This window comes from Xenopus laevis, chromosome 4L, assembly GCF_017654675.1.
Source record: "Xenopus laevis strain J_2021 chromosome 4L, Xenopus_laevis_v10.1, whole genome shotgun sequence".
NCBI lineage: Eukaryota > Metazoa > Chordata > Amphibia > Anura > Pipidae > Xenopus > Xenopus laevis.
This window is the reverse complement of record NC_054377.1, coordinates 7,647,873-7,763,420: the sequence shown is the minus strand read 5'-3', so window position 1 is coordinate 7,763,420 and position 115,548 is coordinate 7,647,873. Positions and strand designations below refer to the sequence as shown.

General features: G+C 42.8%; 2 protein-coding genes across 3 annotated transcripts; one reads left to right on the top strand and one right to left on the bottom strand.

Moving 5' to 3' along the window:
- The first annotated feature begins 928 nt into the window (after positions 1-928).
- On the top strand, positions 929-59,461 carry ldlrad3.L (low density lipoprotein receptor class A domain containing 3 L homeolog). 2 transcript variants are annotated; one of them, XM_041589754.1, is made up of 7 exons: positions 929-1,376; positions 15,934-16,080; positions 18,263-18,301; positions 23,049-23,174; positions 26,455-26,589; positions 57,920-58,262; positions 58,837-59,461. In XM_041589754.1, the coding sequence occupies exons 1-7, from the start codon at positions 1,343-1,345 to the stop codon at positions 59,072-59,074; spliced, it is 1,062 nt and encodes a 353-aa protein (XP_041445688.1). In that variant the 5' UTR covers positions 929-1,342; the 3' UTR covers positions 59,075-59,461. The 2 variants fall into 2 exon arrangements, with proteins under 2 accessions (XP_041445688.1, XP_018112810.1); XM_018257321.2 differs by lacking the exon at positions 18,263-18,301 and having other exon boundaries at positions 931-1,376.
- Positions 59,462-78,929: 19,468 nt separating this feature from the next.
- Positions 78,930-83,819, bottom strand: commd9.L (COMM domain containing 9 L homeolog). The gene is made up of 6 exons (XM_018257320.2): positions 83,661-83,819; positions 83,323-83,448; positions 83,090-83,229; positions 81,549-81,583; positions 80,479-80,582; positions 78,930-79,667 (listed from the first exon to the last, which is right to left on the bottom strand). Exons 1-6 carry the CDS (start codon positions 83,709-83,711, stop codon positions 79,527-79,529), a joined length of 597 nt encoding a protein of 198 aa, XP_018112809.1. The 5' UTR covers positions 83,712-83,819; the 3' UTR covers positions 78,930-79,526.
- Positions 83,820-115,548: the final 31,729 nt, after the last annotated feature.

The window sequence follows — 115,548 nt, the reverse complement described above, 5'->3', positions numbered from 1 at the left end:
AGCCTCGTGCAATAAATTCACTATATAAAATATGCCATTTTTAGCCACATTCATTTTTAGGAATTACTTCTCCTGTAAAGGGGTGGTTCGCCTTTAAGTTAACTTTTAATATGTTGCAGAATGGCTAAGCAATTCTAGACAACTTTTTAACTGGCCTTCATTATTTAGTTTTTTATAGTTTGTAAATGATTTGCCTTTTTCTTCTGACTCTTTCCATCTTTCAAATGGGGGGTCACTGACCCCATCTAAAGACAAACACTCTTTAAGGCTACAAATGTATTGTTATTGCTACTTTTTATTACTCCTCTTTCTATTCAGAAATCCCGACCCGCACATCACTTATACCCACCCTTGTTTTTTACCCACAATGCAGGGATTCATTCCCCAGAATTCCCAGGTGCCCAATACAAATTGGTGTCTGTATTGATAAGTCACACTCAAGTTACGGTGCCAGCCTTTCCCCAGGTCCAATTGCAGGGGATTATATGGGGGCAAGTACCTCTCTCTCTCTCTCTCTCTGAAAGGGACTGACTGGGGTACAAGTATTTTGTGCCCATAGCCGTGCCATAGTGGTGCCCATAGCTTTTCCCCTATGAAGGTTTCCATCCAGGACATGTGTATGTAGTAGAAGTAAATCTAGAGCAACTGGACTTTTCCTCGTGCTTCTCTGCTGATCATTTCCTCGCTCCTTCCTCTAAGCCCTTAAAGTCCTTCCTGTGATGAGGGGCCCGGCCCAGACTCCTCTCCTCCTGCTGCTGCTCCTGGAGTCCTGTTGCATCCTCCTCTTCCTGTAAAACAAAAACAAGGTTAGAACTAAAGTCACATGTGTATTTTGCCTTTTAAGCCCATCAGCCCTTGATCCCTCCCAGTGTTAACCCTCCTCCCCGAGTCCCATTGCTCTATACCCCCCCGTGCTCCTCCCCCTCCTGCACCTCCCCCTTTCTGCTGCTGCTGCTGCCTCTGTCTGTACAAAGGCCCTTATGGAGCTCCGGGAGCAGTGTCAGTTCTCGCCCTGACTATCTGCTCAGGATGTGTGTGCCCAGGATGCCAGTGCATGTGCCCAGGATGTGAGTGTTTGCCCACACTGTGCCCGTGTCTCTCCAGTGGCCCCGTCTGTCTGTCTGTCTCTCACACTCTCACACAGGGCAGTTCCTAGGGAAGTGCACAGAGGAGTCCTGCCCTGAATGGCTGATGCTTCTCCCCCCAAGTTGGACTGTGAACCCCCAACTGGAGCAGCACTGTGCTCCCCTGTACCCTGAGAATCCGCCAGCCCGTGGGATCTGGAGTGCCCGGCCTTCCTCAACAGCCCCGAGTGGGTCCCCAAGAGCTGACGCCCTGGGATATGTGGCTCCTGTACCTAATCCTGGGCTCTGTGGGTGAGTAGCGGGGGGTAAGGGGCATGTTGGGGTGTCAAGCTGATGGATCTGGAGGGAATAAGTGCATAAGAAAGTCTGGACTCCGCTGCAGAGAGTCTGGCAGGCAGGTAGGGTTGCCACCTTTTCTGGAAAAAAATACCTGCCTTCCTACATATTTATCTTTTTTTTGCTATTAATAACATTGGGATCAACCATCATTTTTACCAGCCAGGCCGGTACAATACCAGGTGGCAACCCTACAGGCAGGGGTGCAGCATCCAAATCCCCAATACCCAAGTCACTTACCAAGACTTCACCCAACACTTCTCCCACCCTGTATTGTTGGTCTATAAGTGACATTCCCCCAAACTCGGAGTTTTGGATATTTTCCCTTTCCCACAATCTCTGTTCTGGTTTGTTACCCTCTCCTTCACTCTGTTTCCTTATCAGTTGCCCCTCATACACTTCTGGTTAGTTCCCCCTTTCTACCCTCAATGTTTTGGTCAGTTCCCCCCTGCTACCCTATGTTTTGAGTAGCACTTCCCTGTGACATTCCCCCATATCAGTAACTGCTACCTGGTGATTGGTTGTGATAGCTGATTAAACCATTGGAAACTCCATGCACAGTCTCAGGCTCTCCCTACTACCCGTTGCACAGTCTCAGGCTCTCCCTACTACACCTTGCACAGTCTCAGGCTCTCCCTACTACCCCTTGCACAGTCTCAGGCTCTCCCTAATACCCCTTGCACAGTCTCAGGCTCTCCCTACTACCCCTTGCACAGTCTCAGGCTCTCCCTACTACCCCTTGCACAGTCTCAGGCTCTCCCTACTACACCTTGCACAGTCTCAGGCTCTCCCTACTACCCCTTGCACAGTCTCAGGCTCTCCCTAATACCCCTTGCACAGTCCCAGGATCTCCCTACTACCCCTTGCACATCACAGACTCTCCCTACTACCGCTTGCACAATCTCAGGCTATCCCTATTACCACATGCCCAGTCCCAGGCTCTCCCTACTACCACATGCACAGTTCCAGGCTCTCTCTAGTACCTGTTGCACAGTCCCATGATCTCCCTACTACCCCTTGCACAGTCTCAGGCTCTCCCTACTACCCCTTGCACAGTCTCAGGCTCTCCCTACTACCCCATGCCCAGTCCCAGGCTCTCCCTACTACCCCTTGCACAGTCCCAGGCTCTCTCTAGTACCTGTTGCACAGTCCCAGGATCTCCCTACTACCCCTTGCACAGTCTCAGGCTCTCCCTGCTACCCCTTGCACAGTTGCAGGCTCTCCCTACTACCCCTTGCACAGTCTCAGGCTCTCCCTACTACCCCTTGCACAGTCCCAGGCTCTCTCTAGTACCTGTTGCACCGTCCCAGGCTCTCCCTACTACCCTTTGCACAGTCCCAGGCTCTCCCTACTACCCCTTGCACAGTCCCAGGCTCTCTCTAGTACCTGTTGCACCGTCCCAGGCTCTCCCTACTACCCCTTGCACAGTCCCAGGCTCTCTCTAGTAGCCCTTGCACAGTCCCAGGATCTCTCTACTACTACTTGCACATTCTCAGGCTATCTCTACTACCCCTTGCATAGTCCCAGGTTATCCTTACTACCCCATGCACAGTTCCAGGCTCTACCTACTACGCCATGCACAGTCCCAGGCTCTCCCTACTACCCCTTGCATAGTCCCAGGATCTCCCTACTACCCCATGCACAGTCCCAGGCTATCCCTACTATTTTTACATTTTCTATTAAAATTCCAACAACCCATTATGGGATATTAACATGGTGGTCCGTTTAAAACTGGACATAGTTGCAACCTGCTTGGCTTTTAGCAGTCAAATCAGATGCATGCTGCAGGCTGTGTTGATTTCCATGCTGCCATCCAAAAAAATGAAGTAAAGGACAGAATAGAGGAAGCCCCCAGCTCTAGTGGAAGGCCAGGGTGGGAAGCCCTTGGTATTATTGTGTCAAACTTTAAGTCAAACCCATGTTGGTGAAGAAAGGTGCTTATGTTCTCACCTGGGCTTCATGAGGCACAGTATTGGGCAAACTGAAAGGTTGTGCAGGTGGAGTTCCAGACTGGGATTGGTTCATCTTGTTATAAAGAGTGTGACACAACTATTTTACTTAATGCTGCTGACTGCACTGCGTTTGTATAGTCCTGCTGTACTGTGTATATCTCATGTCTTTATGATTAGGGTCCTGAGTTCAGTCCTGGCCATTGCCCCATCCTGAGGGGGTTTATGTGCTTTCTCTATGGTTCCATCCAAAAGTCATTGCCACTGTATATCTCTTTATCAAGGTCCCAGCAAGGACTGAAACGTTCAATGTTTTGTGCAATGTTTTGGGAGCGCTGGACCAGATGTCACTGGCAGCATTAAGTAATCAGCAGTCCTGCCCTGCTTTATGGCAGCTGAGATTCTAGCTATCTGTATAACAGAACATTCTGTCCCAGTGGCTGCACAGATCCTATCTGATCCCCATTGTAAGCAGCAGTCCTGTCCTGCTTTATGGCAGCTGAGATTCTAGCTATCTGTATAACAGAGCATTCTGTCCTAGTGGCTGCACAGATCCTATCTGATCCCCATTGTAAGCAGCAGTCCTGTCCTGCTTTATGGCAGCTGAGATTCTAGCTATCTGTATAACAGAGCATTCTGTCCCAGTGGCTGCACAGATCCTATCTGATCCCTATTGTAAGCAGCAGTCCTGTCCTGCTTTATGGCAGCTGAGATTCTAGCTATCTGTATAACAGAACATTCTGTCCCAGTGGCTGCACAGATCCTATATGATCCTCATTGTAAGCAGCAGTCCTGCCCTGCTTTATGGCAGCTGAGATTCTAGCTATCTGTATAACAGAGCATTCTGTCCCAGTGGCTGCACAGATCCTATCTGATCCCCATTGTAAGCAGCAGTCCTGTCCTGCTTTATGGCTGAGATTCTAGCTATCTGTATAACAGCTTCATTCACCCAAATTGCTTAGTTTCACTGATTCGGTGTTGTGGCAGAACTGTAAAACTGTTGGAAGTGCAGCTCTTGCACTTGAGTTTCCTCATTAAAAACTCAAGTTTCCTCATTAAAAACTCAAACAATAATCCAAATTGTTTTCAGCTTTGAATTGGGAACATTCACGCACACATGGGGGGCATGTGACAAACATGAAAAGAACTGGGAGATATTAATATAAAGGGTCGGGTTTCTTCCTTGATAAAGCTTCCCTTGTGAGTCCTTACAGCTCAATCTATAATGTTCTGGTTGAACAGCCCGTGACACCAATGGGGTAATGGAATAAAGGGCACAACGCTGGCCCAGGTCTAGTAACCCATGGCAACCAATCAGATGTGCGAAATACTGCCTGCTGATTGGTTGTTGGACTAGTAATAAGCTTTTATTACATTATAAAGAAACCCTGTTTCCCTGTATGGGTTAATAGACAGGACAGAGGCTCTATTTCCCAGTTCTGTAACGGATCCCGGATGCTGCCTGAGGCCGCGGGGATTCCCACCTACCTTGCCTCCCACCTGGCAGTTACCTGGGGAAGGAGCTCGGCTCAGGCTTGTTATCCGCATTAGTAATGAAGAGTAAAGGTGTGGGATTACTGTCTCTTTTTTCAGGGTGATTGATTCGAGTGCCCCAGACAATTGCCTGTTCTTTGTATCTCTCAGTGTAACGGATATAATGTTATTTGCTCTGGAGACAGGGATACAATTCCGTGTACCTGAAGCCCCTTTGAGGATTAGGCTAGAATGGATAATTCTAAGCAACTTTTCAATTGGTCCTTATTATTTATTTTTTATAGTTTTCGGTATTTGCCTTTTTTTCTTCTGACTTTTTCCAGCTTTCAAATGAGGGTCACTAACCCCATCTAAGAAACAAATGCTCTGTAAGGCTACATATGTATTGTTATTGCTACTTTTTATTACTCATCTTTCTATGCAGGTCCTCTCCTATTCATGTTCCAGTCCCATATCAATGAGTGGTTGCTATGGTAATTAGGACCCTAGCAACCAGATGGCTGAAATTGCAAACTGGAGAGCTGCTGAATAAAAGCTAAAATACTAACAGTTAAGAGACACACCCTCAGATTCGGGGAGATTAGTCGCCCGGCGGGTGACTTATCTCCCCTGCCTCAAGAGAAAACTTCAGGTGACTTCGGAAAACAAATCGCTTCGAGTACCATCCCTGCCGGCGATTTCCATTCTAGCCGGCGGGAAGGCAGGGGAAGGCAGTTGCTGGGAGATTAGTCACCCCGAAAAAGCGACTAATCTCCCCGAATCTGAGCATGTGTCTCTGCCCTAAGGGCTCTTACTGACAAGCGTTTTTACCTGCGCTCCCCAATGGGGCTGTACTCACACAGGGGTGCGGAGGTGCCGAACGCAGGTTGAGACGCAACATGCTGCATTTTTCCTGCGTTCGGCGCCTACACGCGCCTGTGTGAGTACAGCCCCATTGGAAAAAATGTAATGCGTCTATTCCTGCGCTCCCCTGCGGCTGAACGCAGAAAAATGGAACGCAGGGGAGCGCAGGTAAAACCGCTCGTCAGTAAGAGCCCTAAAGGTGAAATGCAGATGCACACCTGGTCCCTCTTCAACGTACACGGTGCGTGGGGCACAGGAGGACGGCACCTCCAACAAGTGATACGAAACAAAGTACTCCAGCACACGTAATCTGCTCAAGGGTTATTACCCGTGTTTAATTTCAAGCCAAAAAGGTTGCAACGTTTCGTCAGGTGAAAGTGAACAACCCCTTTAAGCAGACAATACAGAGGTCAATTTATAGGCCAACTTGGTCTAATAATCTCATTGGAGCAGGAATTCCTGGCAGTATATAGCCATTTTAACCCTTTGTTACTCCCACAAAAAAGATCTGACAGTGTAGAGCCAGTTTAACCCTCTGTTACCCCCACAAACAGATCTGACAGTGTAGGGCCATCTTAACCCTTTGTTACCCCCACAAAAAAGATCTGACAGTGTAGGGCCATCTTAACCCTTTGTTACCCTCACAAAATACATCTGACAGTGTAGGGCCAGTTTAACCCTTTGTGACCCCCACAAGCAGATCTGACAGTGTAGGGCCAGTTTAACCCTTTGTGACCCCCACAAGCAGATCTGACAGTGTAGGGCCAGCTTAACCTTCGGCAGGATACTAGATGGCCTTTCAGTGATAGATGGTTGTCAGTCAGTGCCTGTCACGTGACTTTTTGTCACAAAACGAGGAAGTAAAAAATGTTTACCCTTCCCACTCCTAATTTGCATATGCAAATTCGGATTCGGTTCGGTATTTGGATTCGGGGGTTCGGCTGAATCCAAAATAGTGGATTTGGTGCATCCCTAATAAAAACCATTTGTACTGCCCAACAGACCCACCTGTAAGCTGCCAGTCCACATAGGGGCTACTAATAGCCAATCACAACCCTTATTTGGCACCACCCAGGAACATTTTTCATGCTCGTGTTGCTCCCCAACTCTTTTTATATCTGAATGTTGCTCACAAGTGATAAAGGTTGGGGACCCCTGCTCTAGCCTATAAAATATAACTTCCCATATATTCATTCCAGTGCAAGGGTCTCAGTGGACTCAGGGGCCACAGATTAGCCAACGTTGCCATGGAAATCACCCTAGGAAGGTGTCCTACCTGACACAAGCCTCAGGCGCATACATCTTTAAGAGCGAAGTCTCTGTGCGGTTTCTGTTTTTCATTTTCTGACACCTTGTGCCTTGGGAGAGACATTTTTGGAGACGAGCCCCGCAATCATTTTGATTTTAATTGCACGTCTCTCTCCCTCCCACGTGAAACCACGGATACCCCTGAGCTCATCATCAGCCCAACAACAGGAGACTCGACTCCGCGTTCTGTTTGTCTTCTCTCAGTTACTTTGGGATGAGCAAACAGACAAGCCCCATGCGGCTCCGCGTTTCGGAATGTTTGCTGGAGAGAAACTGCTCTTGTGCATTTGTTACTCGTTCCTGCCAACGACTCTTGCTCTTATATTATATATAAATACATGTACAGTTAGGGGATCCGTTATCCGGAAACCCATTATCCGAATTACGGAAAGGCCGTCTCCCATAGACTCCATTATAATCAAATCTAAATTGTTAAAAATGATTTCCTTTTTTCTGTGTAATAATAAAACAGTCGCTTGTACTTGATCCCAACTAAGATATAATTAATCCTTATTGGAAGCAAAACCAGCCTATTGGGTTTATTTAATGTTTACATGATTTTCTAGTAGACTGAAGGTATGAAGATCCAAATTACAGAAAGATCCGTTATCTGGAAAACCCAAGGTCTCGAGCTTTCTGGATAGCAGGTCCCATACCTGTATATACAGTATATATCAGTTTTATTAGGAGCCAATTAACCTGCCTGTATGTATTTGAAGTATAGGAGGAAACTGGAGCACCCAGAGGAACCCACGCAGACACGGGGAGAATTGGCAACTTTCTATACAATTTCACATTAAAAGGGCAGTTCACCTTTAAGTTAACTCTTAGTATGTTATAGAATGGCTAATTATAAGCAACTTTTCAATAGACACTGACCCCATCTAAAAAAACAATTGCTCTGTAAGGCTACAAATGTATATTTATTGCTACTGTTTATTACTCATTTTTCTATTCAGGCCTCTCCTATTCATATTCCAGTCTCTTATTCAAATCAATGCATGGTTACTAGGGTAACTTGGACCCTAGCAACCAGGTGGCTGAAATTGCAAACTGGAGAGCTGCTTAAAAAAATTGGGCAGATATCGATCGAGCAGGTTTGATTTTTTGTGGCTATCAAGGACCTCATCGGCTAGTTGATGCAGTCCTTGTCCCCTTGGAGCCCATTTCCTTTGTTTTAAGCCGATCATTTGGCCCTAGGACCGGATGTCTGGATTAACTGGATATCGACCTGCCTGTGGTTTTAAATCTGCTTATTTGGTGACATCGCCAAACGAGCAGATCTTATCTCGTATGGCCACCGTTAGTTAATTAAATGGATACAGATATCAACGGGCTGGACTCCAAGAGCGTTTTTAGTCGGATCGACGCCTACCGACAAAAACGCACGCGACTAGTCGTATGGAGTCGCATGCGTGGAGATATGCGTGGTCCGACTGTCGGATGAAGCCGCTGCTTTCTGCATCCACATCCGACAGTCGCGTTGCATTGGATGCAATATAGTTGTTACCTCCTACTTTTCATTCAGTCCAATTATATCTTTACGCGTGCGACTCCATCTGACTTGTCTCGTGCGTTTTGTCCGACCAAAAACGCTCATGGAGTCCAGCCCATCCTCCTCCTGAAATTTCTAGCTTGATTGGGGGAGAAGGGATGGTCCAGAAAAGGGAGCGGGAATGGGTATAGGCGGAGGCTCCTCCCACCTGCAAGCCCCACCTGCAAGCCCCACCTGCTTGCATGTAATAGGGGGGGAAGCATTGTGTGGACTGGGGCACCCAGGAAAAAACCCAGTAGGCCCTGACCCAACCAAATAACACGCGAGCAGGTGGGACTTGAATGGGCGAGGTCAAGGTTTGGGGAAATCATGGGTGTATTTGGGTGTCATTGGTTTAGTTGTGCTTTTTTTTTTCATTGGATCACTATTCCAGTTAGTTGACAAGGCCCACCACCCAGGGGGTTCAGGCAGGCTAATAACCCAACCCACTGGGGGTAGCGTCTACCTCTGCAGTTTAGGGCCCCATGATTTCTGTCATTAAATAGCACTGGGCCCCATCAGACAGATGCCAAATCCTTTTATCTCCCAGCCAACCAGGTACTAAAACCACAGCGAATATTCAACATTTCCCCATTTGCCCTTAAGCAAGATGGCCTTCTGCTGTTTGCCAGGCAGGAAATAGAAGTAGTAGGCAAGTGAGTACCAGGAAACAGATTCCCCCATGCAAAAACAAAAGGTGCCAATAATTTTGGAAAGCAGTAAAATCAAAGCCCTTTCCCAAGGCTGAACCTCGTATCACATTGTTCTCAGTCTGAAGTCACTGCTTTGAATTCCGACTGCTGAATCCCTTTAAGTCGTCGGGCCAAAACTGATAAAGTCACATCCTCCAAACTGTCACCGCCAGCAGCTCTTCAATGGCACTTGCTTTGTTTCCAAATTAAAAATTCATGCATGGCATCATGTACTGAGCTTAAAATGTGGCGTCTGCTCCGACAATACACTTATACGCAGGCTGCCATTGGTACCGCCACACACAGGAGACATCTGTTACCCCAACCCGGCAAATAAGCCCCCCTTCCTTCTTGTTTTGGATGGAGAGAACGGTTTTTAATGTCCCAGTGCGACGACAGACGCTTTTTTATAGTCGCAGTCGTGCGGAATGGGGAATGAACGCGGCGTAATTTACATCTGCGCTAAGTGCTTTTATTTGCCCATACAATTATTATGTTGCAAATTAAACCTTAAAAAAAAAGTAGGTCAGAAAAAAAAAAAATAGAAAAAAGCAACAAATGTTTTCATAGCGTTCCAGAACCGCTCCGGGGGGAAAAAAACGATCCGAAATGTGAACAGAGACTTGTCTCTTAAGAGCATGTGACTCAAGTGAGTGCGTCTTTGTTGATTGTCCCGTCTGCCTGTGGGGAAGGAATTACAGCTGGGACTTCCTTATTGATAGTGCTGGGATTGGATTTTGGTGTTAATGACCCACTTTGTGGTACCCCTTAGTGTGCTGTGATGTCTTCCTACCTAAAACTATACAGTATGTTATAGAATGGCTAATTCTAAGCAACTTTTCAGTTGGTCTTAGTTTTTCTTTAAATGATTTGCCTTCTTCTTCTGACTCTTTCCAGATTTTTTACGGGGGTCACTCAGGGGCGCTCCGCCAATGTGGCAAGCTGAGCCCCTCGCCTCAGACGGCAGCGCCAGAGAGGATTCCAGGGGCGGCAAAAAGCCGCTCCTGCACCTTTTAAACCGGAAATTCGGCTGTACTATTGCGAGAGAGCGCAATTGCGCTCTCCGCAATAGTGTTCCTGCCTCCCCTCCCGACAGGTAAGTCGACGAGGGGGGGCGGCATTGCAGGAGTCGCCTCAGGCAGCTCCTTCATCAGAAACAGCACTGGGGTCACTGACCCCATCTAAAAATCAAATGCTCTGTATGGCTACATATTTATTGTTATTGCTTTTTATTACTCCTCTTTCTATTCACGTCTCTCCTATCCATATTCCAGTCTCTTATTCAAATCAATGCATGGTTACTAGGGGAATTTGGACCCTAGCAACCAGACTGCTAAAATTGCAAACTGGAAGGCTGCTGAATAAAAAGCTAAATAACTCAGAAACCACAAATAAAAAATGAAGACCAATTGCAAATTGTCTCAGAATATCCCTCTCTACATTGTGTCAGTCATGTCCAACCCTTTGCTCCCAGAATTTCCTACTTACCTTCAACAAGAACCAATGGAAGCTTACAGGTATTGGATCTGCTATCTAGAAACCTGGCATTCAGAAAGCTCGGAATTACAGAAACAGACTGTCTCCCATAGGCTCCATGTTATCAAAATAATCCACATTTTTAAAAATGGTTTCCTAAACAGTAGCTTGTACTTGATCCGAACTAAGAAATAATGAATCCTTATTGGAGGCAAACCCAGCCTATTGGGTTTATTTCATGTTTACATGATTTTCTATTAGACTTAAGGTATGAAGATCCAAATTATGGGAAGATCCGTTATCTGGAAAACCCCATCTCCCGAGCATTCTGGATAACAGGTCCCCGTATATGAAAGAATTAGAAGCCCCTTTCAATAAGGCAATTAGACCATTAGGATTTGTGACTTACTGATTCATGTCTGTATATAATAAACGAGCATAACGAACACCTGAATAGTGCGAAGCTCCGGCAGCCGGGGTTTTAAGTGGAGCTTAATGATTCATGCAGGGGGGGATGAAGTTGAGGAGATGCCCCAGGTGCAGAGCGGAGTGGGCTGTCAGGTTTAATCAGCCCCCATCTCTCTTGTGCCGCCGCTCCAGCTCTATATTAAAATATTAAACGTATATTCATGTATTCTACCGACCCCGGTGGGATGTGAGCTCCGAATCAACTCCAGGATTTTATATGTGCACATTCTCTGCCATACAGAGCAACAGTCTTTCTTTTATATCCCAATGGTTTTTTAATATCTATTTATATAGAATATTTTAATGTTATCAACTAGAATAATTTCCGTGGGTTAAATAATCTAAGATGCACATTCATTTTAACAACAGCGTGAGGATTTTGCAGACCGAACATATAGTTATTGCCCTGCCTCTGGCCTCTTCAAATACAATTAGTTACTTTATAACTCAGCCTGCAGCCTTGTGCCTTTATATGGTCACAGAACAACCCCTCAGTGACTTCTAATATCCTTATCATTTACAGTAGGGGGTACATTATCCCTTATAATACATGAGTGATACTCAGAGTTCCCTGTATAACTCAGCCTGCAGCCTTGTGTCTTTATATGGTCACAGGACAACCCCTCAGTAACTTCTAATATCCTTATCATTTACAGTAGGGGGTACATTATCCCTTATAATACATGAGTGATACTCAGAGTTCCCTGTATAACCCAGCCTGCAGCCTTGTGCCTTTATATTGTCACAGACAGTTGGACACTATAGCAGAGGATAGATATGGAAATGCCAGTAATGCTTTCTACGTTGTTGAATTATACCACAATATCACAGAATCTCATTACATAATCAGGGGAGACTATATAAGTATGTACCGGTATGGAACCTGTTAACCAGACTGCTCGGGACCTGGGGTTTACTGGATAACGAAACTTTCCGTAATTTGAATCTTTATACCTAGAAAATCATATAAACATTAATTAAACCCAATAGGCTGGTTTTGCCTCCAATAAGGATACATTATATCTTAGTTGGGATCAAGTACAAGTTACTGTTTTATTATTACACAGAAAAAGGAAATCATTTTTAAATATTTGGATTATTTGGATAAAATGAAGTCTATGGGAGACAGCGTTTCAGTAATTTGGAGCTTTCTGGATAACAGGTTTCCGCATAATGGGTCCCATACCTGTATAATTATATATATATATATATATATATATAGTACAAACTCAAATTGTTTCATAGATTATACCCAGAAACCTTTGTGCTTTAGTTAAAGGACCCCCAGAACAAAAGGAAAATTGTTTAAAGGGAAAGAAGGTGATGTCTCTTTGTCCATCAAGGGTGAGGGGGGCTGAAAGAATCGGCAGATAATGGACACAGAGAAAATCCTTCAATTAAAGTCCTTTTAAAAGCTAAATTATTAACGGGGGCTAATGGGAGGGGGGCTGGCTAATGGCCAAGATGAAAGGACCCTTCGTTGGGCTGTGGAATTTCAGGGGGTGAAGTTTCCTTATTGTTTGTCAAACAGAGTCTCAGTGGCATAAGTGGCTATAACATGGGCCCTTATAATATATTATATATATTAGATGTAATTGCCGTACCCCCAGCACATGCACCGCATCAAAGCACAAGTCCTCTAGTGGTGGGGACAATTTCTCACGTTTCGCCAAAAAAATTTGAGAATTTCCAGCGAAATTAGCAAAACAGCGAAAAATTTGTGAAACTCGGAAACTGACGTCCATATAAATTTTGACGCCGGCGTTATAGTCAATGGGCGTCCGAACAGTGTTGATTTTGACACACAAACGACTTTTCAGACGCGCGTCCAAATTTTTTAACGCCGGTGAATTTTTGCCGCGGAATTTTAGCAGAAGTTTTGTGAATTTATTCGCCGGCAGCAAAACGCAGAAATTTGCGGAAATGTATTCGCCCATCTCTAACGTCCTCCATCAGGGACGTCTGGACTCTGTGTAGGGATGTAGGGAATTGCAGTTCAGCAACAGAGGAAGGGCCAAATGGAAAATGCTAAGGAACCTTTTTGTAGGGATGACACTCGACTGAATCGTTCCTTGACACAAATGAAATGAAGCACCAGTAGTTCTTGCGAGAGAGTTGGATTCGCTGACAGTTATTAGTATAAAGTGCCAGATTGTGATGTATTATCCCTGCTGAGAAATGACGGCTGATGGTACAACACAGTGTAACGTCAGTCGTGGGGCTGTCAGTGTAGCTACTGTCGGACAGGTGAGTGTCAGCTATAGGAGGCGGGTCCTATGCGGGGGTTCAACTGTGTAGAATACAAGGGGCATATTTATCAAGGGTTCGAATTTGAAAAACTTAGAAATTGGAATTCAAAAAGACCAACTGAAATTAAGTCAACGTTTTATTTTGGCCTAATAGGTCCGTTTTCGATTGAATAGGTCCGTATTCGGCCGAATTCGAATCGTACGAATTTGAATCGTATGCATCAAAGTAAGAGCATATTCGATCGAATTCGAATCGGAATTTTTCCCCAAAAAAACTTTTTTCAAAGTCCACCAGTTGACTCCAAATAGGTTCTAGAACAGGGATCCCCAACCTTTTGAACCCGTGAGCAACATTCAAACGTAAAAAGAGTTGGGGAGCAACACAAGCATGAAAAATTTTCTTGGGGTGCAAAATAAGTGCTGTGATTGGCCATTTGGTAGCACCTGTGTGAATTGTCAACCTACATTGAGACTCTGTATGGCAGTGCAGCTGGTTTCTATACAACCAAAACTTGCCTCCATGCCTGGAATTCAAAAATAAGCTCCTGCTTTGAGGCCATTGGGAGCAACATCCAAGGGGTTGGAGAGCAACATGTTGCTCACGAGCTACTGGTTGGGGATCACTGTTCTAGAAGGTCCCCCATAGGCTAAAACAGCAATTCGGCAGGTTTTAAATGGCGAATTTCTAAAGAGACAGTACATGAAAAAAGTCGACATTCGAATTTTTGAATCTTTATCAAATTTGGAATATTCCCTAGTCGAAGTACACAAAAATAGCTTGAAATTTGATTTTTTTTTTTTGGAATTTGAAAATGTACCCAGACCTTTGATTAAATCTGCCCCCAAGTGTTATAGTTCAATTGGAAAGGACTATAATATTCCTGAAAGCAGGTTAAACTAAGCAATCAGCTCCAGGACCTGTTCAGGTAACCAAAACCATGGCCTTTCTGAACAATATTTGGTGGGGGCTTGGCCAGATATCAGCATCATGCAATATAGATCACTGTCTTCAATACATATATATCACTGCACATTGTGCCAAAACCGCTATGAATATAATTGAAACAATTCAATAAAAATTATTAATTTAAAAAAAAGAACATTGCATCAGCCTCCCATATGCCAGTATGCTCACTCACTGCTGAGCATTGAGATAATGAGCATTGCATTCACTGCAGGCATGCCAGGAAGATCACTGCATACAATCCATTTAGAGCATTGCTTTAACCCCAGACATGCCAGTAAGCTCATTGCAGAGAATATATAATGAATAAAAAAAAATACAAAAAAAGGCAAGCTATAAGTCAGAGAATTTAGTTACCCTTTAACCGCCTCATTATGAACACACGCATCAATACGGTAAATCACGGCGAAACCAAAATGACATTGCACGTAACATAACATTCCCTTTGAAATCTGTTCAGTGTTTGGGTAGGAGGAAGCTGAAGTTGGTATTTTGTCACTTTAACTGGCGACAGATGGGCAGCTGACAGTTTGTTCCAGGAACCTCCATTTTAACTTACATCCCGTAAAATATTCATACGGTATAAAGCTGCGCTCTCGCTTCCGTGCTTCTATATGGTGTGCAACAGATTGCATGGTAATGATTAAATGAGCCGGGATTTTTATTACTTATCCTCAATCGGTCCTGTTTTTTGTTTTTAATTATTAAGTCCTTCTCCTTTAACAGAAATGTATCAGTGCCCTGGGAATGGGAGGTGCTATGTATGAAAATAGAGTGTGATCTTATGTACATCGCTTTATTCCTTCTGATATTAGGGTCTATTTCTGCCTGGCAACAGATTCAGGGCATTGTATTAACACCAGACATGCCAGTAAGCTCATTTGAGCTAGGTCCACTCAAAAGCCAGTTAGGGGAAGATTTGGGTTGAGTGCTTGTGAGCTGGATACACCCTGCAAAAACCAGACTACCTGACAGTTATTGTATATGGGCAGTTTGCTTCTTAAAGGGGTGGTTCACCTTTAAGCTTTTAGTATGTTATAGAATGGCTTATTCTAAGCAACTTTTCAAAAGGTCTTCATTATTCATTTTTTTATAGTTTTTTAATTATTTGCCTTCTCCTTCTGACTTTTTCCATCTTTCATACAGGGGTCACTGACCCCATCTGAAAAACAAATGCTCTGTAAGGCTACATATTTATTGTTATTGCTACTTTTTATTACTCACCTTTCTATTCAGGTCTCTCCTTTTCATATTCCAATCTCTTATTCCTATCAGTCCGTGGTCGCTAGGATTATTAGGACCCTAGCAACCAGATGGCTGAAATTATAAACTGGAGAGCTGCTGAATAAAAAGCTAAATAACTCAAAAACCACAAATAATAAAAAATGAAAACCAATTGCAATTTGTCTCAGAATATCCCTCTCTACATCATACGAACAGTTAATTTAAAGGTGAACAACCCCTGTAAGCTTGCTGGGAGTTGTAGTTTACAAGAGGACACATGCTAACATCTACCCCTGTCTATTTTCCTACAGAGAGCCAGCTTTTACCCGGCAATAACTACACTACCGAGTGTAACATCCCGGGCAACTTCATGTGCAGTGACGGGCACTGTATCCCGGGAGGCTGGCAGTGTGACGGGAACCCAGATTGCTTCGATGGGAGCGACGAGAAAGAATGCCGTAAGTCGCCCCAACAACTTATCTTCCCTTTCTATTGCTTGTTTTGTATTAACAGTTGGAATCCCTCTTCTCCTACCCACAGCATAGACCTTTCATTCCCTACCTGCCGTCAATTACGTTTCTGGGCTGCTTTCCTCCCCATTGTCATTAGGGGACTGGGCATTTATTTCAGTTAAGAAGGACAATGTCACTGAACAGGGCCGGCCTTAGGCCTATTGGACCAATTGGGCCCAATAGGGCCCTGTGCCTCTGGGGGCCCCGCACCACAGGGCAGCACAGATATTTCCCTTAGCACATGATGCTGCCTGGCCTGCCCCCAACTTTGAGAGTCCAGCCCATCCCCAAATCCATAGGTCCAGCCCACCCCCAACTCTTATAAACCAGCCTATCCCCCAACTCTCATTGGCCCAGTTTTCCTCCAACCTTGATAGGCCCTGCCTGCCCCAATTCAACCAAGCCTGCTCCCAAGCTGAATCGGCCCAGCCTGCCCCAAACTAATTGGCCCAGTCCACTCTCCTATTTCCTCCCCCTCTCTCTTACCCTGTGTGCCCCTATTATGTGCCCCTATTTCATCCCTCTCACTCTCTTACCTTGTCTGCCCCTTTCCTTTCTATTTTGTGCCTGTATGCCCTTATTTTCCTAAATACTTGGTGTGTCAGTAGCCAGCAACACTTTGTCTAGGGGCCCCGCCAACATGGTCCCAATTGGGCCCCACATTTGAAAGGATCAGCCCTGTCACTGAACATGGTATTATATTGCCTGTTCTATGCCCATATTGTGTAAGGCACATGCTACTACTGCCTCTTCTGGTCAAGCTCTGAACTGCAGCAGACCTCTGCACACTATTAGCCATAATGCATGGACCGGGTATGTATATCTGGTTATATTTCACACGTCTAGTATATGTGGTGCTGTACATGTAAGAAAAGTGCTACATTTAAGAGACATAAAAATAATAAGTTTCCTGTCTTGAAGAGCTTGCAATCCAATTGAAAGTAATCTACCAGAAGTGGCAATAATACAATATAGCTGTTATTACAGTAGAGCTATAATGTATAAAGCTTCTTTAGGCACCAGCACAGTTAAATATATATTTATATATTTTTTATGTGCGGAAAGTTACCTCTGCAGTCTTCCTCCCTACTGAGAGCTACAACTCCCAGCATCCTTGCTTACTGCATCGACAGTGTATTAAGTGGTTGTTGGTTGCCCGGCTGAAAGGGTTAATGAGTTAAAGATTCAGAACGCAGCACACGCTGGGATGTTGTTCTGAGCAGATGGAGCCTGTGCAGGAATGCGTATAAATTCCCAAGATTTCGGTGTATGGGGCAAACATACACATGCTATTTGTGATGCTATTTATATATATATTTGGATTTTTGACTATTATGTACCTTCCAATGGTAAAAGTTCACCCACATACATATTTGGAAAATAATGAAAATGTAGTGATATCAGCTGCAATAGATTTATATATTAACATGCATTCTCAAGTTGGTCACTTCCCCAACCGCTCCTTGGCCTGTTCCCCTGATCTCATATATAAACCCACCATTGTGTGTAGTCTTATAATATAATGGGGGCCAGAAAATGATCTATGAGTATAGCACAGGGTCCCAATCTTTACCCCGTAGGGTTACCATCTCCACCTTGTAAAACCGGACACTTTTTAAATCTAAATGGCAAATTGGCACTTCAGTTGGATGTAGGATTGCCACCTGGCCGGGTAAAAATGATGGTTGATCTCAATGTTATTGATAAAAATGATAAATATATAGAAAGGCCAGTATTTTTTTCCAAAAAAAGTGGCAACCTTATTTGGATGTGGGTTACATGGCTGGACACAACTAGTGCAGCCTGCAGCATTCCTCCTAATGCAATGGTGCAATTTGATCACACTGAGCCCCCATGGGATTATTTTGTGCAGAGGACAAAGGATCACACGCTGCCCTGATGCAGAAGGGCAATATTCTCCTTAATATCACTTGGCAGAAACACTGGATTATTATCCTTTACAGTGTCTGAAATACAGAATTCCCATAACACCCACACAAAAGGCTGTGCATTTCTTGCATGTAGAATTTAATATCTGTCATTGCTCTGGGCTCGATGTCTCTGGCTCAGCTATCATCATTCACTTCCAGTTCTTCTCTTTCCTCTTTGTCTTTATCTGGGTCAGCAGCAGAGGCACAGCACAAGCGAATCAGATCCATGCTGACAGGTGAATAGCCTCCCCCAGATCTTTTTTCACTTATAGGTCATATAGCAATGCATGTTCAGTACCATTCAGTTATTTCCTGCACCGAACCCTGCATGACTTGTCTGTTATATATATATATATGGAATAATGCACCCCCTGCTGTAAAATATAAGGATACTGGATATCACTGAAGACTTGCTGGTTGGTCATCTCAAAGCAAAATCGTGCTGAAAGGAGAACTGAAGTCTTAAAATTAATGTGGCTAAAAATGGCATATTTTATATAGTGAACTTTTGAAAAATGCAGCGTTCCGAGTGCCATCCCGCCGGCGATTTACATTCTAGCCAGCGGGAAGGCAGTTCAGGGAGATCAGTCGCCCGAAGAAGAAGCGACTTGTTGCTGGCCGACTAATCTCCTGAAATAGCAGCGTGTGTCTCTGCCCTTAACGCCTCAGTTCCCTCAAGAATCATATCATTGCCAAGCCACAGTACTACAGATAACCTCCAATATGGAGACTATTTACCTCAGGATTCATTTCTCACAGGCCGGTGCCCACCAACATTGCAGGAGTCACCCCTGTATGGACCCCCCACAGACACCTCTGTTTGTAAACAGTTAAAACCCTGGAGGCTGAGACATGAGACCCCTTGTAAATAGCACATGTCCTGTTTGTACAATATGAGACAGAGTGTAGTGTTTATTTTCAGGGCCATGATAATGGCCGCCATTGCAGGTCAGTATGTGAGTGGCCTGTGGGCAAGAAGGGAAAGTCTCTGGGGATGGAATTTCACATCAGGAGCCCATGTGAGGCTTAACTTGTAACAAGGGCCCATAGAGAACTGATTTATGATGCCTCCCCTTGTTCAGAAAGGCAGCTAAGCTCACATAAACACACTTCATGTTGGTGCAGTGTCATGTGACCAGGCAGACATGTTAGATCCAGGCTTTTATGTCTGCCACAGCAGGGGGAGGGATTAGCCTGCTCTGACATACTGAGACACTCAAATCCACATCAAAGGAAAGAGAGATCCCCCTGTCTATGTACAATGGGCAATCCCACGATCATTTCTCAGTCATAGAGGCTCCTGCCCTCATTTTCCCACTGGACGTCACACAGATAGGCAGGGAGTGGTGATGCCAGGGTAACTACAAGTGCCAGGCTCGGGGGGGTTTCCCCACTACATGGCATATACATGGCTTATCTAGTTTTTACCCTTGTTAATTCAGTTTAGAATGGCCGGTGGCGATTCACCGAAGCAAAGAGCCATAAAGTGCCGTAATGACTTAATATCCGGTGGTGCCAAGAGCTCGGTGAGAAATCTATTAGCTGAACAGATTATTCTTTTCTTTAGGCTAAGGCCACACTAGGCGATAGCGCCGCGATTTGACTCGCGGCGACTTTTCGCCGCGACTTTTAAGCCGCAATCGCTGGGGAAACTTTTGCGCTGGCGTCTATGGGGAATCGCGAAAAATCGCCAGCGTAAAAACACACGCGGCGATCTTTTCTCTACTGTCGCTCGAAATTGCCTCGCTAGGCGATTTCGAGCGACAATAGAAAAAAGATCGCCGCGTGTGTTTTTACGCTGGATTCCCCATAGACGCCAGCGCAAAAGTTTCCCAGCGATTGCGGCTTAAAAGTCGCGGCGAAAAGTCGCCGCGAGTCAAATCGCGGCGCTATCGCCTAGTGTGGCCTTAGCCTTAAAGACCTTTATATATACCTTCCAACTGTCCCGTTTTTAGAGGGACAGTCACTCTTTTGACAGCTCAACCCGCAGTCCCTCATTTGTACTGGAAATTCCTGTTTTTCTCTGCACTGAACAGCCAGAAAAAGAAACAACGTTTCTAACTTAATTGGCTTTTGGCAGAGAGCCCAAAACAGCCACAACAGAAGATAAGATAAATTTGTAACAATTCAAAGGTATCTAGATAAGTAATTTTAACAATATATGACAACAGGTGCCTTGGGAAAAGTTAGACTCAGCTTAAGGGTTAGTTCACACAAGGAGATTCGGGGAGATTTTGTCACCTGGCGACTAATCCCCTTGTCTTCTGAGTGACAATCTCCCCGAACTGCTTCAGCGTGTTTTCCCATATGCTATAATGAAAAGTCACTTGCGCTAAAGCACACGCGTGAGCCAACTTCGGGCGACTATGGAAAACAAAACGCCGCGTGTGCTTTAGCGCAGGCAACTTTTCATTATAGCCTATGGGAAAACACGCTGAAGCAGTTCGGGGAGATTGTCGCTCAGAAGACGAGGCGATTAGTCGCCAGGCGACAAAATCTCCCAGAATCTCCTCGTCTGAACTAACCCTAAAGGGCAATTCACCTTCATTAGCAAGACTGTAATAACTGAAAAAAACCACAGAAATGTTCAAACTTTTATAACCTGTGAAAATTTGTAAAATTAACATGGTAATTAGGGGATGTGGCCACAAAAAAGGGGCATGGTCAAAAACATTTCCCCACGCAACGCACGCCAACTTTTTTGTTTCAGAAGTGTTGGGAGATATGCTTTATAAACCTAAGGGTGGCAACACATGCTAAGATTTGGGGAGATTTAGTCACCAAGCCACTTCGGGCGACTAATCTCCCGGCAATGCCTTCCAGCCAGCTAAAATTTAAATCCCCGGGATGGCACTCGGAGTGCTTTGTTTCCGAAGTTGCCTCGTGAGGAAACTTCTGGCGACTTGGGAAAATGAATTGCTCCGAGTGCCATCCGCCGGCGATTTAGATTTAATCGCCGAAGAAGATGCGATTTGTCGGTTGGCGACTAAATCTCCACGAATCTTAGCGTGTGTCACTGCCCTTAGGCTTATAATGGTCTTTAGGTAGAAGCACACAATGCTATTTGATGGAGATTAGTTGCCCAGCGACAAATTGCCTCTTCTTCAGGTGACTAATCTCCCCGCAATGCCGTCCCGCCAGCTAGAATCTGTAAATCGCCAGCAGGATGGTACTCTGAGCGCTTCGTTTTCAGAAGTCGCCGAAGTTTCCTCGTGAGGCAACTTCGGGCGACTTTGGAAAACAAAGCGCTCCGAGTTGCCATACAAGTCCTTTCTGCTCCAATGCTGCCACTGTTGTCTTGCCAAAGGTATTTACTATAGACCCCAGTGGAATGGCATCAGCTTCCACAACTAGGGAAGTAATAACAAACTGTGGGGTTTGCCCCCTGCTTTGGGCTTGGAGCAGTGACAAGGGGGCTCAGCCTAGGGAAAGAATTGAGAAGAACGTTCATCTGCTTTCCTTGATACACACAAAAGCCCCACTGGAAGGTCAGTTAGGGTGATATTTGGGGTGACTGTATTTGCTGCCATAGATATTCTTGAACTATGGCTGAATAACTGATACACTGATATTTTCCTTTATATGAACTCATCTTATGGAGGGGGACAGGACCCTGACTAAAGAGAAGACCTTCAAGTGGGGTTGAACTGGAAAACGTTTGACATTTACTGCTGAGTGGGTGGGAGGGTGCTTTTGCTGTTTAAATTTAGGTTTTAGAATCTATTTAAGCTTATATAATAAAAAAAGCCCTTATGCCCCTCATCCAGCTCTAATTTCAGGAATATTCAGGAGCAGCAAAGACATTTTGCCCCCCAGTTGGCCTTCAGGCTGGGCTTCTGGAAATATCAAGTAAATAAACATTCACCCCAACTTTTAACATTTATTGTCCAGCATGCTTACATCTTCCAATGTCTGTATAGTGTCTAAAGGCATCTCCCACCCATATGAACAGATAAAAGACAGAATTGGAATTGCAAGATTCGGTTCGGTATTCAGACAGGATCCAGCCGTTTTCAGCAGGACTCAGAATCGGCCAAATCCTTGTGCCTGGCCGAACCGAATCTGAATTCTTAAAATCATGTCACCTTTCATTACAAAACAAGGAAGTAAAACATGTTTTCTCTCCCCCTCGCTGATTTGCATATGCAAATTAGGGTTTGAATTCAGTCAGGTATCTTTAACAAATGATTCGGGTTCAGCTGAAATATAATAAGCTTCCAGGAGTATCTAAGGAAGCAAATTCTTTCCACATCTTATCCTAAATAACCTTAAGTCTTGACCACCCCAGTCAAAGTTGTGTGTACCCCTAGAGGTCCAACCTCTCTACTTTGATACACGTCAGGACCTACAGAAGACTTTGTCTCCTGTCACTTGTAGCCTCTCAGATCTGTTCTATTTATGAGAAAAGCTGCGGGGTCAATCCTTTTATGGCCAGGGATTAGCAATTCTGGCTTGTTCTAAAAGAGCAACTTGGCTTCCTTCTCCTTCCCTTGGTCCCTCTCTCTGTCTTATTTTTGTCGTAAGAGGTCAGTGGATTGTGAGAGCTGCAGCTGAAGCTAAAACCTTCCATGAAAGTGATCTCTGTCGTCTTCTCTGTGATCCAAATAAAGCTTTGCCAGGGCCTTGTTTTCTCTCTTTGGTGCCAGAGCAAATAAGATGAGATGCTGAAATGTTTCCAAGTTCCAGAGGGAGAGAAAATGAATTTGGAGGAAGTTGGACAGAAAATGGCTTATTAGAGATTCGGCAGGGCAGGTGCCTCACTACATGCACCACTTGACTGGGCACTGCCTGGGTCGGCTGTATTTGAGAATTTTTATAGCAGCCTTATGAACAAAATTTATCTGAATCTCAATGATTAAAGAACCATTAGTGTCTCCCTTAGTACTTATAATATTAATAATAAATTTACCTCTTCCATTCTTCCATTACACCTTTCCTATTCGTTTCCTTTTCATGCTCACCTGCCTGTTCTTGTCCCCACAGCCAAAGCCAAATCCAAGTGTGGACCAAACTTTTTCCCGTGCATGAGCGGCATCCACTGCATCATAGGCCGCTTTCAGTGCAACGGCTTCGAGGACTGTCCGGATGGGAGCGACGAGGAGAACTGCAGTGAGTAGGGACATTAGGATGAACAACGCATTTCGTACACACACTCGGGGAAAGATACATAGGGGCTCATTTATCAAAGGAGACCATTGGACGTATCTCTTTATGAGACACTGTCCATGCACTCAGTTGGGAGTTGTAGTTCAGTGGCATGTTGGGTTATACAGGGAATGTATCACACCCCAGATGACCCCCAATAAAAGCTGTTTGTTAAAGATGAAGTAAAGTCTAAAATAGAATAAGGCTAGAAATGCTGTATTTTGTATACTAAGCATGAACATGAACTTACTGCACCACAAGCCTAATCAAACAAATGATTTATGCTTTCAAAGTTGGCCACAGTGGGTCACCATCTTGTAACTTTGTTATACATCTTTGCAAGACCAAGACTGTGCACATGCTCAGTGTGATCTGGGCTGCTTAGGGATCATCACAAATTATCAAAACAGAAATAAATTTAAAAAAATGAATTATGCATAAAAAATAAATTATCCACATAGAATCCCAGTTTATCTGTTTAAATCTTTGTCCCTGCAGCTGGAGTTGGAAACAGTAAAGGGGATGTAAAGGCAAAAATAAAATAGAATCCAAATCTCTACACAGTCGCCGACTGCTCTACAGGGAAACAAACAAAGCTGCTTGAGTTCTGCATGGCTGGGAAGTAAGACGGGGGCTCCTCCTGCTGTTCATAAGTATGATTGTTTCCCTGCACAGCAGTTAGGGACCGTCTGACAATTCCTATCCACAGCAGTAAATGAAGGGAGAATTTCACTGCATACAGTCAGGTTTCTTATAAAAACATTTTTTAATTTAAGTATATTGGCGATAGGTTTCTTTTTCATTACAGAAAGTAAGAATGGGATTTTATTTTTTTGCCTTTATATGCATTTTAAAGGAACATTGTAGTCCCAAAAGTTTTCTGAACCTTACACCATACATAAATATGTACCTTCATATAAACAGAATGGAAATGAAGACTGTGAACATTTTGCAGGATGGCAGGCCAAGGTCACTGCCCAGATGTCCTACAGACCATAAGGCTTATGGAGCTCATAGTGATTAAATGATTAAAGGTATTTTTGTGGTTAACCCCCCCCCCCCCCAAAGTGAAGAGCATAAGTTAAAACAAATACTCCATGATGTTGTATGAAAGCCTCCAAGCTCTTCTGGACCTTCAACTCCAGGAATGTGCAGTTTGGCTTAAAGGATAAGTAAACCTTAAAAATAAGTGAATATAAAATTGATGAGGGGACTATTCTAAGCACTTTTGCAATGTACATTCATTATTATTTTTTTCTAATTCTAAGATATTAAAGGATACATGTACTGTTAATATGAATGAATGTTGTTACAACAGCGCCACCTGCTGGTAATTTTCCCACCAGTCTGACCAGCAAGTAGTCAAGGAAGTTGTCAGGAGAAAGAAAGAGGCTGCTCTGATGTTCTTCTGCTTAGGAAACAAAATAGAAACCTTTCTCACATCTTTCCTAAGCAGAAGAACATCAGCCTCTTTCTTTCTCCTGACAACTTCCTTGACTACTTGCTGGTCAGACTGGTGGGAAACTGACCAGCAGGTGGCGCTGTTGTAACAACATTCATTCATATTAACAGTACATGTATCCCTTAATACAGGGATCCCCAACCTTTGTTTACCCATGAGCAACCTTCAGATGTAAAAAGAGTTGGGGAGCAACACAAGCACAAAAACGTTTCTGGGATGACAAATAAGGGCTGTGATTGGCTATTTGGTAGTCTCTATGTGGACTGTCAGCCTACAGGAGGCTCTGTTTGACACCTGATTTTTATACAACCAAAACGTGCTCCAAACCAGGAATTCAAAAATAAGCACCTTCTTTGAGGCAACTGGGAGCAACATCCAGGGGGGGTTGGAGAGCAACATGCCTTAATATCTTATAATTAAAAAAAAATGAATGAACATAGCAAAAGTGCTTAGAATAGCCCCCACATCAATTCTATATTCACTTATTTTTAAGGTTTACTTTTTGCGGAGGCGTACTCAATGCTTTAAGCTCAGTGTCCCTAAACAGACCATAACTAATCCCTCCAGCTACCACCCAGCAAGTTCTGAACACCCACAGGCAAGTTCAGACATGAAAGCCTGAAGTCATTTATTCTTCTGTTCTGTGAGCTGGGGATTATAGGGCAGAGGTAAAACTGCTCTTTCTTAGGGATCTGCAATGCGGAGCACGTCCGCTCTCGCTAAACTAAAACTGTCAGCATCGGCCAATGTACGGAAATGCACAGCTTGCCCTGTATTGATAGAACTTTCAGTCTTAAAGGAGAAGGAAAGGTTAAAACTAAGTAAGCCTTATCAGAAAGATCCATCTAAATATACCAGCAAACCCCCAAAGTAATGCTGCTCTGAGTCCCCTGTCAAAAGAAACACTGCATTTCTTTCCTTCTATTGTGTACACATGGGCTTCTGTATCAGACTTCCTGCCTTCAGCTTAAACCTCATTGCCCTGGGCAAGAGCATGCTCAGTTTGCTCCTCTCCCTCCCCCCCTCCCTTCTCTACTGTAATCTGAGCCCAGAGCAGGGAGAGATTCAGGCAGGAAGTGATGTCACACCACATTAATACTGCAGCTCCTATTCTAAACAAACAGAGAGTTTCTAGAGCTTTTTACTTAGGTATGGTAAAATATTGTACAGAATAAATATAGCATTCTAGCTTGCACTATTGCAGCTAATCTATTGGCAATAAAATACCTCCGTAGCTTTCCTTCTCCTTTAAGGTGGCCATAGACAAACAGATCGTATGAAACAAACTTTTGTACGATATTCGGTGTGTGTAGTGGGAAAAGAGCCAACCAATATCGGCAGAAGACGGATATTGGTCGACTCGTCGATTGGGCTGGACGGAAAATTTTGATTGGGTGCCTTTGAAGGGACCCAAACATCGGCCATTGTTAGTGCTGAATGGTCAGATACAGGTAGAATTCTATTGTTTCTATATGTATATCTGACCATTTATCTCTACACGTGCGTATTGAACTAAACGATCTTTCTATGAAAGATCTTTTCCAAGAAAGATCGTAATTGTTATGTCTATGGCCACCTTTAGGCTGGGGTGAGACATAGCGACTTGGCCCTCCCAACACCCATCGCCCCACTTCAATGGGGGAACTATTTTAATTTTGTTGCCTCTGCAGTCAAAGACTGCCCCCTGCAGGAGCACTGGGGATGGCAGCTAGTGATATAAAGCAGTTACAGCATATACCCCCTACACAAGAAGCATAACCATTTCTTTAATGTCTTTTTCAGCTGCCCACCCTTTGCTCTGCTCCACCTCTCGCTTCCACTGCAAGAACAACCTGTGCATCGATAAGAGCTTTGTGTGCGACGGACAGAACAACTGCCTGGATAACAGCGACGAGGAGAAGTGCCAGAGCCCACAAGGTACCGTCTGGATCCAGAGATCCTTAGTGCCAACCTTATTAATGTGAATTAAGCTCAGCGTGTATTGTCTACCTGTCAGCAGACTCTTACCCATAATAGGGATGCACCGAATCCAGGATTCGGTTCGGGATTCGGCTAGGATTCTGCCTTTTTCAGCAGGATTCGGCCGAATCCTTCTGCCCGGCAGAACCAAATCCTAATTTGCATATGCAAATTAGGGATGAGGGGGGAAATTGCGTGACTTTTTGGCACAAAACAAGTAAATAAAACATGTTTTCCCCTTCCCTAATTTGCATATGCAAATTAGGGTTCAGATTCGGTTCGGTATTCATCCAAATCTTTCTCAAAGGATTCGGGGGTTCGGCCAAATCCAAAATAGTGGATTCGGTGCATCCCGAACCCATAATGCTTCTGTGCATGCAACATAGGTAGTGTATATCAAGGGGTCTATTCACCTTACACCAAGCTGGGCACACACTGGAAGATCTGCTCGTTTGGTGAGATTGCCATTGCCAAAACAAGTGGATCTTTGCCCGATTTGACCACGGGGCCACATTTTTATGATATGATCATTTTTGCTCTTTATCTAGACCAGTCACCAGAGGACAGTAACAATGCTCCCCACACAGTCGTCGTCAACAGAATTTTCTAAGTATTTGGTTGGTTCTGGGGGTAGGCTCTCTTTATGGGCCAATAATCTGCACTCTTCTATGTACCCAATACAGGTGCAGTGATTTGGGCTGGTTAGTTAAAGGGGTGGTTCACCTTTAAAGTTAACTTTTAGTACGCTATAGAATGGCTAATGCTAAGCACCTTTTCAATTTGTCTTCATTATTTATCCAAATGATTTGCCTTCTTCTTCTGACCTTCTTCTACCAACTTTCAAATGGGGGTTTAAAAAACAAATGCTCTGTAAGGCTACCAATGTATTGCTATTGCTACTTTTTATTACTGATCTTTCTATTCAGGCCTCTCCTATTCAAATGCCAGGCTCATATTCAAATCAGTGTGTGGTTGCCAGGGCAATTTGGACCCTAGCAACCAGTTTGCTGAAATTGCAAACCGGAGAGCTGCTGCATAAAAAGCTAAATAACTGCAGATCTAATTTGCTGCACCATTTCATATGATTCGAATGCTTTTGCATAGCCCTTTCAGCACATAACTCTCGCATTCAGTATCCCATTTTAAAAATGTGGCCTCTGTTTTATCGCCGACAACCTCGCTAAATGACATCTCCTCGTCATCGTCAGGCTTCTGGCCACCTCTCTGATGTTTGGCGCTCGGCTGAGACAATGTGATAAAGAAGGTTATTATCTGGCGTCCCTCGCCGCCACCTCCTGAAATGTGTGAGCACTTATGACTCAAAGCAGGTTATTATTGCTAATCCCTCGAGTCATCTCAGGCTTCTCATGGAGGCAGTTTATTACCCAGAGCCCCTTGCGTCCGTAGAGGTGACATATACGGGCTCATTATACACTATAGCCATCTCTCTTATTCTTCATTTCCAAGAATCTGTGTTATGTTATCGAGTGGTGCTGAAAGGTGGCAAAGCAGATTTAAGTCTGTAATCAGTCAGAGCAGTGCCGTTATAATGATCCGTGGGGGTACGGGCGAGGCGGGTGATTAAAGGAGAAAGAAAGCTATCAAAGCAGTTTATTGCCAATAGATTAGCCACAATAGTATAAGCTATAAGACTATATTTATTCTGCAGAATGCTTTACCATACCTGTGTAAACAGCTCTAGAAACTCTCTTTTTGTTTAGGATAGCAGCTGCCATATTAGCTTGGTGTGACATCACTTTCTGCCTGAGTCTCTCCCTGCTCACTCATAGCTCTGGGCTCAGATTACAGCAGGGAGGGGAGAGAGGAGCAAACTGAGCATGCTCAAGCCCAAGCCCTGGAGGTTTAAGCTGAAAACAGGAAGTCTGATACAGAAGCCCATGAGTACACAATAGAAGGAAAGAAATGACAGAGGACTCAGAGCAGCATTACTTTGAGGGTTTACTGGTGTTTTCATATAGACCTTTCTGATAAAGCTTACTTAGTTTTAGCCTTTTCTTTAACACCTTACATTATCAACATCATAATGGTTATCTATAAGTAACGCAATAGATTTCCCATTTCAAAGAACTATTTATCCTGTCTAATGCTAGGCTAATCCATAGCCTCCCCTAGGCAATCCAAAAGCCCAAGGGCTCCCTTAAATCTGAATAATTATTGTGCCAGCTGCAAACGTAGAGCAGGATATGCACCAAGCTTTAAAGCTCAATGTGTTCCTGGCACCGGGGCATAGCAGCTGCATTCTGTACCCTCGTGCCAGTTAATGGTGCATCTGTCATATGGTGCAGAACACAATGGTGACTGGGACAAGGAAGCCCTGTGCTTAATGCCTTAAAAGCTTGAAATGTCTCCTGCAGCTATGGCGTGGATAACCCACGAGAAGGGTGCCATGCAATCTGTGCAACATGCCAACATGAGGGGCACCCCATAAGATCAAAAGTAAGGATACTTCATTTTAAACTAGGAATGGGATTTTTACAGTGGGGGCTGAAGCGGCAGATACAGTAGATAGTTTTAAGAAAGGTTTGGATGCTTTTTTTGGAGGGGTAAAAAATATTAACCCCCCCCAATACAGATATACCAACCCCCAACCTGAAAACACACACCTTAAAGGCATACTGTCATGGGAAAACATGTTTTACATCAGCTAATAGTGCTGCTCAAGCAGAATTCTGCACTGAAATCCGTTTCTCAAAAGAGCAAACAGATTTTTTTATATTTAATTTTGAAATCTGACATGGGGCTAGACATTTTGTCAGTTTCCCAGCTGCAACCAGTCATGTGACTTGTGCTCTGATAAACTTCAGTCACTTTACTTTACTGCTGTACTGCAAGTTGGAGTGATATCCCGCCCTCCCTTTCCCCCCAGCAGCCTAACAACAGAACAATGGGAAGGTAACCAGATAGCAGCTCCCTTACACAAGATAACAGCTGCCTGGTAGATCTAAGAACAACACTCAATAGTAAAATCCAGGTCCCACTGAGACACATTCAGTTACATTGAGTAGGAGAAACAACAGCCTGCCAGAAAGCAGTTCCATCCTAAAGTGCTGGCTCTTTCTGAAATCACATGAACAGGCAAAATGACCTGAGATGCACCTACACACCAATATTACAACTAAATAAATAGATTTTTTGGGTTTGGAATGAAATTTTATATTGTAGAGTGAATTATTTGCAGTGTAAACTGTGTCATTTAGAAATAAAAACAACATTATAAAAATCGTGACAGAAACTAAATTCCTGAAGTGACAGTTATTATTTGTAGAGTAATACATGAAACGACACACATAATTCCCCCCATGAGAGTAGAGCACCTGGGGCACCTGCCAAGTTTGGGCAGGGTGCAGTTACCCCCCAGAGGGTGTTTGTTCCAGTCTCTCTCTGTCGGCACAGATAATTCTTTGTGTCAGCTGAACATTAACCTATATTCTCTCTCTCCTGGATACTCGGATATCGTCCTGCGTACAGTAAGGACCCAGCTCCCCCCCAAGGGTTTCTCTCTGTCCCTTAATCCCCCCTCCCCCACTGTCTCCCGACAGAGACTCCATTAACCGTTGCCTTTTGTTGCCTGCAATTAAAAGCTTTCTTTGTGCAGAATGAGCCACGTCGGAATGTGATGCCGATTACAGAACTTGCCAGAAAGGAGCCACATAGAACAACCAGCCAATAAGAAGCGACTCTCTCTCTTTGGGGTGCTGGCACACTTCCTTCATATTATTCATTTTCCCTCCTTTATATACAGCTTCTAGTGAACTACACCCCTTTTGGAGTAGCTAACACAGGCAATGAACAGGGGTGCAGCCCATTCCTTTGTATGAAAAGTGTGCCCCCCTTCTTTCATACTGATATAATATATATATATATATATATATATATATATATATATATATATATATATATATATATATATATATATATATATATAGTGAATAAAGTACCCCCTATTGTAAAATATAAGGATATTATAAGTCACAGAGGAGTTTCATGACCATATAAAAGAACGAGGCTTAAGGCCAAGTGTTTTTATACAGGTCATGGAACTCCGAGGTTACTTCTAATATCATTATATTTTCCAACAAGGGGTAATTTATTTATTATAATACACAAGTTTTAGTGAGTCATGTGAAAAAAAATGACATCACTGTTCACTGTTAATAACTGATGACATCACTAGTCACCTTTTATAAGGATTTAATTTACAAGATATTCATGGCTTTTGTGTATTTTATATATATATATACATATATATATATATATATATATATATATATATATATATATATATATATATATATATATATATATATATATAGTGAATAAAGTACCCCCTCTTGTAAAATATAAGGATATTATAAATTACCGAGGAGTTTCATGGCCATATAAAAGCACGAGCACGAAGGCCGAGTGTTTTTATACAGTACATGGAACTCCGAGGTAACTTCTAATATCCTCATATTTTGCAACTGGGGGTACTTTATTTATTATAATACACAAGTTGCAGTGAGTCATTGAACAGAAATGACATCAGAACTCACCGTTTATAACTGATGACATCAGAACTCACCTTTTACAAGGATATAATTTACAAGATATTCATGGCTTTTGTGTATTATATATATATATATAAGTTCACTCCTTCCTTGTTAGGCAGAGGTGGGTGCTTGGTCAATCAAGGCTTATAATCTTCACACAGTGATGTTTGAATAAACTTTTCTTTGATTGAAAATCTGGTGTGCTGGTCCACTTTGAAGATTATATATATATAATCTTACCTGTTATCCCAACCAGCCACATTATCTTTAAATATGTTATAGAATCGCTAATTCTAAGCAACTCTTCAATTGGTCTTCTTTCTTCATAGTTTTTCAATTATTTCCCTTCTTCTTCTGACTCTTTCCGGCTTTCAAATGGGGGTCACTGACCCCATTTAAAAATCAAATGCTTTGTAAGGCTGTATACTTTTTTTTTATTACTCATCTTTCTATTCAGGCCTCTCCTATTCATATTCCAGTCATTCAACTCAGTACATGGTTGCCAAGGTAATTTGCACCCTAGCAACCAGATGGCTGAAATTGCAGACTGGAGAGCTGCTGAATAAAAAGCTAAATAAGTCAAAAAATGCAAATATATTCTTTCATAAGCCCTACTATTGTCGGTCCCTTTAAATAGGTACCCTGCCTACAGCCCAATGTTAATAGCGGGTACAGTTCTTCTCCGTCACTGTGCCTGGCAGTGCTTGTCATGTCAGCTGTCCCCTGAGAGACAGAAATATTGGGAGGCTGAGACTACTCCCTTCTCACAGTGTGCCAGCTGTCTCTTCTCGTTGGGGAAGAAATGATAGTGAGTGTGGCAGCTCCTCAGATCTACTGACAGCGGGAAGTGCGAGAGAGGAGAAGATATTTCAGAATGACATTAAAAGGGAAACAAAACCACCGAACTGCAGACTGAGTCATATGTATATATACAGTATTTCCATAGAACCTCAGTGGGAGTCCTTTCTTCCATACCTCATTCCTGATAAGGAATAGTTAATAAATAAATATATATATATATATATATATATATATATATATATATATATATATATGTGGAAGGCTGTGGCACACACTTACTGGAGTAGAGACCCAGGTGCTGGTCAGAAAAAAAAAAAAATATATATATATATATATATATATATATATATATATATATGCAAAAATAATAAATATGTATATATGTAAAAACTGACATTTCCCAACACTGCTGGATACGACTACTAACTCTTACGCCTTTTCAGACTCATGGAGAGGATTGAGACTGCTACCCATGGCTATATTCATCAGGAAGGCTTATCAGTGGCTATCTGCAGGAATAACTTCTGTTTCCATTACGAATTATTTAAGGCCCAGGGCATTGAATGGATGAGCACACATTTTAAAGGGAAAATGTATACTGTTTCTCTTCTAGTGTAAATACTTGTACAGAATGCTCCTTGGGGCCTGTTTATTATCTTTTACAGTGAAGAGACAGATCCCTTTTTTGTTGCTTGCAGGCCGTGGGTCATCCACTTTTGAGCAGCCATATAAATCATAAAGGGGTTATTCACCTTTCAGTTAACTTTTAGTATAATGTAATGAGCGATAGTCTGAGACAATTTGCAATTGGTTTTCATTTTTTATTATTTGTGGTTTTTGAGTTATTTCGTTTTTTATTCAGCAGCTCTCCAGTTTGCTGTCTGGTTTCTAGGGTCCAATTTACCCTAGCAACCATTCGTTGATTTGAATAAGAGACTGGAATAGGAATAGGAGAGGCCTGAATAGAAAGATGAGTAATAAAAAGTAGCAATAACAATTCATTTGTAGCCTTACAGAGCATTTGTTTTTTAGATGGGGTCAGTGACCCCCATTTAAAAGCTGGAAAGAAGAAGGCAAATGATTCAAAAACTATAAAAAAGAAAAAAATGAAGGCCAATTAAAAAGTTGCTTAGAATTAGCCATTCTAATAACATACTAAAAGTTAACCTAAAGGTAAACCACCCCTTTAATGTGTGACATTGTGTAGAAAGTTGCCAATTCTCCCCGTGTCTTTGTAGGTTTCCTCCGATACGCCCAATACATATTGTTTTTAGATGGGGTCAGTGACCCCCATTTGAAAGTTGAAAAGAGTCAGAAGAAGAAAGCAAATGATTTAAAAACTATATAAAGTTGCATAGAATTGGCCATTCCATAACATACTAAAAGTTAACTTAAAGGTGACCCGCCCTTTTAAGGGTCCAGAAATGCAAGGAGACAACATGGAACCTTATAGGACAAGAAACTAAAGAAGTAGCTAGAAATGTTGTACATGATGTTTTGTGTAGTGATGGGCGAATTTGCGCCGTTTCGCCCATCACTAGTTTTGTGCTTTTGTACCAGCCCAAGGCAACCACAGCCCTTTAGCAGTAAAGATCTGTGTCTCCAAAGATGCCCCAGTAGCTCCCCATCTTCTTTTCTGCTGATTCACTGCACATGCTCTGTGCTGCTGTCACAGACACTTTCCAAGATGGTGACCCCCTGTGACAAGTTTGAAGTCCTGGATCATTGCTGCTATTGACAAGCTCAAACTTTAGCCTCGTGCAATAAGTTCATTATATAAAATATGGCATTTTTAGCCACATTCATTTTTAGGGTTTAGTTCTCCTTTAAGAAATCTGGGAGGAGGGGGCTGATACCCAGTAGCCATGGATGGGAGGACATATTTGTTATGCCAGATTCTGAACCATTTGACCCATCCCCGTGTCACTAATCAAACCTATTGAGTATTAACTTATAATACACAAAAGCCATGAATATCCTGTAAATTATATCCTTATAAACGGTGAGTTCTGATGTCATCAGTTATAAACGGTGAGTTCTGATGTCATTTCCGTCACATGACTCACTGAAACTTGTATATTATAATAAATAAAGTACCCCCAATTGCAAAATATGAGGATATTAGAAGTTACCTTGGAGTTCCATGACCTGTATAAAAACACTCGGCCTTCGGCCTCGTGTTTTTATATGGTCATGAAACTCCTCGGTAACTTATAATATCCTTATATTTTACAAGAGGGGGTACTTTATTCACTGTATATACAGAGGGGGGTAACTAGCCAAATCCAGGATTCAGTTCGTGATTCAGACTTTTTTAGCAAGATTCAGATTCGGCCGAATCCTTCTGCTCGGCCGAACCGAATCCTAATTTGTAAATGCAAATTAGGTGCAGGGAGGGAAATCGCGTGACTTTTTGTCACAAAACAAGGAAGTAAAAAATGTTTTCCCCTTCCCACCCTTAATTTGCATATGCAAATTACGATTTGGTTTGGTATTCGGCCGAATCTTTCGTCCCTACGTTGTATACAGCAGCCCCCGACTAGGACAAATGAATGTTTCGCTTCCCCTGCTCCTTGCGTGACCTTATTAAATCCGAAAGCTTCTTTCTATTTTCATATCTGACACACGGGGCCAGGGAAAGCCTTTCTCTGCTCGGTCGGATCCCTTCCAAATTGCCCCAGTTGCTATGGAAACAGCTTTTTTTTTCCCTTTAAGTTTTTTGCAGCCAATGTGAAATTAAGGAGCGTTCGGCAGGGTCTTCCTGGGGTCTGTCGGGTCACCTTAAAGATGCAAATTATTATCCTTTATTTATATAGCGCCGCCATGTTCTGTAGCGCTGTATAGAGATTATACATCAGTCCCTGCCCTTGTGGAGCTTACAATCTAATTTCCCTATCAACTACACCCACTATTACAAAGAGAGGACCAGCCCATTTACTTGGTGGATTTCCATTAATCTTATGGCTGCCCGTGCCCCCGCCAAGGGTTAGATGCTATTGATCTTGTGCTTTGTTCCACAGTCTCAGTGGGGATTGTAATACACAGATAGCAATGTGTTCTGCTCACTCCCAAGGTGGGGGGAGGATTGAAAGTCAATTCTGTGATTTGCTGTAACAATTCTCCCAGATACAGACAGTGTGTCCCAACATTCCCCCTTTTCTTTAAAGGGGTTGTTTACCTTTAAATTAACTGTTAGTATGATGTAGAGAGTGATATTCTGAGATAATTTGCGATTGGTTTTCATTTTTTATTATTTGTGGTTTTTGAGTTATTTAGCTTTTTATTCAGCAGCTCTCTAGTTTTCATTTTCCAGCATGGTCGCTAGGATCCAAATTACCCTAGCAACCATGCATTCATTTGAATAAGAGACTGGAATATGAATAGGAGAGACCTGAATAGAAAGAGGAGTAATAAAAAGTAGCAATAACAATACATTTGTAGCCTTACAGAGCATTTGTTTTTTAGATGGGGTCAGTGACCCCCATTTGAAAACTGGGATGGGTAAAATGGTTCAAATGGACAAATATGTCCTCCCATCCATGGCATGGCCCCAGATTTCTTAAAGGGTTGTTCATCTTTAAATTAACTTTTCGTATGCTGTAGAGAGGGATATTCTGAGATAAATTGCAATTGGTTTTCATGTTTTATTATTTGTGGTTTTTGAGTTATTTAGCTTTTTATTGAACAGATCTCCAGCTTACAGTTGCAGCAATCTGGTTGCTAGGGTCTAAATGACCCTAGCAACCATGCATTGTTTTGAAGAAGAGACTGGAATATGAATAGGAGAGGCCTGAATAGAAAGATGAGTAATAAAAAGTAGCAATAATAATACATTTGTAGCCTTACAGAGCATTTGGTTTTTTTAGATGGGGTCAGTGACCCCCATTTGAAAACTGGAAATAGTCAGAAGAAGAAGGGAAATCATTTGAAGACTATAAAAAAATAAACAATGAAGACCAATTGAAAAGGTGCTTAGCTTTAGCCACTCTATAACATACTAAAAGTTAATTTTAAAGGCGAACAACCCCTTTAACTAACCAGTCCAAATCACTACACCAGCATTGGGTGCATAGAAAAGTGCAGCTTATTGGCCCATAAAGGGATCCTACCCCCTATACCAACCCAATACCAGAGCATTTCTTTTTAGATGGGGTCAGTGACCCCCATTTGAAAACTGGAAAGAGTCAGAAGAAGAAGGCAAATTGGTCGAAAGCTATAAAATATAAATAATGAAGACCAATTGAAAAGTTGCTGAGAATCGGCCATTCCGAAAGCTGAACCACCCCTTTACGATAAATAGAATCTCTGTCAAAAAGCAAAACAGAACCACCGACTGGACGAGAGAAAGGAAGGAAGATTAACCCTTTGAATACTGTATATTCCCACAGTTTAAATCCATTTCCTTAAAAAGGACTGTGTCACTAAGCAGTATTGGTAGTGTCCATGTTATTTGGGTTTTTACTAAGAATATTCTATGTCTGAGGGGCCCCAGGCTTGGGTCCCAGGGCACAGACTCTCTCTGCATTAATATCAGCCCTAGGCGCTGGTAAAGAGTTTGGAGTGCAACGGGTTATTCCCCCAATAGATTCTGTTGCAGGAATGAGAATGAGTTATGCTTCCAATTACCCAGCCACCTGCAGGGAGTGGGGATAGAGACGAGTGCAACATAATTAACGTTTGTTACATTGTATCCAGGGAATGACAGTAAGCTCTGCAGGGAAACCGGACCAGCGTTTCTGTAGCTTTTGGGCAGTGCACCCCCTCGGCCTCGTTTCCATTCTAATTCCTTTCTTGCTGTTTCCAAGGGTCTCGGGGCCACTGCGACCAACAGCGTGAGCAATTCTGTGCACTCTCAACCCCCCCCAAGAAACATTTTACTCTGTCCCCCCCTGTAGTGTTAAAAGCTTTCCATTACCACAATCGGTTAAGCCGACATGGCTGTTCTGACTCAGGAGCAGAATTAGCATGAAATCGATGCATCGCTCGGCAGTGTTTGGATGATTTTCCTTGTTTAATTACGGGGAGTCGGAAAGTGCTGTCAGACACATATTCACTTGTTTGTTTGTCTCATCTACATCGTTCCTTTTGTACCAAAAAGGGCTGAATGTTCTGGTTATCACCCATGATTTCTTCTGCACCCCTACCCTAGCATGAGTGGGACAGATATTAAAGGGGAAGTTCAACTGACATGACAGTAGTTTGCATTGCTGCTTTACATATGGCATCTTGACATCAGTTCTTACCATGTCTTTATATACTTGGACTTTCAATGTTCTGTGAATTTGGTATAATATCCATTTCAGGAAGCTTTTTAGTCTTGCATTCACCTATTTAGATGTGCTGTAATAGAGAGGAGTTAATAGGAATTGCATTAATGTATTTTCCCCCAGACTGTGAGCTTGGGGTGAAATTGGGACTGAATATTGAACCACAAGGGTTGAATATAAAATTATTTCTTTTGGAGAGGGGATGATATCCCTAGTAAGGACCAGCATGTGTTCGATGAAAAAGCAGATATAGTAGTACAAGATGGCTCTGCTGCAGGGCAAGGTAGTGACAGTAGAGCAAGATGGAGGCAGTAGGACAAGTTTGTATCAGTAGGATAAGATGGAGGCAGTAAGGAAAAAGAAGGACAATTATGTAACAGCAGAGCAAGATGAAGACAGAATGGCAAGTTGGAGACAGTAAGGGACGATGGAGATAGTAGGGCAAGTTTGTATCAGTTGGACAAGATGGAGACAGTAGGACAAGATGGAGACAGTAGAACAAGATGTAGACAGCAGAGCAATATGGAGACAGTAGGGCACGGTTATATCAGTAGGACAAGATGGAGACAGCAGGTCAATATGGAGACAGTAGAGCAAGATGGAGACAGTAGGACAAGATGGAGACAGTAGGGCACGTTTGTATCAGTAGGACACGATGGAGGCAGTAAGGAAGAAGGACAAGATGTAACAACAGAGCAAGAAGGAGACAGAATGGCAAGTTGGTGACAGTAGGGCTCGATGGAGACAGTAGGTCAAGATGGAGAAAGTAAGCCAAGATGGAGAGAGTAGGGCAAGATGAAGAGAGTAAGCCAAGATGGAGAGAGTAAGCCAAGATGAAGAAAGTAAGCCAAGATGTAGGAGAATGCCAAGATGGAGAGTGTAAGCCAAGATTGAGAAAGTAAGCCAAGACGGAGAGAGTAGGACAAGATGGAGAAAGTAAGGGAAGCAAGATGGTGATGTTTAGGACAATACGTTGAATGTAGAGACATTTCAGTGATGAGTATTTCTTCCTCCCACTATCCCATGAAGTAACTCATTATTGTGTATTTTCTTGACAAATTTCATTAAAGCACACAGTAATATCAAGGGGTTAAATTAACACCCACACACACAGCCTATTGTTTCCACCTCCTGCTCACATGTTGGAAGGGTTTGCTTCTCCCCTTGCTAATAACAAGAGACATCCCACCAGCGGCACAGAGAGGAGATATATACATATAGGGAGGAGCAGTCAGAGGTGAAGCTTCCATATATTCCATTTATTCTCTCTCTGGAAGCATTTGGATCTCCTGATCTAGAACACTGGTGCAGACAAAGGATGCTGGGAAATGTAGTTCAGTAACATTGGCCAGCCACTCCTGAACATATAAATTGAGCTCAGTAGATATAAGGTTCCAATTTTCCGCTTATTTTGTCTTTTCTGGTGAAGATTTCTAAGTCTCCTTAATATTCTACGAGTGAAACAAGACACATCTTTATGAGGAGTAATTGCACCTTGGCCCGGCAATCGAGGAGCCGCTTTCAGACTCACAGCCCATGGGCTTGATGCGATTATTCAGCCATAATTACACATGACTGCAAACAGGTCACATTTGCCTGAGCAATTTCGGAGAATTCCTACAGGTCCCAAGGGGACATCAATCCACTTGGAACAACTTCAGCGTCACCTTTGGGTCATTAATGAAACCGGCTTTAGATTATTTTAACTGGATGACTCTGTCGCTGGCACTGAAATGGCTACCTGCGATGAAGGGGCAGAGAGCTTAAAGGGACACTGACTAAGTGTGAGTTTAGCAAAGAGGACATATTTTGAGACTTTTTTCAGTGTAATAAACAATTCTCATTTTGACCACTAGAGGTCACTGTTTATTATATAAGTCTAATAATTCTAGTATTGTTTCCATGTCTGAGCAATCATGGCTGCTCCCAGTTGTATGGATACTTGCAAAAATGTAGATCGATATGGCTCCCTGGGCAAAATACCCTATGGCCTATGCCAGTATATGTTAAATACATAAAAATAGGTTAGAATAAGTGCATGCAAACCCTAATTTTTAATAACCCTTTAATTTTTGACATGGGTGTGAAGAGAATATTTGTGGCTATTGCTGGCAAAGGTGCCAGCTGTCACATTCCCAAAATATTTATAAAATCTCTAAACCTATGGTACTCTTCCAGGGCAGCATAAGGCAAACAAAGTCACTATTTTAGAAGCTCATGTATAGATATTTATACTTCCTTAAAGGATGAAAAGAAACCTAACTAAAGAAGTAACTAGAAATGTTGTACATGATGTTTTGTGCTTCTGTACCAGCCCAAGGCAACCACAGCCCTTTAGCAGTAAAGATCTGTGTCTCCAAAGATGCCCCAGTAGCTCCCCATCTTCTTTTCTGCTGATTCACTGCACATGCTCTGTGCTGCTGTCACTTACTGAGCTTAGGGACCCACTCACAATATACAGTACACATAGAATAGAAATGTCACAATATAAGGCTGATTAGTAATTAATACACATAATTACTACATGGCAGCACAGAAACCAGTGCAATTAGCATCAGAATTGAATAATCAGCAAACCTGTAGCATCAGCTTATATTACAGCCAGGGAAGCTCATTTTCTGCTGGATAATTAGTGACGAGCCCTAAGCTTAGCTTCTCAACAGCCAATCAGAGCCCACTGAGCATGTGAGTGTCACAGACACTTTCCAAGATGGTGACCCCCTGTGACAAGTTTGAAGTCCTGGATCATTGCTGCTATTGACAAGCTGAAACTTTAGCCTCGTGCAATAAGCTCACTATATAAAATATGCCATTTTTGGCCATATAAATTTTTAGGGTTTAGTTCTCCTTTGTATCAGTAAAGAAAGTAAGCAAAGAATATGCCTAATTCTATTTATACTTAAGGGTGTGAGCTACCATACTGCTTGGCGCAACCTAATCATTCTTCATAAACATTAAAAGCCAAGTGCAATTAGAAGTACACCTGGTCCTAATTGTATCAGATGCAACTCCATTGCAGAAAAAACATTCAATTTTGAGTTTTAAAAAAAATAAAATTGCAGAATTGCGCCTGAAATAGTACTGAATAATAAATGACTCCTACAAGTCTTCTCCATCCAGCTGAGCTCTGATGCAAGAGTTCCTAAATAAAGGGTCTGAGCACCCTAGATGGCTGTCTACAAATTTATATTGACTTTAAGGATTCAGATTCTGTTTGCCATAAACGCATCTTGCGGCTGTGTTCTTAAGTGTTTTTTATCAGTTTGGTTTAGTTTCCCTTGTTTTTGCGTTCAACGCTCGTTGTTCTTTCTAGGGATGCACTGAATCCACTATTTGGGATTCGGCTGAATCCTTTGTGAAAGATTCGGCCAAATAACGAACTGAAACCGAATCCAAATTTGCATATGTAAATTAGTTGTGGGAAAGGAAAAAAAATGACTTCCTTGTTTTGTGACGAAAAGTCACGTGTTTTCCCTTCCCGCGTGTAATTTACATATGCAAAATAGGATTCAGATTCGGTTCAGCCAGGCACAAAGATTCGGCCAAATCCTGCTGAAAAAGGCCGAATTCTGGCCAAATCCCGAGCCGAATCCTGGATTTGGTGCATTCCTATTTCTTCTCTTTTATATTGGGTAAGTGAGTGAGTCAGTCCAGGGGGCAAGGGGTAATTGGACGGGCATTTCTTCAAACACAGGAGGAGACGCGCTTTATCTCATAGCTTTGGTTGCTGTGTTTCTCTGAGCCTCCGCAGGCAAATACAAAACAAAGAAAATGAATGAATCTGTCGCCCAGCGGCTCCTGCCAAAATAGTTACCTGCCGTTACCAGCAAATTTGCTGCCATATAGTGATCCCCGGCAATCAGTAGCATATTCACTCGCATTCTCCTGAATCAGCGAGACGCCCAGAAGGAATAAAAAGGGTTGGTGGATGTGAGATTTCTTGTAAGAACCTGACTACAAGAGAGAGAGGTAAACATACAGTTTATAAAGGAAGGCATGGTACATGTCTGCTAATAGAGAGAGCAGGAACAGTCCCTAAGTTTGCTCATAGTCTGTACAGAGAGATCCCATAAAACTATGGCAGCATAGGTATTCCCTGTACTAAGCACAATTCAGCAGGAACAGTCCCTAAATTTGCTCATAGTCTGTACAGAGAGATCCCATAAAACTATGGCAGCATAGGTATTCCCTGTACTAAGCACAATTCAGCAGGAACAGTCCCCTAAGTTTACTCATAGTCTGTACAGAGAGATCCCATAAAACTATGGCAGGATAGGTATTCCCTGTACTAAGCACAATTCAGCAGGAACAGTCCCTAAGTTTGCTCATAGTCTGTACAGAGAGATCCCATAAAACTATGGCAGCATAGGTATTCCCTGTACTAAGCACAATTCAGCAGGAACAGCCCCTAAGTTTGCTCATAGTCTGTACAGAGAGATCCCATAAAACTATGGCAGCATAGGTATTCCCCTGTACTAAGCACAATTCAGCAGGAACAGTCTCCTAAGTTTTCTCATTGATATTATGTACTAAGCAGAATCCATAAGATACATTCTTAGGTACAGTTGCCCTTTAATAAAACACAGCAGATTTTTTGTCTCACTGTGTAGAAAGGCACACTCCTTTCTCAAGCACATTCCCTCCAAACTCCCTTGTTCCTACACCCGTGTGACAGTGGAGGGTTAAACCTTGTTCCTGAGAACAAACTGGATTCATTAAAATACCTCCCACTAGGATCTCAGGGCGGGAGGGGGTTACAGTTGCACATCAGCCGCCTCATTAAAGTTACCAGCGACACTGAAATCGAGAAGGGAGAATAACCCTGTTTATAAGCAGGACCTATAATCAGTTTATTTCTCGTTACATGAGCAGTAACGTATGAGGCACGGATTACTGTGTCCTCTAAATATTCCCTCACTGCTCATTTATGTGTCTATTTATGAGAAGGAGATTTCTTACATTCCATGGCTGAGGCAGGAGCTCCAGTGAACAGCAGCGGATCTGGAACTGTCCAACTGATCCCGGGATCTAAATGTTGGGATTCAACCCCCATCTCCCAGACTGCAATAAGCACTCACCCCAAATCTCCCCCTAACTGACCTTCAGGCTGGGCCCCCTTAGCTCATAACAAGGTTACAGATATATAGAAACATTGGGGTGTCACCCTGCTATAGTTCCAGGGGTACCCAGGGTACAAATAAGCACTCACCCCAAATCTCCCCCTAACTGACCTTCAGGCTGGGCCCCCTTAGCTCATAACAAGGTTACAGATATATAGAAACATTGGGGTGTCACCCTGCTATAGTTCCAGGGGTACCCAGGGTACAAATAAGCACTCACCCCAAATCTCCCCCTAACTGACCTTCAGGCTGGGCCCCTTAGCTCATAACAAGGTTACAGATATATAGAAACATTGGGGTGTCACCCTGCTATAGTTCCAGGGGTACCCAGGGTACAAATAATCACTCACCCCAAATCTCCCCCTAACTGACCTTCAGACTGGGCCCCCTTAGCTCATAACAAGGTTACAGATATATAGAAACATTGGGGTAACAGTCGCCATGATTCCAAAGATTATTTTATTGCTCTGCAGAGAAGCCTGGCACTGGAATGGTTAAAAGCCTGTTTTTTATACTGTAAGACTTCTGAAACCAACGGCCCCCGGGATCTGTGCCAAATGATTCTGATGAAGAAGAGGCTTGAGGGCAGAGTCAACACTTCATTATAGCAGTGGGTGCAGGGAGTAGGTGCAGGGAGTAGTATGGAGTAGGAATATTGGCAGAAGTGAGAGGAGTAACATGCAGTAATGTAGCCAGGTCCGAGTGTGACTACATTGTAGCATCTTTCATTAGAAAACCCACTAGCCACATTATTTCTGTTTCTGTCTATCAGGATTGTATCAGACACACAGGCAGCATGGCAGCTCCTTGTTAGCAAAGTCGGTTAATAGGGGTAATATACACCTGCATTTGTACTGATTGTGTCTGGCTTATTTTAGCTGCAGTGCAGAACAGGGACATTGAAAGTACTTTTATGTTCTATAAGACAAAGGAACAGGCAGTAATGGGGAAAGGTTTGGGTTTGTTTATATGGGGTGGGGGTGAGCTAGTCAGTGATACGTTTCAATGCTCTGCAGATGTTTCTCTTATTCTCCCTGATGCTCTCAAGCTTTTCTCCCACCTCTGAGAGGCTCTGCACAGCCCATGTAATTGCTCTGTCTCTGCTCTGCTTTTCCCAGTGTGTGCGGAGCAGGAGCGGTGCCAAGAGCTAACATTTGCTTTGCTGTGTGGCCCATAGAGGAAGGGTTTTATGAGGCGTGGTGGGATGGGAGCGCAGTACAGAGAGCGCCACTCAGATAATTAATAGTGTAATTAAATACAGCAGTAAAAGCAGAAAAGCTCTCGGTGTACTCGACAGACTTAATTTCCATTGTCTGACGATCCTGTTTCTAGAGACAAGACGCGGGGTAACTCTTTCTGCTGCTGTTAAGAGAGTTCTGGCCCGTGTTCAAATGGGATAATGGAACCCCATCAGCTTCAGCTGTAGCAGCACTTACCTTTGTCTCACTCGCCTGGAAACAACTGTGTCTCCTTAATTGATTGTCAGCTCCTAGGGAGCACTGTGCAGGTTAGGGACCTATATCACCAACACATAAAGTGTCTCAAGGTCCAGCTTAAACTCTGCTGTCCAGGGTATAATGAATACTGATTGGCTTCTAATGAGCCTGCAGTACTCACCTGATTCAGTTCCTGCCTCCCTTCCTGCCCCACTTCCTGGAGCCTGCAGTACTCACCTGAATTCAATTCCTGCCTCCCTTCCTGCCCCACTTCCTGGAGCCTGCAGTACTCACTTAAGTTCAGTTCCTGCCTCCCTTCCTGCCCCACTTCCTGGAGCCTGCAGTACTCACCTGAATTCAATTCCTGCCTCCCTTCCTGCCCCACTTCCTGGAGCCTGGAGTACTCACTTAAATTCAGTTCCTGTCTCCCTTCCTGCCCCACTTCTTGGAGCCTGCCATACTCACCTGAATTCAGTCACTGCCTCCTTCTCTGCCCCACTTCCTGGAGACTACAGTACTCACCTGAATTCAGTCACTGCCCACTTCTAGGAGCCTGCAGTACTCACCTGAATTCAGCCACTGCCTCCCTCCCTGCCCCACTTCCTGGAGCCTGCAGTACTCACCTGAATTCAGTCACTGCCTCCCTCCCTGCCCCACTTCCTGGTTCTGTGCCAATCTTAGCCCTAGCCCTTGTGAAGGGGCCAAGAACTGTCATGCACTGGTTTGGCCTCTAACTATGGGCCGTGATGGACGAATTAAGTTTTTACCCTTTTAATGGCGGCCAGTGGGTCATGATGTTGCGGGTTGGAACGGGTAATGGGCAGGTAAAAACATTTGGGTTGTAGGTCTGCCAGTTGGTTGCAGGTCTACACAGCAAGACCTGATCTGGACCCAAAACTTGCATTTTTACCCACTTGGACCCGCTACCAGACCTGCAATTGCTTTATCTGCTGGCCACCATTAAACAGGAAGTGCTGTTGCTGCAAACTGGAAGTTACATCATCAGAAGTGGCCGGGGGAAGAAAACCGTTTTTAAAGGGTATAATATAGAATATAAGATAAGAAATATAGACCTGCAACCCAGACCCGCTTCCATACCCTCTTCCAAAAATCCTACCAGCAACCTGCAGGGTTTCCCAGCTTTTTTAATGGGGAACCTGCGAGTACCTGACCCACTGAAGGATTCTACCGTTCAGGTCAGGCAGGGATTTGCCTAATCAGACCTTACCAGGACTCTGCTCTCTACTTTGGATTAGAGAAAGCTCCCCCTGCTGGTTTGCACCATTATGATGGCAGCTTCCTGATCCAGAATGACAGAGACACAGTTTGGTTGTTTTCCGGGACATTTTGAGCCAAAAAGGTAAATAAGGTTGAAATCGAATTCCAATCCACTTTCCAATATACATTGATTCAATATTTCTATGGTGTAAATACTATTGAAATCACCAGCAGTGATTGTACATTCTGCGTGCACATCCCCGTTAATTATCACATAGGATTTAGTTGAGATAAAACACAACAAGGGTTGATTCGTGGCATTTTTGCCCTTTCCCCACATCCATTTCCCCACGGTGGACACATCGATGATCAGACGGCGTTGCTCATTCACATCTTGTGCAGTTCTGGGCGGCAATCAATATGGCAGCGAAAGGTCACTCATTAAAAGCAGTAAAATCAGCGCCTCACCTGTCAGTGATATTGATGCTTCAGAACTCAATGATATTACTGTTGAAGTGTTCAACCGCTCTCTATGAAATAATAACATTGTGCCTGGTAATTCTGAGGGTCCAAATACTGTTCAGGAAATTTACTTCTCTTCCATGCCCCCCGCTTACCCCAACCTTCTGCTACAGATACAAAGCTATGATTATTCCTTCCAGCCAGCATAGGGTTGTTTACATGTAAGAACATAAACACCATGTACAGCAAATCCCGACTCGCCATCAAATTGAGCTGAAAAGCCAGAATTCCGTGGTGCCATTTAGATAAGAGTCTGGCTGGAAATAGATATCTGCTTCACTTTAATATCAGGGAAAAAAAACATCCGACAGGGCTGTGTTATATGGGCCGGCTGGGAATCAAACAGAGAGAACCTGAGAGTAGAACCATTAGCTCATATCTGTACAATACAGAACTGCTGCTGCTGCTGCTCATTAGATCAAACTGGATATTTGTAACACGGTGTTGCCTATTGGTGCAGAACTGAGGTAGGTATTGATCAAATGATTGTACATTTCTTATACATTGTGCTTCTATATAAAGACATGGAGAGACAATGTAGGTGGGTTCTATGGTGTCTTGGAAGGCAGACACATCAATGTTACCCAATGGCAATGAGGTTATATCCTTGGTAATACAATGTTAACCAATGGGTATGAAGTTATATCTACTGTAATGGAATGTTACCCAATTGTACTGAGGCCATGCCCTTGGTAATGAAATGTTAACCAATAGGAATCTTCATAATTCAATGTTACCCAACAGGTATGAGACCATGCCCAATGTAATACAATGTTACCCAACGAGAATGAGGCTATATCCCCTGTAATTCAATGTTACCCAATGGGAAGGAGACTATATCTACTGTAATGCAATGTTACCCAATGAGAAGGAGGCTATATCCACTTTAATTCAATGTTACCCAATGGGAAGGAGCCTATATCCACTTTAATTCAATGTTATCCAATGGAAAGGAGGCTATATCCTCTTTAATTCAATGTTACCCAATGGGAAGGAGACTATCTCCACTGTAATGCAATGTTACCCAATGGGAAGGAGGCTAAATCCACTTTAATGCAATTTTACCCAATGGGAAGGAGGCTATATCCACTTTTATGCAATTTTACCCAATGGGAAGGAGGCTATATCCATTGCAATGTAATGTTACCCAATGGAAAGGAGGCTATATCCATTTTAATTCAATGTTACCCAATGGGAAGGAGGCTATATCCACTGTAATGCAATGTTACCCAATGGGACTAACTGAACTGAGACCATGACTTGGTAATGAAATGTTAACCAATGGGAACCTTTTTAACGCAATGTTACCCAATGGGAATGAGACCATGTCCTTGATAATCTAATCTTCGAAGCGCAACTTCACCCAATTGCAATGAGACCATGTCCGCTGTAATGCAATTTGACCCAATGAAAATGATGCCATATAGACAGTAACACAATGTTACCCAATGGGAATGAAGCCATATCCTTGTTAATGAGATGTGACCCAATGGAAATATACTTTGTTGCCTAACATAATCCATTATCACTTGCTCTGGCACCAACTTGTCTTAATAGAAGCTAATACCACCCAGCAGGAACTACTAGCAGACACCACAACCTCCTATTTTAATTGGATACAGAACCATTTTTGCTTGTTATGCCTCATTAGGAGCCAATGTTACTCACTAACCTGCTTCTCCAAGCCAATTAGGGTTTTAATAGGAACCTTCCTGTTGTGTATTCAGCATTCCCCTATTAATTTGCTGATACCAATGTGTTTGTCTCTAACAACTAGTCACCATGTAAATGGCAGAATGCCCCTAAAGACTTGCCCGTCCTCTATAGGTATTGCCCCGGGAGCTGCTAATCTTGGGGTGGGGCTGCCGTACCCTGAGTGCAATTGAAAAAAAATAAAGCAAGCAGCTAGTTGTGTACCTCATGCATATTCATCATAATTACCCTGACCCCTCCCCTGATTAATTATGTTACACTAAGAACTATTTTCACAAACCCTGAATTTTCATATAATTACAGCAAAGATTAATTGAAGCTGTTTCATTTCCCACTATCTCTGGTTTGGCCCAATGGAAATGATGGAATTATTTGGTTTTTTTACCCCCCTCTCTCTTATCACCGTATCTCTGGGGGGGAAACATTTAACCCTTTCAGATAAAGATAAACAGGAGGAAAGTGAGTCATCTCAGAATAAAACTCAGTATTTATATAACAAGGCTCGGCGGGCACGCTGGGGGAAAAATTTGCTATTTTTTAAAAATAGGAACAGATTTTTTTGCTGATTCCTATGGTTCTTTTCTTCGCTAATCTCTCACCGTGCGCAGCAGACGCTCCGCTTTTCTTCACAAAGGAAAGCAAAAAACTTCAAACGTTATGGTAGAATTGAAAGAGTCCCCAATAATGCTGAGTTTGTTGTTCTCAGATATACAATTATGCCGCCCGCCCTCGTGCGTAGGGTTCAGCTGGAACGGAGAAATCGCCGCTCGGCAGAACACAACCATTCATTGTTGCAAGATTTTTTTTTATTCTGGCTTCCATCGTGACTTAGGCTCAGCATGGATATAAGTAACCGTATGGCACTGCAGGAGCACGCTGTTTCTTTGTGCCTTCGTTTCAATAACATGGTGACGTTTAAAGGGTAACTCCGCCTCAAAAAAAGTTTATTGCCTAATGAAAGAAAATCGTTTTCCAAACAAATTTCTAATATACATTCATTAAAAATTCTGAATGGCTTTAAAGTTATTGGCCAAGGTAACTGCTATTGAAAGCAGTGTCTGGATGGGGGCCATCTCTGGCTCCTGAAACAATAAAACAAAGAACAACCTATTTCTGTTACATTGTTTCAAGTGTTACAAACAGGAAGTAGCAATGGAGAGAGAGAAACTGCTTTCAAAAGCAAATTCACCTGCGGATATCTTTAAAACCAGTAGAAATAAGGAATGAATGTATATTGGAAAGCTGCTTAGAATTACATTTTCTTTCATTGGGCAAAGAACAGGTTTTAGGCGCAGTTCCCATTTAATTTTTTTTTTTTTACTCTACACATTTTCCATGCCACAGTTTCCTTTGCCAAAATGTCTTTCTTGTGTAGAAGTTACCCCGCAGTGGTCATGTGTATCCCCTTTTTCAGGGGTTCATGAGTGTATCCCCTTTTTCAGTCCTGCAAAGCATGTGATGATGATGAATGGGAAATACTCCTAGGCAGTTTCCCATGGCAACCAATTAAAGAGTGCAGTATGTGTTATTATTCCCTATATAAAGCCCCATGCATTGCACTATAGCTTTCGGTTGGCTTTTGTGTGTGTGAGCAGTTTAACAGACTTCAAACCTGTGCATTTAATGAGTGGATCTTGTATCTGCTCACTGGCCCAGAGCATGGCACTCAATATGATACCGGCTGATAATGAGATACCTGTTCTTTTCTCTCTGTTCATGGAGCTTATATTGCTATAGGGTAAACTGTCTGTTCTGCTCTTTACCTTGAGTGTCCCATTTGTCTCCCTTCTGGTATCCGGGTTAAAGGCAGAATGCACCCTGATACTGAGTAGAGTATAGGGGTACAGTCAGTTACAGTGTAATAACGACTACTTTGCATTCTGATCACACGCACTCCGGTCAAATCACACAGGATACCTGCACTTCTCTAATGAACGTTGTGTGTAACGATGTTGAACTGCACCTGCAATATGTATAAGGGGGTTATGGATTGAAAGGAGCCAGAGGGAGACACTGTTCCCTTCTAGTCTGTTTGGGGATCTGGAATGAAATGGGGAGCCACATGGAAAGATCCAAAAGGAACTCTGCCAACCCAATCAGGTGTGGGTCTTTGCTGACCACAATTACGAGCTGATATGACCCATGGGGTGAGATTCTCCAGCATGCCCAATGGATACAGGGCCGTTATCAAGGGTCCTGGTGGCTTTTAATTGTTAATGGGGGTCCGGCTGAGCTGCCCCAAACTGCTGAAGTAGGAGCCAAACCCACCAAAGTAGGAGCCAGACCCACCAAAGCCGCCACGTGAGTCAAAGGCAACAACAGAAGCCGAAGAAGATAAGAAAACTTAAAAGGTAAGTTCCGCTGAACACCAATAGCCTATTTTTTAAACCCCCATACCCACCAAATTTTTTATTTTTATCTTTATGGGGGGACCCTGGCCACCAATGTTTTTTTTATCCTTTTGGGAGGACTCTTGCCACCTATGTTTTTGGTTTTTTTTAAAGAACATTTATGGGGGACACTGGCCACCAATGGTTTTTTTTTTTTAACTTTTTTTATATATATATATATATATATATATATATATATATTCTCATTGTACATAGTTTTCCTTAACACATAAATAGGGATGCACCGAATCCAGGATCCGGCCTTTTTGAGCATAATTCTGATTCGGACGAATCCTCCTGCCTGGCCGAACCAAAGGGAGGGAAATCTTGTGACTTTTTGTCACAAAACAAGTAAGTAAAAAATGTTTTCCCCTCCCCTAATTTGCATATGCAAATTCGGATTCGGTTCGGTATTCGGCCGGATCTTTTGCGAAAGATTCGGGGGGTTCGGCCGAATCCAAAATAGTGGATTTGGTGCATCCCTACACATAAACAGACTGCAAATAAAAACAAAACAAGAAAACCAAAAATCATAACAATCTTAATCTTAATCCTTGTGTTATGAACATTAACAGGGTACAAACTAAACAAATACAAACACTACAAACCCGACCCGCAACCCGCCGACCATCATCAAGCAGGAAATGATGTTGCTGCAAACCGGAAGTAGCATCATCAAAAGTGGGCGGGCCGAAACAAGTTTTGTAAAACTTTAAAAGGAGTAAAATATAGACATTAATACATACGATAAGAAATTTAGATGAGACCCACAACCCGACCTGCAGACCCACATATATGCCTGCACCTGAAAATCTTCCCCTCATTTTGCAGGGTGCCCACTTTTTTTGCGGGTAACCCACGGGTACCCAACCTGCTGCAGGACTCTAATCTAAGGCCCAGTGGAACACAACTAACCAATGGTCCTTTATGGTCTCACCTGAAGAAGTCTATGGCAGGAGAATGCAGGTAGGAAAGACTTAGATGCTATGTTTGCAGACTGGCTACATCAAGGCAATCGCATGTACCCTCAAGCAAAACAATCCAGCTTTTTGATCAGATTGAAGGCTTATAATTATATTCTTATTGTGTATGTTAAAAGAAGGATACAATGGGGAACATTTAAAGGCGATGTAAACCCCCAAATCAAATTTCGCACAATAAAAGAAAAGGAAATTGTAAACAACTTTCCAATATATAATTATTAAAAATGTCCAACACTTAAATATATACGTTTGCCTGTAATTGCTACTGAGAGCAACGTCTGTCCGCCATTTTTATTTCCATTATATTTACAAATATATTTTTAAACCAATGAAAACAAGTAATGAGTGGCTATTAGAAAGTGCCTTAGAATGATATTTTCTTTCATTATGCAAAATTTTATGTTCGGGTTGACATCTCCTTTAAATGAAAAAAAAAAAAAAGGCCCGTTTCCCTTAAACTGATTAGTAATATCAATATGGGCCCTTTGAAAAGCAGTGCAGCGTTTGGTGGATAAGTGACGAGTGACTATATACAAAAGGAAAGGAACAAGAGCTTAGATTCAAGAGTCCCTCCTTCAAGTGCCTTTGGCAGCTGTTGGAAACCTGAATGGAAGGGCAATTATACCTTCCGTCTCCGCCACTTGCCAGTCCTATTTGCAGGCAGCCCAGATGTCCGCGCTTATGTGTCTAATATCAGGATATTTCCAGCTGCTTCCCATATCTTTCAGTGTCGGCTCCTGCTCCCACGGAACAGCCCATTTGTATTGTCTGTCGGGTTCCTTGTAGAATTGCCAAATTAAAAGGACCAAGGACGTTGCTATTGCACTGGAACTGAGCATTTCCTAATCATAATTATCTGACTCACAAGGGCACCGCCAGGCACTCATTACAGTTAATAGAGGAGCAATTCTGAACATTTTGTTGCTCACCCTGCTGTCTCTCAATTGGCCAATTTTTTTTCTAGAACCCATCACTTTCCCACAGTTCCACTGTAATGAGGTGGCTACTGAGATCTGGATGCTCTAGGCTCAGTGTCAAAATTATGTCTGCACCTAATCTTTAGATACAAGTATTAAAGGGATGGTTCACCTTTATTTTAACTTCTAGTGTGTTATAGAATGGCCAATTCTAAGCAACTTTTATTAATTTTTTAATATTTTATAGTTTTTGAATTATTTGCCTCCTTCTTCTGACTCTTTCCAGCTTTCAAAGGGGGTCACTGACCCCATCTAAAAAAAACAAATGCTCTGTAAGGCTACAAATGTATTGTTATTGTTACTTTTTATTGTCTTTATTCTAAGTAAATGGAACTTGTAAGGCTTCCTATACTCCAGAATCTCTAAAAACTCCCATGTTTTATGTGGTGTTCACAGAACCCCTCAGTGACTTTTAATATCCTTATAATTTACAGTAGGGGGTACATTATTCCTTATAATACATGAGTGATACTCAGAGTTCCCTGTATAACTCAGCCTGCAGCCTTGTGTCTTTATATGGTCACAGAACAACCCCTCAGTGACTTCTAATATCCTTATCATTTACAGTAGGGGGTACAATATCCCTTATAATACATGAGTGATACTCAGAGTTCCTTGTATAACTCAGCCTGCAGCCTTGTGCCTTTATATGGTCACAGAACAACCCCTCAGTGACTTCTAATATCCTTATCATTTACAGTAGGGGGTACATTATTCCTTATAATACATGAGTGATACTCAGAGTTCCCTGTATAACTCAGCCTGCAGCCTTGTGCCTTTATATGGTCACAGAACAACCCCTCAATGACTTCTAATATCCTTATCATTTACAGTAGGGGGTACAATATCCCTTATAATACATGAGTGATACTCAGAGTTCCCTGTATAACTCAGCCTGCAGCCTTGTGCCTTTATATGGTCACAGAACAACCCCTCAGTGACTTCTAATATCCTTATCATTTACAGTAGGGGGTACATTATTCCTTATAATACATGAGTGATACTCAGAGTTCCCTGTATAACTCAGCCTGCAGCCTTGTGCCTTTATATGGTCACAGAACAACCCCTCAGTGACTTCTAATATCCTTATCATTTACAGTGAAGGGTACATTAAATAGAGGCGATATGACATCACATGACTGAAAGTCATATGGAGGCACATTTATCAAGGGTCAAATTTCGAATTCATGTTTTTTTTGTTTTTTTTTAAACTCGGGGGAATAGGATCGACCCGAAAACTTGAATCGAATTTGACTCGAATTTTAAAAACTCGATTCCAGTCCTTTTCTCCGGAAAAAACTGGAATGTCAGGAAGGCTGCAAACAACTCCAAATTGATCCCTGGGCATCTCCCATTGACTTAAACAGCGTTTTGACAGGTTTTAGGTGGCGAATAGTCGAAATTTGAGTTCTTAAAGGGCCAGAGTATGATACATCTCGAAAATCGAATTTCGAAAAACTCAAATCGAAATTGAATAATTCCCTAGTCGAATTTGACAGTTTTGATCATAAAAAACCACAAAAGTTTGAATTACGAATTTTTAAATCGACCCTTGATAAATCTTCTCCTAAGTGTTGCAGCTTTGTCGCTGTTTTGTATGAGCTGTCGGCCACAACAAATGGAATAATAGAAAGGTCCGTGTGCGGTTTACTTTGGGGCCACGGACCTTTCTGTTGTCTCCAAAGAATAAAGAGTATACTTGGAAGAGAAAGCCATTATGTAGGAGAATTTTAAGGAATAATTAGGGCTTTCGGCTGGTTCTGCGCCAGAATGGCGGCTTATGGCCGAACTGCAATAATACGCTTCATTTTCTTATCTGCCGCTAATACAGCCCCGCATCACTATTATTGCTAAATAAAGGTCCATTTGCTAAAGTGACAGAAAATGAGAAGCCGTTTTAATCACAAATGGCTCAATTTTATGTGTCGTTCTTAAGAAGTGAGCGCAGTGTGGGCTTAATGAAACCAGACTCTGAAGCCTCTCCCCGTTACTCTCCGTGCCGCCAATATCTGCGCCTTTTCTATTATTTCTATTTTAACCCCGCGTGGGACCGGCAGCCAGGGGGGCACGGAGAAAGCACCATCAGCTCATCCAAATCTGAGAGGAGGAAAGGAATGTTGTTAGCGGCATTGTCTCGAGAAATTGGCTTTATGTTCTTCTTTTAGTCGCCCGTCAACTGAGAACCTGAATTCCACTAACTCAAAGTGAATGGAAAGTCCCCAGAGACAGTGTTTCCTATTCACACTGCTCTTTATCCTTCAAATTGTCTTTATTCTAAGTAAATGGAACGTGTTAGGCTTCCTATACTCCAGAATCTCCAACAACTACACCTCCCATGTTTTTTTTAGTGTAGAGATGTGGTCACAGCCCTCAGTGACTTCTAATATCCTTATCATTTACAGTAGGGGGTACATTATCCCTTATAATACATGAGTGATACTCAGAGATCCCTGTATAACTCAGCCTGCAGCCTTGTGTCTTTATATGGTCACAGAACCCCTCAGTGACTTCTAATATCCTTATCGTTTACAGTAGGGGGTACATTATCCCTTATAATACATGAGTGATACTCAGAGTTCCCTGTATAACTCAGCCTGCAGCCTTGTGCCTTTATACAGTCACAGAACAACCCCTCAGTGACTTCTAATATCCTTATCATTTACAGTAGGGGGTACATTATCCCTTATAATACATGAGTGATACTTAGAGTTCCCTGTATAACTCAGCCTGCAGCCTTGTGCCTTTATATGGTCACAGAACAACCCCTCAGTGACTTCTAATATCCTTATCATTTACAGTAGGGGATACATTATCCCTTATAATACATGAGTGATACTCAGAGTTCCCTGTATAACTCAGCCTGCAGCCTTGTGCCTTTATATGGTCACAGAACAACCCCTCAGTGACTTCTAATATCCTTATCATTTACAGTAGGGGGTACATTATCCCTTATAATACATGAGTGATACTCAGAGTTCCCTGTATAACTCAGCCTGCAGCCTTGTGCCTTTATATGGTCACAGACCCCCTCAGTGACTTCTAATATCCTTATCATTTACAGTAGGGGGTACATTATCCCTTATAATACATGAGTGATACTCAGAGTTCCCTGTATAACTCAGCCTGCAGCCTTGTGTCTTTATATGGTCACAGAACAACCCCTCAGTGACTTCTAATATCCTTATCATTAACAGTAGGGGGTACATTAAATAGAGGAGATATGTTTCTCAGACTGAAATGCCTGATTCTCCCTGTAAATACAGTTGTGCCGTGTTGCTGGTTGTGTTATTAAATAACACAGAATGTTCCCGGGAAGGTTTATTCTCCGTGGGTTTATCCAATCTTCTCTCTTGGCTAAACTAGATAATAATATAGATATTTCTTCTGCTCCTTTCCTCTCCTATTACTTCGTTTGTACAAAGCTTAAAGGGACCACACCATCACTTAATTGCTAAATCTTGTTTGATTTCTGCTGCAGGATTAAAGGTGACATGACATGAACATTTAATATAAGCTTCTTCATACTGAAATAAGAAACTTTCTAAATACAATCAATTCAATATTCTGCATTGTTTCTGAAATAATCAAGTTTATCTTCACTATTCCTCTCTCAGCATCTGTTTCTCTTCATTCTCTCTTCATGCAGCAGTTGGGTGTCAGATATTCACTGACAGTTACATCCAATATATCTTATAGGGGGGCTCCTTTTGCCTAGAAGATGTATTAGAGCTCACTCTATTAAACTCACCAGACATCATGTCTCTCTACATGCAGGATTTGTGCAAAAGGTTATTTGAGTGAGATCTTTACTGCTAAAGGGCAGTGGTCGCCTTGGGCTGGTACAGAAGCACAAAACATCATGTACAACATTTATAGCTACTTCTTTAGTTAGGCTTTAGTTCTCCTTCAAGGCTTATTTAAAAGACGCCCCAATTCTGCTCCTTTATCTGCTGTTTCCCAAAACTGCCGTCAAAAATGTCAATTGAGGGTCATTTATAAACTCTGGGATATTTTGCACCAGGGTAGTTACCCATGGCAACCAATCAGACGTTTGCTTTCGTTGTTCTCCTTGCAGCTGGTAAATAAAAATCTAATCACTGATTACTGGTTGCTATGGGTTACTGCCCAGGTGCACATTTGCCCAGTGTTGATAAATGAGCCCCATTGTCTCTTAGCACAAGTCTCCTCTCTGTTATCTCCCCTAAACCTTCCAAACTTGACCTCCAGGGTCCCAGTAAAGATTATTGGTTGAGGGTCTTCATCGTGAGCCCCCACTGCTCCTTCGTCATTGTGCCTGTACAGCTGGTGCCACTGGGGAGCCAGGGAGACGTTTCAAGGCTTCATGAGGAACAAATCCAAGGAAAGTCAACCATGAAGCCCTGGTCTCATGGAATCTGCTCCTCACCAGTTACTTGGGCTGCAAATAGACTCGTTTCAACCAACTGCAATTAAATTGATATATTGGAAGGGGTGCCAATGGAGCACACGCAGTTCCCTTAAACCCAAAAACGACATGTTGTTACCCTGATTTAAGGAATCCTGGAAATGGGTTGGTCCCCAGCGACACAAGGGAGTCATTTTCAAGTTCCATGAATCCATGAGATCTGCTTCTAATTCTCTTACTTCATTAAAACGTGGCGAGTTTGGGCTGAGTAATTTAATGTGAAACTGCAACAGTCAAGATGCCTCCAAACACATGGTTCCTCCTCAGATGGATTTCCAAAGGAGACCGAAGAGTAAACCATATAGTTAGTTTAATGGGGACAACTGTGTAATTAGATGTGAGCATGCTGCTATCATTTTATGTATAGTACAACTTATAGTAGAACTGTCCAACCTGGAGCCTTCAGTTGGCCATGGATGCTGCAAGTTCTGCTCAACAAAACAATCAACAGGTTGGGCCTACTATCCCAAAGCCACAGTACCTTCCCAGAGACTATTATCCCACTGTTACTATAGGCACCATCTCTCCCTACTATACCTGATATCCCACAGTCACACTCCCTTCCCAGAGACTATTATCCACTGTTACTATAGGCACCATCTCTCCCTACTATACCTGCTATCCCACAGTCACACTCCCTTCCAGAGAACTATTAATCCACTGTTACTATAGGCACCATCTCTCCCTACTATACCTGCTATCCCACAGTCACACTCCCTTCCCAGACACTATTATCCCACTGTTACTATAGACACCATCTCTCCCTACTATACCTGCTATCCCACAGTCACACTCCCTTCCCAGAGACTATTATCCACTGTTACTATAGGCACCATCTCTCCCTACTATACCTGCTATCCCTGAGTTACACTCCCTTCCCAGAGACTATTATCCACTGTTACTATAGGCACCATCTCTCCCTACTATACCTGCTATCCCACAGTCACACTCCCTTCCCAGGACTATTATCCACTGTTACTAGTACATCATCTCTCCCTACATACCTGCTATCCCACAGTCCACTCCTTCCAGAGACTATTATCCACTGTTACTATAGACACCATCTCTCCCTACTATACCTGCTATCCCACAAGTCACACTCCCTTCCCAGAGACTATTATCCACTGTTACTATAGACACCATCTCTCCCCTACTATACCTGCTATCCCACAGTCACACTCCCTTCCCAGAGACTATTATCCACTGTTACTATAGGCACTATCTCTCCCTACTATACCTGCTATCCCACAGTCACACTCCCTTCCAGAGACTATTATCCACTGTTACTATAGGCACTATCTCTCCCTACTATACCTGCTATCCCACAGTCACACTCCCTTCCCAGAGACTATTATCCACTGTTACTATAGGCACCATCTCTCCCTACTATACCTGCTATCCCACAGTCACACTCCCTTCCCAGAGACTATTATCCACTGTTTCTATAGACACCATCTCTCCCTACTATACCTGCTATCCCACAGTCACACTCCCTTCCCAGAGACTATTATCCACTGTTACTATAGGCACCATCTCTCCCTACTATACCTGCTATCCCACAGTCACACTCCCTTCCCAGAGACTATTATCCACTGTTACTATAGGCACCATCTCTCCCTACTATACCTGCTATCCCACAGTCACACTCCCTTCCCAGAGACTATTATCCACTGTTACTATAGGCACCATCTCTCCCTACTATACCTGCTATCCCACAGTCACACTCCCTTCCCAGAGACTATTATTAGTAGGAAGAAGCAAATGTTGTTACAATTGGGTACAATATCCCTGATGTAATTTATTTGATCATTCCATGTTACTGTTGGTTGTTTATCATTATCATTTCTTTCTTTCTTCTCCCCAGAGCCAGGCAGTGAGGAGTATGTTTCATCGGAGAACCAACTGCTTTACTACCCCAGTATCACCTACACAATCATCGGAAGCTCCGTCATCTTTGTGCTAGTGGTCGCTCTCCTGGCGCTGGTCCTGCACCACCAGAGGAAACGTACGAATCTGATGAGTCTCCCAGTGCATCGACTCCAGCACCCGCTGCTTCTCTCCAGACTGGTGGTACTGGATCACCCCCACCACTGCCGGGTCACCTACAATGTCAACAATGGGATCCAGTACATGTCAAGCCCGGGCTACCAGCAGCCAGTGAGTGTGGAGTCCCCACCCTCGTACACGGAGGCCGTGCTGGATCACAGGTGGGTGCTGAAGGCCTTTCCTTAAATACATCACTTACCTCTCACTTCCTTCTGCACCTTCGGGTTATGGAGCACCTTGCAAAGCTTTCAGCCCATAAATCCATAGCAACCAATCACAGCTAGTAGTTAGTGGTCTACAATGGATAGAATGAATCAATTCACACATCTGATTGGTTGCTCTGGGTTATCAGACTGGGTAGAGCCTGTAAAGAGCCCCCACACCACTATATCTAATATGTAGCCTAATAGCCTTTGGCTGTGCTGAAGAGCCTCAGTTTGTCACCATCACTTGACCTACTCTACTTGCTCTCTGGGGCCCCAGTCAAGGCAGTTACCCCTACTTGCACCCTCTGGGTATTGTGGCCATTTAATATGAGGGATCTTTCTTATACTTTGAGTTCTGTATTGAAGTAATTCTGACATGACTGGGGGAACTGACAATATGTCTAGCCCCATGTCAGATTTCAAAATGAAATATAAAAATAATTGTTTGCTCTTTTTCCCATTACAGTATCCCTTTAAACACCCACAGAATTTATATTATACACCCCCCTATCATCCTTCCTTCTTTCAGCTCTCGCCCACCTTGGTTTGACCTGCCGCCTCCTCCTTACCCCTCTGATATGGAATCGACCAGCCAAACAGAGCTGCCTCCTTACCGCTCCCGAACAGGCAGTTGCACCAGCACCGGCAGCACTGAGCCCCCCCGGGGTACACCCTGCAGCACGGAGCACCCCGAGACCCCTACAGAACCACAGAACATGGCAGCTACAACCAATCACAGTCTTCCAAGCCCAGAAGCAGAGGTCTAGACTGGGTGCATCATGGGTCAGTCTGCTGCAACTTGTTACCGGCACAACTATTCCTTATATATTTTTTATAGATCCCAGATGTTTATTTTTTTAGCAGTTTTATTTCCCCTTTATTTCTATGTATTGGACATGCCGGATCCCCAGCAGTGAGGCCCTTGGCTATTACTATGCAGCAGCAGTGCCAGCGATTCAACGCTTGGTTTGTTTGGACGGCAGCAAAAGCCATTATCTGGCAGAAAGGATGGAGCCCTGCAGGGGAGACAAACCTTTAAAAAATAACAGATTACAACCCATTAGCTCTTCTCATCTGCAGAACACGGAGCTCAAAGGGTCGTCCCTGCTCTCAACCGAGGACTTTCCCGTGTGTGATTAAAATAAACAAGCACAGAGTTGGCCGTGTTCTTTGGAACCAACAGCAACGATGAAAGGTGATCAGAAAATGAAAATAATCGGGGATTGTTTGCAAATGCTCAGAGGAGCAACTCATGTAGGAGCTGCCACGGGGGTTGTCAAAGGAACAGCAATGTCTCATTCTCATCTGGGTTCATTGTGTGCCTTAAATGGGAAGATCCAGCTTCATATATTTTTCTGTCTCTGTTGGGAAGGTAGCTGCCATTTTGTTTCTTTTAGCTGCAATGACAAGAACGTCCAGTAGGTGGAGCACATCCTTCCCTACGGAGATTAATGGCCTGGTTTCTGCTGCTAGAGGCCAGCTGGCCAATGAACCGTGCCAGGCCCTACAGGAGGGTGGAGTCTGAATCAGCTTCAACCAGGAAGTAGAGACAGGGATAGAAACCAGGTAAGTACTGCAGGCAGTTAAAGGTGACCATATATCTTATTGGCCCCTGTCCATTGATGCCTTCCTCTCCTGATGGGTTTGGCCCCAGGGATCCAGGAAGGCATCAATGGGCAGGGGCCAATAAGATGTATGACCACCTTTAACTTCCTGCAGTACTTACCTGGTTTCTATCCTTCTATCTATTTCCTGGTTGAAGCTGATTCAGACTCCACCCTCCTGTAGGGCCTGGTACTGTTTATTGGCCAGCTGGCCTCTAATAGCATAAAACAGGCCATGAACATTCGTAGTAGTGATGTGCGGGTCCCGTTTTTCCCAACCCGCACCCGACTTCCGGGTTCCTTTTTTAGACCCGCCCCGCCAATGACATCACAAAAGGGGCGGGTCAAGCAGGCGCGCGGCTATAAAGTCGGAAGCCGGCATATGAAGGTGGCCACCCGCGAAGAGGAGTGCGGGGTCGGCCCGAACCCACCTGACCTGTAGGTAAACCCACAGCCCGCACATCACTAATCCATAGGGAAGGCTGTACGACTCTGGTCATTGCAGCTAAAAGAAACAAGATGGCAGCTCCTTTCCTTACGGAGATAAAAAAAAAGAATGAAGATGCTCATGAGAAACAAAGTCAATGCAAAATACTCCTATTTAAAGGAAATCCGTTTTTATAAAAGGTTTTCTAGTATTAATGATTTTCAGGCAAACATAACTGTTCCTTTAACCCCCCTCCAGTCAGTATGTATCAAACATAAATGAGCAATAGTGTCTTATAAGGTACAATCATGGCTGATGGAAGTCCACCATCTTGGACCTGTTTCTTCACAGAGGTGCCTTGCCTCACCTTCATTCTGATTGGTCCATACCGGAAAATGCAGAATGCTCATATAGAGGTGTTTTTTTAGCTCCTCCCAGGAACTCGTTGTGCCTTTTCTGCCCCAAGAGGACTTCTAAAGTGGTGGACTGGGCAATTATAGAGACCCGCAGCCTTGGGGATAACCATCGCCTACTGACCCTGCATTGGTAACAAGTAGGGATGCAACGAATCCAGGATTCGATTCTGTATTTTGGCCAGGATTCAGGATTTCAGCAGAATTTGGCCGAACCAAATCCTAATTTGCATATGCAAATTAGGGGTTGAGAGGGAAATTGCGTGACCTTTTTGTCACAAAACAAGGAAGTAAAAAATGTTATCCCCTTCCCACCCCTAATTTGAATATGCAAATTAGGATTCGGTTTGGTATTCAGCCGAATCTTTCGCAAAGGATTTGGGGGTTCGGCCGAATCCAAAATAGTGGATTCGGTGCAACCCTAGTAACAAGTCTCCCCCCTGACTCACCTGCGTGGGGTACATTGTTGCACTTATAAAGCATATGCAGTGTAGTGATGTTATAATAGCAAAGGATGCTGGGAGTTGTAGTCCGCAACTCCCCTCTATGTTGACATTGCTGGTGTCGTGTTCTCTCTCTGTTGTCACCTTGTGTCTAATGTTCCCTTCACGTTCCTGATCCGATGCTGGAAGTGAATGAATCCCCGGAGCGGATACGGGTTCCCAAATCATGTGAGAGCTCAGGGAAACTACTAGAAAATGCCGCCGGCAGGGCTGATGGTATTTAATTTAATAAGAATCTGTTCCCGTCAGTGTAGCCCTGCCATCTGCATTCATTAGAATTATCTCTGATTATTCCATAGAGCCGGTAATATCTCTGTCTCTTCTCTTTGTGCCTAATGTTCTTGTTCCTGATCCAATGCTGGAAATTACATTCTCTGCTCCACATGATACAACACCCGGAGCCCAGGAAAGGAGATTTGCCTTATTCTCAGTATAATATATATATATATATATAAGATTTCCAGGGAGTACACCGGCTTTATACAATAAAGGTGATAAAGAATTCTACTGTATCTTCTTCAAATACACGTTTCCTGCCTCCCATTATGGATATATATATATATTCATGACGTTTATGGTCAATTATCACATCAACAAAATATTGGGGGATACATTGAATGTCAATTTTGGCACCCCAAGAAAATGCAATAAAAACGTATTATGCCCCTCTCTTCAGCCATAATAACCCAGGCATGCTGTTAAGATCACTGCAGAAAATGGATTCAGAGCATTGCATTAAACCCCAGACATATTCGTAAGCTTGAAGCAGAAAAAAGAGCATGAATTAACTTCTTGTGTCAGTAAGATCAACGCAGTAAATAGTTAACAAGTATCGCATTAACCTCAGATTTGCCAGCAAGATGACTGCAGAAAATGGATTCAGAGCATTGCATTAAACCCCAGACATGCCAGCAAGATTAACACTAATCCGTAAACTTGATGCAGAAAAAAGAAAAATTAACTTCTCGTGTCAGTAAGATCAGTGCAGAAAATAGATAATAAGCATTGTATTAACCTCAGGCATGCCGGTAAGATCACTACTGCAAACTGATTCAGAGCATTGCATTAACCCCACACATTAGTAATATCAAAGCAGTAAATAGTTAACAAGCATTGCATTAACCTCCGATTTGCCAGCAAGATCACTGCAGAAAATGGATTCAGAGCATCTCAGTAACCTCACACATGGCATAACGATCACTACATAAAATAGATGACAAGTATTGTATTAACATCAGACATGCCTGCAAGATCACTACAGAAAATAGATAATGCACATAGATTAACCTCAGATATGTCACCAAGATCAATGCAGAAAACTAATTCAGAGCATTGCATTAACCCCACACAAGGCAGTAAGATTGGTGAAAATGGATAATAACCATTGTATCAACTGCAGAAAATGAAATAAAAGTACCATTAATATTCTTCCTCCCCAAACCACTTGCCTCCTTCTCATGTACTGGAAGTAGGGATGCACCGAATGCACTATTTTGGATTCGGCCGAACCCTGAATCCTTCACGAAAGATTCGGCCGAAAACCGAACCAAATCCTAATTTGCATATGCGAATTAGGATTCGGTACGGCCGGGCAGAAGGATTCGCCCGAATCCTGCTGAAAAAGGCCAAGTCCTGGCCGAATCCTGGATCCGGTGCATCCCTTACTCATACCTCCCAACATTTTGGATGTAAAAAGAGGTACAAAATTTTTTATAACTAAATGTTGTAGCCACGCCCCTTTCGGTGGCCACACCCCCTAATTACCATGTTCATTTTACAAAATTTGGCAGGTTATGAAAGTTTGAAAATATTTCTCCTTATCTAAACAGTTTTTTGTGTCTCAAAATTGTTACAAAGTATCTTATTTGCACCTGTTAGGTGTTCTGGGCTCTCTGCTAAAAGCCAATTAAGTTAGAAACTTTGTTTCTTTTTCTGGCTGTTCAGTGCAGAGAACTTTCCAGTACAAATGAGGGACTGCGGGTTGAGCTGTCAAAGAGGGACTGTCCCTTCCGAAAAAGGAACAGTTGGGAGGTATGTAACTGGAATGTTTTCAAAAGAAATTAAAGATGGCCGTGTGTGCCACAGTGGAACTCATATACTTGCACTACTCTGAGAGCTGCTAAAATTTGGGTCCTAAAATAGGATTTAGGCTGTCTCAGGGGCAAAGGCCCTAATCACACCTGAGCTGTAGTTTCCTTACTTGTCTGCGATGCACCTGAGGCTTCTGGGCAAAAAAATGTAGAGAAAGATGGTGCTCTTAAAGCAACACACACCACCCCTGATACAGCACTTTCCATGAACAGTAAACAAAATGCACATTCACAGTCACGTTTAAGGCTCTTGAAGCTTATCAGAGCTAAATATATCAGCCATCAGGCTTTGGGTGCAACATAAATACGGCAATTTTGTCTGTTCTCGTGCTGCCGCTAAGCCTCCTGCGTGAGCCTCCCTGAGCCTATAATGACCGATAACAGAGGATGATGAGGATAATAACTTACACGACAGTCATCGAGGGCATATTCACTGTCAAACAAACCCCTGGCAGGGATTAGCAACTATTTCATCTGTCAATAGCACGGATGACTTTTTCCCTCTAAATGCACTCGTGTGTTAGGGGGTTTCATAGCCGGTGTTGTCAGGCTCGGCCCTTCCGCATCATTTAAAGGGGCACTAAAGGCTAAAATATTTTTGAGCCTATTGGAAATTTGCCACGAAATGGAACAACTTTGTCATGCGCTTTCATTATTTATTTGCTTTCGTTTGTGTGCTGTGATGGTTCAAAGTTCTGGCTTCCTGCTGTAGGCTCCTCCTATTCTCAATTAAGCATGCATACAAGCTAACCAATCACAATCCTGTCTGTCTTCTTCCTATGAAACAACAGCCCTACTATGAAGCTTGAGGTCCCTACTCATCACTGGTGTAATCCCTAATGTGGGGCCACCAGCAATACATTGAACGCAGGGCTGTAAATTCTTTTTCTGATTTTCTCTCCCCGTGTTATCTTGAACCCAGTTTTGATCATATAAATAAAGGGAGAGACATCAATTAAGTATGCATACAAGTGAACCAATCACAATCCTGTCTGTCTGCTTCCTATGAAACAACAGCCCTACTATGAAGCTTGAGGTCCCTACTCATCACTCACTGGTGTAATCCTTCTTGTGTGGCCACCAGCAATACATTGAGCGCAGGGCTGTAAGTTCTTTTTCTGATTTTCTCTCCCCGTGTTATCTTGAACCCAGTTTTGATCATATAAATAAAGGGAGCGACATCAATTAAGCATGCATACAAGTGAACCAATCACAATCCTGTCTGTCTGCTTCCTATGAAACAACAGTCCTACTATGAAGCTTGAGGTTCCTACTCATCACTGGTGTAATCCCTAATGTGGGGCCACCAGCAATACATTGAGCGCAGGGCTGTAAATCCTTTTTCTGATTTTCTCTCCCCGTGTTATCTTGAACCCAGATTTGATCATATAAATAACGGGAGAGACAATGTAAGTACAATGTCTTTTGTATTAAGGTCTTTGCTGCTTCATTGTCTCGTCAAACAGAAGAAACCTTTGCCCACACGCCACCCACCAGCCATTACAAACAGTCGTGCCGAACAGACAAGTTCTCATTACAACTCCGTGCCTTGACCGATTTCTCATTTCTCCTCTTTGGAGACGTTTCTCCGCCACTTCCATCCAATCTTCTCACTCTCTCCCCCCGTCTGGGGGGTGTTGATGGACGTGCCCAGTTGGAATCCGCTCCAAAGACAAATAGATTGTGTGCTGAGCGTCGAGCAATGTGACACTGAAGACTTACCTTTATTATTGTCTGTGTCACAAGCTCTCGTGTCTCAGATGGAGAGCGCGCCGCAGCCTCTCAGGGTTTATTATGTCGGCGTGATGAAGCGATTTGGCAGCGCTGAAAGCTTTTAGTTTTATTTAGCGGACAATATATACCGGCTCGGGTTCCCTGCCAGAGACTGAATTCTTCTGATTCCATCAATAGCTATAAACAGCATATTCCTTCTAGGTCTAAATCTCCTCATTTTGGATGACTAAATATCATTAAAGGAAATGTTCACCTTTAAATTACATTTTTACATCTACAACTTAGTTTGGTCAACTTTCCAATAGTGTGAATGACTGACCTTCCTATTATGGCTCTTTTTAGCCTTACTAAAAACGCTGCCTGGTTGTCATCAGGGTCTGCGACCCTGGCAACCAAAAACACACACTGCCGCACTCAGAGGCACATATATCAAAATCGAATTAATGTGAGTTTTTTTTTAGCTCTAATGAATTCGATGTTACTCGAAATTTGATTTCAATTTGAGTTTAATATCTTAAACTCGGACGAATTTTACAGACGAAAACTATAATTGAATTTGATTTGAATAAGACCGAACTCAATTCAAGTTTTTTTTCCTAAAAAAAAACTTGAATGTCAGGAAGGCTAAAAACATCTCCAAATTGGTCACTAGGACTCTCCCATTGACATATACATGAATTCGGCAGGTTTTAGGTGGGGAACAGTCGAATTTACATTTTTAAAGGGCCAGAGTATGATAAATCTTAAAAATCGAATTCATTAATGGATAAACCCTTAGTTGAGTTTGGTAGTTTTGAACATAAAAAAAAAAACCTTAATAAATCTGCCCCTAAATTTTCACATCTGTCTTTTCAGGTCTTCCACTTTTGTTCTTCAGTTCTTACTTCTAAACGGTTGCCTGGTCACTCGGGTCATCAAGTCCTCGTTAAGCACCAGTAAAATGGTTGTAGTTGAGAGTCTAAGTCAGAGTTCCAGATCGACAAAAGCCCCAAACAGAAATTTAACAAAAAAAAAAACCTAATTGAAAAGTGTCTTAGAATAGCCATGAAGTCTTTTTGCTTCTCCAAGAAGATCTCCAATCTTCTTTGGAATCTGCCATCAGAACATCATCCAGCAGGGAATTCCACAATAATGCTGTGAGGGTTGACCCAAAACCCATGGGTGACCATTGTAGGTTCGGGTGGGTGCTGGTCAGACTGGGGAATTACACTCCTCCTTTGCTCCTGAAGATTCCCTGTCTTGGAACCAGAGGCACATTCAGAGTGAGAAGATGTGGGTGCAGGTCCTACAATGGCAACATTTTACAGGTTTGAGTTGAGGGCAGGTTATGGTTTTGTGGGTGAGGGTCGAGAGCGGGTTGAGTTTCTCCTGAGCGTACATCGCTATTCCATAAACTCAATGGCCTCAAGGTAAAAAACCATTTCTGTTGCTTCAGGTGAAAATGATGATGCTCATAATCCTCTTGTCCAAAAGGTCCCCCTCAATACCAAATGTCCTGAGAACCTATTTGCAAAGATTTGCCAGGGAAGACCAACCCAACTTAGTGGTTCCACCTAGTTTCATGGTTCCATTGAGTTCACCAGTTCATTGCAATTGTTCCAGCTCATTAATATCCGAGCCCAAACCTGTACTACATACTAGTGATGTGCGGGCCGGTCCGATACCCGTGGGTCCGGGCTGACCTTGCACACTTCTTCATGGGTGGCCACCGTCAAATGCCGGCTTCCGACTTTCGGGTTCATCTTTTATAGATGCTGCGCCTGCTCGCCCCGCCCCTTTTGTGATGTCATCGCTGGTCTATAAAAGCAAGCTGGAAGCGCAGATGAGGGCAGGTTGCGGGCTAAGGGAGGGCGGGTTAGAATCGGGTGTGGGTCGGGGAAATCCCGCACATCACTACTACATACTCAAGGTGAGGCCTTACCAGGAGACTGCCTAGAGTTGCTCAGTCTGTTATACACAATAACCCCCAAATCCTTATCAGTTAAGGAGACTCCTCCCAACACACTCCTAATTCGTGCATAACTAACATCTATCGACTCACATTAACCAATTTACTGCCCATAATCCCATAATTTACTTTGCTAAATGGAACCTATAGTAGAGAAGGAACTCCCAGTGCCAACCTCAAGGTCATGAAAGGGGTTGTTCACCTTTAAGTTAACTTTTAGTATGTCTAATTCTTTTCAATTGGCCTTTGCTTTGTCTTTTTTTTTTTTAAGTTTTTAAATTATTTGCCTTTTTCTTCTGACTCTTTCCAGTTTTTAAATAGGGGTCACTGACCCCATCTGAAACAAAAATGTTCTGTATGACTACAAAGGTATTGTTATTGCTACTTTTTATTCTTCAAATTTCAATTTAGTCCCTCTCTTATTGATATTCCAGTCTTTTATTCAAGTCAGTGCCTGGTTGCTAGGGTAATTTGGACCCTGCCAACTAAATGGTTGACATTGAAAACTGGAGAGCTGCTGAATAAAAAGCTAAATAACTCGAAAACCACAAATAATAAAAAATGAAAACCAATTCCAAATTGTCTCAGAATATCCCTCTCTGCATCATACAGTTTAAAGGTGAACAACCCTTTTAAGGAACAAATGAAAAGGACAAAGACCCCTTATTAGAGCTAATCTATGTCCCATGATGTGTATTTTACACACAGTATTAGATTTGGAGCCCAATGAACAAGTACATGTGAGTAGTGATGGGTGAATATATTCGGCTGGCGCTAATTCGCGGCGAATTTCTGCATTTCACCGCGGGCCAATAAATTCTCTAAACTCCCGTGATGTGTAACAAAAATTTAGACGCGCATTGGAAAAGTCGCTCGCGTCAAAACTGCACGCCCATTGACGCGGACGTCAATTTTCGAGTTTTTCAAATTTTTCGCCGTTTCACAAATTTCCCAGGAAATTCGCGAATTTTTAGATGGAAGAAATTCACCCATCACTACATGTGGGTGTTGGATTGTTTTTTATCGGGAGCTTTTAAGTTCTAAACCTCTTTTTTATCCCTGAATTTGCTGCTTAAATTCTCTGTCGGGGCTGAGAGTTGAATGGCGTGAATTATTTATGTTTCCATAATTACAGAATTTATTCACCCGGTCAAACCCAAGGAAAAAGCTGCAGAAAGAGGGGTGGGAAGGGGGAGCAGAGGTTTAATTGCTGAGGATTTGTTAGACTTTAATAAGTCTTTAGGCCCCTCCCACCAAACTCCAGTTTCAAACGGGACAAAAGTTGACGAGGGCAAATGGAACAGATGTAATTGTACATCATTTTGCTTTAGCTGCTGGAGCGGGTACGTAGGCCCCGAATTTATTAACATTGCTTGATTTCTACTCCACCTTCTTTAAAAGATACACCAGCCAGGGGTACACCATCATCATCCCCCCCCCCCTACTCCCAGGGGCGATCCTGGCCCCTCCGCCGCCTGAGGCAGCAGCAGTTGCTGCTGCCCCCCCTCCCCCGGAAATTCGCTCTTAAAGTACCAGGTGCAGCATTTTTGCTGCCCCTGGTACCTAGTGGGGCGCTGCCGCCTGAGGCGACAGCCTCAACTCGCCTCATTGGCGAAGCACCCCTGCCTACTCCCAGGGATTCCATTCAAATTCAAGTCCATTTCTTTTTAAAAAATTTGAATTTGATTTTCGAGATTTATCCTACTCTGGCCCTTTAAGAACTCAAATCTGACTATTCGCCACCAAAAACCTGCCGAATTGCTGTTTTAGTCAATGGGAGTCGTCCAGGGATCAATTTGGTGTTTTTTTTCTCCTAAACGTTTCTTTCTAATGTCAGGAAGGCTGCAAACAACTCTTCAAAATTCAATATTATTGATAAATTTTGTTTGAATTTCGAGTTCATGGGAGTTTTAAAAAAACTCACATGAATTCGAAATTCGACCTTTGATAAATGGGCCTTCCGTGCTTTCAGTTTATTTCTCCTTTAATTTACCAGGAGAACTCTCTGAATCTATGGCTTTGCTTGCCCTTTACATTATGTTATAAAACTGCTAATTCTGAGCATCTTTTCAGTTGGTCTTCATTATTTATATTGTATAGTTTTTTGATTATTTGCTTTTTTCTTCTGATTCTTTCCAGCTTTCAAATAGAGGGTCACTGACCCCGTATAAAAAACAAATGCTCTGTAAGGCTACAAATGTATTTTTATTGCTAATTTTTATTACTCCTCTTTCTATTCAGGCCTCACCTATTCATTTCCCAGTCTCTTCTTCAAATCAGTGCATGGTTGCTAGGGGAATTTGGACCTTAGCAACCAGATGGCTGAACTGGAGAGCTGCTGAATAAAAAGCTAAATAAGTCAAAAACCACCAATAATAAAAAATAAAAACCAATTGCAAATTGTCTTAGAATATCCCTCTCTACATCCTACTAACAGTTAATTTAAAGGTGAACAACCCCTTTAAACTCTGTTAAATGATGGATATTTCTGTCCTTAGAAATCTCAGAATAAAAAAAGCAAATCTCCCCCACCAGGAACCTTCTATTGAAACCAGTATTTCTATAGAAAATCAGCGACTCAGTGAATTAATTTTTTTCCATTTATGAAGCTGCGGCCGAATCCCTTATTGTTGTTGTGCCGCCGATTGGCCCTGGGAGCAGATGTGAGGGGCAGCGAGATCTTCTTCTTCTTTACTCACATTTAATCAGAAAGAAATTTCTTAAACCAATGAAGTCGGTGAGGAACAGCGGCCCCGGCTGCACACGCTAAATATATTGTCATCTCAGAGACGCCGCGGAAAATAATTTACATTTCAATTCCTGGCAGACAAAAGAAATGTTCCTCTAGAAGCTTTGAATTTCAGCACCTGTGTCTGCACAATAAGGACTCCTGCCTCTATACACATTGGACTGAGCAACTCACATCCTACTCAATAATATAATACTGACTCTACAAATAGGACTCACACAAATTGCCACATTCTTGGCTCTCAGTAAGGAACATGTTAACAATATATTCCTCCAATAAACAGAACTTAAAGGGCAAGTAAAGGCTTAAGCAACTACTGTATGTAACAGTGGGAAAATAGTCTCTGGGAAGGGAGTGTGACTGTGGGATAGCAGGTATAGTAGGGAGAGATGGTGTCTATAGTAACAGTGGATAATAGTCTCTGGGAAGGGAGTGTGACTGTGGGATAGCAGGTATAGTAGGGAGAGATGGTGTCTATAGTAACAGTGGGATAATAGTCTCTGGGAAGGGAGTGTGACTGTGGGATAGCAGGTATAGTAGGGAGAGATGGTGCCTATAGTAACAGTGGATAATAGTCTCTGGGAAGGGAGTGTGACTGTGGGATAGCAGGTATAGTAGGGAGAGATGGTGCCTATAGTAACAGTGGGATATTAGTCTCTGGGAAGGGAGTGTGACTGTGGGATAGCAGGTATAGTAGGGAGAGATGGTGTCTATAGTAACAGTGGGATAATAGTCTCTGGGAAGGGAGTGTGACTGTGGGATAGCAGGTATAGTAGGGAGAGATGGTGTCTATAGTAACAGTGGATAATAGTCTCTGGGAAGGGAGTGTGACTGTGGGATAGCAGGTATAGTAGGGAGAGATGGTGCCTATAGTAACAGTGGATAATAGTCTCTGGGAAGGGAGTGTGACTGTGGGATAGCAGGTATAGTAGGGAGAGATGGTGCCTATAGTAACAGTGGATAATAGTCTCTGGGAAGGGAGTGTGACTGTGGGATAGCAGGTATAGTAGGGAGAGATGGTGCCTATAGTAACAGTGGATAATAGTCTCTGGGAAGGGAGTGTGACTGTGGGATAGCAGGTATAGTAGGGAGAGATGGTGTCTATAGTAACAGTGGATAATAGTCTCTGGGAAGGGAGTGTGACTGTGGGATAGCAGGTATAGTAGGGAGAGATGGTGCCTATAGTAACAGTGGATAATAGTCTCTGGGAAGGGAGTGTGACTGTGGGATAGCAGGTATAGTAGGGAGAGATGGTGTCTATAGTAACAGTGGATAATAGTCTCTGGGAAGGGAGTGTGACTGTGGGATAGCAGGTATAGTAGGGAGAGATGGTGCCTATAGTAACAGTGGATAATAGTCTCTGGGAAGGGAGTGTGACTGTGGGATAGCAGGTATAGTAGGGAGAGATGGTGCCTATAGTAACAGTGGATAATAGTCTCTGGGAAGGGAGTGTGACTGTGGGATAGCAGGTATAGTAGGGAGAGATGGTGTCTATAGTAACAGTGGATAATAGTCTCTGGGAAGGGAGTGTGACTGTGGGATAGCAGGTATAGTAGGGAGAGATGGTGTCTATAGTAACAGTGGATAATAGTCTCTGGGAAGGGAGTGTGAGCTACTAGTAGGTGATGGAACTTGTAGATCAGCAGTAGTTGGAGTTAATTCCCATGAATTACACTGTTGAGCAGGGTACTAAGTGTAAGAGTTCATTTCTAGAGCAGTTGTACATATTACAGAAATATTCGCACTGCCTCTGGGCCAGAAATGAGCAAACAGCGCCCCCTCCAGGCAGACACAGTGAGAGCACAAATTAGAGAGAGAGAGGAAGGAAAGAGTTGCCCCGGGGGAGTGAAAGTCGCTTGTGTCTCATTGTTCTAAGGCGACAGTGCAAGAAATGAGCTGACACCGTCACACACCGAGCGGAACCATCTCTGAGCCGATACAATTAGTTTTATGTGTCTGTTCCACACGTCTTCCTCACAGCAGATCCTCACACTAATCCCTTCCTCTGGGGTTTAGATGATGGCGGGACATAATGGAATCTGTGTGCAGTGAGATATTTATATATACACATATATAGATATATATATATATAGAGAGAGAGATAGAGAGATAATGTATAATCATTTCCCTTCTATTAGTTACACTTGCAGTTTCAGTCTTCCCTAAGCTGCTATTGTCTCTCAGTTGTTCTCCTGCAACAGGGAATACTGGAACCATTGGAATTAAAGGGGAAGTAAAGTGTAAAATAGAATAAGGCTAGAGATCCTGTATTGTACACTAAACATAAACTTACTGCACCACAAACCTAATCAAACAAATGATTTCTGCTTTCAAAGTTGGCCACAGGGGGTCACCATCTTGTAACTTTGTTATACATCTTTGCAAGACCAAGACTGTGCACATGCTCAGTGTGGTCTGGGCTGCTTAGGGATTGTCATAAATGATCAAAACTACACAAGTCAAATAATATCTGCCAGAAGCCGGTACAGCAAGACAGATTAATAATCAGAATATACAGACTGCACTGGGTCCTGTGTTGTCATGTAATCTAATGTGGATTTTATAGTTTTTGTATTGTTTAATACAAACTTTCTCCAACTCTGCAGAACCAGTGGCTGCAGCAAAATAATCCTCCAAATAGAATCCCAGTTTATCTGTTTAAATCCGGCTCCATGATCTTTGTCCCTGCAGCTGGAGTTGGAAACAGTAAAGGGGATGTAAAGGCAAAAATAAAATCCAATACAAATCTCTACACAGTCGCCGACTGCTCTACAGGGAAACAAACAAAGCTGCTTGAGTTCTGCATGGCTGGGAAGTAAGGCGAGGGCTCCCCCTGCTGTTCATAAGTATGATTGTTTCCCTGCAGAGCAGTTAGGGACCGTCTGACAATTCCTATCCACAGCAGTAAATGAAGGGAGAATTTCACTGCATACAGTCAGGTTTCTTACAAAAACTGTACATAATTTTTAATTAAAGTATATTGGAGATTGGAGGTTTCTTTTTCATTAAAGAAAGCAAAAATGGGATTTTATTTTTATGCCTTTACATGTGGATTGGTTCCCTTTTAAGATAACTTTTAATATATTACAGAATGGCCAATTCTAAGCGACTTTTCAATTTGCCTTCATTTTTTTCTTTTTTTTTATATGATTTTAATTATTCGCCTTCTTCTGAGTCTTTCCAGCTTTCAAATAGGAGTCACTGACCCCATCTAAAAAACAAATGCTCTGTAAGGCTACAAATGTATTGTCATTGCTACTTTTTATTACTCCTCTTTCTATTTAGGCCCCTTTCCTATCCATATTCCAGTCTCTTATTCAGATTAATGCATGGTTGCTAGGGTAATTTGGTCCCTAGCAACCAGATTCCTGAGATTACAAACTGAAGAGCTGCTGAATAAAAAGTTAAATAACTCAAAAACCACAAATAATAAAAAATGAAAACCAATTGCAAATTGTCTGAGAATATCCCTCTCTATCTCATATTAACAGTTCATTTAAAGGTGAACAACCCCTTTCAGAATTTTCCATATTTTTTCTCGATTCCCACAGTTGGAAGTGGCTTGGGCTGTTACTGGGTGAGACTATTTCCCATGGGATTATTTTTGTTCCAATTCAGAAGATAAAAATCTGACATGGGCGGGAGTGGATACGGTTTGGGAACAACACACCCAAATATGTTCCGGCTGCAGATCTGCATTAGAGCAACACCCTCCCCCCAGGTCCATATGGGAAGAGAGTCGTATAATATTATCCCTGTGATTTTAGCTCACTGACAAATAAACTGTTCTCTCTCTTTAAATAGACACCAAAGTACAGGGAAAGCTAAGGACAAGCAGATGTCTGGGCTGGTTACGGGATTCTAGCGAGCTGATTGGTGCTGGAATGTACATACAGGAATGCTACTGGTCCCCAGGGAGCCCAATCAGAGCTATTGCCTGTAAATAATAAAGACATGGGAGAGAGGGGTGTAGAACAGAATATATTAGAATAGGATTCGAAAAAGGGGAAAAAAGGGTCAGGGCTGAAACGCGCGTTGTTAGCTCTGGGGCAAACGATTGGATCATCCTGATTTGGGCCAATAATGTAATGTAATAAAAGACCCTAAGTTTGCCCAGGAGCAGTAACCCATAGCAACCAATCAGCAAGTAGAATGTACTTGTTTAAAAGCAAATATCTTATAGGTTGCTATGGGTTACTGCTCCTGGGCAAACTTAGTGCCATTTATTACATAATGGGGTAAATAATTTAGGCCCAGCTTAAAGGGGGTGGTTCACTTTTAAGTTAACCTTTAGTATGTTCTGCGGGGCGTCAATCTTCCCGTACTGCCTTCCCCTATAATGCTATAATGAGAAAACGCCAGCGCAATGGCACTCACGGCTCTTTGATTTACGAGGTCAAAAGAAGTTGCCTCATGAGTAAACTTCGGAAATCGAAGCACCGCCAGTGCATTGGCGCAGGTGAAAATTCGATTTTTATGGTCGAATTTCGAGTTCATGGGAATTCATGAGAGTTTAAAAAAAAAAACCTCCCATGAATTTGAAATTCGACCCTTGATAAATGTTCCTCTAAAAGTTGACCACATTAAAATGGACTGACTCAACATCACCTGCCGCAACAGTCAGGCTTAAAGGGATGCTGGGAAATTCCCTGGTGGGACCCCTAGCTTACTCTAGGGCAGGGGTCCCCAACCTTTATATTTACCCAGGAGCCACATTCAAAAATAAAAAGAGTTGGGGAGCAACACAGGCAAGCAAAAAGTTCTTTTGGTGCCATATAAGGGCTGTGATTGGCTATTTGGTGGACTTGCACGCTACGGGAGGTCCTATTTGGAAGTACACCTGGTTTTTGTGCAAACAAAAGTGGATTCCAAGCCTGGAATTCAAAAATAAGCACCTGCTTTGAGGCCACTGGGAGCAACATCCAAGGGATTGGAGAGCAACATGTTACTCACGAGCTACTGGTTGGGGGATCACTGATCTAGGGGGGGTGCTTCTTTTCCTCTGGTGGGCCCCAGATACCTCAGTTCAACACTGATTACCATGGGCAGGGCCATTAGAAATCACGGGGTCCCATACAACAGGATTTTCTGGGCCCCGCCCACCCCAGCACCCAAGCCCCACCCCAGATCCCGCCCACCCCATACCAAAGTAAAAAGGCCACACAGACATCAGCGCTACAAAATGGTAAACCCCCCCCCAAACACAAATTATAAAAAAACACTGGCGCAAGGGCCCCCCCATAAAAGTTCTTTAAAAATCATTGGTGGTCATGGCCCCCCCTATAAGTTAAAAAAAACTTTGGTGCCAACAATAAAATTAAAAAAACACATTGGTGTTCAGTAGAACTAAACCCGTAGCTTCCAGTTCAGTTGTTCTCAGATTGTTCCCCAGAAATAAAGACTTTTCTCAATTACTTTTAATTTTTTATGGTTTTTCCAAAATCTAAGTTTAAAGTTGAATGTTAGAGTCTTGCTTCTTTCCTGGCTTCGGGTCTTCAACTTCGGCTCCTTTTGTGGCTTCGGCACTTCAACTTCGGCTCCTTTTGTGACTTTGAATCTTCAACTTCGGCTCATTTCATGGCTTTGAGTCTTCCACTTCAGCTCCTTTTGTAGCTTTGGGTCTTCAACTTCGGCTCCTTTCGTGGCTTCGGTTCTTCAACTTTAGCTCCTTTCGTGGCTTCGGGCCTTCGGGCATTTGGAAGGAAAGGAGCGTGCGAGTTCCCATGGGTATCGGGTCTGCCTCCACATCACTAGTCTGAATGTGACTGTCATAGCAAGAACTGACGGGTGAATTTAGACAATCTGGCGCCACCTCTTGAGCCAATAAAACATTACAGGTGCCAACGTATCCAATATGCCCATGTGCCATTACCTATGCACAATATGCACTGCCAGACATCTATGATTAGAATGAATTAGGGATGCACTGAATCCACTATTTGGGATTCGCCCAAATCCCCGATGAACACCGAATACCGAACCAAATCCGCATATGCAAATTAGGGGCAGGGAAGGAAAAAGTGGGGATATAAAATCTTTTTTGATGAAAAGTCACGTGGTTTCCCTCCCTGCCCCTAATTTACATATGCAAATTAGGATTCTGATTCGGTTCGGCCAGGCACAAGGATTCAGTCGAATCCGAATCCTGCTGAAAAAGGCCGAATCCCAAACCGAATTGGATTTGGTGCAACCCTAGAATGAATGCTTAAGTCTGAGCCTAACCAAGAGATGCTGGGAGATGTAGTTCTGTATCGGCTAGTGCAGGTTCACATAACAGAGCTGCACAATCTTTTTGTTACATCTTACAATGACCTTTGTACTATTGAGAAGAGAGAGGGCTCCACACTGGGCCTTTAAATTACAAGAGGTCCAAAGGCTGGGGATACAAAGTAACAGAGAGAGGGAAAGAGAGAATTCCATGTAATGTGCCGAGACACAAGAGATCCCCAGCAGGGTGGGAATGACCTCTCACAAGGTCGGACACATCACTCAACCCCAGCCGACGCATTCTGACGTATAGTCAGGCATCATCAGCAACTCCCCGCAACCTTCCTCTGCTGTGATTCGCTCTCATTATTCCGGCGAGGCTTCTGAATATTTCTTTTCTGCTCTGTGAAGCTCAATGTACCAGCGCAGATCAGGGCCCTGTTCAAAGCGATGAGATCAATGGGAGAAGGGTCAGGTAGGTTCCCCCGCAGCCTTTCATTTGGACCCCGTGTGCAGCCTCGTTGCGCTCACTTACAGATCCACTTGTCACCATTTGAAGTTGCAGCTGGAAACAAATTCAGATCCTGCAGAAACCTGAGAAAAAAGTACAAGTGGGCTGGAGGGGCGACTATTAAGCCCCAGTTGTTCCATTAAAGGCAAACTAACACTGCTTTGTTATACATGTACAGTATAAATATATATAGAAATAGAGATGGGTATTAGGGAAGATGGAAGCCAGTCACAGGGGTGGCTGTTACTAAGCATCAACTCGATTGACCTAGAGTAAACTCTCCTGCAACAGAAGTTATTTAAAGGAGAAGCAAACCCCAGTTAGGATTCCACGAACCAATAAAAAAAAAAAAGAACATAAAAAGTTAAGAATAAAACCTGTGTCCCTGGGGTGGTTAGAGTCACTAGGAAGCCCCTGAGTAATGGAAGCCAATCTACATTCCTTGTTTCTCTGTAATTCCTGCTCCAGGGCTGCTCTCCATCCAGTGGTCAGGTATGGGGCGGGGCTTAGTTTGGTCCATGTTTGTGCAAAGCTATGCACTGCCCAAAACACAGTGGTGAGCACTAGAGTGGGTGGGGCTAAGGTGGCGACTGAATTCGAAGACAAGGGTTCATCCTATGCAGACTTGTCCTTTAACCAAATACTCAAGAGCTTGTTAACGTTAGCACTTAGTAGTTACAGAGGGGTGTGGCAGGGAATCTGTGACTCAAGCAGTGGGAAGGGCTACAGGGATGTGGAAAGGGGTATTTAAGCACTTGTATTAGAGATGTGCGGGTCAGGATTTCCCCGACCCTAACCTGCCCTCCCTCGTCCGCCACCATTCGGCTTCTGGGTTCCTTTTACAGACCCCCGCCGACCACCCCGTCAATGATGTCACAAAAGGGGCGGGGTGAGCAGGCGCATCGTCTATAAAAGAAGAAGTCGGAAGTCGGCATTTGATGGTGGCGGGCGGGAGAGCAGAAGAAGTGCTCAACCCGCACCCGCGAAGAAGAGTGCAAGGTCGGGCTGAACCCGTCGGACCCGCGGGTATTGGGCCGGCCCCCACATCACTAACGTGTATATTTCTTCACCATGGCAAAAAGCAACTTTACCAGAATCAAACATTAAAAGAATAAAATGATTTCCAGGATTCTCATTTCATACGCCAGAGATTACAATGAAAGGGGGAAAGACGACAGTTACATGAACTGGCGATTTGGGTTTATTAATCGTTGATTAAGGCAAAAGTCTGCTTTATTCTCAGGTTCCATGAAGTGTGAACGCACGGCCACAGAGCAGTCCGAGCCCCGGGATCAGCTCTCACCTCTCTCTCTCCTGCTGTTTGTAGTCAGGGCTACAATGTGGCCAAATATCCTTTGTGGCTTCCAATTATTTATGATCAAACTCTCTGCTCTCCCTTAACTATAGAGTTACAAGCCCCAGCATCCCTTAATAGCCTTCTGCTGCTGCTGGGGAGATTCTGGGAGTTGTAGTCCATTAACCTGATTTAAATAACTTGGGGAGATTCTTCGCCTTCCCCAACACATACAACTGTCGCTCTGATGTCAGTCTAGTGCACTTAACCCTTTGCCTACCATGCGTCTTAAATAGGCTTCTCTCCTTCACAACTGTCAGTATCAGTGCAGCATATGTTCCAAACCCCCAACTCTCCTAATGTTCCACTAATTTCACACACAAAATCACAGGCCGCTGATGTTCTTAGAGAGAAAGAAGAGAGAATTCAGGTCATCAGGGGAAATCTCTGTATTTTGGAACTGACATGTGGTATGTGGCACTTGTGAAATGCACCCACCTAAAATAACCCCAGACCCAGACATTGTTGACTTGTTTTACCGATATCAGTGTTTTTAAAGGGTATATAAACTCAAAAATAGCATTCAGTCAAAGTACAAAGAAATTGAATCTAAAGCACTTATATATAATATACATTTGTTACCGAATTTCAATGGGTATTTGTGAATGTAATTGCTATTGAAAGCAGCCGCATTCTATCTCTTGCTATCCTCTGTGCTCACTGCTGGTTCTGACTACTGAAAGGACGCATTGTTAACCAGCTCTGTACTATAACTACGTTCTGTTTCTTTCCAAACGGCTTTTGCTGCATTGTTCAATAGACTAACCTCACAGATCCACGTTTCAGCGTCAACCCAAAACGGAAAAGTAGGGGAAACAATGACACAGCCAAGTAACCCTTTCAGCACAAGGAGAGGCAGTTAGGGAGCTAGTGCAAATGCCATATACATCTTATCAAGAGCTGGCTCTTAGTGGAGAGCATGAGAACATGTATATGGCATTAATAATTATTAATTATTTATACTATTAAATGAAAAATCTCACTTTTGCTTATTTATCCAATTATTCCACAAGGACTTACTAATTATACAAGGTACAGTTCCGTCTTGCAGCCGGTTCGTGGCTATTATTAGTCATAAATAGTTAGAGAAAAAAAATCCATTTATTTTCAGGGTAATTAAGCCTAACATATTGATTAATATTTCCAATCCATCGGGAATGCACTGGCGCTGGTATAACCAGACTTTAGGCTAAAAATGTCAACGGTAAACAGCTCCCCCTGCTGGACAAATAAAAGTGTATTCCACAGAGGATTTTTTCCTGCCAGTAATGGTTTATTAGTTAAGTGCGACTCCATCCTAAATCAGGGGGCGGAGATTTGATTACAGACATGGTTACATCACCGGCCATGTGACTGATAATAAAAAAAAAGCAGAGTCTGTGAATTATAGCATGACGTTTTCAGCATTTATCAGATAATCTTGAATATTATGGCGCTATAAAAAAAAAAAAAAAAAAAAAGACAGCCATTCCCAGCAACTCCAGAAGGTCTAACATACCTGGAACTCACTAAGGGCTGAAGTTGGACAATCCTGACCCACATAATATTTATATATCTGTCTTCATGTCTAAACATCAGCTGGTGCCTGGAAGCAGTGTCTGGCCTCTCTGGATCCCTAGTTTAATGCAGTTGCTTCTGCTGCTTGTCCTGTTTCTGTGGTTTTGGGGGGAGGCTGAAGGCTACTTATTAGCGACTGCTGAAAGCTGATCCCGTATCCGCCCAAGTCCGTCCAGCATCGTGTCCAGGGTTTCCTTGCTCATCTCCATGGTTACAGTGTTAATTGCCGGCTCTGATCCACACAGATCGGGATTCTCTTGGATCTGGAAGAGTGTCCACACAATGTTAGCCCTAGTCAAAAAAAAACCCAAAAAAACCCAAGTACTCTGCACTGGGGCAATATAGATATCTCAAAACCCAGACGGTAGAGGGTCTCTATGTCTGGATATGTTATGTGCATCACTCATGCTTTAATATAAAATTCATAAAACTTTGTCTCTGCTTGTAGTTGCCCTTTAAAGGAGAAGGAAAGGCTAAAACCAAGTAAGCTTTATCAGAAAGGTCTATATAAATACACCAGTAACCCCTCAAAGTAATGCTGCTCTGAGTCCTCTGTCAAAAGAAACAGCACATTTCTTTCCTTCTATTGAGTACTCATGGGCTTCTGTATCAGACTTCCTGTTTTCAGCTTAAACCTCCAGGGCTAGGGCTTGAGCATGCTCAGTTTGCTCCTCTCCCCCTGACTCCTTGCCTCCCTGCTGTACCCTGAGCTATGAGTGAGCAGGGAGAGACTCAGGCAGGAAGTGATGTCACACCAAGCTAATATGGCAGCTGCTGTCCTAAACAAACAGAGAGAGCTTCTAGAGCTGATTACTCCGGTACGGTAAAGCATTCTGCAAAATAAAGTCTCATAGCTTGCACTATTGTGGCTAATCTATTGGCAATAAACTGCTTCTGTAGCTTTTCTTCTCCTTTAATATGACTATGAAGATTTCCATTCATCCAGGTCATGGTATATCTAGTATAGGTCAATCTAAAAACAACTGGACTCCTTTAATAATTATCTGCATATTATTTACCTGGCAATATAGTCACAGTCAGAGCTATGACTTTAACTCTGTGCACACTGCTTACCTTCATCTGCAACAGACACGTAGGGACGGCCATCCTAGCGACGGAATCCGAGGAGGCTTTAATGTCCACTCGCCAGTCCAGGTCGACTAAACGGGGCAAAGAGACTGAGGGGAAAGAGAGACTCGTCAGTTGGAAGCTTCTCTCAATGATCCACATGAAACACTGTGTATTGGTTCCACCTCCTGCTGGGAAGACTCATGATATGGTGGGGCAGCCCAAGGAACTGTACATAGTGAATAGTCTACGGGGCACAGTAGGGATCAAACAACAAGAAGTCACAGTCACGGGATCCTGACATCAAATGCCATTTAACAAAAAAATCTGCCTCATACAATTCTATTCATACACAGAAGGAGCACTATCTGTGAAAAGGAGGCTATTGGGTAGGGATGCACCGAATTCAGGATTTAGTTCAGGATTCAGCAAATCTTTGTGCCTGGCCGAACCCAAAGCCGAATTTGCATATGCAAATTACGGGCAGGATGGGAAATTGTAACTTTTTGTCACAAAACAGGGAAATAAAAAATGTTTTCCACTTTTTCCCCTTTCTGTCCCTAATTTGCATATGCAAGTTAGTAATCGGTTCAGTATACAGACGAATCTTTCATGAAGGATTCGCCGAATCTCTAGTATTGGTGCATCCTCCTCGTATAATTATCCTTCTAATAAAGAGGGATTTCAACATTTAAGTTTTTAGCCTTAAAACTTATAGCAACGTTAAAGGGGGTCGTTCATTAACTTTCAGGCCAAACAAAAGGCTAATAATTGAGAGCACATATAACTAAACATAATAAAGAAAAACTTAAGAGTTGCTAAGAATAGGTCCATCGATTGTTAAGTCAGTTTAAAGGTCAAAATCCCCTTTAATCTGAAAAAAAGGATAGCTATATGTTTATTTCATTCCTCTCCCATTCATCCTGTCAACAAATGACAGTGAGCAGGCACAGTGATGGCATGAGCAAGCAGTGTTATCCGGCAGGGAGTGCTGGGAGTAGTAGTCCAACAACAGCTGGAAGGTCAATATCCCTATTGGCTGCTGAGAGAGAGAGAGAAGGGTAGTTGTGACTTACTCTGAGAGTCCAGCACGTCACTTCTCCAGGCCGACCTGCAGGGAGAGCAAATACAGAGTCACAACAACACACAGCAGTAATTACTGAACACCTGTTTTGAGTGTCAGCTTTTGGAACCTAAGCCCACGACATGTTCACGGACTTGTCCTGGTGACCTTACACCTGGGAGCAAACACTGGCCTTTATTAAATACACTGAGATATATACACTATAAATATTCAGGGAGTATCACAAATATGTAAGAATGTACACAGCATAAGCTTCATCAATTGTCATCGATTCACTGTCCCTGGTTCACCTTTTATAAATAGGTCTTTAAAGGACAAGCAATCCTAAAATCAGTAGTAGGCAACAAGTTAGGAGGCACCCCACCAGTGACTCTAGTAATTATTATTATTATTATTAGGCACCCGCCAGTGACCCTAGTAGTTATTATTAGGTATCCCACTAGTGACACTAGTAATTAAGCACCACACCAATGACCCTAGTAGTTATTATTAGGTATCCCACTAGTGACACTAGTGATTAAACACCACACCAGCGACCCTAGTAGTAAATATTAGGTACCCCACTAGTAACTCTAGTAAATAGGCACCACACCAGTGACCCTAGTAGTTATTATTAGGTACCCCACTAGTGACGCTAGTAATTAAGCACCACACCAGTGACCCTAGTAGTTATTATTAGGTATCCCACTAGTGACGCTAGTGATTAAGCACCACACCAGTGACCCTAGTAGTAAATATTAGGTAACTCCACTAGTGACTCTAGTAAATAGGCACCACACCAGTGACCCTAGTAGTTATTATTAGGTACCCCACTAGTGACGCTAGTAATTAAGCACCACACCAGTGACCCTAGTAGTAAATATTAGGTAACCCCACTAGTGACTCTAGTAAATAGGCACCACACCAGTGACCCTAGAAGTTATTATTAGCTATCCCACTAGTGAGGCTAGTAATTAGGCACCACACCAGTGACCCTAGTAGTTATTATTAGGTATCCCACTAGTGACATTAGTAATTAGGCACCCCACCAGTGACCCTGGTAGTTATTATTAGGTACCCCACTAGTGACGCTAGTAATGAGGCACCACACCAGTGACCCTAGTAGTTATTATTAGGTACCCCACTAGTGATCACCTTCTACCCTAGACTGGTCCTGCCAAAATGCATCAACAAAGGGTACTTTATGCTGAGCACCATGCCAACATCTTTTATCCAGCCTCCCTGTATCATTACAATTGGACGGTGTTCTTTTAAAAGAAACAACAATAATAATAATAATGAATAGTAAAAATTAGCAGGTCCCCAATGTTGTGGTTGAGAGGCCCCTGAAGATGGACCCACTCATTGCTAAAGTTTTACTTCTCCTTTAATGAAGAGCCACTGGCCTGGTATTGGGGAATGTCTAAAATCACAGGGGGAGGGGGGGGGTTAAAAACGTGGTGGCCCCCTGTGATTTGAGGTTTCCTTCTCCTTTAAGAGTCAATTTAAAGTGCACTTATTCTCACACCATTCCAGCAAAGATTTCCCACTCACAGATTCTCGAGGATGAGCTTGGTCAGGAGGTTCTTCAGGTTCTGATGGAAGTTTTCTGGGAACACTGGGAGAATTTCGTCGGCAGTAGCCAGGCCCTTACACACCACGTGCCGGCTCAGACTATGTACAGCCTTCACTAGCTGGGAATAGAATAGGTATCAGTATGACTGGTATAACTTAGCTCTGACAGGGAATGCTGGGAGTTGTAGTTGTGCAGGTGAATAATACTGTACCTGGGAAGCTTCCTCTGAGCTGATGGACAGGTTGGATGAAGTCCTTTCTATTAAGTGCACAGAGACAACTGAAGACTTGGGGAAGGATTCCCGGCAGAGACCCCCAACCACATCCTTGGAAGGCGCCTGAGACAGTGAGAGAGAAGTGAATGAATCCTATTGGTCAGTATCAGCCGCTCCCGTCACCAATAACTCGCAGTGCATGCTGGGTGATATAGTCAATGTGACAGGGAGGCCGGGGACAAAATACAATTGAGCAGCAATATGTAACAATATCCCAGGCGCAGTCCCAGGCGCAGTACAGTGTCGGCCAATACCAAATACACACGGGAACCAACCTTCAACAGCAGCAACAGAGCAGAGAACTCCTTCTCCCCCAGCGAAGACATCTTCCCCGTCACGCGATCCCACGTCTGTCACATGATTACGCGCTGCTCTCTGGGAGAGGAAGCTTCTGTTACCATGACAACGACTTTTACTTCCTGCAAATGTTCCTCTGTCTGGGCAAAAGGAAGTACCAACAAGCGGCAACACGGGGCCCCAAAGAATAAACAAAAAGTCCTGATCTTCCGTGTCTTATTTTGTTACAGCTCTGCCCATGTTCCCTGTGTCTCCTGCTCCCTTCAGTAGCCGCAACTCCCTGCAAGCCCAGTTCCCTTCAGTAGCCGCAACTCCCTGCAAGCCCAGTTCCCTTCAGTAGCCGCAACTCCCTGCAAGCCCAGTTCCTTTCAGTGCTCGCAACTCCCTGCAAGTCCAGTTCCCTTCAGTAGCCACAACTCCCTGCAAGCCCAGTTCCCTTCAGTACCCACAACTCCCTGCAAGCCCAGTTCCTTTCAGTGCTAACAACTCCCTGCAAGCCCAGTTCCCCTCAGTACCCACAACGCCCTGCAATCCCAGTTCCTTTCAGTGCTCACAACTCCCTGCAAGCCCAGTTCCCTTCAGTGCTCACAACTCCCTGCAATCCCAGTTCCCTTCAGTGCTCACAACTCCCTGCAATCCCAGTTCCCTTCAGTGCTCACAACTCCCTGCAATCCCAGTTCCTTTCAGTGCTCACAACTCCCTGCAATCCCAGTTCCCTTCAGTGCTCACAACTCCCTGCAATCCCAGTTCCCTTCAGTGCTCACAACTCCCTGCAATCCCAGTTCCCTTCAGTGCTCACAACTCCCTGCAATCCCAGTTCCCTTCAGTGCTCACAACTCCCTGCAATCCCAGTCCCCTTCAGTGCTCACAACTCCCTGCAAGCCCAGTTCCCTTCAGTACCCACAACTCCCTGCAAGCCCAGTTCCTTTCAGTGCTAACAACTCCCTGCAAGCCCAGTTCCATTCAGTACCCACAACTCCCTGCAATCCCAGTTCCCTTCAGTGCTCACAACTCCCTGCAAGCCCAGTTCCCTTCAGTACCCACAACTCCCTGCAAGCCCAGTTCCTTTCAGTGCTCGCAACTCCCTGCAAGTCCAGTTCCCTTCAGTAGCCACAACTCCCTGCAAGCCCAGTTCCCTTCAGTACCCACAACTCCCTGCAAGCCCAGTTCCTTTCAGTGCTAACAACTCCCTGCAAGCCCAGTTCCATTCAGTACCCACAACTCCCTGCAATCCCAGTTCCCTTCAGTGCTCACAACTCCCTGCAATCCCAGTTCCCTTCAGTGCTCACAACTCCCTGCAATCCCAGTCCCCTTCAGTGCTCACAACTCCCTGCAAGCCCAGTTCCCTTCAGTACCCACAACTCCCTGCAAGCCCAGTTCCTTTCAGTGCTAACAACTCCCTGCAAGCCCAGTTCCATTCAGTACCCACAACTCCCTGCAATCCCAGTTCCCTTCAGTGCTCGCAACTCCCTGCAAGTCCAGTTCCCTTCAGTAGCCACAACTCCCTGCAAGCCCAGTTCCCTTCAGTACCCACAACTCCCTGCAAGCCCAGTTCCTTTCAGTGCTAACAACTCCCTGCAAGCCCAGTTCCATTCAGTACCCACAACTCCCTGCAAGCCCAGTTCCTTTCAGTGCTCGCAACTCCCTGCAAGTCCAGTTCCCTTCAGTAGCCACAACTCCCTGCAAGCCCAGTTCCCTTCAGTACCCACAACTCCCTGCAAGCCCAGTTCCTTTCAGTGCTAACAACTCCCTGCAAGCCCAGTTCCCCTCAGTACCCACAACGCCCTGCAATCCCAGTTCCTTTCAGTGCTCACAACTCCCTGCAAGCCCAGTTCCCTTCAGTGCTCACAACTCCCTGCAATCCCAGTTCCTTTCAGTGCTCACAACTCCCTGCAAGCCCAGTCCCCTTCAGTGCTCACAACTCCCTGCAATCCCAGTTCCTTTCAGTGCTCACAATTCCCTGCAATCCCAGTTCCCTTCAGTGCTCACAACTCCCTGCAATCCCAGTTCCCTTCAGTGCTCACAACTCCCTGCAATCCCAGTTCCCTTCAGTGCTCACAACTCCCTGCAATCCCAGTTCCTTTCAGTGCTCACAACTCCCTGCAAGCCCAGTCCCCTTCAGTGCTCACAACTCCCTGCAAGCCCAGTTCCCTTCAGTACCCACAACTCCCTGCAAGCCCAGTTCCTTTCAGTGCTAACAACTCCCTGCAAGCCCAGTTCCATTCAGTACCCACAACTCCCTGCAATCCCAGTTCCCTTCAGTGCTCACAACTCCCTGCAAGCCCAGTTCCCGTCAGTACCCACAACTCCCTGCAATCCCAGTTCCTTTCAGTGCTCACAACTCCCTGCAAGCCCAGTTCCCGTCAGTACCCACAACTCCCTGCAATCCCAGTTCCTTTCAGTGCTCACAACTTCCTGCAAGCCCAATTCCATTCAGTACTCACAACTCCCTGCAAGCCCAGTTCCCTTCAGTGCTCACAACTCCCTGCAAGCCCAGTTCCCTTCAGTGCTCACAACTCCCTGCAAGCCCAGTTCCCTTCAGTACCCACAACTCCCTGCAAGCCCAGTTCCATTTAGTACCAACAACTCCCTGCAATCCCAGTTCCCTTCAGTACCCACAACTCCCTGCAAGCCCAGTTCCATTTAGTACCAACAACTCCCTGCAATCCCAGTTCCCCTCAGTACCCACAACTTCCTGTTGGTCTGGGCTGGGAATCAAAGTACACAGAGGCCCAATTCCCCACCAGCCCAATAAATAGTGACTGTCTATGGCAAGTTTGGCAATTTACAGCAGTCCCTCTGGCATTTGCCAGAACCCACAGATTGGTAGAACAATAAAAGGGGTCACACTCAGCGAATACCTTTATTTCTCAGAAGAGAACAAACTAATACAAATAATTAAATATGGTTCCTGTTTATTTCTGTTACCCTTTGACTCAAACAATAGCAGAAGAGAATCTGTAACCTTAGATCAACTCTGTCTCCTCGGGTTATATGACTTTTGTCCCTCTGGGCACATTAATTCCATGGCTGTTAAACTGTGTATTTAGGTTGGATTACATGATCCTGTATCCACAACAAATACTGTCACTGCACCTGTCCATAGTTACCAATCAAGATGTGCCATTCCCATAGATTACCACTAGGTGGCAGCAGCCAGCGTCCTTAAATGGGCAGCTGTATGTTGATGTGCTTTTCGTTCACCTGATAGAGATGCTCTCAGCTCTCAGAAATTTGCACTTTGCCGTTCGATGTATTTTTTCTGTGCAGGCTATGAGCAAATTTAGGGGACTGTTCCTGCTGAATTGTGCTTAGTACAGGGGAATACCTATGCTCCCATAGTTTTATGGGATGTCTCTGTACAGACTATGAGCAAACTTAGGGGACTGTTCCTGCTGAATTGTGCTTAGTACAGGGAATACCTATGCTGCCATAGTTTTATGGGATCTGTCTGTACAGACTATGAGCAAACTTAGGGGACTGTTCCTGCTGAATTGTGCTTAGTACAGGGGAATACCTATGCTGCCATAGTTTTATGGGATCTCTCTGTACAGACTATGAGCAAACTTAGGGACTGTTCCTGCTGAATTGTGCTTAGTACAGGGGAATACCTATGCTGCCATAGTTTTATGGGATCTCTCTGTACAGACTATGAGCAAACTTAGGGGCTGTTCCTGCTGAATTGTGCTTAGTACAGGGGAATACCTATGCTGCCATAGTTTTATGGGATGTCTCTGTACAGACTATGAGCAAACTTAGGGGACTGTTCCTGCTGAATTGTGCTTAGTACAGGAGAATACCTATGCTGCCATAGTTTTATGGGATCTCTCTGTACAGACTATGAGCAAACTTAGGGGCTGTTCCTGCTGAATTGTGCTTAGTACAGGGGAATACCTATGCTGCCATAGTTTTATGGGATGTCTCTGTACAGACTATGAGCAAACTTAGGGGACTGTTCCTGCTGAATTGTGCTTAGTACAGGGAATACCTATGCTGCCATAGTTTTATGGGATCTCTCTGTACAGACTATGAGCAAACTTAGGGGCTGTTCCTGCTGAATTGTGCTTAGTACAGGGAATACCTATGCTGCCATAGTTTTATGGGATGTCTCTGTACAGACTATGAGCAAACTTAGGGGACTGTTCCTGCTGAATTGTGCTTAGTACAGGGAATACCTATGCTGCCATAGTTTTATGGGATCTCTCTGTACAGACTATGAGCAAACTTAGGGGCTGTTCCTGCTGAATTGTGCTTAGTACAGGGAATACCTATGCTGCCATAGTTTTATGGGATGTCTCTGTACAGACTATGAGCAAACTTAGGGACTGTTCCTGCTGAATTGTGCTTAGTACAGGGAATACCTATGCTGCCATAGTTTTATGGGATGTCTCTGTACAGACTATGAGCAAACTTAGGGGACTGTTCCTGCTGAATTGTGCTTAGTACAGGGGAATACCTATGCTGCCATAGTTTTATGGGATGTCTCTTTACAGACTATGAGCAAACTTAGGGGACTGTTCCTGCTGAATTGTGCTTAGTACAGGGGAATACCTATGCTGCCATAGTTTTAAGGGATCTCTCTGTACAGACTATGAGCAAACTTAGGGACTGTTCCTGCTGAATTGTGCTTAGTACAGGGAATACCTATGCTGCCATAGTTTTATGGGATCTCTCTGTACAGACTATGAGCAAACTTAGGGGACTGTTCCTGCTGAATTGTGCTTAGTACAGGGGAATACCTATGCTGCCCTAGTTTTATGGGATCTCTCTGTACAGACTATGAGTAAACTTAGGGGGCTGTTCCTGCTGAATTGTGCTTAGTACAGGGAATACCTATGCTGCCATAGTTTTATGGGATCTCTCTGTACAGACTATGAGAAAACTTAGGGGACTGTTCCTGCTGAATTGTGCTTAGTACAGGGAATACCTATGCTGCCATAGTTTTATGGGATCTCTCTGTACAGACTATGAGCAAACTTAGGGACTGTTCCTGCTGAATTGTGCTTAGTACAGGGAATACCTATACTGCCATAGTTTTATAGGATCTCTCTGTACAGACTATGAGCAAACTTAGGGGCTGTTCCTGCTGAATTGTGCTTAGTACAGGGAATACCTATGCTGCCATAGTTTTATGGGATCTCTCTGTACAGACTATGAGCAAACAAATTAGGCTTAATACTTACTGTATTATTTTAAAATTAAATGTTGATGAATGAAAGTATAACTGGCATTTTGAAAACCCTGAAAATCTGTATACTGTATGTTTCTTTTCATCAGGTGATTGTTACTACAGTAGCGATTCCTTGGTCATATATTCTCCATTTTTCTTCTTATTGAGGGAAACATTCTTTAAACTTTCCCCATTTCCTGCTGCTTCCTGCCGTCCATAACAGTTTCCTCCCTGTAGCAGTAAATAGAAATTTGCTTTAAGCTTCCAACAAAAGTGGAAAGGAATCACATCAGCAAAAGCTGGTTTCAGGTCTAGTAACCCATAGCAACGAGCCAAATGTTTGCTATTAAACACGCTGCTACGATTTACTAGAAGTGAAGTAAACAACATTGCACCTGATGTTACATATCCACATCCCATGTTCTTTTAAAGGGGAAGCTAACATTGAGACATCCCCATACTTCAATCAAAGCAAATTCCAAGCTACGCAATCAGAGATGTTTTCCATTTGATTACGGCTCAGCTTATGCCTAAAGCCAGAACTGTTTTAAAATGAAAGAAACTAAAAAAGAAAGGTAAATAAGATGAAAGGGCTGCACCCCTCTTTTCCCCTTTATTGGTGCATTTAGGGAGCAAGAAATGTAATTCACATTGGGTTGTCTAACATATTGCTTCTAGGGGTGCACCCAATCCACTATTTGGGATTCAGGCCGAATACCAAACTGAATCCTAATTTGCATATGTAATGGTAAAGTGGAAAAAAATGTTTTACTTCCATTTGTGACGAAAAGTCACGTGATTTCCCTTCCCACTCCTAATTTGCATATGCAAATTCGGATTTGGTTTGGCCAGGCCAGAATCCGAATCCTGCTGAAAAAGGCTGACTCCTGGATTTGGCGCATCCCTTATTGTTTCCTCCTGTGAATTCATCTTTCCTTGCCCTTGAAATGGCGAAACAGCACCAGTGTAGTTACAGGTGATATTTAGACTGAAGAACCATCAGATTTTACATACGGACTCCCTGCAGGCACAGAAGTTAAAGCAACATCTTGCTGCTCATTAGAAATCACTTTGCACTTTGATGTGTTGGGGAAGTCCCATCAATTTGGGCCTAGTGCTAAGCAATAAAATGATGGGGCTGTAGGAAACATCTGCCTGTCCCCCTCCTCTCTCACACGTCTCCAACAATCTCTTGCACATTTCTCACTTCCCTCGGGCGCAGGGCATGGGGACCCTGGAACTGACGGCTGGACTTACTGACAGGGATGCAGGAGGGAAGAGAAAACTTCCTTCCTGATGGGAAGATTTGGCTCAGGATTCCCATGTCCTCCTGTCTTTAACCCCCGGGTGACTAAAGCCCACACACAGCAGCACTGAAGCATGAACATGTAGGTCAATATCATTTATCAGCATGGGAACATTATGATAGCCCACTAACCCCAATATCTTCCCCAATATATTTCTGACCACTAGGGGTGCTGCTATTGCAATCTATGAAAAATCCCTCAATTTTTTCAAGCAATATGGCACGTCCGCTTTAAAGCAAAAAAAAAAAAAATGCTGCGGAGGAATGTGCTTTCTACATGTGATACTCCTATACTTATTTTTGCATATCGAAGGTAAACCGAATGGAAAAAATACAACAAGGAAAACAGGACAATAGTGGGAAGCTACAATGTTATTAAACGGTGCAACACTTGTAAATAAGAAAATAAATAAAAAAATAGGCCATATGAATAATACGGCAGCTGGGTTGTTTCAAGTGAACGGTGTGCAGAAGATTCAAGTATTGTGTATATATATATATATATATATATATATATATAATACACAAAAGCCATGAATATCTTGTAAATTATATCCTTATAAACGGTGAGTTCTGATGTCATCAGTTATAAACGGTGAGTTCTGATGTCATTTCTGTCACATGACTCACTGAAATTTGTGTATTATAATAAATAAAGTACCCCCAGTTGCAAAATATGAGGATATTAGAAGTTACCTCGGAGTTCCATGACCTGTATAAAAACACTCGGCATTGGCTTTTATATGGTCATGAAACTCCTCGGTAACTTATAATATCCTTATAATTTACAAGAGGGGGTACTTTATTCACTATATATGTATATGTATATATATATATATATATATATATATATCCGTTTTCTTTCACAGCCAGGTTAATGGGCTGCATGCAAATTTCAGCTATAGGGTTAATACATGAGCATGGAAAATACAAACTAGTGGCACGGGGGGGGTTTCCATTGAGTTTGGGGCTGACAGGCGGCTGGGAACATGTTTTTACACAGGACGGGGTTCTGAACGGCTTCCAGAGTTTCCGCAGTAAAAGGAAGAATTTCTCCAGTTGGTAACGTTAGACTTGTAATATAATATTTGTCACTATCTTTGGCCTCCTCAGGGGGTTCCTTTACGTTGGAGTGTAACTTTTATACCTCCTATAAAGTATATGAGCTGTTTTACAGTCTGTGCCCAACCCGGAGCTGTGCAATGAATTTATTAGTGTCAGTATCATCATTTCTGTCTGTGGATACTAAGAAGGATAAATTGAGGCCATATTCAATATCACAGGCTGAAAGTTTTCCTAAAACTTGCCCATTAGCACCCTCACATCTACAAGGTTGGAAGCCCAAACATAAGAACAGAAAAAAAAATTGCTGTAATTAACCATCTGGCCACACACCCTACACCCAAACTCTGCCCCTGATCCCTTCAAACTTCACTCATTTTGAGGGGAGTCATGTCCATTTCGCAGCAGTCCAGGATCCCTTCTTGAATGGGTCCCTAACAGCACTCCTGTCTCTATGCCCAACTGATTGCTGCCAGTTCAAGAACATTCTTTAATCAGACTGGGCTTTTAGGAGTTTCTAGAACAGCAAATACCGTAGTCAGTCTTCCCAAATCTCACCCTAACTGCCCCCCCCCCCACAGTTCTGGGTCACCAATGACACATTCCACCAATTTGGGAACCATGAGTCTGGGAAATGGGGTTGTAAGCTCCATTAGAGAAGGGACAGTGCGAATGGTTGAGTGGTCTTTGTAATAATAAATATAAAATAAAGGATTAAGATCTAATTTGATAATTAGCTGTACACTTAATAATCATAAGATAGATAGCTAGATAGATAATAGATGATAGATAGATAGATAGATAGATAGATAGATAGATGATTGATAGCTAGATAGATAGATAGATAGATAGATAGATATATGATAGATAGATAGATAGATAGATAGATAGATGATAGATAGATGATAGATAGATAGATAGATAGATAGATGATAGATAGATAGATAGATAGATGATAGATATATGATAGATAGATAGATAGATAGATAGATAGATAGATAGATAGATAGATGATTGATAGCTAGATAGATAGATAGATAGATAGATAGATAGATAGATAGATGATTGATAGCTAGATAGATAGATAGATAGATAGATAGATAGATAGATAGATAGATAGATAGATGATAGATAGATAGATAGATAGATGATAGATAGATGATAGATAGATAGATAGATAGATAGATAGATAGATAGATAGATAGATAGATGATAGATATATAGATGATAGATAGATAGATAGATAGATAGATAGATAGATAGATAGATAGATAGATAGACAGATAGATAGATAGATGATAGATATATGATAGATAGATAGATAGATAGATAGATAGATAGATAGATAGATAGATAGATAGATAGATAGATAGATAGATGATAGATATATAGATGATAGATAGATAGATAGATAGATGATAGATAGATGATAGATAGATGATAGATAGATAGATAGATAGATAGATAGATAGATAGATAGATAGATAGATATGATAGTGATAGATAGATAGATAGATAGATAGATAGGATAGATAGATAGATAGATAGATAGATAGATAGATAGATAGATGATAGATAATAGATGATAGATAGATAGATAGATAGATAGATGATAGATAGATAGATAGATAATAGATAGGATAGATAGATAGATAGATAGATAGATAGATAGATAGATAGATAGATAGATAGATAGATGATAGATAGATGATAGATTAGATAGATAGATGATAGATAGATAGATAGATAGATAGATAGATAGATAGATAGATAGATAGATAGATAGATAGATAGATAGATAGATAGATAGATAGATAGATAGATAGATAGATAGATAGATAGATAGATAGATAGATAGATGATAGATAGATAGATGATAGATAGATGATAGATAGATGATAGATAGATGATAGATATATAGATGATAGATAGATAGATAGATAGATAGATGATAGATAGATAGATAGATAGATGAGATAGTAGATAGATAGATGATAGATAGATAGATAGATAGATAGATAGATAGATAGATGATAGATATATAGATGATAGATAGATAGATGATAGATAGATAGATAGATGATAGATAGATAGATAGATAGATAGATAGATAGATAGATAGATAGATAGATAGATAGATGATAGATATAGATAGATAGATGATAGATGATAGATAGATAGATAGATAGATAGATAGATAGATAGAGATAGATAGATAGATAGATAGATAGATTAGATAGATAGATAGATAGATAGATAGATGATAGATAGATAGATGATAGATAGATAGATAGATGATAGATAGATAGATAGATAGATAGATAGATAGATGATAGATAATAGATGATAGATAGATAGATGATAGATATAAGATAATGATAGATAGATTAGATAGATAGATGATAGATAGATGATAGATAGATAGATAGATAGATAGATAGATAGATAGATAGATAGATAGATAGATAGATGATAGATATATAGATGATTGATAGATAGATAGATGATAGATAGATAGATAGATAGATAGATAGATAGATAGATGATAGATATATAGATGATAGATAGATAGATAGATAGATAGAGATAGATGATAGATAGATAGATAGATAGATAGATGATAGATATATGATAGATAGATAGATAATATTGATCCGTTTGCTGCCCATGAATGGACAAACATAGAACCTGTGGCCCTATCATATCTGCAAAACTGCCCTTTCTGTTCTCATGTGCTCGGTCATAAAATTACCTAATGAGGCTGAATAATGAATGAGTTGACAAGAGTAATCTGTGTGTCTGTAGGAAATATAATGCACTGATAATGCGGGACTCTGTTGGTTGCTAATCCCGTGGGAACAGTATTTTACAATCAGTATTTTATCAATCAGCCAGACTTTTTTTTAGTTACCATAAATTAGTATCACTTTATTGTGTAAAAAGATGCCCAATGCATTTCATATACACTGTGTACTTCATCAGGGGCGATTACCCATAGAACAATTCGGTGTTATTTAACGAGTAAAGACTTAATTGGACACATCTGCATTCCAATTATGTAATTTGGTGGAGCTAGTTAACAATTTCGTTTTTTTACAAATACAGAGCTCATAATAAAATTACACATACCATAAAAATAGTTAAAATCCTCTTAATTAAAAAATATTTAAGAAACAGTTCATTCTTTCAGAATTCTAGAGTAGCCCTGATTCACAGACCACTAAAGGGAACAACTTACTTGGAGTGTAAATGGGTGTGGACGAGCCTTGACTAAGGGCTTGTCTGACATGGTCCCAATTTTGGGGACAATGCACAGACTCTGCTGCAAATTAATTTACTATGTCACGTGACATACGTGATGTCACATGATGTTACGTGACTTTAATTGTGGTTTAATTGTAATTTGGTCGCTGGTGTGGCCCGACTGGAGAGAGAGCACTATACACAGATGGAAGGTGATTGAAAAAACTTTTTGAACCAGTTTTGGGGACATTGGGGGAAAAACATTTAACATTAAAATATTCATACTGAATGAATTGCCCCAGACCACAGGCCACCACTTACCAATAGGTCTTTCCAGCTGACACAAGGTCACCCATTCCGATTAGAAGAAAAGAGGTTCCACCTAAATATTGGGAAGGGGTTTGTTACAGTGAGAGCTGTGAAGATGTGGAATTGTCTCCCTGAATCAGTGGTACAGGCTGATACATTAGATAGGTATAAGAAGGGGTTGGATGGTGTTTAGCAAGTGAGGGAATACAGGGATATGGGAGATAGCTCATAGTACAAGTTGATCCAGGGACTGGTCCCATTGCCATTTTGGAGTCCCCCTCTGTGGCAAATTGGAGAGGCTTCAATGGGTTTTTTGCCTTCCTCTGGATCAACTATAAGTTAGGCAGGTTATATATAGACTTTAAAGGTTGAAATTGATGGACTTACTTACTATGTTATAGTGATGTGCGGGTCGAGAATTTCTCGACCCGCACCAGACCCTAACCCGTCCACTCCCTACCCGCATCCGACCCGGCCCCCTGCTCCCCTTATTTATAGACCTGCGTCTGCCCCGCAGTGAAGTCACAAAAGGGGCGGGGCAGGTGGAAGTCTATAAAGGTCGTGGGCGGGGAGAGCAGGAGAAGAGCTCAACCCGCACCCACCCGCGACCTGCACATTTTGTCCAGTGATCGGCCCGAACCCGTGGGTCCCTCGGGCCTTGTTTCGGCCCGCACATCACTACTATGTTACTATGTTACAATCACAATTAACATTGCAAATGGTTGTTACATTCTGATAGTAAGTAAGTAAAAGTTTATTTATACAGCACTTTTCGAAGCAAAGCTACACAGTGCTTTCAGACAATATAAAATCAATAAAATAAACATCCAATACACAGTAACTCATCATTACATCCCCATCGATCAATAACAGCGGCACTATATGACATCAGATTTGACTCACGCTACTAAAAAGCCAAAATATAAAAATGAGTCTTCAGTCGCATTTTAAAAATATCCCCAGAACTGGCTTGTCTAATATGCAATTGCAAATTATTCCAGAGTCTCGCAGCATATACAAGAAAGGGATATGTGATCCCTAGGGGCACACACTTGGCACAGCATTTAGACTGCACCGTACTTATAGTTCAGCCACAATCGCTGTCATACACTTTATTGAATATTCCACCTTTTACACAAATGTACAGTATATTTGGGACAGTTCTTATGTGAAGAGTTTGCTAAACACACACAGAAACATCTGTCATTTAGTCATATACATCGCACAAAGGCACAGAGAAGACAAAGTACATATTATTTTGCCAACTGTTGCATTTCAGACATTGCTCCAAAGGATTCTTGAGTAGAAAATGTTAATTACTGTGCCAAATCTCTCACCCCAGAGTGCAGTAACCAGGCCACTAATATTACAGAGCTGCCAGGATCTAGTTTTCCCACTTTCCCTTTCACAGGCGCTGGGAGTAATTCCATGGGCCCATAGAAATTTTCGGGTTCGGCTTATTTAAAGGGTTTGTTTACTTTCAATATAATGTAGAGAGGGATACTCTGAGACAATTTGCCTTTTTTATTATTTTTGGTTTTTGAGTTATTTAGCTTTTTATCAGTGTCGGACTGGGCCGGCGGGACACCGGGAAAAACCCCGGTGGGCCCCGGGCTCTTGTGGACCCCGCCGGCCCAGATCCACTACTTAGTGGGGCGGCGCGACCCCACTTTGTTCGGGGTCGCAGTAGAGTAAAATATCTGCGCATGCGCAAAAAGGTAGCGCTGCGCGCGTGCGCACAAACGCGGCACCACGCGCATGCGCACTAGTCCCCTGAAGCACTATGGAGCGGCAGCGGCGGCCGAAGGGGGGCCCTGGGGCATTAGCCCCGGTGGGCCCCACAACTTCCAGTCCGACCCTGCTTTTTATCCAGCAGCTCTCCAGTTTCAATTTCAGCCATCTGGTTGCCAGGGTACAAATTCCCCTAGCAACCATGCATTGATTTGAACAAGAGACTGGAATATGAATAAGACAGGCCTGAATAGAAAGAGAAGTAATAAAAAGTAGCAATAATAATACATTTGTAGCCTTACAGAACATTTGTTTTTTTTAGATGGAGTCAGTGACCCCCATTTGAAAGCTGGAAAGAGTCAGAAGAAGAAGGCAAATAACAAAAAAAAAAAAAAACCTAAAAAAAAATTTGAAAAGTCTCTTAGAATTGGCCAATAACACATCATGCACTTTAGTGTTCATGTCATACTTCATTCATCCAGCAGTACTCATGAAAGGGCAACTATTGGGCCAGTATTCGAGCGCTGACTTCCAGAATGCGAAACAGTCTATTTCCACAAGCCATCAGGTATCTCAACTCCCAAGGACTGAACTGAATATATTCACAAGGAACTGAAATGTCCACTTTGCCCAGCGTGACCGTGTACTAGAGTTGTTGTATAGCCCCGGGGGGTTCTGGAGGAACGTCATTTCGTTTCTATGTACTGTATTTACTGTATATGGCTGAAATGACAATAAAATCCACTTGACTTGACCCCAATTTTAATTGCTGATTGGTTGTTACTGGAAGCTGCAATTAAAGGTGGCCTTAGACGCAAAGATCCGCTCGTTTGGCGACATCGCTCCCCGATATGCCATTAACGAGCATGGCTATATCGGGGGTAATCTGAACGTTCGGGCGTATGGCCGAACGATCCGATTACGATGTGCAATGGGCTCCGGCGGGGTCAAAATCAAACCTGTCCGATCGACCAACCGACCGATCTCCGCCGGACGAAAGATGTCGGCACTCTCCACACACGATCCGAAAATCGTACGAATCGAGGGAGGATCTGTGCGTCTATGGCCAGCTTTAGGCAGGGTCATAATTACAGAAAAAGCTGATCTGAGACTGCTGGAGTGCCCAAGAGGTATTGGGAGCCCAGTGCTGTACTGAACTTTCAGTATATTGTATATTTATGAAAATGTCTCATTCCCAATATGTAGATGGGGTCCATTATATTTTTGTTAACAAGTTTAGCACCTACATTAGTAAAACTTGATGTTACCCCCTGACTCTGTTACATTATGCCACTGCAGCAATAGTTAAACGATGCGGTATGTGCAAGTTGCCCTTTGCCCTTGTATTTTATTGCAGATCTACTGCAATATAACTTGAAAATAAATTCCACCAAAAATACCCTTAAACATTGTAAAACTGCCAGTGTCGATACCCTTGCTATAAAGAAATACATTCCTTTTGTGTGATATTCAGCTTCAGTTACAGTGGGATTCTTAACCAGTTGGCACAGCACTCAAACTGTTAAAGTCACACCCCCTAATTACCATGTTCATTTTACAAAATTTGGCAGGGTATGAAAGTCTGAACACATTTCTGTGGTTTTTATGTGTTATTACAGTTTTGCTGATGAAGGTGAATTGCCCTTTAAGCTGCAAGTCACAGTTTCCCCAAGAGACCTGCTTATCTTACATTGTTACAATTGTTCCTTTCTCATCTTAAATTGTTACAAAAGTATCTAAGTGCACCTGCCACGGATTCTGGGCTCTCTGCCAAAAGCCAATTAAGTTTTAGAAACTTTGTATCTTTTTTTCTGGCTGTTCAGTGCAAAGAGAAAGTCTGGACATTTTAGTAACAATCCGGGAGCTGTCAAAATCGGGACTGTCCCGCGAAGAAAAAAATGGGACAGTTGGGAGGTATGTAAATACCTGGTTGGATTTTGGGTGTCTGAAAACACTATTAATCTGTGAGGCTAAAATATTATTATTATCTTTTATTACTTATCTTTCTATTCAGACCTTTCCCTGTCTGCCATTCAAACCTCTGCCTTGTTGCTAGGGTAAATTGGCCCTTAGCAACCAGATAGCTGCTGCAATTCCATCAGGGGAACAACTACAGAGAAAGCAGACCCTGTGCCTGCAGGGGGGCCAGGTCGTATTGGGAGCCCCATAAGGCCCTAATTAATTAGCAATTTCAATATAAATTGGTAAAATAGGACAACCTCTGAATATGTTGGGCGCCCTAAAATGAATTTGCTGTGGGGCCCAGTAACATCTAGTTACGTCACTGTGGAGAACTGCTAAATATTTTAAAAAACAACCACAAAATATAAGGAGACCAACTGCATATTGCCTCATTGGACGCATCATCCTAGAAGTTAATTTAAAGGCAAACTAGCAATTTAAATTAAATATTCTATTCTTGCCAGTACTTTGGGGATGGACTGCTGTTTGCAGTGCTCACTTTCTGGTTTGGAGTCCTGTGCAATGGCAACAAACCAAAGCAAGCGATGAGCGCATGGAAAAATTCTTCCACCCCCGGTCGGATCGGAACAGCTCATGTTGGATCTCAGTTCTTAGCTGTTCTTGAAGATGCTGCCAGATATATTTTGATGTATTACTTCATACTTTGTTCCCAACACAGCGATAGGTATTTTGGCATTAAAGTGTTATAGCAAAAATAGCAGTGAGAAATCTTGTGCCTAAATGCTAAGCCCCTCTCTGCAATATGGCATGAAGGGAAAAATATATAATACCCCCCATAGAATTAAAAGAGCAATAGATAATAAGTGTAACACTAATAATAAACACGGCTTATTAACTGTCAGAGAAAGGGTAACTGATCAGAACATAACCCGGGGAGGGTTATTTAATAAAATCCGAATTTATCTTATTTATAAAATGAAGAAAAACACGACCAAACTCCCATACACAATTTTACCTGATTTATTATTAAAGAAGCTCAGTTTAATCGGTTCGGGTAAAAACACGTCAACCTGAATCATACGGTTTTTTTTCTGGGGTTTTTCCCAAATCGTATGATTTTTCCGGGGTATTTTCCTATATCACTTGATTTATCTTGAGCTTTTTCCTGAAAAGCCCGCATTTTTTGGATTTTTGCCTGAAAAGTTCAGATTTTCGGGCTAACTCCAGTGCAGACCATAGAAACTTCAAAATAAGATGGGGATCTCTGCCATTGACTTATATCAAACCTTGGCAGGTCTGAGATGGCGGATTTTCGAGTTCGGGCTTTTGCTGCATCGAGCTTTAATAAATCTTGAAAAATTTGAGTTTTTTAAAAGGAAAAAAAATGTTAAATTTGAGTTTTGACCCAAAAAGCCCTACCAGAGTTTAGTAAATAACCCCCTAAGTGTCCAATTCGCTGGGCTCAAGTCTATGGCAATTATTGATGAGGGAGAGTCAGAATCATAAGGGGTAGGCAGCTTCCTAGGGTGCTAGATGGGAAGGGGCATCTGTTAGTTGAGTGGGACAAACAGGAATTGGTCAGTGCATGGCTAGCTCTAGGCTTTACCAGGTTACAGTGTTGTAGATATTGTCTCATATGAGTTTGAATCCTTTCTGAGAGAAAGAGAGGAATACTGTGCATCGGGAATCTTCAGTGTATTACCCACAAGCAAATGGAGAAATTAAGTGATTCAACAGATCTCTGAAAGAAGCACTACAGACAGCAAATCTTACTGGGAGTTCCTACATAACTACAGAGCAATGTGCCATGCAACAACCCAATTGTCTCCTGCTGAATTATTACATGGCAGACAGATGCGCACTAAGTTACATGTTGCAGACATCAAACTTTCACAAAATACCGTGCCTACAAAATCATCTACTGCTGACATTGTGAAACATCACCAAGCCAAATGCAAGGCTTATACTGACAGAAAACGTGGTGCCAAAGAAGTGCACTTTCAGCCTGGATCTTTAGTCAGAATTAAGAAACCAGGAATACTGAAACAGGGACAATCTAAATTTACTACACCACTTGAAGTGAGACCCCAGTGAGGACCATACAGATATGAACTGTCTGATGGACGCATATGGAATGCAAGTCGACTTGCTCCTGTTAGATATGACTTTGGAGAAACTCCATTTGAGGAAGGACATTTTCCTACTCCTGATGTCAACTGAAATAGACCTGAAGAAAGTGAACCTATAAGGCGTACTGAGAGAATCAGAAAAGTACCTGCATGGACCCAGGAATATGTGATGTGAAGGATGTATATTATTGCTTTAATATGTATACTGTTTTATTATTGCTGTTTATTACATTTGTCCAAATGCTTTCCTACTATAGGGGGAGTTTATACAAATGGCCTGCGGGTGTCACTGTGCTCATACTTATACTGTGCATACACAGGACTTTCTGTACAGCTTGAGAGTGTTAGAGTTTAAGTTACTGTTGTGTAATGGCTGTCTGACTCTGCTAATAAAACACTTTTATACTCTACTCATCCTCGGCTACCCAAAACATAACAGATATTCACTCCGGCTCATACAGACTAATGTTGTTGATTTTGCCATGAGTCTTGTTATACTGTTTCTAATTTAGATCTGGACTTTTGATCCCAGTGACAAACTAAAATTTGCTGCTTAGTGCAGATTTATGACAACCCCCCCCCCCCAAAAGATTTTAGTATAAGCACACATAAATATCTCAGGATTCTGATAACAGTATCAAAAGGTACATGTATGCAGTGCCATTTAACAATGTACACACAGGTTTTCCTTGCCTTACTTCTGTTTGATTTGAAGTTGCAATACTACCTGTTGTCCAGAAGGTAGAGCACTTGTTAAATCACATTGATTGGAGTTCTATGATCCATGACTTGCGAAGCTTCACTGTTAATAAAAGAGTGGGTAGGGTTCAGCACACAGGCAGAGAGCTATAGAGTTTGGTGATATAACTATGACTATGATTAACACGTTCCATATGAATGTTGCAATGAGCCAGTGCAGCGATAAAGACATCAATAAAAAAACTTATTGCACCCATAACATTATATAATAACTGGTTCCAGCAGGACGCTTACTGGTTTAATGTGTTTCAAGCTCTGGCTCTTGATCCTGCGGCAGTTCCAGGCCTATAATTCGCTCAAGTGCTTGGTATGTGCCTATGTTCCAGGCTCAGACACATGGGCAATAAAGTGTAAACAGCTGTTTTCTGACTCGGCAAGTCATGTGCTGTGCAGTTCATGGAATATAAGCGTCGATATGTATGGCAGCCCCACGGAAAAATGCTGGATACTGTGAATGGCACCAGGTAGGGGGTTCTGCGTGTGGCAGGGGGAGTCAGAATTGAACCCTACTGCTCTCCAGGTTCCAAAGCTTACTCTCACCCCTTTATTAAGGTAGAGGTCACCTGGGGAATATTAAATGGCTTGTTCACCTTTTCTAGTATGATGTAGAGAGTGATATTCTTAGACAATTTGCCATTGGTTTTCATTTTTCATTATTTGTGGATTTTGATTTTGGATGTAGTTTTTTTTCAGCAGCTCTCCAATTTGCAAGTTCAGCAATCCGGTTGCTAGTATCCAAATAATCCTAGCAACCATGCAGTGATTTGAAGAAGAGACTGGAATTTGAATAGTAACATTAGTAATTAACATAACAATAAATGTACAGCCTTACAGAGCAAAGCTAGAAAGAGTCATAAAGGGAAGGAAAATCATTTACGGTAAAACTATAGAAATAGAAAATGAAGGTCAATTGAAAGTTGCTTAGAATTAGTCATTCTATAATACTAAAAGTTAACTTAAAGGTGAACTACCCCTGTAACCCAACACTATTTCTCCTCTCTGCCCAGTTTCTATGTCTCGTTCATGGGACCCAGTACCCCGGCTTCACTAGAACCCTAGATTGAAACCTGCCTCCACCTTAGGCCTTCTAGCAGAACCCACTCCTGCATGATGGAGTCCAGAAAGAGTCATGCTCTAGTTATATAAATTAGGGACAGGAACTGGTCACAAGGTCCCTGGGGCCAATTGGGAAAACCTCCCTCCTATGGCTGGGACATAGGTGAGAGTCAGCGCTTCCTGAGCAATAATGTTAAGTTAAAACTTTAAGCCCTCTAAACTAGCCACCATAACTAGCTCACAGATGACACTAACTAAGTGGCCTTATTCATGGGATCCTTCTCTTCGACTCCCATTAAGGCGTTCTTCACAGTCCTGGCTTCTCCTCGATGAGGCTTTTTACCTCAGCCTTTACCTCCAGCATCCAAGATGGCTGCTCCTGACAGAATCAGGGCTTCCTGAGCACTACATTTAAGTTAAACCATTGAGCCACCATAACTAACTCACAGCTGCTATGACTGAGCCTAGACAATAGCTTAATGCCCTTATTCATGGGGTCCCTCTCCTCGACTTCTCCATAGTCTTGGCTTCTCCTCAATGAGGCCTTTTACCTCCAGCATCCAAGATGGCTGCTCTTCCTTACTGATACCTTTTACCTCAGCCTTTTACCTCCAGCATCCAAGATGTCTGCTCTTCCTCACTTAGGCCTTTTACGTCCAGCATCCAAGATGTCTGCTCTTCCTCACTGATGCCTTTTACCTCCGGCATCAAAGATGGCTGCTCTTCCTCACTGATGCCTTTTACCTCCGGCATCCAAGATGGCTGCTCTTCCTCACTGAGGCCTTTTACCTCAACCTTTTACCTCCAGAATCCAAGATGGCTGCTCTTCCTCACTGAGGCCTTTTACCTCCAGCATCCAAGATGGCTGCCCTTTCTTTTCCACACCAAGGTTTACTCATAACACCCCATGGCCAGTAGGAACACACCCCCTCCCTCATGCATGGGTTACACTACAGGGGACTTTTTACACAGTAGGGGCAGAGGGGGAGGTGAATACATGTCAATACATGTTGACATGTCAACTCAAAAAGATTCTACAAGAATCCCCACGTCACCTGCCCATAGTAACAATCCAGTCACCTGCTCCCTGTTATTTGGACCCCCTCTGCTATTGAAAAGCATCCAAAAAGTACCTCAGAAAACAGACAGGGCTGGTAATAGGCATGGTCATGGAGTGTCTAACAAGACATCTGGGAGGCATTTTTTTATCTGTGGAATATAAAGGGCAAGCTAAATACTGCCAATAAACCCATGTCACAGATCTGTGGAAATATAGGGAGCACCAGTCAAATGGAAGCATTTTAGATAAACCCAAAGGGGTAAATATACTGTATGTGCAACGACCCTGCCATAATTTTTTCACATCTTTCTACCTCAGGTGAAGTTCTGCTGGACCCCTCCATATGAGACAACCCCCTGCTGCTTTGACCCCCTAAAGGCAGCTGAACAGACAACAGCGTGCAGTGTTCTCTAGTCATATACTGACAGCTGTGTGACCTGACCCTAAACCATTCCGTGAAAACTTGCCTTTTGGTGATACATTCCCCTTAAACGTGTCCTGACTTGCTTCTGAAGGACTGTGACATACCCATTGCTCCTTGTAAATGTAAGGGTTCTATCCTTGTTTTTCTCCTGTTGTTGATTATATAGTGAATAATGTACCCCATGTTGTAAAATACAGGTTATTCAGAAACCAGTTACTTATAATATCCTTATATGTTACACAAGGGGGTACTTTATTCACTATATAATTCATAGGATATTCGTGGCTCTTGTGTTGTATTATATCGACGAGTTGTATAACTATTCACTATAGATCCCAGTAGGGTATAAGCTCATTGTCAGATCATCCAGATAAACCCAAACAATAAGGGGTTTATTTAGTTGTGGGGGGTTGAAGTAAAGCTGTTCCATTTCTCCAGCACCAAGCACAGAAAAACATGCAATATTCTTGGAAGAAATTTTAGAAAAGAGAGCCTTCTATATATATTGAACTGTTTAGTATAGGGATGCACCGAATCCAGGATTTGGCCTTTTTCAGCAGGATTCGGATTCGGCCGAATCCTTCTGACTGGCTGAACCGAATTTGCATATGCAAATTAGGGGTGGGGAGGGAAATCGTGTGACTTTTCATCACAAAACAAGGAAGTAAAAAAAAATGTCCCCTTCCCCCCTAGGGTTTGGATTCAGTTCTGTATTCGGCAGAATCTTTCACAAAGGATTCGGTGGTTCGGCCGAATCCAAAATAGTGGATTCGGTGCATCCCTAGTTTAGTATCCCCTTTAAAATACTAGGGTTGGATGTTGATCTTCTTGGCTTTAATTAAATGCTAAATATCTGTCACCGCCACAACAGCTTTGCTTTCGATTCCTCCGGTTGCTCCATGTGACACCCCGGCAAGCATTCCTCATACACATGATCCCAAATCCACTAGAGACAATTATGAATTGGACACAAAAATGACATGCGCCCCTTATTAGTCTGGCAGACTTAGGTCCCCATAGACGCAAAGATTTTTCTTCCCGAACAACCGATTTTAGCGCAGTCCGACCAATCCTTCGAAATTATAGTTTTGGACGATCGTACATCTTACGATTTTTTTGGTCTGTCAGGAAATTGATTGGCCAGGTTAAAAAATCTTTGTCGGTCCCAGTGCAATCTGTCTATGTTTGCAGGGCCAAGCAGGCAGCTCCCCTTTGTTTTCCTGGCAAATTGGTCTTTTTAGTTGATGGTCAATTCGTACGATCGTTCCGAGATAATCGTGGTCTCACGATGAGGATCTGATCTTTTAAAAATCTCAACATCTATGGCCAGCTTTTTAGCCTAGTGCCCATGATCTATCCAGACAGCGGTGTAACAGAGTAGCTAGCAGGAAGTCCAGGGCACAGTGCTGAATACACAGGCAGCAGCGTTTAATATAAAGGACACATATAAAGTGAGTCTGATGAGTCTGCAGAGCTTTATGTAACAGCCCTGATGGACAGGCCCTCGGGACACAAATATATTAACTCATTTCCCAGGCACTTTTGGGTGACTGGGATGGGTGGGGGGTGCCTGAACTTTTAACTCACAGGGACCTCGGGCAGAATCACTGCAAAGATGAGAGCTGGGACTTGCTGGGAACAGTCTGACCCAGGATTAAATTAAAGGCTCAGGGAGGCTTAGCTGCCCACTAAGACACACACAAGAGAGGTATATAAATAAAAGCTTATTTTTTTCCACCTCCTCCTAGTGTTCTGCCATTACTGGGGTACATTTTTTTTATTAAAGGGGTGGTTCACCTTTATGATAAAATTTGGTATGTTATAGAATAGCTAACTATAAGCAACTTTTCAATTTTTAAAGTTTTTTTCATTTATTTGCCTTTTTCCTTTGACGTCTTTAAGCTTTTAAATGTAGGGTGGGGGGTCACTGACCCCATCTAAAAAATAATGAATGCTCTGTAAAGCTACAAATGTATTGTTCTTGCAACTTTTTTTTTAAACACCTTTCTATTCAGGCCTCTTCATATTCCAGTCTCTTATTCAAATCAGTGCATGGTTACTAGGGTCATTTAGACCCTAGCAACCAGATGGCTGAAATTGCAAACTGGATAAAAATAATAAAACATTAAAACCTATTGCAAATTGTCTAGAAGTTAACTCAAAGATGAACAACCCCTTTAGCTGTAACCTTGGCGGGTGGCAGGGAGTTACAAGGGACATGGCCACTAAGCTGCTAATTTAGTTTAGGCAAGAGGACGGGGGGGCCTATAAAATCAAATTACACAGCTTTTCCCTTGTACAATACAATCAATGTGTTAATGAGTTTCGCCTGACTGAATTGAGTTTAACCCCAGCAGTGCCAGGGAGGAAATAAATACAGGGTGCACCACACACACAAGTACAAGTGCAGCAGCAGGTTAGTAGATTGGGGCAAACGTTGCCAGTGCCTGAGATGGTATAGGGGGGGCCCAGTGGGCATTGTCTGTTATGTAAAATATATTTTCATCACAAAATTTAAAGGCCGTCCTAAAATGATTTTTACCAGTCATGGGATGTCATTGTTATTATGTTTTCAATAATCAGAGGAGACAGGGGATAATGTGTATTTGCAGCAGGGGTAAAGGGGGTGTTTAGGGGGAAGTTTATATTGTCATACATGACAGAGACTGAGTGGATGTTTTGGCAAGAATCAGTGGGGAGAGAGGGCAGTGCACACTGGCAGGAATTAGGGGTACATGGGGGCAGTGCAAACTGACAGGAATCAGGGGTGAGAGGGGTCAGACAATATTTGAGAAATTAGGGGCCAGAACCCACAGATTGCCAGTCCGGGCCTGGACATGGGGCTGTGCAAACTGACAGGAATCAGGGGTGAGAGGGGTCAGACAATATTTGAGAAATTGGGGGACGGGGCAGTGCAAACTGACAGGAATAAGGGTGAGAGGGGTCAGTTAATATTTGAGAAATTAGGGGGATGGGGCAGTGCAAACTGACAGGAATAAGGGTGAGAGGGGTCAGTTAATATTTGAGAAATTAGGGGGTTGGGGCAGTGCAAACTGACAGGAATCAGGGGTGAGGGGGATCAGTCAATATTTGAGAAATTAGGGGACAGGGCAGTGCAAACTGACAGGAATCAGGGGTGAGGGGTCAGACAATATTTGAGAAATTAGGGGGACATGGGGCTGTGCAAACTGACAGGAATCAGGGGTGAGAGGGGTCAGTCAATATTTGAGAAATTAGGGGGACATGAGGCTGTGAAAACTGACAGGAATCAGGGGTGAGAGGGGTCAGTCAATATTTGAGAAATTAGGGGACATGGGGCTGTGCAAACTGACAGGAATCAGGGGTGAGGGGGATCAGTCAACATTTGAGAAATTAGGGGGACATGGGGCAGTGCAAACTGACAGGAATCAGGGGTGAGAGGGGTCAGTCAATATTTGAGAAATTAGGGGGACATGGGGCAGTGCAAACTGACAGGAATCAGGGGGTGAGAGGGGTCAGTCAATATTTGAGAAATTAGGGGACATGGGGCAGTGCAAACTGACAGGAATCAGGGGTGAGAGGGATCAGTCAATATTTGAGAAATTAGGGGACATGGGGCAGTGCAAACTGACAGGAATCAGGGGTGAGAGGGGTCAGTCAATATTTGAGAAATTAGGGGACAGGGCAGTGCAAACTGACAGGAATCAGGGGTGAGAGGGATCAGTCAATATTTGAGAAATTAGGGGGACATGGGGCAGTGCAAACTGACAGGAATCAGGGGTGAGAGGGGTCAGTCAATATTTGAGAAATTAGGGGACAGGGCAGTGCAAACTGACAGGAATCAGGGGTGAGAGGGATCAGTCAATATTTGAGAAATTAGGGGGACATGGGGCAGTGCAAACTGACAGGAATCAGGGGTGAGAGGGGTCAGACAATATTTGAGAAATTGGGGAACGGGGCAGTGCAAACTGACAGGAATCAGGGGTGTGAGGGGTCAGTCAATATTTGAGAAATTAGGGGGACGGGGCAGTGCATATTGGCGGGAATGAGCGTGCAATGGATCAGGGCACAACTGAGGGACATGGGGCAGTGCAAAGTGACAGGAATGAGGGGTGAAGTGGCAGAAGTTGTCATTGGCAGACATGAGACATGAGGAGATGTAGGCGCAGTGCATATTGGCGGGAATGAGTGTACATCGGGTCAGTGAGTGTTGGCAGAGAGCAGAGAGCCCACTGGTGTTGGGTTCGGACAGTGAGGGGCAGCACCGCGCCATTTGGCTGCAGTACAGACACAGCTCAGTGGAGCTCACTCAGTGCGACTTCCCCGCGCTCTAGTTCAGCAGAGGGAACAGGCGAGTACGAACTTCCTGAGAGAGAAGAGCAGCGAGCGGAGGAGTGAGGAGAGTCGGACCGGCTCGGGGGAGGAGAGCGGCTACACACAGGAGACTGAACTCGCTGCGATTCTATCGGGAGACTGTGACTGTCCCGGGGATTCTGTGCTGTGGGTAATCGGTGTTATAACCCGTGAGGCGCCGGTGAGTGGAGAGCACTGGGTCCTAGCGCTGGGTATTGTATGACTTACACTGGGAGATGGGCAGATACACTGGCGCTCAGTGCAGGGGGCACATTCTACTCACTGGCTGCACTTACTCACTGGCTGCACTTACTCACTGGCTGCACTTACTCACTGGCTGCACTTACTCACTGACTGCACTTACTCACTGGCTGCACTTACTCACTGGCTGCACTTACTCACTGACTGCACTTACTCACTGGCTGCATGCAGGGTATTTACTGGCTGTATGGATGGTGCATACTTTATGGGTGCTTGGAGGGTGCATACTTTATGGGTTCATGGGGGTGCATACTTACTGGGTGCATACTTTATGGGTGCATACTTACTGGGTGCTTGGAGGGTGCATACTTTTTGGGTGCATGGAGGGTGCATACTTTATGGGTGCATGGAGGGTGCATACTTTATGGGTGCATACTTACTGGGTGCTTGGAGGGTGCATACTTTATGGGTGCATGGAGGGTGCATACTTTATGGGTGCATACTTACTGGGTGCTTGGAGGGTGCATATTTACTGGTTGCATTTGTATATATTTAGTGTGTTCATAGGGTTGTATATTAAGTGGTGTGTGAGCAGACATATTTTGTGGGTGCAAGGGGTATATATTTAATAGGAGGTGCATACTTATTTAGTAAAGGGGAATATTTAGTGGATGCACATTATAATATATACTTTGAATATACAAATTTACATACATAAACAACAATAGCCAATACAAGAGGTAAAGAAGACCCTCCCAAAAGAACTTAGATCAGGATAAACAATTGCATGGGGTACATATTTAGTGGGTACACGAGGGAACTTTTTAGTGGGTGCATAGGATTAAATAAAAGCATATTTAGTATCTACATGTAATCTGTGTATCTATCTATGTATCCAACTGTACTGCAGACTAACCATGCAAAATATATCAGTGGTAAGTGAATTGTATGTAATAATAATAATAACACCATTGAAATGACCGAAAATATCACTTCGCCAGATTTCCGGGCTGCAGTGGAATTTAACAGAGAACGGCTGCTGAAACTGGAGCCCCCGTCCCCCCCAGGTGCAGCAGTGCTTGTGGGAATATAAATAGCTATGGGGGTCCCTTAGGTTCCCTGTTAGACCTTGCTGGGAATTCTGTTGCTTATTTGTCTCACTGGTGAATATTCCATTTGTAGCACCATGCTGGGGGCATATAACCACCCCCCAGTTCGCTAATATATCTCTTTCATTGTAACATCAGGTTTGTTGGCAGTATCAGTGCAAAACAAAGAATTCATATAGAGAAGCATCTTATTTCTGTTACTGCAGATTATTATGACAGCGAGGATTCTGGGAGTTCCCAGCATGCTCTCTGTCCTTATAATGACTGCTGAAATGCCTGGCAGACCTATAGTGACATTATCAGCTTATAGAATCACCCCCCCCCCCCCACACGTATTCTACATTTATTTAGCATTTGCTGAGAAATTATTGTTTTCTATGTAATAACAGTATGCGGGAAATGAAACAAACAGGAACTGTCATCTAGATAAAAAAAAAAAGTAGTTATAATAATTCAGCCTTCGTCATTATCATGAGATAAGAAGAATTAAGGCCACGTTATATAACTTATTCACGTACAATTTGTGCTGACTCTTCTGAATGGGGTTGCCACTTATATTTTAACAGTAATTAATCATCCTAGACAGTAATTGGAATAATTTCCCTTGCGGGCCTGAGTCTCATGTCCCCGTCGTGCTTTACTAATCTTTCTGGGGAACAGAAGGTTAAAAAGACACTTTATCACAGGTATCCTTCCAATTAGAGGGGTTCTGTGACCATATAAACGCACAAGGCTGCAGGCTGAGTTATACAGGGAACTCTGAGTATCACTCATGTATTATAAGGGATAATGTACCCCCTACTGTAAATGATAAGGATATTAGAAGTCACTGAGGGGTTGTTCTGTGACCATATAAAGGCACAAGGCTGCAGGCTGAGTTATACAGGGAACTCTGAGTATCACTCATGTATTATAAGGGATAATGTACCCCCTACTGTAAATGATAAGGATATTAGAAGTCACTGAGGGGTTGTTCTGTGACCATATAAAGGCACAAGGCTGGCAGGCTGAGTTATACAGGGAACTCTGAGTATCACTCATGTATTATAAGGGATAATGTACCCCCTACTGTAAATGATAAGGATATTAGAAGTCACTGAGGGGTTGTTCTGTGACCATATAAAGACACAAGGCTGCAGGCTGAGTTATACAGGGAACTCTGAGTATCACTCATGTATTATAAGGGATAATGTACCCCCTACTGTAAATGATAAGGATACTAGAAGTCATTGAGGGGTTGTTCTGTGACCATATAAAGGCACAAGGCTGCAGGCTGAGTTATACAGGGAACTCTGAGTATCACTCATGTATTATAAGGGATAATGTACCCCCTACTGTAAATGATAAGGATATTAGAAGTCACTGAGGGGTTGTTCTGTGACCATATAAAGGCACAAGGCTGCAGGCTGAGTTATACAGGGAACTCTGAGTATCACTCATGTATTATAAGGGATAATGTACCCCCTACTGTAAATGTTAAGGATATTAGAAGTCACTGAGGGGTTGTTCTGTGACCATATAAAGGCACAAGGCTGCAGGCTGAGTTATACAGGGAACTCTGAGTATCACTCATGTATTATAAGGGATAATGTACCCCCTACTGTAAATGATAAGGAAATTAGAAGTCACTGAGGGGTTCTGTGACCATATAAAGGCACAAGGCTGCAGAAATTAGCACTCCATGTATTCTCTGACATCACACAATTACATCATGCAATCTGAGCGTTACATCACTGCTTTGGATGTGTAGTTACGCTAATGATGTTTATTGTTTCAGATCTCTGTGTGAGTATTATGCAGATGAGCTGTTGCTGATTTTGTCATTTTTTCCATGCAGAAATCAGACACCTCGCTGCAGTCATTTTAGGGGTTTCCCTATTTGGAAATGTCTGTGGGTTTTCTGCCTGTTGTGAGTCAAAACTAAAGCGCCCTGCTTGAAAGTGGTGCAAAAAGGAACGTACAGTAACTGCTTCTTTGTTTGTCTGCCCAAACTCTTCTGTGTTCTGAAACTGCTGGTGGTATTTACTAGCACTCGGTGTATTCTATCCAAGGGCGGATGTAAAGACCAGACCCATGGGGTCCCAATCGTTGTTTTTTTACCTGCATGAAAACGGTTGTTCACCTTTAAATGAGCTTTAGTTTGATGTAGACATTGGCATTCTAAGACAATTTGCAGTTGGTCTATTTTTTTAATGTTTTTTCTGGTTGCTAGGGTGTTATTTAGTCTGGCAACCTGTGGTTTATACAACAGACGGGAATATGAATAGAATTAGGAGACAAGGCACACACCCTAAAAATAGAATGTGGGGTGCTAATCCATAGGAGACTCCCCATCAGGGTCTCCAAAATTAGCTGCTAAATATAATCAGGAACGGATAGCACACCCAATTAGAGAAAAATGTATTTATTACAAAAATATATATATATATATAAAACAAACATTACTAGGGATGCACCGAATACACTATTTTGGATTCGGCCGAACCCCCGAATCCTTTGTGAAGGATTCGGCCGAATACCGAACCGAATCCGAACCTTAATTTGCATATGCAAATTAGGGGTGGGAAGGGGAAAACAATTTAACTTCCTTGTTTTGTGACAAAAAGTCACATGATTTCCCTCCCCACCCCTAATTTGCATATGCAAATTCGGATTCAGTTCGGCCAGGCAGAAGGATTCGGCCGAATCCTGCTGAAAAAGGCCGAATCCCGAACCGAATCCTGGATTCGGTGCATCCCTAAACATTACAAAATAATATTTGGTGAGCCCAACGCGTTTCAACCTTAAGGGTCTTCCTCAGGGGCACAAATGATAAAAGCTGCCTTTTTTGATTTTTTATAGACCCGTAAGGTTGAAACACGTTTTTTTTTTGTAATAAATTAATTTTTCTCTAATTGGATGTGCTATCTGTTCCTGATTATATATAGAGAATATGAATATGAGAGGGATTGAATAGGAAGATAAGTAATAAAAAGTAACAAAAACAATAAAATTGTATCCTCACAGAGCAATAGTATTTGGCTGCTGGGGTCAGTGACCCCCATTTGAAAGCTGGAGAGAATCAAAAGAGAAAGGCAAATAATTAAAAAACGATACAAAATAAATAATGAAAGCCAATTGCAAAGTTTCTAGAAATAGGCTATTTAATAACATAATAAGTTAACTTAAAGGTGAACTACCCCTTAGTTTCAAACTGGTGCTGTACTGAACAGCGGCAGTTTTGGGCACTTTCCTGGCAGTTGAAAAAAACGCTGGTGGAGAATATGCCCAATGTGCCTGGATTATTTATGGTTTATTTAGTGACAGATACCTGTGCAGCGCTAATTAAAAAAGCACAAGTATGAAGCAGTGTAAATATTTGGGTGGTGTCAGGGTGCATTTAAAGGAACAGGCTGACCAATGTGACAGGAGGATGTGACCTCTTCCTTTGATGTGTCAGTACTTTGGCAGTTTTAAGAAGGGGGTGGGGGCTCCCTCAGGTCAACCGTCACTGACCCTAATCCCAAATGTTTAACAATTCTCTCCCCCTTTCCTGTGCCCCTGCGGGACCCATCTGTGATCTGGCACATACAGATGCCTCTCTCTTTGTCAATATCAGTATAAAGTTCACGGGTCTGAGGGGCCGTTGCAAAACTCTTGCTAACTGCCTGTTTAACTTCTTCGCTGCCATAAATGTGTCTGTGTCTAAACACATTTCCTATGTGTCACAAATACCCCCAAAATGTGATATAATTAACTCCCATCCTGGTGTGCAAATATCAGTATTTATAGGGACACCTGCAGCGTTTTCCTGAGTTTTCCTGTATTTATTATTTCTATTTTATAAGTGGTTTATGTTGTGTTTTGAATATTTTTAAAGGGGAAGGAACCAACGTCAGCTTGGAGGGTATGTATTTTCTCCTTTGCTGTGTTGCATTGTATTTAATAGTAGATTTATGATAAGGTTAAGTCCAGGCTACAGACTGGTCTAGCCTTGTTGGGTTGTAAAGTTCTGATTGGCTACAGACTGGTCTAGCCTTGTTGGGTCATGATGGGTCAGGTTAGGGTCGGGTGCAGGACTTGATGAGTCGCGGCAAGGACACTGCTACAACGGAATGATCAACCAGATAGGTCCTTACGTATAAATACCATCCAATAGAGAACGATCCACGAGACACAACTACTTTCAGATCAGAACACACACCCTGATCGGGAGCGTTATCCACTTAGATCCCAACTGCCTCACACAAATAACCGTTGATCAAACTAAGAATTACACAATGACGACACTAATCAAACGATCGTAAACGAAAACTCTCATACACGATACAAGACGACAGTCGAGTCAAACAACAATCCGCACGGATAATATGCGTCTACCTATACAACTACACAAACCGCCATTACGCTGACCTCTATAAAAAGATCACATACAAAGACAGTCATAACACTCTACATCTCGAAATATCACGTCAGGTAATAACACGATGTAACCATCCTCCGACCTAAAGCTAACAAAATCCAGCGTGACTACGAAGATAGACTTACACGAGCTATCTTCAATCCACACGAACTACTAAAGCACATATAATACGTACTGACGCAAGATCAAGCAATCGAACTCATCGATCGAGCTAGAATGTCGTCACATACCATCAGATAACATTCATGCTATTCCATCTCACACAAGTCTAAAACTATATACGACACATATATAGTGCTTGAGAATCACGATACACATTCGTCAACGAAATGCTACTTAATACGGCACCTAAATCACAATCCAGAGTCATCCTCTCTGCCGGCAGTACCCACAGCTGATCGCATGACGACGCGTCGAAAAAACGACAGTGGCCGAGAAGTGACCGACCAACTATCAGTTACACAATAACACTAAAGAATACGGCCTAAACGGCTACAGAGCGATCAGTCATACCACCCTAAAGTCGTCCGACGTAGATGTATCACAACCTCAGATAGATGACCTATACGACAACAGCACATCGACGATATAATACAAACCGCACTAATGGATGCGCACAGATACGCCTATCCACGACGTCGACTCACTCAACACAAGTACATTCAATACGTCGAAATGACTCATATTTCACACAATAGCTGCTCAGTAGAAACACACCACTACGCTAGACAACAGTCCATACACTCATCCCATAGATTATCGAGTGTTCATAAGTATCCTCGAATCACAAATGTAGACTGCTCGATGGAGAAATGATCTGCTGCGCTAGATATGCTAGTGGCAACAACACATCTTGTGAGAAATGCAAACTATGCAGGACTTTATCGTACATCAGATAGCGAAAAACATAAAAAGTTAACTCTCGACACCCTATACGACATGAGATCCTGATATCGAGATACGCGCAATAAGCATAATATCACCACAAACTAGCGGTACGAACTTGCTAAGACAAGGTTCGATCATCAAGATCATTATCGCATACCAAGACACTCATTTTACGCACTGCACCAATCCTGGATCTCTATCTAGGCCAAACATATCATTGACAAAGGAACAGAATATCGGATCAACAAAGAGAACAATGCATATCTCAGTAATTCAGCGTCAGATTAGTAGAGCCATTCACACTACGGACAAACAAATCTTCCAGAACATAAATAACTGACCTGCACATCTATGAAATTATACTATAATACTGCAAATCATATCGTGAGAAATAGACTTTGCATCGCTACTCATGTGAACGACAGCTCATCATCGAGCTGTGCCGCGTAGCGCTGCCGAGCCCTCGTTAAGCCAGCTTCCTACTTCCTCGATAGAGAAACGACTAACATATCACCGATCAGTACGCCACGCACGATTATGATCAATCTATCGCATACTATATAGCCATATCGCTAGATTGATGGATCTATTACGATGACATTATCACAACCATAGCCTAGATTCACGACTTATACATCAATCGAACATCACAAGACTACTACACATTCTACATATCCACACGGAGAAAACTAGACAGCGCCCGGAAGAGTCAGATGCACTACTTAAGACATGAACAGATCCAAACATAAACGAACTGCCATC

Coding starts and splice junctions, on each gene's coding strand:
- ldlrad3.L (XM_041589754.1), top strand. CDS start 1,343: ATGTGGCTCCTGTACCTAATCCTGGGCTCTGTGG. Junction 18,302..23,048: donor AATCAGATCCATGCTGACAG/GTGAATAGCCTC, acceptor TTGTCCCCACAG/CCAAAGCCAAATCCAAGTGT. Junction 26,590..57,919: donor GAAGTGCCAGAGCCCACAAG/GTACCGTCTGGA, acceptor TCTTCTCCCCAG/AGCCAGGCAGTGAGGAGTAT.
- commd9.L (XM_018257320.2), bottom strand. CDS start 83,711: ATGTCTTCGCTGGGGGAGAAGGAGTTCTCTGCTCTGTTGCTGCTGTTG. Junction 83,230..83,322: donor GCTCAGAGGAAGCTTCCCAG/GTACAGTATTAT, acceptor TTCTATTCCCAG/CTAGTGAAGGCTGTACATAG. Junction 79,668..80,478: donor CGTGTCTGTTGCAGATGAAG/GTAAGCAGTGTG, acceptor ACACTCTTCCAG/ATCCAAGAGAATCCCGATCT.